Raw genomic sequence first — 136,516 nt, 5'->3', positions numbered from 1 at the left:
ATGTAAATATTAAAAAGCATTGGGCATGGAATGGCATCTTGTAGGATCCCAAAAAAACAGCTCCTTTTTTGGATGAGCACCTATCTCCAAGCACCATCATCTGGAACCTGCCTGAGAGGCATGACCGGAACCATTGAAGCACAGTACCTCCGATTCCCAGTCCCTCCAGCATTCCAGAAGGATACCATGGTCAATGTTATCAAAAGCCACTGAGAGATCTGGACAGTTTTTACCGTCATGGCTCAATACTATGGAATCGTGGGGGTTGTAGTTTGGTGAGACACCAGCACTCTTTGGCAGAGAAGGCCAAAGAACTTGTGAAACTACAAACCACAAGATTCCTTCTACAATGTAGATCCTAGAAAAAGGAAACGTACTTCTTCTTCCTCCTCGTCTTCTTCATCATCATCATTCTCAGTGCAAACTGGCCTCTCTCCTCACTCGATGCTGGCAAATGCAGTTCCCAGACCTTGCTTAATTATCTAGTTTGCATTTATAGTAGCTCAGTCCCAGATTTAATAATTTTTCAGGGACACAGCAGTCTGCAGGATTAGATTCCACATTTCAATTTCTAAATAATCCCCTCTTCCCTGATAGATTAGCCTGACATATTCTGCTTCAGTTTAAATTCAAACTATGTTTCAGGACTAATTATACGCTTCAAGTCTGATCAACTCATGATTTCAAGGAAACAGAGGGACAGAAGACTATGGGGTAAGGAATTTAAGAGGGCTGGTAGTCGTTGAGTATGATCAATAAATGTATGACTAAGCACCAGTACCTTCAGCTTAAATGGTTTAGTGAAAACAGCTACTCATAAAATGGACAAAAGTTTAAAGTCACTGAAAGTACAGTAATCAAAGGAACACACAAAATATTGCTAAGCCATGCATAAGTTAAAACCGGCTTGGTCAAAATCTGCTTATGATGGTGTTTCCAGCTGCCTGGGATTATCAAGTCTGTTCCAGGAAACTTAGAACATGTTGTTATCTCAGTCCCCACACCCCCTCAATCATAGATAAGAAGGGAGCAGTCACATAGATTAACTGTTCTGCCATTTCTTCATCTATTTTTTCATTTATTTGGGGATGGTAACATGAAATAGTCTTCCTAATCAGAACTCCAAATGTAATGGATGGTGTGATTTGAATGCAATATCCCTGCATCTTGGCAGGGGGTTGGACTGGATAGCCCATGAGGTCTCTTCCAACTCTTTAATTCTATGATTCTATGCACTTGCGGACCAGATCTGCAACAGCGAATCTCTCACAGAGACCCTGTCCTTTCTCAGCCCTTTAATAAAAATGTATGTTTCCTGGCAACTTTTACCTAACTTGTATCCTTTTCTCTCTGTCCTGCTTTTCCCTGGTATCAAATTATATATCGAATATGTGGTTTTTGCCAGGACAAGCCACAGGTGTCATTGCCTTCCTGCTGACCCCATGAAGGAATTTCTTGGAAATTTGGGTTGGGTGAATCCCTTAGACAAAGGTGACCATCAAAGACTCATTGTGTGTGTGTACAGATCAGCAGGTGGTCTCCGCTAAACAGAGACTCAAAATGTGCATATTCATTCATTTGACACCCAAGGCTGGATTACAAAAGATCATCACCTTTTCTTTCAAAGTCCCTCACCCGTGTGTTTCCCAGAACATTTCCTCATCACCAAGGACTCACAGGCGGTCTCCACTAAACAGAGAATCAAAATGTGTACACTCATTTTGAAATCCTTTATTTGACATCTAAGGCTTGATTACAAAAGATCATCATCTTTTGTTTCAAGTCCCTCGCTCCTCTGTTTCCCACATTTCCTCATCACCAAGGACTCCCAGGATACATCCAAGTCTGGATCCTGATAACAGATATCAACACCCTTTGTTTCAGGGACCCAGACACTTGACTATCATATCCCCACTTTTATCACCCAAAGCTGGACTATTATGCTAGCCAGACACTCCCTAAGCACTCCAAAGATGGACATGGACTTCCTGGAGTTTGCCCCCTTCCAGGAAAGCTGCCCCCTCAACAGTTGATTGGTCCTTCCTGGGCCAGTCCTCCTCAATCTCCTCCCCTCTACCAGAGCACCAGCCAATCAGGGTGCTGCTTCAGGCTGGCCTCTCTGCTGGACAAACAGGGAGGAAATAGAATGGAGCAGAGAGCTTGGATGGAAACTCAAGTGCTTTAGAGTCTATGCTATCTGCATTCATGCTTTATGCTTATATTTTTGGCATTAGCCATACTTTCATCCTATCTGGCCAGATTGTAATTAAAATCTCTGTTGCTTATTATCCCGATAAGAATATTTTGTAATCTGAAACTTTGCCCTGTTAGTGTAGTGGTTGCCAGGCAGGACCCTCCATATTCACAGTCCCTGTCTAAATTCAACCTCACTTTAACAGATTGGACCCAGATCTACTTAAAACACTGCCATTTGAAAGCAGATTAGGTAGATCATGCCTAAAAAGGAAAATAAGTCTGTTTAGCAAGCCTTGCAAATGTTGATGTGTTATCAGTAAATGCTTGATTTTTATATTTACTTGCTACACTTATTTACCTGGGTTTATGTAAAAGTTTCTCAGTCAGAAATGGGTCGCAGGTAGAAAAAGTTTGAGAAGCCCCGAGATAGATAACTAGAAACTGGCCAATGGTCCACTGGCTTTTCCTGTCCTGAAAACTACAGGTAAGATCCGAAGTTAGTCAAGCTTAGAGGAGACCACCTGAAATTACTTGGAATGAATTTGTTGTCTTGTTGTCCTTGTGTACTCTCAAGTCATTCCTAACTTTTGGTGACCCTAAGGCGACCCTATCATGGGATTTTCTTGACAAGATTTGCTCAGACGAGGTTTACTCTTTCCTTCCTCTGAGGTTGAGAGGGTGGGTGTCCAAGGCCAAATAGGGATTCAAATCCTGTTATGTAAAGTATAGCCCAACATTTAAACTACTGTACCACAGCTGGTTCTCAAAAGGTTCAACTTCATGTTTATGTGTGTATTTGTTTATAGTTTTTGTTAATTGCTATGTTAATAATCTGTGGGTTATTTGCTCCTGTAGTACATTGAGTGCCTTCTAACATGAGAATCTCATGGTTGTTACTATCTCTGGTTTCTCCTTGAATTGTCTCACCATAGGGTTTCAATGGAAAAAGACATTCAAAAGTAGTTTACTCTGCCTTGTTCTGCAGAGTACTAACAAGTGTTAACTATGGTGCCATTGCCATTTTTTCACCAGTGCCATCCTCCACTGCTGCTGCTCAGTGGCTACCATGGAAAGGTAGTACCATGGTAAGATGGATGCTGTTACCTCCAGAAAAAAAAATGTGTGAGATGTTGAATTCAGATCACCCAAAGTCACATCTAGTAGTCTGGGTAGCTTCCTTTACCTGGAGACATCACCTGAGCTTTTTGTAGGTCTGATTTTTCCCAGTAGAGGGCTGTAGTACCTCAGAAGACAAACAAAAGATCTGAGGGACAATGCTTCCAGGAAAGAAAACCAATGTATAATCTCTCTGTTTCAGAAATAAAATTTTACCAGGACTTTGGATGACTTCATGTTCAATTCATAAATCTCCAGTGTATCACCATTTCTTCTCCCCTCTTCTTGTTTACTGTAAACTATCTATTAAGAAGAAATAGATGGAACAGATACACAACTTCTTTGATGGGTAGTGTCAGAGGTCTTCCATCCAGAAGTACTCTAACTAATGTATGATGTTTATAATGGTATTTTAATGATCATGGACACCTATATTCACCTACCTGGGAATTAGGCCCTTTTAGCTTCCAAATAGGCATGCACATTTGCAGCTGTCTTAACAATGCTCATGGGGAGGAGCTTTCTTGTCTGTTTTCTCACCTAAGTGTGAAAGCTATAAATTCATTTTCAAAGTGCATTTATCAAACAGGTAGTTGTCCAGATTCCTATTTTATAGATCACAATGGGAAGGGGAATGATACCTGCTGCCAAATGGCACCAACCCTGTATCTATATAACAGAAACACATCATGCATATGATTGCACAGTAGGAGTTGCTTTCATAGAGTTCTGATCATGTCAGAGTTTCTAACAATATGTAAGGGATGAAACATGTGTACGCTTGTTTACAAGAAGAGTTTATAACATTTTAAGATTAGGTGGTAATTAAGCTCTGCTTGGCTGAGTATCCGAACTTTGCCAACTTAGGCCAATGTTTCCACCTTTTTGTTAGTTAGGGTTTTTTTTTTGGTTTTTTTGTTTTTGAGTGGGGAATAGGCCCTAAAGGTATCTGATCTTGGAAACTAAGTAAGGTCAATTTTGATCAGTACCTGAGACCACCAATGAATATGAGATGCTGTGTAGGCCATTTTTCAGAGGAAGGAACTGGCAAAACTGCTTCTGAGTTTTCCTTAGTTAAGAAAACTATATGAAAAATGCATGGGATTGTCATGAATCAAGTGGTACACACACCCACACATTTTGGGAATATCAATCAAGACACAAGGCATGTTTTTCTTTGATCAAAAGGCATCCGATTAAAACTCACAGTGCAAACATACACACAGCTCAGAGTACCAATTATGTAATGAAGTTTAGAACAAAAAATAAAATCTTAATGATTATAATAATGCAAACAGCAATAGTAATGTTATTGCTGTGCATAGGGATTAACAAAGTAAGAGAACACATTCCTTTCCTCACCCCAAGGGGCTTGCCACTTGGGTAAGTGCACTCAAGAGTTCAGACACTTGCAATATATCACAGCACCTATCTGAGGTAATGGTGTGTTAGAGTGGAGAGTGGCATCACCTCAATTCAAGGCAAAACCCAACACGATTCATTTTAACAAAAGAAAAAGATGTTCGAAGATGTAGTTTGTCGACTAGGATGTTACAAGCAGCCTATTGTCTCATTGCCATCATATTGTTTAGGCCCGTGTTCCCAAACTCTGGTCTTCCAGAAGTGTTGGACTTCAGCTCCGAGAACCCCTGATAATTGGCCAAGGCAGCTGAAGCTTCCTAAGTTGAAGTCCAAAATCCCTGGCTGACTGGGGTTTGGGAAGCACAAGTTTAAGCTAATGGAAACCTAACACTATTGAAATAATCCTTTAGACACCTAACTGCAATTTTGCAATACTAGCACTTTGTTGCTGTGAATTCTTATGCTCAGTTTTCCACAAAGCCTTGCATTTTAGCAGTGTTTGCCCTACCCAACATAGGTGCACTGTGGGTTTTTTTTTATTTCCCTTTCCCCATATTTTGTTGCAACTGTGTAGTGGGCCTCCATTTGCAGTCTCTTTGTCCACTTGTTTGTAATTAACCGTTTTACCCAATAAACATACCCTGGGGAGAATGACTTAGCCCTACTACCTCTAAAAAGGCTTTTCTTGGTCTGATTATTTGTAGGATGAATTCCAGCATTCTTGTGAGATTTTCCTCTGCTTTGCAATATCAGAATGGCACTGACAGAACATTATCATGCAAGAAAGAATGGTAGAAGAAAAGCAGTACTAGATTCATTGATGGGTTTTTCACATCAATGAAAAGAGATTATCCAAGTACAATGTAGGTATGGTATAGACATGGCAACATATGGTAAGCCCGCCTACTGGTATTTTTATCCCACCATAATTTCAATTTATCAGCCTCTGGAGGACCTCAACGTATTCAGGGATAGGAGCTCCTTCTCTCCGCTTCTCCCTTCTGTCGGCATGGAGCCCCTCACATGACATAGGGCTACTTCCAACAGAACTTCATGGGGTCCCTTGCCAGCGATGTTGCAGCACCAGAGTCCCGAGGAGTCTGATGTACACCAAACTCCTCATACAACAAAGCCAGAGGAAGCAAAAAGGAAGTGGGAACGAACTGGGAAACACAGGGGGAAGGGATACTACGGACCCTGACCGTAGGGACTATGGCATGACAGCTCCCTCGCTGTCCCACAATTTTCCCCGCTGTCCCCTCTTAACAACTGGTCATCTGATCAGGTCCTAAGATCAAGTCTAAGAGGTTGCTATTTAAAACTAAGTTCTGATGTTATTTAAATAGTGGTTATCCTATGGGATTAAAATATAATTTCTATGTGAATCTTTGCACTGTAAGTAGCTGATGGTATCAGAATCAGATCGTTTGAAAACATGGACCTCCATTTACAGTCTCTTTGCCCACTTGTTTATTTTTAACCCTGTTATAAAATAAACATACACTGAGGGGAATGTCTTCGCCCAACTACCTCTATAGAGGCTTTTCTTATTTGTAGGATGAATTTCTGAAGAGAATTTCCTTCCTTCCTGTTTGTCGGCTCTTGGTATGGTTGTGAACACTGGATGGTTTGTTTCATAATGTCTGAATAGAGCTTCTATATCTGAACAAAAGTATGACTCTAAAGAAACTTGGTGCGTAAGCTTCTGCTTTAAAGGAGGGCTAGGGACAAAGCATGCTTTCTTCATACCTTTTAACTTTTCCCGCTACATGGCAGTGATAATAACTTCTCCCGCAAAATTTCCCCATGAGAGCTACATGCCTTGTAACCTTGCTTTCCGGATTACCCTCATAATAGAAGATAAAGTCAGTAAGGATAAAAACAAAGGAAAACGAAAAAGAAATGAATTAAAAGACAGCAGATGACTGTGAACATTACAACCATTCTTATAATACCCATGAGAAGTTTTTTTTAATGGTTTATCACATGGTGCCAAATATGCTGTAATATGGGCACAAAGCAAGCCTCTGGGGAGGTGTTGCTTAAGCAGGGTGTCACCTCTTCAAAGTCTCTTTTTGCCTTGCCTTACTGGGCAGAGCCTTAGGAAATGACCTCACAATCCAGGTAGCTAAATATGATAGGAGATGCTTCTTCAGGTAACTTGTCTTCAATTAATTCAGGAACATTGGAAGTTAAAACTAGCCAGCATTTTGAACTGGTATTCAGTGTGTCAGATGACAAAACCCTATCATAATATGATAATCTCATAAAGTCATGTAGCAATGTAGCTATCTGATTGTTCACTTAAGCTTGAAAGCTAATCTTTGCAAACAAGTTATCACACAGGGACAGATTGTCAAGAACCCTGATTTGCAGATGGGGATGAGAAGCAGAACAATACTCACTAGCAGTCTTCTAACTGGTTTTCAAAGCCAAGAGTCATGCTATATTACAAAATCAAGATAGGAGGCTATTAGAATGTGAAACTATGTATTTCTAGGGGGGCAGCTAGAATTAATGCTGTTGGACATCTAACTTCCATGGCTCAAACCTATTGAATCCTGGGAGTTGTAGTTTTACAGGGGAACTAGCCTTCTCTGCCAAAGAGTGGTTGTGCCCCATCAAAAGACAAATGATGCTAAAGATATCAAGGATCAACAGAGTTATGGTCCTGTTTCTCTCTCAGTGCAGGTCTTTACACAGATCTAACAAGGCAACTTCTGTTCTGAATTTAAGTCTGAAACCAAACTAACAAGAGATCCACAAAGCTAATTTTATCAATTGCTTGAATTTGATGAAAAGATCCCACTTAATGCAGTATTTTGTTGCATGAAGCAGTTGTTGGCAATCATTCAATCCTTTGATTCAAGTGAGGTTTTAACAGGAATAGACCGATTGTCATCTATTTTAAGAAGTCTGCTGTCATCCCCCTTCTGAAAGAAGAATTTGCTGCTTTTTGGATTGGAACAGACAACCTCAGTTTATTAGGTGCATTAAGTGAGGAAAGGTAAGAATTTGGTGTGAGCAGGACTAAGTATCGTCATATCATATCATTATGCTTCAGGCCCTCAAACTCATCAAACACAGCTGCACTGTCTGTGGAGTATAAATTGTGATAGATACAAAAATACTATCTGAAAGCTGGCATCTCCGCATGTCAGCCTGCCCTAATCCTATGATATTTAGGGGAGAGGTTTCTCTTCAATACCATCTACACTGCCATATAATATAGTTTTTGGATTCAGATTATTTGCTTTGGACTAGATTAAACAGGCCTTTAAAATAGATATAAAATCAAATATTTTCTGATTAGAAATAAGCATTTGCAAGGATTGCTAAACAGGCTAATTTTCCTTTTTTATGAATTACAGCTGAAACATCTTCTGTAGAGCCCATTGTAAACACTGCACAACAGATTTGTGTAAAGGTCTAAAGCTACTAGGTGACATTCAGAAAAAATGGGACCCCAACATTGAGCTATGGGTACCCCATTTGGGGTCAGGACTTACAGTTTAGAAAGCAGTGGTTTAGAGAATCTTGAAAACTTTTCACCGTCAGTGATGAAGTGTGCAGTGGATCATTGGGTTCCCCTAGGATTTGGTTTCAGGACACCTCTTGGATACTAAAATATGTGGATGCTCAAGTCCCATTATATACAATGGTATAGTAAACTAGTATCCCTTATGTTACTGAAATCAGCTATCTGCCACAAGGGCCATGCTACCTTGAAAGCCAGGAAAAACATGACTGAGTTTGAAAGCAGTAACAGAAGTTTCATTCATCTGGCCAGATGGATGTCAGAACAGCGTAATTGCTCCAAAGACTTCATAAACTTAACATATAACACAGTGCAAAGCATTTTATCTCCTTTGGCAGCCATTTAGAAGACTGCCCCCTCCACTCATTGGCTCAGGAACTATGGAGTTAGGATCTGAGCTGGGGATTCCCTGTGATGTCAGAGGTGGATGGAGTCCCCCTTGTGGTGGGAAAAATTGAGAACTGCTATTTGTCCATTTGAAGCTGGAGACATTTGGAAGATCCTCCCAGGAGAAAAAAAGAGCAAGATTTGGAAAATGGTGTGAAATAGTCCAGGATGGGATTATGGGTTTACAATATAAGCCAGCCACAGATAAATGTATGTAAATACCTTGATTATATCTCTAAAGAGGCCTTGCTTCCTTGATATTGGGCTGGCTTCCTGGATGTTCAAATCCACCCCCCTCCAAAAGTTTCATAAACTCATATATTATATCAAGTTTCTTTGAGTGACCGGGAATATGTCTATGGCTGGTTTTAGCACAGCAGCTTAATCACCACCTGCTGCTGCAGTAAATCTTGCCAACTGAAAGGTTGACAGTTCAAAGCTGGGTTAGGGTGAGCTCCTGATCTTCAGTCCAGCTTCCCATGCATCTAATAGATCAAAAATAGCAATGTGAATAGATTAATATGAACCACATTAATTGTGGAGGTATTTTAGGCATGGCATTCAGAGGAAAGTGTATGAACAAAAAAAGCTCTTTGGCAAGGAGATAGAGCGACAGCAACCCCCACGGCTGGAATCGAGCACAGCTTCCAAAGATGCCGAATGATGAGAAAAAGCCTATATATATATATACGTATACGTTTTCTGTCTTGTCATTGTATAATGAGCATTGAATGTTTGCCATATATGTGTTCTGTGATCCACCCTGAGCGGAATATAAGTACTGTAAATAAATAAAAATAAATATGGTTGTACCCCAGGTTGTGTGTGTGTGTGTGTGTGTATGTATATATATATATGTAAGGAAGGTATCAATGCCACTAGATGTCACCAAATATATAAGGAAGGGGTTAAATCTGTCACCAAATAAAATGTAAAGAACGTTCCTAGACTGCTATTAAATTAAACTGCCACCAATCTGTTTAGAGACGCTGGTTTGTGTCTCTGTTTATCCTTAGTTGTGTTGTGAGGTGACGCTGGTAGTGTGGAATGCACCAAGCATAAAAGCAATGTAGGAGGCAGGTTTGAAATACAAAGAGAACAAGTTTTATTGTTAACAGAATGTAATTGTTGCAGTTTTGAGACTTTGAACTTGGCACAAGGCTTGATGTTACAAAATGGCTGGTTTGAGATACATACAGGCTTCTGATGTTACAATTCTACAAACTTCTTCTTTAGTGAAGTGCTTATACTACTTCAGAGTTCCCTATTGTCAATATCCACACTGTTTGCCCTATACTCGGAACAAACCACTGATCACCAGTCTCTCCTTACTGGCGATCCTTTAAACCCCCTCTGTTAGATTCTTTAACCTAAGCAATCTAACAAGGTAACACCTTCAGCTCTCTTGCTGAAGAAATATTCACAAATTCTAAGAACTACTGAATTCTCACAGCTTCACAACACTCTTAACCTCTTCCCCGGGTCTCATCCACCGGACTGGAGCTTAACTGCCACTTTCAAACCTTTTACTCCTTTAGCTCCGCCCACCTCCTCTGCTGCCTTGTCTTGTCACCATGGCAACCTATCCCTCACAGCTAGGCCATGGCAACAAATGTAAACCACAAATACAGTTTTAAACACATTATAAATAACACTTTATAATAAACATTATAAATACAGTTTAAACACATTATAAATAACACTTTATAATAAACACATCTCTACAATATATATATATATATATATATATATATATATATATATATATATCCCCTGTTTATTAGTAAAGTATAAACCTGAATCTAGGCACTGGAGCGCCAAAGTATTTTGTTAAGGTAAACGTTTATAAGGGCTGTGGGGCCACTGTCTTCTTGGATGGGCATTGCCTCTGGTTTGAGGGGAGTTCCTGCCAAACCAATTTTAGACTTGGTAAATGTTTAGATCAATCCTCCCAGGAATGTTTGGGGCTGGGTCTTGAAACCCAGCTAAGGACTGTAAAAATACGTTATTAATTTATAATAATTATAGGTATTATTAGAGGAGGGGTCAATTTTTCGATCACACTTATATAAAATTACAAAATTAAGGTGTGTTTTGGGGAATATTTTCAAACTGGATTGACCCTGTCATCCATTTGTTAGACCCTTGCACTAAGCATATATCTACCAGCATATAACTGAATATTAGCATTGCAGTAATTTGAAATTCCAAAAAAATGACACCTTTGCACTAAACATATGATACAGCATATAACTCCAAATAATGCTAGCTTCACAGTAATATGAAACAGTAAAATGATCTGGAACATGTCGTTACCTTGATGCAGTCAACCAAAGAACAATTTGCATAGGCTACATTTCCCAGCAGAGGGAGCAGCTGGTACTAATTTAGAAATGACCTTTATAATTGCTTTACATTTATATCTGGGAAATATTACATAATTTCATGAGGGCAGGGAAGGTATTCTAAAAAAGACAGTATGACGGATATTGGAAGGCCTTAAACTCAAAGAGACTGGATTGACATCTTTATAATGAGAAGGAAAATGCTTCATGGTATGGACTATGCAGTCTAGAGTTACAGAGGTGAAGTCACAACTAATCACAACATTATAGGAATACTAATTCAGAAACGGAATCATAAGTGGAGGGGTAAAGAATGGCAATCCATTCCCCACAAAAATCTATTCTTCTATACAACTTTCCAGTGTATAGAACCACAAAACCATGGAACCATCATGTTAAAATGCATTTAGAATAATGAAGTTTTGAGAGAAAAAGATGGGAAAAGCTTCCTTCAGCCCAATTAATCTAACTCATACCATATTTACATGCTTCTCATATCCTCCAAAGGTTGTTGTTTTCCATGCGTGATGTTCTGTTTAACTACACTTAATATGATTTCTGAAATACAGCAGAAAATTTGAGTCACAAATTGCCCAGGTTGCTTTACTTAAACATTCACATAGAAATTTGTGTGAGTAGCAAGGTATGCTCAGAAGCAAATGATCCATAGATATACTTTTGTTAACAAAGTAGATATGATGCTGGGCTTTACTTCTTTAACTTTAGTACCAGAAGTAGAAATAAAATGGAGAGAATAGGAAGAGGTTTCTGCTCCGCAAGAAAGAAAAGCAAACCAACATCTTCAGCAAACTTTATTCAAAACTAACTTTATACATACTGTACATGAAATTACATAATTGGGTCAGATAAAACATATATAAATACAGTAGTTTTAAAAAAAATTCTGAAGATCTCTTGAAAGTTTCTAAAATAGACCCTGGGATAATTGTTTCCTTTCAAAAATAATTCTATCTATCTATATATTGTTGAAGGCTGCTGGAACATGGCCATACAACCTGGAAACCACACAACATCCCAATTCTATTCATGTTTCTTGATTTCCATTTTGGGGGCCAAACTTATCACCGTTTTTTCAACATGCCAGGTTAGCTGTTCTCCCCTTTTCTATTTATTTTGCTTTTTTACATGCTCTGGAAGCAGATGCTTACCTTGCCTGTTGTATGTAAGAATGCACACGACTGCCACAGGATTACATGGAACAGAGTACAATATTCCCACAGGTCAAGCATTATCACATTGTTTACTGCAGTCATGCTGCTACAACTTGACACTGAAAAACTGTCTTGCTTCAACCCTCTTCCATCTGCTTTCATATACCAATTCTGAAAAAAAAATACCTCAAGCTAAACCACATTTTCAGGCCACACAGCAGAGTAAAATAAAATTCGAAATCTACAAAAGTGAACTTTACTTGCCAACCAAAATGCACAAAACACATTATACAAGTTCTCAAAGCTTCATGACTTCTTAAGCTGGTATGTTAAAAACAATACAGGAGAAGATAAAAGTGATGGTGCTGGAGTCAAAAGTCTACATTTTGTATCAGGCAGTATTTCTGTTGTTTAGTTGATCTAGGACTCTCAATGCCAACTGAATCTGTTCCATCTTGACCATGAGGGGACCTAGCTTTTCTTCATAAAATAGACCCAAAACAAGGGGGAAAATTGTGTGTGTGTGTGTTAGTTAGTGTCAGGGTGCATCTCAACAGGCTCAAAACACGGGACCTGTCTGGGTTTTTACCTGGGGTGTCTAAACAATACTCCCAGTAAAAACAAATTAATTTAGAATAGCATTGGTTATTCCAAATTAATTAAATACCCCAGTGGGGCATGGAGACAGTGGGGACTCACTTCCAGGTACTCACGGTAAATCCCATTTGCTATCCCAAAGCTTTTGGGCTTCTGAAGGAGCTCCCTCCATCTCCTGGCATATCATTTCCTTGTGCCAGGAGAGTGTGAGAAGGACAGTAATGGTGATGGGGTAATTTTTTTTACTATTTAAGGGTACTTTGAGGTGCTTCAGGGTTGCTGTATGCCATCCCAATAGTAATTGGGATGGCTTGTAACCACCCTTCCTGCTGAAACGGGTTTTTAAAACGTGCTTTGGTGTGGGTTGAAGTCACGCCTGGGAGCGCTTTCAGACTGGGCTTCTATAAAAATGTTATGCTGCAAGCTTCTTTGACAGAGGTTTGTTAACAAAGGTCAAACTATTGTTTTGTTGCAACACAGATTGCATATACAGCACCTATAGATTCCAGCATCTATCGCTTGAAAATACTTGCTAAACTCTAAAAAGCAAACCTTGATTTTTCCATTATATAAAAGAGATACTATTTTACATCATTGTATGTACAGAGTGTTCCCGGGTTACAAACATCTAACTTACGTACAACTCCCAGTTAAGAACAGGGGTGAGACAATAGGAAATGAGGGAAATTTATTCCTAGAAAGAGAAATTCACTTCTGAAAGAGTTATCATGGGAAAAAGGTGTTTCAACTGAAACTTTATCATCAACCCTTGTTTTGACAAGAAGCCAACATTTTAAAAATCCAATTGTCACAGAGTAAGTAAGTGAGGAGAAATCTTCCAAACAAGGGCACAGACACACACACACACAAAAAAAAATTCCACAGGAGGTTAACCCTTCCCTATGCTGTCCATTTTTTTTAAATTGCTTTGGTTGGAGTTCTACTTTAAAAATGCTTACATATAAATTCAACTTACGAACAAACCTACAGAACCTATCTTGTTCATAACTTGGGGACTGCCTGTAATGGGACTTGAGCACCCATGTATTTTGTTATCCATTGAATCCTAAAACAAAATGGCAGTAGATACCAAGGGCCCACTGTAACTACTTACACATTCTTTTCCAGCAATAATGAAAATGGCTTTTTTCGGAAACTGCGTTGCATAATAACTGTAACTTGACAATGCCACTCCTCTTGAAATACAGCTGTATAATTTGAAGTTGCTTTTATAACTGACTTTGCAAACTCTTGTTGTGCAGAGATTGCACTCCAGAAAGCATGAGGAAATTCAGTTTTGTTGCAGCAGCTGGTCTGTGGTAGAGAATACTTGACATTGCTTTTTCCAGTTTGCTCCTACTGAAAGTGAATTAACAATGGGTGTGTCTGCCTTCCCTGTATGTTGTGTGGCAGAGGATAATTTGTTCCCTACCACTTCAATATTGGTAGCATCTCTGTGGGAGGCCCCAGTTCCCATAGCTTTAAGCCAATTTTGCTGCATGGGAGATGGGACAACCCTTTCCACAAATAAGCCCCTAATTTCCATCCCTGTGAACATATAATTTTAATTTCTTTAAACCTGTATGAATGTATGGAGGAGCATGCACCAAAATCTGTTCAGAATGGCCTAGTTTCATGACATGTGAACCAACTGCAGTTACTTTGAGTTTCTGAAACGATAAGTCAATAACAAAGAGCTCAATTCTAATTAATTTGTATTGTTACATCAGTACTCTGATTCTGCCTTCAATATTTATGGATTCTATTGGCCCTCCATATCTACAGATTCCACATCCAATGATTCAACCAACCATAACTCAAAAATATTTTTTAAAATGGCAAAATCCAAACCTTGATTTTGCCATTTTACATATGGGACACTATTTTATTATGCTGTTATATATAATGGGGTTTGAGAATCCATGGATTATGGTATCCACATGGGGTCCTGGAACCAAATCCTAATGGCTGACAAGGGCACACTGTAGGCCTTTTCCCCTATTAGCTCCCATCTGAAATGAGATTTGGCTTGACAACATCTAAACTTGATAACTTTATCTAGTGAGTAGCTTTGCAATAAGTAACTTTAAGAGGAGTGATCCAATCTGGTGGGCTACCAGGCTAAACTTTGAATCAATCAATGAAACAGCCTGAGGGTGTGATTACTCACTTCCAACTAACCTGTACTCTGGATAGTCAAAATGCTGCCTAAATGTTTCAAATGACACAGGAATGAAATGTTTGTGGCAATCCTGGACTTGAGCAGAACTGTACAAGGGTTCAGACTCAAGTGTCATTTCCTAGACCAGATCAAAACGAGTCACAGTCAAAGGATGGCATGTACATATATACAGAAATATGCAGCACAGTGAACCTATATTATACATTTGAACTCGAGTCACACATGCCCCTCAAAGGAATGACAGAGTAGCGAATAGTTTTGGTAAAAAAAGGAGTAGGCACTTGGCCGCTTAATGCCCTCTAATTGTTTTAGGCTGCAATTTGTATAAACCAGTATTCAGAGATCGCAGAGAAATAATCTCAAACTGAGTGGGAACCATAAATTCTTCTAAATATTCTTGAATTACAAATTCTAGCAGCCACAGCCATTCAAAGTACAACATGGTGGGAGTTGCTGTACAGGAACAGCTGATTCCTACCCCTAAACACCTGATAGTCACCAGATTGTCTTACTTCTGCATTAAATAACTTTGTCCCAGATGTTTATTCTAATTTGTGCTAAAAACAGCTTGTAGCTCATATGAATACATACACAATACTTTCCAAGGCATTTGTTTTCAAGACCCATAATATGTTTGTTTAAACTACTTTTACCACACTTTTGTTACCTTTGTCTACATGTATATGCTTTGAAGTTGCATACTGATCTTTGGGGACCCCATGAATTTTAGAGGTTTTCTTAGGTAGGGATCACTCAAAGGTGGCTTTGCCAGTTCCTTCAATTGAAATAAATTCCTACACATTATGTTTGGGTTATATTAAACATGCACTGTTAATAAAATTACATGCTCTGAAAGAGGCATAGATGAGACCCAAGTTTTGTCTGTTTCTGCTAATGTGCTGTATCAAGAATTTCCAATGTGGGGAGTGGTGTGAGCTCCCACTGTTAGCCCCAGCTTCTGCCAACCTAGCAGTCAAAGCATGCATTCCCGTGGTATTTCTTTTCACCATTTTCTAGAAAATGTTTTCAAGAAATTCCAAATGACAGGCATCTTGTTACCAAGTCCCCCTGGTGATTCAGCAGGTTAAACAGCTGAGCTGCTGAACTTACTGATTGAAAAGTTGGCAGTTCGAATCCAGGGAGCAGGTTGAGCTCCCACTGTTAACCCCAGCTTCTGCCAACCTAAAAGTTCAAAAACTTGCAATTGTGAGTAGATCAATAGGTACTGCTCCGGCAGAAAGGTAACAGTGCTCCATGCAGTCCTGCCAGCCACATGACCTAGGAGGTCTCTATGGACAATGCCAGCTCTTCGGCTTAGAAATGGAGATGAGTGCCAACCTCCAGAGTTGGACATGACTGGACTTAATGTCAGGGGAAAATCTTTACCTTTACCTAAGAATTTCAACTGTAAAAAAAAGTGGGAATACATGGGAAGCCCCGTCTATACTGCCATATACAATCCAGATTATCTGCTTTGAACTGGATTATATGTCAGTATAGACTCATATAATCCAGTCTGAAGCAGATAATGTGGATTTTCTGCTTTGATAATCTGGATTATCTGATTTGATAGTCTGGATTATATGGAAGCGTAGAAGGGGCCTGAGTTAAACTGGAGTATTGTTAGAGATGAACGATTTTGCTATAAGCGACACTCATGAAGTAGTAAAAGATATAGCCATGACACTCTGTATCAGCACAAGATACAAAGGAATCCTGTAGCATTTTTAAGAACTGGAGAAAGACGATTGTAGCATAAACTTCCACAGACTCAATCTAATTCATCAAATAAATGGCATGATTAATGACATCAATTAAATTTTTTATGGTAATATGCTGGCACGAGAAAAGATAACATACTTGTAAAATTGGCTGGGTTCTATTTTTTAAATCATTTTTTTAGATTCATGTTGTGCTTCTAGATTGTATGATAAGACAGTTCTTTAGCTGTTTCACAACAAGAAATGTAATAGCACAGAAGGAAACAACAACAAATCCAATATAGTATGTGCCTTCAAATGGACTCCAAATTATGGCAGTCCTATCATTGGTTTTTTTGGCCATGGAGCTTTGCTTTGCCTTCTTCTGAGGCTTAGAAAGTAAGATCTGTTCAGAGTCTCTCAGTGGGTTTCCATGGTTGAATGGGGATTCAAACTATGATCCTCTATAGATCTTGTCCAACATTGAAATCACTAAACTATGTCAACTCATTATACGCAGGTGAGTATAACGATTAACAAGTACCATATATAAAATCCATGAGACCTTCAGAAGTAATCATTGTGTACATTATGACCTTCAAAGCTGCAGGGGATACATTCCCTGACTTTGTGTGGATACATGAAACCGTGGATAATAGCAGCACCTATTGAAAAAAAGGCATCTAGCACTAGACTTCCATAGAGTCACACAGTAGGAGTTCTGTACCCTGAACTCCAGTGAATGTGGAGGGTCCTACAAGTCATTTATTTTTAGCCAAGATGGAAAGGTCTGAAAGGGCAAAACAAGTCAAGAGGCCAAATTCCCCACCTTGTGCTTTGAACTGTGCAATGGTTACGGAGCCTACTGTGGATGAGGATTCTGTCCTCATCCTGCACTGTCAACACAACCTATCATGTTAGAATCATAGAACTGGAAGAGGCCCTCAAAAGACATCCAGTCCAAAGCCCTGCCATTTATGAACATAAAACCAAAGCACTCCCAACAGCTTCAGTTCAAGATTTCTAGAGAAGGAGACTCCATCACACTCCAAGGCAGGAGTATATTCCACTGTTCAACAGCTTTTACCATCAGGAAATTCACCCTAATGTTTAGATGGAATCTTTTCTTTCCATCTTGAACTTATTGCCCTGTGTCCTGGTCTCCAGAGCAGCAGAAAACAAACTCCCCCTTCCTCCTCAATTTAAGATCCTTTCAAATATTTAAACATGACCATCATGGCCCCTCCCAGCCTACCTTTCTCCATGCTAAACATACCCAGACCCCTCAGCTATTATTTATAAGGCATGGCTTCCAGACTGTGACCCATCTTGGTCACCCTAGACACGTTCTAGCTTGTCAATATCCTTCTTGAACTGTGGCCCCAAAAACTGGAGACGGACTTCCAAGTGTGGTCTGGCCAACGCAGAATAAAGCTTATTTGGGCTGCTGATTCAGAAAATTGCATTGGCTAGACTACATCAGCAATAGTTTCCGATACAGAACATATGCCATCTAGTAGTTGACATCTGTTTGCCCACTTAAAACCATATTTAATAATCTTGAGCTGATGTGGTAGTAGTAATCTTTCGTGGGTTGTCAGCCTCTTGCCTCCCGACATCCCCGTTGCCTTGGCACTATAAAAGGTTTTTGCAAGACCAGTCACCCTTGTTGTTGCATGGTTTCAAGGCAACAGTGTAGTAATGGTGAGGCCACGGACCATATTTTCATTCTTGGGGACCACTGGTGGTCCATGGACCACAGGTTGGGAACAACTGGTCTAGATCGAGAGAAGTAAATAGTAGCATTCTCTCTGCTTTGGTCAAATCTCACCTGGAATACTGTGTCCGGTTCTGTTGCATTGGCTAAAAAGGGGCTCTGTTATAGAGAGGTGGCTGTGGAGCCTACCCTTGCCCATCCTTCTTTGGCACATTCTGTCTCTACATACACTAGAGCTGGTTGCAAAACAACTGAGACACCACCCTTCTGTTTGTATTTTTCTCTTCTGACTCAACAGAGACAATGATCAGATTTATTTCCATTTAGCAGCCCAACATCTTTCAACCCTGGAGTTTTTTTCTTTCTTAAAGAAGGGTGTGGTGGAGGATCTGTTTAAAACAGCAGTCCTCTTCACAGGGTACCAAAACTGTTGCTAGAGAGAAAGAAAGAGAGGGTGTAGAATTAGCCCAATTTGGCATCACTTTCACTGTTATAGCTCAGTGCTGTGGGATCATGGGAGTTGTGGTTTTGCAACATCTCTACCAAAGAGGACTGGTGCTTCACAAACCGAAATCACTATGATCCCATAGCACTGGGCCATGGCAGTCAAAGAGGTGCTAAACTGCATTAATTCCATAGTGTAGAGCGAGCATGTGCAAACTTTGGCCCTCCAGGTGTTTTGGACTTCAGCTCCCACAATTCCTAACAGCCTACTGGCATTAAGTGCGAACCATTGGGACTAGACATTCTCGAAGGCTTGTCCAAACATAAAAGTCTTCAATTGAATTCCCACACCAGAAGCAACTTGCAGTTTCTCAAATCACTCCTGACACACACAAATTAAGGCAGTTGGACACATTAATTGCTGAGCCTCAATGCTATGGGATCCTGGGAGTTGTAGTTTGGTGGCGGCACCCATCCTTCTTTGGCCGAGAAAGCTGAAGGCCTTGCAAGCCTCCAGTGAGTCCCTGGCATGGATCCATAGCAGTGAAAGTGGCGTCAAACTGCATTAGTTCAACAGTGTAAGGTAAAGGTAAAGATTTTCCTCTGACATGAAGTCCAGTCGTGTCTGACTTTGGAGTGTGGTGCTCATCTCCATTTCTAAGCCGAAGAGCCGGTGTTGTCCGTAGACATAACTGCATGGAGCGCCATTAACAGTGTTGCTGCATCCAATGATCAGATTTTTCCTCCCTCACTTAGAATCATAGAATCATAGAGTTGGAAGAGACCTCATGGGCCATCCAGTCCAACCCCGTCAAGAAGCAGGAAAATTGCATTCAAAGCACCCCTGACAGATGGCCATCCAGCCTCTGTTTGAAAGCTTCCATAGAAGGAGCCTCTACCACACTCTGGGGCAGAGAGTTCCACTGCTGAACTGCTCTCACAGTCAGGAAGTTCTTCCTCATGTTCAGATGGAATCTCCTTTCTTGTAATTTGAAGCCATTGTCCTAGTCTCCAAGGCAGCAGAAAACAAGCTTGCTCCCTCCTCCCTATGAGTTCCTCTCACGTATTTATACATGGCTATCATGTCTCCTCTCAGTCTTCTCTTCTGAAGGATAAACATGCCCAGCTTTTTAAGCTGCTCCTCATAGGGCTTGTTCGCCAGACCCTTGATCATTTTAATTGCCCTCCTCTGGACACATTCCAGCTTGTCAATATCTCTCTTCAATCGTGGTGCCCAGAATTGGACACAGTGTGATTCTAGGTGTGGTCTGACCAAGGCAGAATAGAGAGGTAGCAAGACTTCCCTGGATCTAGACACTATAATCCTATTGATGCAGCCCAAAATCCCATTGGCTTTGTCGAAGGTTTTCATGGCTGGAATTACTGGGTTGTTGTAGGTTTTTCGGGCTATATGGCCATGTTCTAGAAGCACTCTCTCCTGACATTTTGCTTGCATCTGTGGCAGACATCCTCAGAGGTTCTGGAAATCTCACAACCCCTGAGGATGCTTGCCATAGATGCAGGTGAAACATCAGGAGAGAATGCTTCTAGAACACAGCCATGTAGCCTGAAAAACCTACAACAACTCATTGTCATTTTTTTTGCCACCGCATCACATTGTTGGCTCATGTTTAACTTATTGTCCACAAGGACTCCAAGATCTGCTCTCGAGCCAGGCATCCCCCATTCTGTCTCTTTGCATTTCATTTTTTTCCTGCCTAAGTGGAGTATCTTGCATTTGTCGCTGTTGAACTTCAAAACACCCTTTTCCAAGCCTGAACTTCTTTTATTTTCCAGGAAGGGTGTTGATGGAGGACTGGCTTGGAACAACCACCCTCTTCTTCAGCTGCCAGAGATGTTGCCAGAGAGAGAGAGAGAAAGAGAGGGAGGGAGGGAGACAGGAGGGAGAGAAAGCATTGCCCCACAACCATTGAAAAGAAGCAAATCAAAAGGGGAGGGGGGCGGGGTAATGGCTGTAGCTGTGGGAAAAGGCCACCCCACCACATGCCTCTCCCCACCGCCTTGCCTCTTAGTCGTGTTGTGGGCGGGAAGGGAGCCACCAAATCCTCGGGGGGAGTTGGAGGATTGAAAAAAAAAGCAGCAATCCGTGGAATAACATCCCCGGGAGGGAGAGAGAGAGAGAGACAGGGAGAGAGAGAAAGGGGCGGAGGAAAAGTTTCTTTGGGGCGACGCCGCCTGAGCCGCCGCCGCAGCAGCAGGAGCAGCAGCCTCCTCTTGACAAGGAGCGCCTTTCATCGCCGCTCAGGAGAGAAAAGGAGGAGAAGGAGCGAGAGGAGAGAGGCATCCCTGCCCAGAGAAAGGAAGATGAGGATGCGGCTCTTCGCCTCCCGGAGGGTCTCCCCCGTTTTCCGCCTCCTTTGGTGCCTCCTGAGCGCATCGTGGGCCTCTGCTGCCGGGTAGGGAAGGGAAAGAAGGTGGGGAAGGGGGGGGGGGTGAGAGATGGGGGCAGACTGCGTTTGGCCTTCTCTCCTTTCCCTGGCTCGACAGAGGAGGGAAGCCTGGGGTACATCCACAGTGGGATGAACACAGCTTGGCTGGGGCACCGCTTTCATTGCCATGGCTCCATGCTAGGGAATTTAGGGAGTGCTCATTTGGTGCTCTTGGACACGAATGGCTTCAAACTACAAGGAAGAAGATTCCATCTGAACATTAGGAAGAACTTCCTGACCGTGAGAGCTGTTCAGCAGTGGAACTCTCTGCCCCGGAGTGTGGTGGAGACTCCTTCTTTGGAGGCTTTTAAACAGAGGCTGGATGGCCATCTGTCAGGGGTGCTTTGGATGCAATATTATTGCTTCTTGGCAGGGGGTTGGACTGGATGGCCCAAGAGGTCTCTTCCAACTCTATGATTCTATGAATCATAGAATCATAGAATCCTAGAGTTGGAAGAGACCTCTTCTATGAGTGATTCTATGAGTGTTTCTCAACCTGGGGGTCGGGACTCCTGGGTGGGGTCGAGAGGGGGTGTCAGGGGGGTTGCCAAAGACCATCAGAAAACACAGTATTTTCTGGGGCTCCTGTGTGGGAAGTTTGGTGGTGCTCTTTGATTGTAGGTGAACTGTATACCCCAGCAACTACAACTCCCAAATGTCAAGGTCTATTTTCCCCAAACTCTTTTTAATTTTTTTAATTTTAAAAAGGTAATACACCAACCATATACATTGCAGACATATACACATACACATACATAGACAACCCGCCACCCACAGTAGTTACCCCTCCACCCACCCCCAGTGCTACCCACCACCTTGGTTTCCGTCACTGATCCCCGCAGAGTTTATGCACATTTTATTTAACCCTCTATACTTCTAGTTCAATAAATTCCTCTTGCTTTCTATTTCTTTAACTCTCTTGTCAAGTATGCTAAGGCCAGCTTCCAGTTTCTTTCAAATATTTCATGATTTTTATATTTCAAATTGCTGGAAATTTTAGCCATCTGTGCATTATCCCACAGTTTATCCCCAAACTCCACCAGTGTTCACCTTTGGGCATATTGAGTATCCATGCCAAGTTTGGTCCAGATCCATTTTTGTTTGAGTCCACCATGCTCTCTAGATGTAGGTGAACTACGACTCCAAAACTCAAGGTCAATGCCCACCAGACCCTTCCAGTATTTTCTGTTGGTCATGGGAGTTCTGTGTGCCAAGTTTGGTTCAATTCCATTGTTGGTGGCATTCAGAATGCTCTTTGGTTTTAGGTTAACTATAAATCCCAGCAACGACAACTCCCAAATCCCTCCCCAACCCCACCAGTATTCAGATTTGGGCGTATTGGGTATTTGTGCCAAATTTGGCACAGTGAATGAAAATGCATCCTGCATATCAGATATTTACATTACACAACAGTAGCAAAATTAGAGTTATGAAGTAGCAATGAAAATAATTTTAAGGTTGGGATGACCACAACTTGAGGAACTGTATCAAGGGGTCGCGGCATTAGGAAGGTTGAGAAACACTGGAAACCAGGATTCCATAGCACTGAGCCATGGCATGGGCAAACTTTCTAACTTGGGGTCACATGGTGGGCTGGATTGGGGTGGGCAGGCCAGGAGGGAGGGAGGGGGTTCTCCCCAAACCCCCTCCTTCCCCTTTCCTCTCCTTCCTCTTCTCTTTTGGAGACACAAAGTGAAAGAAAGACTGGAAAAGGTTGGATCCCAAAAGGGTTGGTCTTGGTCAGGATGAGATGGTGAACGGGAGAGAAAAAGTGTCTCCATTGGACCCTGTATTGCCTACTCCTCATACAGAATCCTGGAATCCTAGAGCTGGAAGAAATTCCCAAGGGCCATCCAGTCCAATCCCCTGCCATGCAGGAAGGCACCATCAAAGCACTCCCAATAGACAGCCTCTGTGGAAAAGCCTCCAGAGAAGGAGACTCTACCACACTCCCAGTCAACCTAGGAACTAATCACACTAGAGAATGAATCCACTTTAAATGCGGTTTTTGCCTCCTGCAGAATTCTGGGATTTGTAGTTTAGGGAGCCTGTTAAAAGCTCCTCCCTAAACTACAAACTCCAGAATTCCAAAGGAGGCAGCAACCGGATTTAAAGTGAATTCATTCTCTAGTGTGATGAATAACTTTTCAGGAAGTTCTGCCTAACCTTTTCAGTCAAATCTCTTTCCCTGCCATTTCAAACCATTGCTCCTTTGTGTCCTGGTCTCTAGAGCAGCAGAAATTCAGTTTTCTCCCTCTGCCTCAAAGGGACACGCTTTAAAATCTTGAAACGTGGTTCTCATGTTCCCTCTCTACCTTCTCTTCTCCCAGCTAAACATCCCCCAGGAGGAAAGGAGGAAAGAAAAAGAGAAAGAAAGAAGGAAGGAAGGGAGGAAGAGAAAGATGGAAGAAAGGAGAAAAGAAAAAGAGAAGAAAGGGAGGAAGAGAAAGATGGAAGAAAGGAAGTGTGAAAGAGAATGGAGGGAGGATAGAGTGAAGGAAGGAAAGACAAAAATTAAGGAAGGAGAAAGGGGGGGGGGAGAAGGAGGAAAGAGGGAAGAAAAGAAGGCGAAAGGGTGGAAGAGAAGGAAGGAGGGCGGAAGGGTGAAAAAGGGAGATAAGGAAGGAAAGGAGGGTGGGAAGGGGAAGGAAAGAGAGAAGGAAGGAAGGATAGGATGGTGGGAGTGAGAATGGCCTGAGAAAAGAGCCCAAGGGGGCGCATCCAGCCCAAGGGCCTGGGTTTGCCCATACCTGGTGTAGATGTACTCTTAAGTATCAGCAAACCAGGGAAATGAAAGGGTCCAGGTAGACCATTTTTCAAGAGGGAACCTTTCCCCCTTTGTTTTTTTTTTCTGGGGGGGGGGGGGGGAGACGGTTTCTCTGCAGCAGGGAAAACCATGGCAATTCTTGTGGCATCTTCAAAACCAACAAGTTTCATTTGGCACCAGCCACCATCAGCTCCCTGAAGTGTCCTATCAAAGCGTGTGCCAATCAAAGCATGTTGGTTTTTTTATGGTGCCCCCAGGCCTGATCTTGTTTTTGCTCAGAGAATCCTTTACTTTTCCAGCTGCCCATAAGTTGGTGTGATTTTTGCTGCAGAAGGCTAACAAGATCATGTGTGTTTGCTTTCAAGGGTGCATCTACACCAGGCCTAGGCAAACTTGGGCCCTCCAGGTGTTTTGGACTTCAACTCCCACCATTCCTAGCAGCCTCAGGCACCTTCCTTTCACCCCTCAGCCTCTTAAGTGGCTGAAGGGGAAAAGGAAAGGGCCTGAGGCTGGTAGGAATGGTGGGAGTTGAAGTCCAAAACACCTAGAGGGCCCAAGTTTGCCCAGGCCTCATCTACACTGTAGAAGGAATGCAGTTTGGCGTCACTTGAACTGCCATGGATCAGTGCTGTAAAGTTTTACATGGTCTTTAGAATTCTCCACCAAAGCAAGCACGTACCTCACCTAACTACAATTCCAAGAATTCCCTAAAATTAAGCCATGGTAGTTCAAGTGCTGTCAACCTGCATTAATTCATTCGATAGTGTACCTGTGCCCCAAGTTGCTGTGGAACTATATCGATTCCATGAGTTTTATGATGTTTTCATAGCCAAAGGCTCAGAGATAGTTCTGACAGTTCCTTTCTCTGAAATATAGCTCACAGCACCTGGGATTTGTTGACTTCCCCCTCCCCATCTGAGTACTATCCAGGACCGACTTTGCTTAGCTTCCAAAATCAGCCAGATCTGTAGCCTTTCTGTTCAGGAAATTACAGAATATTAGGCTGTCAACTGCAGACCCACGTAGAAACATTTGAGTTTCCCTCCCATTTCAAGGTTTCCTACCTCCTTGGAATTGTCACAAAACTGGCCTTACTGTTCGAGATTTATGGTGGCCACTTTAGACAACTTTTGGGAGTGTCATAAAACAGAAGGATATTGCCCATCATTTACTTGTTCATATTTTATTTTTACTGCTGGGCAAGAAGCTTGTAAGATTTTCTGCCTCAGGTACCAAAATACCTTGGTTTTCAGTGCTCCATGCCTTGATTTTTGGTGGGTGTGGGATGCCAATGCTGTTCTACCCCAGGCAGCTCAAGTTATTTGGCAGACTCTGGGCTCATTTTGTGGGTGGAGGGTGGAAATCGAATACATTCTTGCGATTGCTGTCAGTGCCGTTCTATGCATTTTTCCTTAGAAAGTGTGACTCAGTGAGGTCAAGTCAGCACAAGATTCAAGAAGAGTACGGTTTTCCCAGATTTTGTACAGCTTACAACGATGTGTTTATGTGTTGGGCCAGGAGGAGATGATTATGGGTACATTTCTTCTGCCAGCAACTTAGGTTGGAAAAAAAACTACAGTAAAAGTTGGAGATAATTTCAACACCTTCTTTTTACATTAAATCAGTGGTTCCCAACCTTTTTTTGACCAGGGTTCTCTTGACCAGGGACCACTCTCCAACATTAGTACCATAAATGTTACAAATGAATTTTTGGTCAACTTTAGATTTAGTTTGGTTATTTGGGGTGCTGATTCAGAAAATTGCATTGGATTGCTATCTAGTTTCTGATACTGAACATATGCTATCCAGTAGTCACCATCTGCTCACCCACAGAAAACCATATTTAATAAGCCTTGGCACTATAAGAGGGTTTTGCGAGACCAGTCACTCTTGTTGCAATGGTGCAGTAATGGTGAGACCGCTAACCATATTTTAGGTCTTGTGGACCACAGGTTGGGAACCACTGCCTTAAATTTTTATGCTCATAGCTTTTATATCTATCTTTACATCTCAGATCTTCACTTTTACCTTTCCCATTATATTATAACTCTAGGCCAAAATGGGACTTTTCCAAGCTTTGCTCTCTCCAGTTGTTTTTTTTTTATATATAATCTTTATTCAGTTTTTCAAATACTCTCTCCAGTTGTATCTGTTTATGAACTATAACTATGTAAGGAAAGGATACATCCAAAGCCAAAGAATCGTAGAGTTGGAAGAGACCACAAGGGCAATCCAGTTCAACCCAATCCTGCCATTCAGGAACACATAAACAAAGCACACCCAACAGGTGGACTCTTTTTTCCTGCAATTTGAGCCATTGCTCTATGTTCTAGTCTAGTTCTAGTCTCCAGAACAGCAGAAAACAATCTTGCCCCTTCCTCAAGGTGACCTCCTTTCAAATATTTAAACATGGCTATCATGTCCCCTCTCATCCTTCTCTTCTCTAAGCTAAACATACCAATAACTTTTAATTTGTCTTGTCCCATTTTGTCCTTGTTAGGCCCACATACCTGTTAGCAGCTCCTGAGATCATCAGGCCTGGAGCAAACATTACTATTGGAGTCGCTCTGCTGAAGGCAAGCCCACCACGAGTTACAATCAAAGCAGAAGTGCTTTCTGGGAACAATTCAGTGCTTCACGGAGAAGGCGTATTTCAAAGAGGTGAGATGGATGTTTTGACTTCAAAAAAAAAAATCCTCAGTGTATTCTTTTTCCTTGCTAATTAGCTTCCAAGATTACAACACATTATATCCATGTTTATTCAAGAGCAAATCACACAGTATTCAGTGGAGTGTGTGTGTGCCTTCCAGTCGCGTCTGCTGTGACCTGATTTCATAAGGTTTTATTAGGCAAGGGGTCCTCAAAGGCAGTTGTTCTGGTTCCTTACTTTGAACTGCAGCACTTGGTTTTCTTTGGAAGTCTTTCTAGGCTTGGAGAAAGTTCTTTTTGGGTTGTCACTTCCAGAATCACCCAGCTATTTGTGTTATGCCAATCATGATGTGTCTTGTTATGTTGGCTGCAGGATTCTGGGAGTGACAGTTCCCCCCAAAAGGCACTTTCCCCCTCCTCTGAACATTCTAGTTTGCAGTATTTGGGGAAGAGGGACCAGGGTCAGTTTTGTCTGTGTTCAAGTAGCCTGTCGACCTGTGGCAACCCCAGTGGTGCAGTGGGTTAAACCCTTGTGCCAGCAGGACTGAAGACCAATAGGTCGGAGGTTCGAATCTGGGGAAAGCGCGAATGAGTTCCCTCTGTCAGGTCCAACTCCTCATGCGGGGACATGGGAAAAGCCTTCCACAAGGACGGTAAAAACATCAAAACATCCGGGCATCCCCTGGGCAATGTCCTTGCAGATGGCCAATTCTCTCACACCAGAAGCTACTTGAGTTTCTCAAGTCGCTCTTGACACACACACACACACACACACACACACACACACACTAAAAAAACATGATAATAAAAGGTTTTTTCTTAGGCAGTGAATAGTCAGAGGTGCTTTTACCCATCCTTCCCTCTGAAATGTAGCTTATAGATTTGGTATTCATTGTTTCAGTCAAATTCAAGTAATAAGTGCTGACTTGACTTAGTTTCCAAGATCAGACAGGAGTTAGTACCTTTAGGGTATCTCTGTAATAAATATGCTTAGCATTGCAGTTCAAATGGGGGTGAATGTTACGATTGTTGACATATTTAAGCTTGGAGTTAGATTCAAAATGCTCAGTATATGCTCCATATGTATCGGCTATGTAGGATTAAAGATAATATCTATCTGTTGAATTGTTTTAATAATTTAACTGGCTTGAATTTTTGGGGAGAAGGGAAACCATCAAAGCTTGGACCGCATACTTCTTCTTCCTTCACTCTTTATACCTTGAATCTGTATCTCACTGACACACAACTCCTCTTTTAAATGTAACCCTGTGTGAGGTCACTTCTCTATTTCTGTTTGGGAGAGGCAGATGTGCTCAGGAAGTTGTGTGTTTCTTTTTACTGGTATGTGGGTGAGAGAAGCTGGAAGCAGCTCTAGCAGTCCTGCAAACATGTTTGAAAAACAGAAATAACAACAACAATGAAAAACAGAAACTAAACTACAGGAATTGGGTCAAATGAGGAGAATTCCACATGGATTCTGTTTGTTCTAAGGCAGTTGTCATAATTAAAGCGAGGTGTTATGGGAAGTGAAAATGGCTGTTGTCTGTTGAAATAATATCAGAACACAGATATCCTTTTGGCTCTAAGGGACCACCCTTAGCATTACAAATCATCCAAAACATAGTCAAAGCATGCATTTCCATGACACTTCTCTTCACCATTTTCCAGAAAGCATTGTCAAGAAATTCCGAACAACAGGCATCTTGTTATCAAGTCCCCCTGGTGATACAGCAGATTAAACTGCTGAGCTGCTGAACTTGCTGACTGAAAGGTTGGCAGTTCAAATCCAGGGAGCAGGGTGAGCTCCCGCTGTTAACCCCAGCTTCTGCCAACCTAGCAGTTGCAAATGTGAGTTGATCAATAGGTACCTTTCTGTGGGAAGGTAATGGCACTCCATGCAGTCATGCTGGCTACATGATCTTGGAGGTGTCTATGGACAACGCCAGCTCTTCGGCTTAGAAATGGAGATGAGCACCACCCTCCAGAGTTGAACATGACGAGACATGTCAAGGAAAAACCTTTCCCTTTACTATGCCAGTATGAATAGTAAATGAATGACTAGAAACATAAATGAATATGACTAGATTTAATGTCAGGTGAAACCTTTACCTTTATCTTTATGTCCCCAGCCTGCTTTTCTTCTTATCCCATGACTACTGTCATTGTTAGCCACATTGGCATTGGGGAAGATCGTGAAGTAGGGCCTTTTTGGTGTTGATTTTTGGCAGTAGGCAGTAAAAAATGTATTAAAACTTGAGGTGGAAAATAATCAAATGCCTATTATTAATTATTTTAATAAGCTGCTTGGGTCTATCTACCACAGATAAAGTAAACAGTAGCTAACTTGAGTATTCCTTAGTGAGTCTATATGAGTAACAAAGCAGAAGGAAAAGGTGAAAGGAGGGAAGCTTGCCTCACTAGCTATTCTGAGGATGTTGGAAAGCATAAATTGGCTAGTGATATGAATGGCAGAAGCTAGTGAAAAAGGAAAACAAAAATTGATTTATTTGAGAAGAGGCTTTCAAGCAGTGTTTTTATTTAATTATACAAACCGAGTGACATTGGGCAAGTTATACTCTCTCAGCTTTGGAGGAAGGCAAATGGAAAGCCTCTTCTGAAGAAATTTTGCCAAGAAAATCCAGTGATAGATCCACCTTAGGTTTGCCTTATGTTGGAAACAACTTGAAGGCACTCAGCAACAATAAGACTTACCAGGCATGATTGTTTCACTTCACATTGTTAGTTTTGGATAAAAAGTTTACGGAAAATACCTTCATTTTCTGTGACATTGGAACCTGTCCCTCTTCTTTCCATGCTATTCCTGCGTCCGGTACTCAAGTTTTTGTTAAGTCATCTTCAGGTGGAATACTTGTATAGTGCAGTCCTGTATATGTTTATGTTGCTGTGTTTTATGGCACTATTATGTGCTGTTTTGTAAGTCGCCTTGAGTCCCTTTTGGGAGAAGGTGGTGACATATAAATAAAGGTATTATTATTATTATTATTTGAAACACAACAAGATTAGCACACAGCAAACAAGATCACTCTGCTGACTGTTGTATTGGATCATACGTTGGACACTTCCCAAGTGTCTAGGACTGTGTGATGTATTGGCGAATAATGTGTGCAAATCCCAGTAAGGTGGTCTTTTGTAGATGATGATGATGATGATGATGATTATATGTTTATGCAGAAATAATGTTCACTGCATATATCGAGGCTTACTCTCTACTTAGTGTGGCTAGGATTGGATCCAAACCTTCACAGATATTTCAAAAGACATTGCCAGACATAGTAGACAAACCTGTTGAAACAGTACTGTGGTTGATGTACGTGGGTTGGTTAATGGGAATACACATCCTTCAAAGAACTAAATGCAATAAAAGCCAAAGCTGCTGCTTTCATCATCTTCTCAAAAGATAGCCGTTTCATTAATGGAAAAGACTGATGTATTTCAGCCTATGTGTACTCAAGTGCTTCTTAAGGGCTATTTAGAATCAAAGTTCAAAAATGTCTGTACCAGACACACTCGAACCATTTACTGGACAATTCTAATGTTGCATTGCAAATGAGAGTTCCTGGTACAGAAATGTCCAAGCTTTTTTTCTGAGTAGTGCCCAAAGCGTACAGGCTGAAATGAGTTGGACTTTTAAGAAAAACCCTCAAAAACTAGAATATTTTGAGCATCTTGATACATGTTTTCATTTTATTTATGAATTCCACTGGATGCTCCCCAGTTTCTGTTTCATTTACTTGTATCATCAGAACTGCTATTTTGAAATGGAAAATATAGAGGAAAGGCTATTTATCATGCCCTGAATGATGCTTGCATAGTAGAAGAGCAGGTGCATCCCCCTCATCCATTATGTACAATAGGCAGCTATTCTGTAGTGAGACCCATCCATGCATGTGTCTAATGCATGCAACATTCCCATACTCTTTTGCAGACCATGAAGAATGGTCTGCAAATTGCAAATTGGGACTTGATGCAGATGCTAGGTTCACATTTGTCATTAGGGGTGTGTTCTGCTATGACAAGAGGAGGAAATATTTAGACCATTAAGTGTTCAAAGCTGCCAATACACTTATTGCAATCCCAGAATTAATCAGAATGATGTATAGATTTATGGTTTTTTTCTTTAATTTTTCAGCAATTTGTTTCCCTGCTGAAATATTGCTCCTCATCAGGAATGCTGATCCGCATATTTACTCCAGAAAAGAATTAGATACAGTATTTGCTATTTAGGTTTCTTATCCTGGTACAAATCTATAACAGGCTGCAGAAGTGTTAGAAAGGGGTTGCTGTGAGTTTTCCAGGCTGTATGGACATGTTCCAGAAGCATTCTCTCCTGACGTTTCGCCCAGATCTATGGCAAGCATTCTCAGAGGTTGTGAGTTCTGTTGGAAACTAGAAAAATGGGGTTTATATATCTGTGGAATGTGTCCAGGGTGGGAGAAAGAAGTCTTGTCTGTTTGAGGCAGGTGTGAATGTGGCAATTGGCCACCTTCATTAGCATTGAATGACTGCTTTTCATCAGTAAACAACACAGTCAGTTACCCAGCATGGTTACATTTTTTTTTAAAAAAAATAACATTTTGATGTAAAAACGGAAATGCCTCCAGACTCTTTTACAAACACCCCTAAACTTAAAGTAGACCTCATTAACATATGTATCTGATTTTAAGGTTTTACATAAATCAGTGACTGTTTCCAGTTAAGAACACTTTATGATAAGTCCTGGCTTTATTCTATACACTCATAAATATGAGAACTGCTCATTTTTGAATACTTATTTAAAATAAAATGAAATACTAACATAAAATGTCTCACCAACTTCAGTGTATGATTTGTACATGTCACCATGGTCAATAAAGTCAGACTGTTCCTACTTTAGATTTTCCTCTGCTAGCAGGAATTCAGAAGAGCATACAATTTTTCTAAATGTACTGCACAATAATATCAAATCTAAGTTTGCACATGTACTGTAGAATTAATTCAGTTTGACATCACTTTAATTGCAATGTCTTTATATTATGGAATTACTGAAGTTGGAATTGGTTTAACCCCCTGGTGGCGTGGTGGGTTAAACGGCTGAGCTGCTAAACTTGCTGACTGAAAGGTTGGTGGTTCTGGGGGGAGCAGGATGAGCTCCTGCTGTTAGGCCCATCTTCTACCAACCTAGCAGTTCAAAAACATGCAAATGTGAGTAGATCAATAGGTACCGCTTCTGCAGGAAGGTAACGGCGCTCCATGTAGTCATGCTGGCCACATGGCCTTGGAGGCGGCTACGGACAGCGCTGGCTCTTAGGCTTAGAAATGGAGATGAGCTCCACACAGCAGAGTCGGACACGATTGGACTTAATGTCAGGGGGAATCTTTACCTTTTAGTTTTCCAGATCTTTAGCCTTCTCTGCCAAAGAGTGCTTGTGCCTCACTAAGTTACAGTCCTGTGATCCTAGAGTCTTGAGTCATGGAAAGCTGTAGAAAAAAAAATGATTTACTGTGGAGATGTGAGGATTTAGTTGCTTTTATGTTATTTCCAAAGATCTAAATATTTGTAATGCTACTTGTGGTCAAACTGATGAGGCCCAAAGAATTAAACTGAACTCAGTTTGCTTCTTCAAATGTGTTTGATGACTCAGTCTGTTTCATCAGATACATCTTTTCTTCCCTTTGAGACTAGCTGGGACAAAGAAGTTAGAGTTTATGAAAACTTGTGCTGCAAACTCCTTTTTCCTTGTTAGATTCAAAGGTAATAGAAGATAGAGAACAACATGGGAGTCCTTAGAATACTTACTTATGCCACTCCACTGTTGTTTTGTATTGTATTGATCCAATTAAGGATGGGAAGCTCTGTTTTTGGGTCCCAAATGCTTGTTAATGAAAAATATTTATAATCTTTTTCATACTATAAGTTAGATCAGTTTCTTCAAGGCATTTCAAATCTACAATATTTCAAGAGAACAGAAAAGTACTGGTATACCTTAACTCTATATATACTATGTGAGCTTTCTAATTTTGTGTGAAGCAGTTTAGCATACATAGAAATCCCAACCAATGTAAACCTAGACCTATTTACTTTTAGACATATTTGGAAAAACCTAAATATATAGAAAATATATTGAGAAATGCCCAATATTTATTTTGTCAGGGTGAATTAAGTTGTTGGTCCCAGAAAATGAGGTCCAATTATGAATAGATAAAGGTAAAGGTTTCCCCTTGACATTAAGTCTAGTCGTGTCCGACTCTGGGATGTGGTGCTCATCTCCATTTCTAAGCTGAAGAGCCGGCATTGTCCATACACACCTCCAAGGTCATATGGCCAGCATGACTGCATGGAGCACCTTTACCTTCCCGTCAAAGCAGTACCTATTGATCTACTCACATTTGCATGTTTTCGAACTGCTAGGTAGGCAGAAGCTGGGGCTAACAGTGGGAGCTCATCCTGCTCCCTGTTTAACCCATTGTACCACCAGGGGCTCCAATTATGAATATTGGCTGTTAAAGTTTATTACTGCGTAAAGAGTCAGCAGCGCAGGTCATGAATGGTATCACTTTTCTCTCTGCCCCCATTGCTTCATTGTAGGGATGTAAATCTTGATTATTTCATCCTTGCTTGTGGGAACAAATAGTTATGGAAGATTATTTTTCATTATGGGAAAAAAGCAAACATTCTTCCCCAATATTCTTTCTGTGTTTCAATGGCTAGAAATGTTGTGGAGAAATTATTCTGCATAATAATAATTTTTCACAGAAGGAAACTATGTTTCTGTGCAGAAAACAGAATGAGGTTTTTTTGCACCACCTTTTCCCCCCATGTAATACTGGGATTTTTAAATAGGGAAAATATGAAAGATGTATCCTGATCTTTCACCCTGACAGAGTGCCATGACTGTCATGAACCCTATGTTTTGACCTGCAAGGTGGAAGGAAATAATAATGAACATTGCTTCCAACTTTAGTTAAAAGGAGTTTGCTCAAATAAGAGACTATAGAGGGTTATGGAGCTCTACCTTATTTCTGTGGATAACCTTTCTTTCCCAAAATTCTGGACCTGTGGGAAGGAAAGGAAATGTTTTTCAAAACTACAAGAATGGTATGCATCTTGAGAAGCATAATGTACACGAACAACTCATGCTCAAACTGTGAAAAATCTGGAAGGGAAACCTCGTTTTATTTACTTCTTCTGCCATTGCTTCAGGCATCTTTTGGGTGCTCTTTAAGAGACACCCATTGCTAATATTATACCAGGCAATATGTAATGCTGAAGCAAAAATCAGTGTGATTTTTTTTGGTGAATGAATAATTGCAACATTTACCCCGTAGGCATGGGAAATGTAAGGTTTGCAAGACGTCAGAGAGATTACTCTAAAGGGATATTTTTGAAAGTACTGCAGTGGTTATTATTGCCCAAGGATTTGCTGCATAACTGTAATACGAACAAGGGCTGTAATTAACCCCTACGAAGAGAGCCAGGTTTATTTCCTAGTCTATATTAAATAAAATAGTTTTGCTGGAACTATGTTCTAGCATGGCATATGATAAATATACAGAGTATTTCTTTTAATTCTTTGGTCAGTCTTCATGAAGGAGCTACTGTATATATCCGAGTATAAGCCGACTTGAATATAAGCAGAGACATCTAATTTTGCCACAAAAAAACTGGGAAAATGTATTGAATTGAGTATAAGACTAGGGTGGGAAATATTTTTATTATGAAATGCAGCATTTCATAATAAAAATGGATACCAATAAAATTACATTCATTGAGGCATCAATAGGTTAAATGTTTCTGAATATTTACATAAAATTATAATTTAAGATACGACTCTCCAATTCTGATCAAACCATTATTCTAATCTTCTTCAATGTAAATATGCTTACGTATCCTTCCAATAATAATAGAGTAAAATAATAAATGTAATAATAATAATAATAGAATAAGATAATGGAAATGTAATAATAACAGTAATAATAGAGTAAACTAATAAATATAATAATAACAATAATAGAGTAAAATAATAATATTTTACTTTACGATTTATTATTATTTTACTCTATTATTGTTATAATGTAACAATAAATGTAACAATAATAAAAATAGGGTAAAATAATACATGTAATAATAAATAGAGAAAATAATAAATGTCATAGTAATAGAGTAAAATGATAGAGTATAATAAATAATAGAGTAAAAGTAATAGACCTTGGCCTGCACTTAAACACAATCAGCACTGACAAAATTACCACCTGCCAGCTGCAAAAGGCCACCTTACTGGGATCTGCATGCATTATTCACCGATACATCACACAGTCCTAGACACTTGGGAAGTGTCCGATGTGTGATCCAATACAACAGTCAGCAGAGTGATCTTGTTTCTGTGGACTCATCTTGCTGTGTTTCTAATGATGATGATGATGATGATGATGATGATGATGTAAAATAATAAATGTAGTAGTAGTAGTAGTAGTAGTAATAATAATAATAATAATAATAATAATAATAGTGTAAAATAAATAACTTTGACACTAGTATAAACCGAGGGGGACTTTTTCAGCATAAAAAGGGGCTGAAAAACTCGGCTTATTCTCGAGTATATACTGTATTTTGACTCTTGTTAGTTTTTCTTTCTTTTAAAGCAGCCATATTTTGTATTGAGATCCAGGACTGCATTTCTTTTTTACTTATACACTGGAGAAACAGCAGAGCCAATATTTCATTTAAAAAAATTGAAGAACACTGGGTTTTCTCCAATTAGAGCCTTTTTTCCTGTTAAATCAATGGCTAAGCTGCCAGCTTCACCAGGGCATTTATGGTACTTTAACAATGTGCCTCGGAGCCAGTTTAACAGAGTGAAACCTAGCCTTCCTTTTGCAGTTAATGAAAGCAGCTCTCATGAAGCACCCTTGTCTTATTGGAGTATGGGTTAAAAATGAAGTATGGCAACAGGCTGGCAAGATCAACCATAGAGCTGGAAAAGTCTCTTAAGAATCAACTAGTCCAGCTCCTTTGCGTGTCTTGCCAAAAGGCAAAAGTTCTTTGCTACAGTAGTCTATGGAGCAGTGCCAGTCCCTGAGCCACGTGCTGCTGGTCTTTGGCTTCCAGGAAAGAAAGAAACAATTGTATCCAGTGGGTACAACCATGGTACATGTCCCTGGCATGTTGGAAGAAAAATAACTGCTGGTTACCCAATTCAGACACCTTAAGAAACACTTCTTTCGAGGATTTGGAGGCAATTAAGCACACAAGAGAAGTGAAAGATTTTACTATTCAGTGGGAAAAGATGATACAAAGAAATAGAACCAAATTTCTTAAGCTTGATGATCTTTCCCAGTCCAGTGTCAGGGATTTCAAGTGAAACGAGACAGAAATGCCAAACTGGTGATTTAGGTCTGTATTGACGTCCAAACTGGGCATCATCTTGGATACTTATATGTCTGAGAGCCCTTGGTGCTACACCCAGTTTCAGAAACAGCCTAAGTAATCACACCTTTTCTGGTGACCATGTGCCTGGGCCCTGTCAATGATTTCTTCCACCACCCAGAGATAAACTTAGTGGGTGGCAAGCAGCCAGTGCAGGCAAGTCTGAGATCTTCCCCAGTTCCAAGGTTGCACCATCCTGATTCTAAGGTAAATAAAGAATTATACTCAAATGAAGAGACTCCTTGCAGATGCAGGCATGAAGGAATTACAATATCTTCAATATACAGTGGGCGCTGGTTGAATTTTCTATTTTCAGGCAATACATGAAATCCCCAAAGGTCAGAAAGCTAGGTTTTTCCACTGATGAAAAGGGGAGAATAGGAAAATAGGAGGAATACTTCACATAGATCTTTTTTTAAAACATTTTGTTGTGTAAATGCAGCAAAAGCATGCTTGAGAAAGAAAACCAGCTACAAACCTGCCTCTCATACAGATATACTTGTACTGGATTATCTTGAGCTCCTTAATGAGTGGACACTCAGTGACAAATGGGAGGCTGTTGTTGCCCAGATATATTCTCTTTAATTTGGTCTTAAGTAGTGAAGTTGATATACAAATGGAGGATGGCTCACTGTTCATTTTGCACCACTTTTAGTTCTTGGAAGTTGATTAAATCAAGAAGATGAGATAACGTTAAAGAACATGAGGCTTAATGTTACATGTGTTTTTAATTTTAGTCAACTTAATATTATTTGAATCTTCTTGTGTATTTTTAGCTGCATGTAGTATCTCCTTTTCCTAATTTCCCTTGTGCCTCATTTTAGGGATATAAATAAAATGATTGAAAGGTTTACATTGTGGCCGAAGAAGGCAAAACTTCTTTGTTTCCAAATTATAGAGAGTTGCTCTCATAAATATTCTTAATTTGTAATCAGAAACTTACGTGTGTGTGTGTGTGTGTGTGGTAATATTACAGCATTGGCTTGTACTCAGCAGTTGTATAATTGTTACTTACCACAGTGAAAGCAAGAGTTTGACTCTGAAGAAGGGAGTTAGGAAAAAATCCTGAGCAGAAGTTACTAATCATATAGAGACTTTGGAAATCACTAACAAGCTAGGGCAAGCAGCGAACATATACACACTTGGAAAATATGTCTGTTCTAGCAGTTGTTCTCTACTTGCTTAAACAATAAAAATGCAGCCAAATTTATATGCCAAGTTAGGAAACACTGCTGAATGCTAAGTTGTTAGTAGAGCAAAACAACAAGCATGGGACTTTGCAGTTTGAATCCCATATTATAATATAAACATGCCAGTGAGCCTCACTTCCCTTTTGCCAAGTGACTCATCAGGCATTGCTGGTTTCTAGGGCTAGTCCTGGAAAAGTTGAAAGTATAATGCTTAGCTAATGTAACTCTCGAAATACTTCATGTGCAACTCATAAGTATCAATTTAGGAACATATTTCCTTCTTTTTAGAGTTTACCTTTAATCAAATGATGCATCTGCCAAAAGATGATATCTTAGCAATCTTACTGGCATTGTTTGCTTAAGTTTTTTTCTGTTTCTGAATCCCACTTGAAACATTATTTTTTGGAGAATTTAGACCTATTGTCTGTTTGTCCTGTATATTCTGAGGGATTGATTGATCTCTAGTAATTGTCTAGACATGGCCTCAAGAACAAAGTGGTTATTTATATGTTTGGGAAAACTGAATGGGGAAAGAGCTGATAATAATGTTTCATTTGTTGTAAAGATTAGCATATAATGTACCTTCCTCAGCTGTTTTTCAAATTTCAAATATAACTCGCCCATTAAAAGGTATGTTTCCTTACTTCTTCTTTTACCCACCTTCAGGTGTACATCACTTAGGCCCCATCTACACATGTTGTAAATTCCAGAATTATATGGATTATAATTGATGTGTGAGTGTCTAGAGAATGTGCATCACTAATGTGTGCTGCAGTGTGCATCCACATGGAAAGCACGTGTTTTAAAAAGTCAGGAAAAAGTCCAAAATCAGGGATAAAATGCACTGCAGCTGATCAGCGTATGGACGCTGCAGAGCAGATATTTGGGAGGAACATGCACAACACTAGTATAAACCACTGAAAATTTTGATTAAAGGAATCACATATGGCACTCTCAGGAAAGCAAACAAACACCTTCTCCTGTTCCCACCCTGAGAGAAAATCTCTTTCTCCCTTTTATTTTCAGTTGGAAGGTTAGTACCATTGCTGATTCGCATCTAATGGACTGCTCCAGTTCAACACATTTCTCCCAACCAAAAAAAGTCATTCTATTGGATTGATTTGGCATGAGGGGAGTTGTGTGGACCCCACCGGAGCTTTTTTTTTTTTTTGCAGACTCTCTGGAGTGGGCCTGGATTTCTTGAATCCACATTCTGATCCAGATTATGTGGCTGTGTATAAGCAGCCTCAGGGCCCTTCCATACAGCCATATAACCCAGAATATAACCCAGAATACTACATGTTGATCAGTATTTTCTCTGTGATTGGAATATCTACAATATCTGCTTTGAATTGGGTTATGAGTCCACACTGCCATATATTCTGATTTAAAGCAGACAGATCATGTGGGATTTTATTCAGCTGTGTGGAAGGGGCCAAGGTTAACCACAGGTGCTACTTACACGCGACTGTTTTGCAGCTGTATTTATGATAAAGTCATTAAATTAATAAAGTTTGAAATTATTTTATTTCTACCTTTGTATATTAGAATGAATTTATTATTATTATTTTAAATACATGATATTTAAGTCATAGTTTTAAATATACAAGGAGCTGCCAAGTTTTGGGAGGGCTTGTTGGCAGTCCTTATTTTGAGCAGCAAGGGGACATGGCTTTCTTGTTCCTTACATCTGTATTTACAAGGAAGGTTGGGAGCAGTGTGTTCATTCTTCCACTGAAGCACACAAAACTCAAATTCACTGTTGTTGTGCCATTACTTGGCATCATTTTGGAAGAGGCACTGCTTTCCCTCTTTGTACTGCTTATAACTTTTTGAAGAAGTATTTTTGGTCTGGTGGAATGTCCTAGAGGCCGTTCATACTGGTTGCCAAAATTAAATATTTGGTTACCACTGCCAATCTGGTGGCTGCATTTCTGGAACTGTGTTAAATTCAGGCCAAATTGCAGTTTTAAACTGAATAGGGTTAAAAGAAGTTTCTGACTCTATAAACTAAGGATAAATAATTATGTATGTAGCCTTAAACCTATTTACTAGGAATTTCAAAGAGAATTTCTTTGTTACACATTAAGTTGGGTGATTAAGCATTTGAACTTTGCTTAGAAATGTACATATGTCCTTTCAAGTCACTGTCAATGTATGATGACCTGTCTTGCATGAGAAAATCTTGCTGTTCCCTTTTGCTTGGGAATTATTGAATATTATTGTTGCATTAGTTCCCTTTGCATTTTATCTGTTGTTTTACAAAATGGACTACAAATCCACCTCACCTCTACAGTCAAGCTGAATCAATGAAAATATAACCCATAAGTGAAGAAAAGAGAAAAAGCAATATCTCTTTCAAAAATGATGCCAGGATGTGTCATAGCAGGAGGGGATATAATGACAGTTTCATGTGCTGGAGTGGAAGAATTAGCACACCATTCATCTCTTTCCTTGTAGTGTATAAGGAACAAGAAAGCCATGTCTCCTTGCTGCTCAAAATAAGGACTACCACCAAACTTCCCCAAAACTTGGGAATCTTTGCATTTTCAGAACCATGTCTAAAGTACCTTTTTTTTTTTTACAAAAAATATTCTGTGTACAAAGATGTGCATTAAATAATGTCAAGGCCTTGGTCAATGCCATTCTTTAATTTGATTAAGCATCCCACACTGCAGTTGAGTCAGAAATGCAGCTGCAAAACAGAACCAGGAAAGTGAGTAGTGATACTCATCTGAAGGTGGTGAAAAAGAGAGGGAAGGAAACAGCCACCAGTTAAAATCTCATAGTGGAAGAAGATCAAAGAAGCAGCTAGGTTGGCCTCCCTTGGCAGGGAACTTCAGAACCTGGAAAAGGCATCTTGTGTTCCTTAGTTCACCTTATTGTAGAATTCCTTCAGTTCGACGCCACTAACAGCCATGGCTTGATGTGAGGGAATCCTGGCACTAGCAGAGAATGTTGCGGGATGCTGGTACATGAAGTGATTTACAGTTTCCAAATCATTACCTCCCCCAACTGCTGGCAGCTGGATAGCAAGTGTCCCAAAAGCGACCAAAAATACAGCAGAGTCCTTTCACAGCACACATGTGCTTCAGCCCATCTATTAGCAGTCCAACTGCTAATATCTGACCTTATCTACACATTGTTTTATTAAACTCACAGATTTCATTCAAAATATTCAGAGACTTTCATCTTCACTATTGCAATATATACAAAATATATGAACAGGATACGCAGATCAATATTTCTTGTACTTGCAAGTAATCAGAGTCATCAAATAGTCACATACCACGCATAAGCAGATACTCACGACTGAGTCACACAGAAGACAGAAAGATGGATTATTTCATCCTCCTTATATAGCCACCTGCTGATAGGTGATCAGAAAGGGACAATGGCTGATACCCCTTATTATTGCATTATATTTACAGTCATATCCAGGTGTTATCAATATGCTATATGTTCATCAGTATTTTCTCTGTGATTGGAAATGGACATGCAATTTCTAACACAGAAAGCTAAATAAAGACCTTGTGAAGCTATCTATCCCATGATTCCATACCACTAAGCTGTGGCAGTTAAAGCGGTGTCAAACTGAATTAGTTCTACAATGTAGATGGACCCCATCAGACATATGTATGTTCGTGGGAGAGCCAAGAGAAGAGCCTTTCCAGAAGAACTTAAAAGTTTGTGAAGAATTATATGGGAGAAGGTGCTGTTTCAAACAACCCAGCCCCAAGTCATGTAAGAATCTCTAAGAGTATAGGTAATAAACAACATTCCAAATTGTGCCTGAAAACAATCAGCTAAGCTATTGTAATGAAGCAATCATAAGTTCTGTACAAACCAGCCCCAGTCAATAGTTTGGCTTCAGCATTCTGGACCAGTAGAGATTTCTGGATAATATTCAAGGCAACATCACACAAAGCACAAAAACAATAGTTCGGACAGGATTTGTCTGGGGCTCGTGTCATTGTGGCCAGGTCTGACTCATGACCTGGGTAGTCTTGGGGCCCTTCCACACTGCTGAATAAAATCCCGCATTATCTGCTTTGAACTGGAATATATGGCAGTGTGGACTCAGATAATTCAGTTCAAATCAGATATTATGGGATTTTCTGCCTTGCTATATGGCAGCGTGGAATGGCTCTGAGACTAATAATGTGGCATGCTCTAGGTGGGATTGCGTCTGAAAAGGGCTTCAATGATGTATCTGTGAGAAAATACAGACAGTTTATAAACATTTATAGGTCTATGATAAACTTTGTATGTGTAGACATCAAGATGTTAAGCACACATCATCTGAAATTTAGAGAATTGTAAAATATGCCTCTGCAGCCAAATGTCAGCAAATTTTGAAGGAAAAGAGAATAATTATTCATTAGTAATGTATTAGGTAATTTTGAATGAAGGTTTGATTGTGCTTGTTAAGATTTATTATTAAGTAGAATAGTGAGAAAGTGGAGGAAAACTCACTTGGGAACAGTATTATTTTTCCACTTCACCGGGAAGGTTTTACAGAAGCTTAAAAAGTAAAGTCTCAGACTTGGCCAAGCTTAGACGTTCTTAATGTCTTAGTATATTATGTTTTTAATCAGTTCAAGATCCAACTGCATGAAATTTGTAATTTCCCCTTTTTCCTGAGCTCCTCTAAAATTCAGATTACAGGGAAAAGAAGGAAAATGCAACTTTTAGCACATGTTATACCAGGGAGAGGTAGTGGTTAGCACCAACTTTAATTACTTTAAAACAGTGTTGCATTTGAAGCCACTTAGGAGCCTTCAACACAGCCCTATATCCCAGAATATCAAGGCAGAAAATCCTACATTATCTGAGTGTGGAATATAGGGCTGTGTGGAAGGGCCCTTGGCATCTCAAAGCCTAAGGGGTCTTCCATGCAGCCATATAATCCAGAATATCAAGGCAGATAATTCACAATATCTGCTTTGAACTGGATTATCTGAGTCCACACTGCCATATAATCCAGTTCAATTTGGATTTTATACAGCTGTGTGGAAGGGGCCTGAGTCTTCTCCATTTAATTTTTTAGCACAGGTTTTGATAGATTTTCAGCCTCAAAATGTACCCAAATTACATGCATTCATTGTGGTTTGCCTTTCTCCACCCTTCAGAACTTCAAAACTCTTCCACCAGCCTTTTTTTGTGCTGGGTGTGGCTGAAAATGCCAATAATTAGTCACTGTACAGTTGCTTAGCCTTGCTTTCAAAAGAGATTAGATGAGATCATGAAGGACAAGGCTGCCAATGGCTCTCAGTTGGGATGACTGTACAGCACCCATAATGTTAGAGACATAATGCCAGCTATTGGGGAAGATGAGCAATTGTCACGCATGTCCTGCTTGTGGGCTTCCCCATGAGCCTCTGATGGGAACACAATGCTGGACTAGGTGTACCTTTGGTGTTACCCATTTCCCTTTTGTGATTTTATTGTGTGCCTTCAAGTTGTTTCTGACTTACAACAACCCTAAACCAAATCTATCATGGATTTTTCTTGGGAATATCAGTATATGTTTAGAGATTTGTCATTGCCTTCTTCTCAGGCTGAAATAGTGTAACTAGTAGGTTATCATGGCTGAGCAAGGATTTGAACACTGGAGTCCTAGGCTCCATCTACACTGACCATCTAATGCAGTTCCAAACCAGTATTGAAGAAAGTGGTTTTGCTGTACAGATGATTACGTAGGAAATTCTGGAAGCAGTTTGAGATCCAGATGGTGATTTTACAAACCACAGACAATTGATGTGCATTAAGGACTTTTTTTTTCGTTTGCTTTTGTGGGAGTTTTTATCTGGCCACCCCTTTTGGAACTAGCTTCAAACTACATTATATTGCCATGGTAGGTGGGCCTTAGTACAGTCCTAAACCTCTGTACCATACTGTTTATGATTATGATGAGTATGATGATGATTATTACATTTATTTATACCCCATCTTTCTTCCTGAGGGGACTCGAGACAACTAACAGCCTATTGTCTGATTGCACAGCCCAGCAAAATAAAACCTGGTACCTTGGTTTTTAGGCATGTTTCTGGGGTATGAGTCAGAAAATTGCATTGTATAGACCACATCACCTCTAGTATCTTAGATACGGTTATTTTCTGTGGGCGAGCAGATGGCAACTGATAGATAGCATATGTTCTGTATCTCAAAATCTATAGCTGATAGGGGGAAACTGGTTCCATTTTTGGAACCAGCAGGCCAGACATACCCCAAAACAGAACTAACATTTGAAGTACCAAAATATATGTTGGCTAGTGTTCTATGACCATAGAAAGATTGTGTTTTTAAAATTGCGTCCTAAACAAACTAAATCTGTTTTATGTGTAGATTGTATAGGCCTGGATCACTATTTCAAGTTAAATGCCATTTTGCTTATTTCTCTGTTAAATCATTTGAAAGAGTTGCTGGACAGGCAGCTTCGGTTGGTATGACTTTGGAAAAGAGTTGGGTGTTTTGGGTGTCAACATATGCATGTTTTCTGTCAGAAAAGCAGCGGAAAATATATTCAGCTACAGCAGGTACATAGGAACCTTTCATCACACTATGTGAAGATAACACTTGGTGTTTATTATTCTGCCAAAATGTAGTTTGAGTCAGATGTTTGAACAGATTTGTTTAAACTGACATAGGTAGTTAAAAGCAAGGTGAGATTTTACCTTCCTGTCTCAGATCAAAAGATTTCTTTCATTAAAATGAACTGCTTGTCAGAACCAGTGTATGATTGTTACATTTGGTTTTAAATAATTTTAAATAATATTGTTCAGTTAAGTTATTATCCACAATCTTCTTAAATTGCTGTTTTGTTTGCTTTGTTTCTGTATTTTAAGACTATCCCAATGCTGTTAGTCTCCTCACTTTTTTTAGTGAGGGGCTTCTTTAGTATCCTAGGACACTTACCTGCCAGTCCAGCGACGGATGGGTATGCTGCCCATCACACACTGTTGCTGGACTTCTGGCGGAGACCCCACCCACAGCCAGAGTGGAAGCGTCGTAGGAAGCTTCCCTTCAAACATGGGAGCCTGTCTGTGTTGTGCTAGCTCCAATGGAGCCGGCGTGGGTCTGCACCAGTTTGGCAATGCTTCCCCTGTGTGATGCTTTGAATTGGATTATCTGAGTCTACACTGCCATATAATCCAGTTTAAAGCAGATAATCTGGATTAAATACAGATATGTTGAAGGGGTCTGCAATTAAGATCAATTAAGGGGGTGCTGTGGTTTTTAAATTTGAATTTGTTTTAATAGTATTTAACTGGGAATTTTTAATACTGTATATATAATCCTGTTTTAATGTTCATATATTTGTATATTTTGAATTGTTATGCTAATGCTTTTATGTTAAGTCATTTTGAATCCCCTTTGGGTGAGATAAAGCAGCATATAAATAAATATAATAATTATAATTGTATATGACAGTGTAGACTGATTCTTGTTTCTGTGCATCTGCAGGCCTTTTGCTTCTAGAGCATGCATATGCTTTGCTTAAAAGACCTTTCATCTGCTCCCTTGCCCCAAACAAAACAAACATTCAGGTCTGGATATAATTGTATGTATTACATATATTCATATAACAAATATAATCTGGTAACTTGGATTTCACTGTTGCCTTTGAACTAGCTTTTATATTGTTAAGGATGTAAAAGATATGGGTAGGTTATTCATTTCAGCTCTCATCCCCACTTTATTCATCAAAAGTAATCTAATTACTTGTTTATAAGGCTGGCTGATTTATTTGTATTTTGTTTCTTCCAACTGTGTTTATTTATTCAAATAGATTTTAGATTCTACATATGCCTTCAAGTTGCCCGTTGACTTAATAGCAACCCATACATGTAATGTGGTTTTCTTAGGCAAGCAATAGTCATTGGTGGTTTTACTAATTTCTTCCTCTGAAATATAACCTATAGGATCTGATATTCACCAGAGCTGGTGTTGCGTAGCATCCAAGATAAGACAGGTTCTATATAGAACCACATGCACATTGTTGTTTTGTCCTCTTTTACCCAGCAGAGATCCAAATTATTGTAGTCTTGCTCATTTTTCTGAGTACAGACATCATGAACGCAAGAACTCCTAAGCTCATTCTCATGATTTCTGGTTGCACTGCCAACTTTCCCTCAATTAGTATGATGTTGTGACCAAATGCCAGATTAGCCCAGAGTGATATTACTCCAATCTGTGATTTAATTGTGATTTTTTTGTGGTGGTGCTGGTGAAGGGGACTGATTTGATGTGTATGATCCCATCCTGGATGGATGAACCATGGAGAGTTAGACCCAGCTAGACGGGCCCTCCTGTTTGTGGGATGCAGAAGAGGAACTGCTGTAATTTCTCGGTTAGCTTTCCCTCCCCAGGTTTCCTGCCCACCTACATGCCAGATTTCAAGGCTTGTATTTAGTACTGGATGTTTGGACATAATATGGCTTCTGCTGCTGTGCTTGCCCTCCAGCTGCCTAACAATTTTCATGTGTGAGCTGAGGTTATCTCTGACTTGATGGTGAAGAAACCTAAGATGACTGTTAGTTCATAGCAGAGATTTCTAATCTAGTGCATTACAGGATTTGGCTTTGTTGGAGGAGGGATAAGGTGTTAGAAAACTTTGACCATATTACGGGCCAGTCTACAGTGGGACCTTGGTATCTGGTGGGATTTGGGTCCAGCCCTCCCTACCCTGCCCATAGATTTAGGGATGCTAAAGTCCTATTATATGTTTTGGCATAGTAAAGTAGGGTCCCTTATATAAAATAGTAAAATCAAGGTTCACTTTTTGGAATTATTTTTGTAGAGAAGTGGGGATATTTTCAAACCATGGATGTTGAATCTGTGGATACAGTATCTGTGCAGATTAATTTGTGATCTACTGTTATTAGTCTCTCTATTGATTAAAAATGAAAATATATTTTGTAAGAAATGTGTATCCCTTTTGTTGATTATGGACAAGTAAGAAATAAGCAAGGGTGAATCCATAAGGCCAGTAACTCCATGGTTAGTCAACAGAACAACTACTCTGGGCTGGCCTTGGAAGTAGCACATACACCCTGCTGAGGTAGTGGGTTAGTGTCCACATGGTCCAGTCGGGCCAAGAGGGCATCGACCCAGACTCACCTTATGCATTGCTGTAACTTTTAGTCCAACTTACCTATCTGAACTTTTCTCTCCTTATGAACCATCTAGGACGTTAAGATCTTCTGGGGAAGCCCTGCTCTCGCTCCTGCCTTCTTCGCAGGTGTGTCTGGCGGGGATGAGAGACAGGGACTGCTCAGCAGTGGCCCCTCAATTGTGGAACACCCTGCCTAGAGATATACGATCGGCCCCCTCCCTCCTGACTTTTTTTAAAAAATGTGAAAACCTCGCTTTTTGAGCAGGCCTTCCCAAATATGGCATAGCTAAACGGAATTATGGAACTACTTGATAATGCAATGGAATAACAATTTGACATGGAAATGCTCACGATAATGTTTTAAGGCTTTGTACAGTTTATATATATTTTTATATCATATGCTATTGCTTTCTTGATTATTTTTACTTGTTATAATTGTTGAGGCATTGAATTGTTGCCAATTTGTGAACTGCTCCGAGTTGCCTCTGGGCTGAGAGGGTGGTATACAAATATAGCAAATAAATAAATAAATGTACCCAGCTGGCCACAGAGTTCTGTTTGAACTCCAGGCCATTTCAGGTGCCCTGATGTGATATAGGCAGAGGTGCCTTCATAACCAGAAATTAAGGAGAAGGACAATTTTCTCACCTTCTGCCTCAATGGATGGGTGCCTCTGTTGATGTCAGAACGGGAAACCTGTGTCTGTCAGGAGCTCACACAGAGTTCTGTGGCTGACTAGAAGTCGTGACGTGGCCATCATCCGTTCCCTTTTCCCTGCACTCATCTGTACAGAGAAAGGGAGATGGCAGCAGTTTCCCATCTCGACAGGGGACCGGTCCAAATTGGACCCAATCCAACTGCCCACACTGAAGACACATGGTACTCCAGAGTTTCCATCAAACTCCTAAGCACAACTGAACTTTGCTTGGTTTTACCCAGATAACCCTTGAAACTCACAGGAAATACTGGGACATTTTGGGGACAGTCAATTCAGGGTGAGTCTGAGTTTTCATGCACATATAGACTGGCCCTAATGTTGAAAAATGTGTGAGGGGTTAATGACTGCATGTTCTGCTGTCCTTTCAGAAAAGCAATTACGGTAAATTTTATTTCAATCCACAATTTCTAGCATTCCAGAAATGTAAAACATTAAGTTTTGACACAGTGTAGGCATCCAAAGAAAAGGTGTCAGGCAAATTTGGTATATGAACATATCAAATATAACAGTTCGAAGTATGAACAATTCTCAACGGACATGTCTACACTGACCCATTATATCGATCAGCTCTATGACAGCTGCACAATGCAATTCAGGTTAGCTGGGCAAAGACTGATGCTTTACATATGATATTTTTGGCACACAAGTTAAACTGTCAGTAGGGTAATAAAATGCAGCCTTGCATTTTATTTTGCCAATTGGAAACCATTTCTTTTCTCTATATTCTGTCCTAAGAGTAGCTTCTTGTTGTGAGTATAGTTATGTAGCAAGACAATCAAGATCCTAGAGTATCAAAAACTTTTAAACAATTTAAATGTATTTGCTCCCAAATGAGACATAAGCTGAAATGTGATGATGGTTTCTGTAGATGGATGGCATGATAGCAAATATGGAATCTGTTTACATAAGAGTTGGTAAAAATTGAAATTACATCACAGTGTGATTTAATTGTATAAATTACAATAAAAATTTGACGTTTCATTCCATTAAATAATTGCTGTCCCCATAAGATTTTGGTTTTGAATTTACTTACTCCTACCAAAGCTGTTGTGTAAAAATTAAAAGGAAATTTAAGACCAGACTTTCAAAGTGAAACAAGTACTAAATATCCATCATTAGACGTCTCTGGGAATTAAGATTCAATTAGTCCACAAGAATGTGAATTTAGGAACCAGTTTTCTTTTTGAATTTTTCCTAAGTGCTTGCACTTTAGCTTTTTATCTTTCAAAGATTAGAAGAATATCATTTCATGTTGGAGTATTCTCTGGGGGCCCTTCCCCACAGCCATATAACACAGACTGGAATCATACTCTGAAATGGATGACAAGAAAGAAACTCCTGACTTGAGAAACAAGTACTGTATATGCTCATATATAAGTCTAGAAGTCAGGGCCCTTCTACACAGCCATATAACTCAGAATATAAAGGCAGATAATCTACAATATCAGCTTTAAACTGGGTTATCTGAGTCCACACTGCCAGTTCAAAGCAGATAGTATGGTATTTTATACAGCTGTGTGGGAGGGGCCTCAGTCAAAATTTAATCCAGAAAACCTGGAATAGTTCACCCATGGATCAATATAAGATTACCTTGTCTCTTTCCAAATAAGGAACCACTCCCCTTTCAGACTAGAGTGACAAAATGCAAAAGTTTTGTCCATCCCATGAAAACCTGAAAAGCACTGAATTCTTTCCCCCCCTCCCCCCAAATCTCTGTTATGGTGTTGCATCTAACTTTTTTTGTTAGAAGCAGTGCCATTGCAGATATAAAAGTTGGAAGCAATACCATAGCTTTCCGTATTGCTATTGAGAAGGCACACATTCATGGGTATAATGCATGGAGATGGCATCAGATGTGGGCATGCTATTTCTGCAGCTCACTTCAGGGCTGAATCTACCAGCAGCCAGAATGAGGACATTGTGCCCCCCAATAAGAATCGTGTCTATAACAGATAGAGGGAGACAATGAAAATTATCCATGCTTAAAACGTTTGTATTTGCTGTGTTCACATTTCTCTGATAACTTTAGTTGGCAATTCCTTTTATGCCTAAACTGTATTTCTAAACGTTCAACTGAAGTTTTTAATTATTTATTGTGTGTCTTGAAGTCATTTCTGATCTAAGGTGACCCAAAGGCAACACTATCATGATTTGTACAAAATGTGTTTGTCTCTTCCTCTGAACCTGTGAAAGTGTAATTTGACCAAGATCACACTGGGGGGGTTTCCACGGCTAGGGTCTTTGTCCAATACTCAAACCACTAACATCACACTGACAGTTTACTGCAATGCTAGGCATATTGAATATAAGTTGACCTTGAGGCAGTGACAATTACTGTTTCAGAAGACAATGACATAATTCCCCAGTTATTCTCCTGGCTCACATCATGTTGATGGGTAATCATCTTAAGGCCCTTACAGACATATCCCAGGATCTGATCCTAGGTTTTCTGCTTTAAACTAGATTACATGAGTCCACATTGCCAGATAATCTGGGATAAACAAAACCTGGCATCAGATGCTGGGATACAGGGCCTGTCTGGAAGGGTCCTCAGATGGGAACATGATATCTCCCCACTTATCTAATTTTAGTAATTAAAGTATCTCCCCACTTATCTAATTTTCCCACTTGTTGTTCTTATGAGGTTGGAAATTTCCTCTACCTACTGAACATTTAATCTAGGCCTCACCTACATGGCTACTTAACGTAGTTTGAAATGGAATTATATGCTTCCAAACTGCATTATATGGCAGTGTAGATGGGGCTCTAGAATGCAAAATACTGAAATTTGAAAAAAAAAATATTGCTGCTACATTTACTAGAGTCTTGCTGGAATGCTAGTTTCAAATAATTACATTGGAAAGATGGATTTGATGGACTGGGAGATATGTAGAATAAAGTCAAAGGAATTAAGGTTAATTGTTTTATCTTTTTTCAATATAGATTCTCTTGGGACACTTGTTCTTCCAGCTGTAAGTATATTTTCCTCTAAAGTGTAATACATCAATGCAAAGTGTTTTCTGAATATATGCTGCCCTTTTGTCTGCTTATGATTGATGACACTTTTATGTATGGTCTGAACTATTGTATACTACTAACAGAAAAATGTATTTCTTGGGTCAAGAGACCTGTGAACTGAAATAAAAATGTCTACATATACAGTTTAAAAGGCTTAGGAACAACTTTGTCTGAAATTTAAAGGAAGCTGAAAGGATGATTTAAAAGAGTGTTTGCAGCATATGTGAAAATAATTGAGATCAACAGAAGTACTGAAATAATATGGCTTCTATGATTATGATTTTATGTTTTCCTTCTTTGGAAGCTTTTAAACAGAGGCTGGATGGCCATCTGTCAGGGGTGCTTTGAATGCAATATTCCTGTTTCTAGGCAGGGGGTTGGACTGGATGGCCCATGAGGTCTCTTCCAACTCTATGATTCTATGATTGTGATCACAAAGTGGTATGTAAGAGTGTATAGTAATAATAAATATCATTTGTTTTATTGTTGTATAGAGCTGTCCCTCCACATTTGCAGTTTTGACTTTTCAGATTTGCCCAAAGTGATAAAAAGAACAAAAACACACAGACCAATATTATCTCTTCCATAGAAAGCTTTTCTCTGTGGTAAAATAATATAGTTGCACTATTTACAATAACAAGGTTTCCATGACACAAATAAAGTTTAATCTTCACACTGGAGTTTCACATACGGGTCTTCTCATACTGAGGCTTACCTCACAGGCTAAGGCCTATCTCACACTGTGAGGCCTTCTCACAGACTGAGACCTTTCTCCTGCTGAGGCTAACTTATATAGAACTGCAGCTTTTGCTGAGTCATTGCATTCATTTAACCCTTTCAGTGCTTAACTCACATTTTTGTAATTAACAATGCCTACTTAATTTTTAATATTTCTGACAGATGATGACCATAGAATTGTGCTGGAAGACCCAGAAATTACTAAAGAGGTGTTCTCTCAAGTAAAAAAAGATAGCAATTTCTTTATTCACATTTTTTCCACTTCAATGATCGTCATGTGCCCTTAATCCCAGTGACAGGATGACTGACTGTAATTCTAGTCCCATTTAGAAATAACAGTAAGAATTCTGAGCATTGTTGTGTTTTTTCCTCCCCAGCTTCCCTTAGAAAGTTCTCCTGGTAGTTACAACTTACTCGTCAAAGGGTATTCAGGAAGCCTGCTCCTGTTTTCCAATCGTACTACCCTTTCATTTGAACACAAGAGCTTCTCCGTCTTCCTACAGACAGATAAATCTGTGTACAAACCAGGGCAAGATGTGAAAATACGGATTGTTACTCTGCATCCTGACCTTAAGCCCTTCAACACTCCTGTAAATATATACATTCGAGTAAGTATGACATAGAAATTGGTGAAGTAGGGACCTCCTTCAGAGTATAGAGATGCCCTTTGTGGTGTTTTGCACTCCAGGAAAGAAAAGGTTTGTTTTAAAATACAACCTAAATTAGGGTTGGGGAAAGTACAGCTTGTCAGCCACATGTGGCCCTCTGAAGATCACTTTTGTAGTCTCTGAAGCCCCAATATCCTTGGATATTGACTGCTGGTTGAACCAGGAATTGGAAGTGTCAGTTCTGGTTCATTGCAAAATGGTTCAACGTGGGAGTGAAAATTGGCCCCAGCCCTTATGCAGTTGCACACTTGTCTTCCAAATAAATAAGTCAAAGCCATGCTTGGTGTAGACTGTTGTATATAGGTCCAACTTTTCAGTTAATTTGTTGTACTTAGAGTGCTTCCAAATGGGTAATTCCTAGTGCTAAATGACTTGCTTCCAAAAGGAAACTGCATTTGGACCTGCTACATGGATTTTAATACACAGTTGTGAATTGTTTACTTTGTTAATAAAATTGACAAATCCATGCTTAAGTGATGAATGTTATCAGTAATTTGAAAGCATCTGTTTCAAGAAGCAAAGTGGGCAACTCCATTGATGATGATGTTTTGATATGGATTTCCCTTCTGAAGCAATAATTATTTTCTTGTAGTAGATACAATATTTCAAAAAAAGTATACTATATTTCTATATATACCTGGATTTGTTACTGTAATTTTATTATACATGTAGTTTAACAATTAATATTGAGACTCACTTATTTATGTGTTAGGATCCTCGACGCAATTTGATTCAGCAGTGGCTGACACAGAATGGGAAGCTGGGCAAGATAGCCAAGCAATTCAAACTATCTAAACATCCTATGTTGGGTGACTGGAGTCTACATGTTGAAGTAAATGTGAGTATTAACAATCTAGTGATTCAATAGACATATAATATAATATTAGTGAAACTAGTGATAAAGCAGCAGTTAGATTTTAATGGGACTGTGTTGCATTTTAAAGAGATGATATCTTACAAAGAATTGCCACAACGTAATGGGAAAGAAAATGTGTTTTGTGGTACGGTGAAGTGATGGCCTAGTTTGGAGCCCCCACAGGATTTTTGTGGGTTTTCAGGTGGCTGTTTTTGGGGTAAAATGTGATTGGCCAGGATCTCTGAGGTTTGATGTAGATCTGATTGAAGAGGCTAAGATGCTTCCTTTGGTATGGAGAATGCATTTGAGCTTCAACTTTCTTCCCATCCATTCTCACTTTAGGTAGTACATAGATTTATAATATTGTTTTGAAGCTGGGTTTTGTGTGGGCATTTCTATCTGGCAGTGTATCCTGTTTGGGGGGCAGACAGGGCCTGTAGAGTACATGAGGTTGTAACAGTTTTTAACACAGTTCAGATATTTGAACCACGGGGGGGGGGGGGGGGGGGAGAAAAGAACAATCACACAGAGTGACAGAGAGCAAACTGGGACATCAATAATTGTTGAGTGTGAGCAAGTTAAGGAGCAAACAAGAATTGAGCATCCAAGAATAACTTTGCATAAATTTTACAGCTTGGCAATTTAGCAGGCTCATGCATTCCCTGTTATAATCTGGTGGATTGTTTATGTTTAAATGGCTGTTGTCTTTGAACACAAGAGAAGTCATTAGGAAAAAAAATTCACATACTATTTATATAATGGGTGAACATATAAGTCCTTACGTTGTGTAAGAATGATCTCTTGGTGCTGCTGTAATAGTTTAACTTTGGATTCCTACTCTTCCTCCTTCCCTTCCTTCCTCCCTATATCTTAACTTTATTTGTTCAGCTGTTTATTTTTCATAGCTTTAGTGGGCTGACATGAGACCAGGCCCAATTCTAGGTGAGATGGAACCTGTGTTCTTCCATTTATTTTTCTTTATGAGGATACAGATAAGGAACCATTGGGTTTTGACCAACAGAGCCAGGCTCAGCTTGGGAGCTATATCACATGCCTCACTTCCAGATGGCATAGAAAGCACATGGTGGATCCATCCATATGGCTTCTACAGTGCCACCCCAGGATTGATCCTCAGCATAATGAAGGTGTTTGCAGCTTCCAGAATCCATAATGTTATGGGGAGCCAGGTTTAATGAATAAAGATGTGACCTTGTTTTCTCTAATTGTATTCTGGTCATGTTTTTGCCTCCTTGCCTTTCAAGATGGGTGTACTACTATTTATTACTGCATATATTCATGTATAAGTTAAGAGGATATTTTTGGGCTACAATGATGGATTTTGATATGTCCCATGGATAAGTTGAGGGTCATTCTATGCGGTGGGAAAACACCAGTGTCACCTCAGATGGCCAGCTGACCCTGGCTGCCACCACCATTTGATTTATTTACTATATGTATATCCCACTCTCTCACACCCCAAGGGGGACCCAGAGTGGCTTACAACATGGCAATATTCAATGCACAATATACAATCAAATATTCAATATACAATCAAATTAAAAACAATACATCATATATACAGTTACAAATAAAAACATATAAACACAGTAAAACTGTTAAAACCATAAAACCAAATCCAGGAGTCATAATTTGTGTTGATACAGATATGCTAATTCTATATTACACCACGTAATGCTGATCCAAATGCTTCATCCCATAACCAGGTTTTCACTTTTTCTGAAAACCAGGAGGGAGTGGGCCAGTCTGATTTCACTAGGGAGGGAGTTCCATAGCCAAGGGGCCACCACTGAGAAGGTCTTGTCTCTCGTCCCCACCAGTTGTGCTTGCGATGGGGATGGGACCGAGAGCAGGGCTTCCCCCGCAGATCTTAACTCTCTAACCAGTTCATAGAGAGAGATACATTCCAACAGGTAAGTTGAACTGGAGCCATTTTCCCACATAGGCATTAAAAAAAAACAGAAGTGGCACCATGGCAGAGAGCATAGAGGAGGTCTGTGCTTCTTTTAGATTATCTTGGGATGGACTAAAGCTCTTGCTTTTCCCCATTTTACTCAGAGAAGGATATTACTGTATTTTCTCTCTCTTGATAATAGTTAAGCTACAGTACTTACATTCATTTCTGGCTAAATTGACCCAGGACTTTTGGATTGGTTATTTGATGAAATGTTCTTGACATACATGAATATATAGGGTAAATATGCAGTTACATATGTACATCCACCAGCAGAGTTTATATATTGGAGACACTATCTGGATCTGGGGGAGTAACTATTGTTGGCAACAGTGCTTGTTTCAAGTATTCAGCCCTGTTATTTCATGGGACCAAGAGCTTCTGATACGACTTGATTCTCATTGGTGCTAAAGAATGGCTTTTCATATCACTTGCATGTGGCAGTGATGGCCTCAGGATTAGGATGCTTTAGCAGGTGGCCTGACCTGGAGCTCATTCGCACAACAGAATTATGATGTTGTTATTCCACTTTAACTGCCATTGTACCATCCTATGGAATCCTGGGATTTGTAGTTTGGTGAGGGAATAGAAAGCTCTGGATGAAATTTTGATGCACCAGAAGCTTTCTCCAAGGGACCAGAAGATGCAGCCTGAAGGGCCTCTGGTCAACCTGGGATGTCATGTTGCCACCACCCTAGCAAAATCTTAGCATTTGGGGATGATGTGGGGCTTCAATCCTGACAGAAACTGGGATATATAATTCCAGTTCCTCTCAGGACCTTTGGCACTACTGAAAGATGTCCATACATACTTTGTTTCCTTCCAAGCAAAGGAAGAAACTATTTCTCAAAGTGATCTATTTCACTGTTAAATAGCTCTTATAGTTAAAAAAAGTGATTACTACTATTTCAGTGAAATTATATTTCATGTAATATATATCCATTGGTTCATCTCTGGATCAGCAGAAAATAATTTTGCTCCATTTTCAACATCATTTCCTTTCAGATATTTAAAGATAGATATGAACCCTGGTTAGTATTTGTATGGAAGACCACCAACTAATACCTGTATGCTGTAGGCTATATTTCAGAGGAAGAAATTGGCAAACCATCTCTGAGTATTCCTTGATAACATTCATCAGCTTGTCAATATCCTTGAACTGTTGGAGAAAGCCAAATGTTTCATTCTTTATTACTTAGCAAAATAGCTGTGCTCAAATACATCATGCTCATGTAAACAAGCCTATAAGCAGGTTAATTTAGCTCTCAAGGGGCCCTTCCACACAGCCCTATATTCCAGAATATCAAGGCAGAAAATCCCACAATATCTGCTTTGAACTGGATTATCTGAGTCCACACTCAGATAATGTGGGATTCTCTGCCTTGATATTCTGGAATATATGGCTGTGTGGAAGGGTCCATATTCTAAAAGCAAAGGATTAAAGCACTGTCCTGTCATGCCTATGGGATGCTTTGGCATTCTTTTAAAATGTCAATTTGATGCCAATGGGAAGCCAACAAGCAGGATAGGATTCCAATAGAATCGCTGATTTGTGGGGGGTGGGGTGGGGTGGGGTGTAATTATTTTTATTGTGCATTTTTCTTGTGATATTTACAAAAATGGGTGGAAGAAAACAATTATGATCATAACGTGCTAAGGGTAAGGGGGAATAGGAGAAGTAGAGAGAGAGAGTGCGTCCGGAGGGAAAGGGAAAAGGGTATAGGGGAAAAAAAGTGTGGTATGTGCTTCCCAAAGTCCTCTGAGAGTGGTTGACTTTCAAATGCTTGGCTTACGCCGCTGTTCTATTTGATCTTCTCCTTGTCACTTCATTCCTTTTTGTTTTTCATAAGTTAGACAGATCTATCAATAGTGGAATTTCTGTAGTTTTGATGAAATCTTTGAAACCTGACCAGTCCATTTTCTTACGAAGATTGTTTAATCTTTGTGATCTTTGTTGAGAGGCATACTTCCCATGAAGATTGGCATTGCAAAAGGCTTCTATACATTAATTCATAAGTTACATTTAGTGCAAAATGCAAAATGTAAGTTACATTTAGCGCAAAAAACATACATTTTTCCGGAAAGCCCAAGTATTTTCTGTAGCTTTTTAGCATTAGTTACAACACCTTTAGTTTATTTTGTTTAGTGCTTTTCTTCCATGAGTGATGGATTCTCTTGAATGTTGTTCGCTTACACCATCTTTTCTTGCTAGAAACAATACAGTGGATTGAATAAAGACAATTTAAGCTTAGCAACTGTGGGTTTTTGTTTTGTTTTTTGCCTGTTTTCAAGAGTGTGTTTTCAGAAGCTGGATGCCAGAATGGAAGTTATTCTCAGTCTGAGCTCTGTTAGAAAAAACCCAGACACTGTCTGAGTCTTTGTGGAGTCAGCGCTTCTTTTTTCTCCACTAGACAAGTTGTATAACAAAACAATATTTTTGAATCAGAATGTGATCGACTTTGGATATGTATTTAATATTGGAGAAAATATGTAGGGAAAAGACTAGGATATTAGAAAGGGAACCCTTGTTCTGCTGATTCCCCCTTCTTTTTTGTGGCTCCTTGTGCACTCATCTAACTAGAGTGCTGTCAAAATGCCACACCTCTATTTTAAAAATATATATTTAATTGAAAAGGGCCCATTGTGCTCTCTAAGAGGCAAGGAGCAATTTTGACATGTTTCCACAAGCTGTTTTTGGCCAGGGTGTTTCTTACCCCCAGACTGGAAGTTTACTGTTTACTTCTGGTTTGAAAAAAAGGCCTCTTAGACCTAAAATAGCTCAGCCATTCCAAAATGGTAAAACTGTTCAGCATGGCCACAGGGGCCATTTTTTTGTTTGTTGTTTGTTGTTTATTCATTCAGTCACTTCTGACTCTTTGTGACTTCATGGACCAGCCCACGCCAGAGCTCCCTGTCGGTCATAACCACCCCCAGCTCCTTCAGAGTCAAGTCAGTCACTTCAAGGATACCATCCATCCATCTTGCCCTTGGACTGTCCCTCTTCCTTTTTCCTTCAATTTTCCCCAGCATCATTGTCTTCCCTAATCTTTCCGGTCTTCTCATGATGTGGCTAAAGTACTTCAACTTTCCCTCTAATATCCTTCCCTCCAATGAGCAGACAAGCTTTATTTCCTGAAGTAGGACTGGTTGGATTTTCTGACAGCCCAAGGCACTCTCAGAATTTTCCTCCAATACCACATTTTTTAGTTAAAGGCATTTTTTAGTTAATTTCCGAAAAGTAGAAGTAGATGGTAGGAAGAGGCACATCCCCTTGATATTTTTGGGGTCCATGTGTACTTATAAGATTTCAGAAAGTCTACCAACCCTGAAGTAACCTCAATTGACTATTTCTAAAGATTGGAAGTAATTAGTTGCAAGCAACACTTTTACCTATAGACCGAATTACTTTGCAGGGGAGGGGTTAATGAGGATGTCACAAAGTTACATTTAAAAAGTGAGGCAGTGGATAAGAGCAGAGATATTTGATTTGTGTAATTATTTATAGATACACACACACCATATAACATTGGGGGCATCTTGTCAGAAACCATTTTATGCCTCAGATAAAAATAAATAACACAGTTTATGCCTGTGTTTCATGCATTTTGTTTGTTTTTATTTCCATAGGACCAAGTACACCATCAGACATTTACTGTCATGGAATATGGTAAGTGACACCGGCATGCATATTTTGTCAAATATAGGCAGATGAAAATGGGGTATGTGGGTTGTATTATAATATCCTGCATCCCCATTTTTCAGTTAACATGCTCTCATTCTGCCACCTGATTACTTACATTTCAATTCAATCAATACATTTATTAATGCTCCGATCAATGGCCATATGCATTTACACAAACAGAAACAACATCTAACAAGCACCTATATAAAACACTGTAAAATCCAACAGTTAAAAGCAGGATGCAAACAGGATCTCAATTAGTCATTTCAGATTATTATTCTTGTGCTCATCAGCCTTGTGGCTGAGTTCTTCACATGTATCTTGTAAAGCTTGGCCCTGGTTTTGAAAAAATAATCAGGCAATTTATTTCTATACTGCATTTTCTCACAGTATATTACATACAGAGCATTTCACACAAACAAATATGCTTTCTGGAGTGGGTGTCCAGATTTTCTGCTGGGACTAGTCTGGCAGAACATCTGGGGACACTCCCCCTCCCCCAAAGCCCCCAAACCCCTTTGAAAAGTAAAGAAAACTTACCCGGCCTCCAGTACACTGTTGAAGCTGCTCTCCCAGTGCGTAGAAATGACATGCCAGGAGAGCGGGGGGTGGGAGGGAGGAGGAAAGGCACGGAATATCTAATTCATTCACTACAAACCAGGGCTTTCCTGGTTTGTAGCGAATTAATTCGGGATTGTCCAGGATGTCATCTGGACAGCCCCTTCTTTATTGCGGAAGTTACCACAATGGATTTGCCCCATGAGGCACTTTGAAGTAGCCCACTGTTAAGATGTAGAAGGCAAGCAATATATGGTAAACAACAGAAGCTTGGCAATAGAAAGAAAACTACTTAGTAGATCTCATGTTCTGAGCCAGGGAAAGGTCTCTTCAAATGAAAGGTACCTCATTCTCTTGGCTGTCTTTGGCCCCTTCCACACAGCTGAATAAAATCCCACATTATTTGCTTTGAACTGGAATGTATAACAGTGTGGATGCAGATAACCCAGGTCAAAGCAGATATTCTGGGTTATTCTTCCTTGATATTCTGGATTATATGGTTGTGTGGAAGTACCCTTTGTTTATTGAACATGGCTACTTAGCAACAACAGTTCATTTCAACACTCTCAGTGGCATATTTATTAAAAGATTCATATCCCTATCAAAAAGTTTCCATTTCTAGAATTCTTTGTGAAAATGAAAATGGTGTAAACCAGAATTCATATATGAAGGTAGTACAGACCAGGCCATAACATATATTGGTACTGAACCATTATGTATATGACCACCTTTGTGTAATTTTAATTATCAGTATACTATTTCTTTTTTGCAGTGTTACCAAAGTTTGAGGTCTTTCTAACAACACCACTATATTACTCCCCAAAAGCTATGAATTTCAATGGTACTGTCACAGCAAAGTAGGTAAAAATAAATGTTATGTCATTTGAGATTATATGTACTTGTAATATGCATGTAGACCTATAGCAACTATCAAGTTTTGTCCATTTTCTTTTGGTGGAGGGAATACTATAGAGATATGTTGAAAAAAACACACATTATTTTGAGATAGTTGGCAAAAAAATAAAGGTGAGAGTTTAGTTTACCATTCTGAAGATTTTTGGAAAATGACATTCATAACCTTTTGGAAAATGCCTTTTAGAGAAGAACCAAAAACCCTTCAGAGTATAATCTTCTCTTGTGGTATACAACCAGCTATAATTATGCTAGGCAATGGTTTCAGTTGTTAAACTGAATAACCTGTTATCTCTGATCTGTTAGGAAAACAGATTTTGCCAGTGCATAAAAAACAGCAGTGATTCTGAAGCATTTTTGGGTGCTCCAAAATATATCTACTCTCCCATAAAACAACTTGTTTTATATCATGCACTCAAGAGACAAAAATGAAATAGATTTTGATAAAAATAACATATTTGGTTTACTAATAACCTTCATATGTTCAGCATACATAGGAACAAAACGTATCGGTCCAGTTACAGATAGTTTGAGATAATTCTCTGTGACATCTGGCATGGGCATCTTTTAAATAACAAAACAGCTATCAACAGGTCACATAGACAAAAAGGAGAGAGAGAGAGCATGTGATCTTCAGTGGTCTGTCTGTCTGATCATGTGGTCTGCAGCCTCTTTTATAACTTCTCAGGAATCATAGAGTAAAGGAACCTGCATACCCAGAACATACATACAAACAGTAAGCAACAGGATCATAGATAAACAGATTACTAGAGAAGGCTTGAAGAAGGTTGATATTTCCAACAAAGATAGGGAGGAAAAGCTTCCCTATCTTATTTCTATTCAAAAAAGCTGTGCCAAGGGTGCATCCACACTGTAGAATTAATGCAGTTTGACACCACTGTAACTGCTATGGATCACTGCTATGGAATCCTGGAATTTATAGTTTTTTGAGGCACCAGCACTCTTTGTCAGAGAAGGGTAAAGACCTTATAAAACAACAATTTCCATGATTCCATAGCATTGAACTATGGTGATGTCAAACTTCATTAATTTTGCCGTGAAGATGCACCCCAGATGTGAGGGCAGTCTCTGTTCTGAATGGTCCTGTGTAGACCAGAATATATCAAGGGGCACTGCTGGTAAAAAAGTGTTTGCTACCACTAGTCGTCTTTGTAAGAAAAAGAATCCACCCGTGCTGGATATTCATTTCAGTGAACTTGCATGGTTTGAATTAGCTTCTACATTCTCTTCCTCAAAGAGAATGGTCCTTTCTGTTTTCCAGAGATAAAATGTATTGTCAGTATGTTCAAATGTAATATTGCTTTCAAAAACTGAAAGTGGATTTTTGTGGCCATTTCAGGTACACTTATGGAAAGCCAGTGAAAGGGAAACTGACTGTTACTTGCTTCTCAGTGTTCTATGGAAAGAAGAGAAATATCACTAAAATGCTGGAGGTAGGTGAGCGATGACCAGTGTATCATAGTCAAATCAATAGAGAAACTGAGTAGGAAGAGGCAGTATTTCCCCACACTCTTTTTTTGTTGCTCTGCTTCTTTCTTTCCCTTTGTCAGTTATTTTTCTTCAAGCCCATTCACAATAAACTTTTGCCAAAAAATTATGTTTATACTTCCTCCTGGGTTAATATGGGCCTGGTGTAATGACAGCCAGTTATCTGCTACCTTATCCTTGCTGTCAAGAGGGATGTAGACAGAAGTCATGATTATGTGTGCTTGTCATGAGCAGATCTTAGAGTTCAGTGGTTCTTAGAGCATGTCTGCATTGACTGTCACCCTTAGAAGGACACATAGGACCCGGAAGCCTCCTCAGAATACTTCCGCTCAGCTGCAGTTACACAATAGATTCCAAATTCTCACACAACTAGCACCTGACCAAGAAACACAACATATTGGGGAAGACCAGAATGGCTTAGATACTGATCAGTGGCTCATCCTTGATCAGTGTGCGGGGGATAGCCCTGACTGGGACAACACTTCACAACATTCACACTTGCACAATCCTGCAGGTGTACCATCCCCAACCATAGACCAGGAGCAACAGGAACACATGCAGGAGAACCATAGGCTCTTGGACGAATCTCAATGGATTGTCCTTGACGAATGCACCGGGGATGTCGAGGAGGAGGACAACACTTTTCACCTACACAATTCACACCAACAGGATCACTTTTCTGGAGACCTACACACTACATTGCACAAAAGGGGCCCTGTCATTCCTGAAAGTAAACAGGTCTTGGTAGTAGGCGACTCCCTCCTTAGAGGAACGGAAGCTGTCATTTCCAGACCAGATGGGATGGCTCGAGAAATATGCTGCCTACCGGGGGCAAAAATACACCATATCACTCAGAGGCTCACCAGGCTCCTCAAGCCCTATCACCGTCCTCCCCTCATGTTGATTCATGTAGGAACCAATGATACTGCAAGGCATACGTTTCAAAAGATCACAAAGGATTTTCGAGCTCTAGGAGCAATGCTAAAAGAATGTAATGTACAGGTGGTCTTTTCATCCCTCCTCCCTGTTGTAAGACACGGACCCACAAGAGCCAGAAAAATAGTACAGGTCAATGACTGGCTTAGAAAATGGTGTCAGGAGGAACGCTTTGGCTTCCTCGACCATGGCCTGCTTTTCCAGGAGGATGGCCTACTGGCAAGGGATGGGGTGCATCTCACACAAGTAGGAAAACACCTTTTTGCTCACAGACTCGCAAACCTCATTAGACGCACTTTAAACTAGGTCCACCGGGGGAGGGGGACAACAGCCTTGCGAACACTACTTTACCCATAATGTCTGGGAATCGCCAGAAGGCTAAACGGAGGGCTGCACAAACACAACAAGGACCAAGTACCAAAAGCACAATAATCCCAATTAAACAGCTCAAGGGAAGATCCCAGGGGCTCACATATCTTTACACTAATGCACAGAGCATGGGAAATAAACAAGACGAACTCCAACTTCTAGCACAACACCACAAATATGATATCATAGCCATCACTGAAACCTGGTGGGATGACTCCTATCGCTGGAATGTAGATATCGAGGGGTATAACCTCTTTCACAGAAACCGAACAAAGGGGAGAGGAGGCGGAGTAGCCTTATATGTCAAAAACTCTTATGCTGCAGAAGAAATTCAAGACAGCAATCTGGGAAACCAGCTTGAAATCATCTGGATAAGAATCAAGGGAACTGGGACTCAAAAAGATGTCGTTGTAGGCGTCTACTACAGACCCCCAAGCCAGGAGGAAGATCTTGATGAAGTCTTCTGCCAACAGTTGACCAAACAGGCACAGAAAAGAGATGTAGTAGTCATGGGCGATTTCAACTATCCCAATATTTGCTGGAAAACAAACTCGGCCAAGAGTACAAGGTCCAACAAATTCCTCGCTTGCCTTGCAGACAATTTCATGGTCCAGAAGGTAGAAGAGGCAACAAGGGGATTGGCTACTCTTGATCTCATCCTAACAAATGCGGAGGACCTGATCGAGGCGGTCGAAGTGGTAGGATCCTTAGGGGCAAGTGACCATGTGCTCCTGCAATTTGAGGTACAAAGGAAGGCCGAAACTAAGACAAGTCAAACCCGCATTTTGGACTTTAGGAGAGCTGATTTCCAAAAAATGAAGGAAACGCTGAGCAGCATTCCGTGGACACAGATACTAAAAGACAAGGGAGCTACGGATGGATGGGAATTTCTCAAGAGTGAAATACTCAAGGCGCAATTGCAAACCGTGCCAACAAAGAGAAAAAATAGGACAAGTGCAAAGAAGCCAGAATGGATGTCCAAAGAACTTCTAACTGTGCTAAGACACAAAAGGGACATGCACAAGAAGTGGAAAAAGGGAGAAATCACCAAAGAAGAATTCAAACAAATAGCCAACACCTGTAGGGAAAAGGTCCGCAAGGCTAAAGCAAAAAACGAGCTCAGACTTGCCAGGGACATTAAAAACAATAAAAAGGGCTTCTATTCTTATGTCAGTAGAAAAAGGAAAAACAAGGAGGCGATAGGACCTCTTCGAGGAGATGATGGGGCAATGCTGACAGGGGATAGGGAAAAGGCAGAACTACTTAATGCCTTCTTTGCCTCGGTCTTCTCACAAAAAGAGAGTCTTCAACCTCAGCAAGATGGAGTGGATGAGGGATTGGAGGACATCCAACCCCAAATTGGGAAAGAAGTCGTCCAGGAATACCTGGCCGCTCTTAATGAGTTCAAGTCCCCAGGGCCAGATCAACTACACCCCAGAGTATTGAAGGAACTAGCGGAAGTCATTTCGGAACCATTGGCAACCATCTTTGAGAGTTCTTGGAGAACGGGAGAAGTTCCAGCAGATTGGAGGAGGGCCAATGTGGTCCCAATCTTCAAGAAGGGAAAAAAGGACGACCCAAACAACTACCGTCCGGTCAGTCTCACGTCGATACCGGGCAAGATTCTGGAAAAGATTTTTAAGGAAGCGGTCTGCAAACACTTAGAAGCAAATGCAGTCATCGCTAATAGTCAACATGGATTTATCAAAAACAAGTCATGCCAGACTAATCTGATCTCTTTCTTCGATAGAGCTACAAGCTGGGTAGATGCGGGGAATGCCGTGGATGTAGCGTACCTGGATTTCAGTAAAGCCTTCGACAAGGTCCCCCATGACCTTCTGGCAAGGAAACTAGTCCAATGTGGGCTAGGCAAAACTACGGTGAGGTGGATCTGTAATTGGTTAAGTGGACGAACACAGAGAGTGCTCACTAATGCTTCCTCTTCATCTTGGAAAGAAGTGACGAGCGGAGTGCCGCAGGGTTCCGTCCTGGGCCCGGTCCTGTTCAACATCTTTATTAATGACTTAGATGAAGGGCTAGAAGGCATGATCATCAAGTTTGCAGACGACACCAAATTGGGAGGGATAGCCAATAGTCCAGAGGACAGGAGCAGAATTCAAAACGATCTTGACAGATTAGAGAGATGGGCCAAAACTAACAAAATGAAGTTCAACAGTGACAAATGCAAGATACTCCACTTTGGCAGAAAAAATGAAATGCAAAGATACAGAATGGGTGACGCCTGGCTCGAGAGCAGTACGTGTGAAAAAGATCTTGGAGTCCTCGTGGACAACAAGTTAAACATGAGCCAACAATGTGATGTGGCGGCAAAAAAAGCCAATGGGATTTTGGCCTGCATCAATAGGAGCATAGTGTCTAGATCTAAGGAAGTAATGCTACCCCTCTATTCTGCTTTGGTTAGACCACATCTGGAATATTGTGTCCAATTCTGGGCACCACAATTCAAGAGAGATATTGACAAGCTGGAATGTGTCCAGAGGAGGGCGACTAAAATGATCAAGGGTCTGGAGAACAAGCCCTATGAGGAGCGGCTTAGGGAACTGGGCATGTTTAGCCTGAAGAAGAGAAGGCTGAGAGGAGATATGATAGCCATGTATAAATATGTGAGAGGAAGCCACAGGGAGGAGGGAGCAAGCTTGTTTTCTGCTTCCTTGGAGACTAGGACGCGGAACAATGGCTTCAAACTACAAGAGAGGAGATTCCATCTGAACATTAGGAAGAACTTCCTGACTGTGAGAGCTGTTCAGCAGTGGAACTCTCTGCCCCGGAGTGTGGTGGAGGCTCCTTCTTTGGAAGCTTTTAAGCAGAGGCTGGATGGCCATTTGTCAGGGGTGATTTGAATGCAATATTCCTGCTTCTTGGCAGGGGGTTGGACTGGATGGCCCATGAGGTCTCTTCCAACTCTTTGATTCTATGATTCTATGATTCTATGATTCTATGACTACAAACTCTGAATCGGGCCCAGCCTACTCGTGGGATCGCATCTCCTCCAGTCAGGGATGGGTTGGTTCTCATCTTGAATTGGTCCTGCTGTAGTACAGTATTACACACAGGCTAGTGCTTCTGCACAAGAAAAAGAGGATGTTGCTTATCTTTTGCTTCCTTTGTTGCAGCAGGGGTGATCATGGACCTCTAGAGAGCTTCTGGCCATTGCTAGGCACCTTTATTGACCCCATCAAAGGTGTCCGTTAGGACTTGTTTATTTATTTATTTACTTACTGCATTTATATACTTCTTTTCTCACTCCTGGGTGGAGTAATGGCTCAAGTAATGGCAAGATTCAATGCCAACATAGATACAAAACCAAAGTATAATAACTTGGAGACAGAAAGGGGAGTTTCTCCCTTCTTTCTGCAAGTCATATGGGTATTTTTGCTGACAAAGATTCACGGTGACAACCAGAAGCTCTTTGGAGCTCCATGGCCACGATGACAAGGGATGCAAAAGGCAAGGGTGATCATCCAATAAGGCAGAACTGGGGTTGGCCTCAACTGGACAATCAGAACTCTATTTCCACCGCTACAATTTAGGAGCAGAGATGTGTGAACACCCCAGCAGAATTTGGAGTCTGTCTAAGGCAGCAATGCCTAGATTTAGGTGTTCGTGTAGATGGGTCCTTAACTTCTGATTCTCCAGGTGTTTTGGACTTCAACTCTTTGAATTTGACTGAAGCTTCTCGGAGTTGAACCATCTGGAGTACAGAAGAAATGCTGTCCTACTTGCTTAGGCTAGTGTACAGGCTTCATGTGGAAATATTTATGGGTTTGGGAAGCTCTCCTTGGTCTGTTATTGTGTAAGCAGTCTCCTGTGATTAGTGTGATTAACATCCCTGCAGTTTCTTCTGTTGACTGGAATTTAACCTGAATAGCAATGTGACATCTGATATCAACAATATTTGCTGAGGGCTGAAATTTTGACAGAATGCTCCTGACACCACATTAGTGAAATGTAATGACAAAAACAAATGCACCCTGTGCTGATCATTAATTAATGAATAGTATTTGTATCCTACCCCATATCAGCTTACAATAAAATCATTGGGAAGAATTTAAAATGTAAGCGTAATTCTGACTGATTTTTTCCAAAAACATTTTAAAAGAGAAATGCCAACTGATAAACCTTTTCTTGATTTCAGTTTAGTGGATCTGTGAACTTTACACTTGACAGTCTGGAGATGAAGAACATAACATATGCAGATTGGGATCCCCATGCTTTCCACCAGATGCCCATAGAGATCACAGCTGTGGTTACAGAAACACTTACAGGTTATGTTGCTTCATTTTTGCTTTCCTTTGAGGAAAAAGGCAAGGAGCATTGGGAAATTGAGAACTGGTTCCATGGAAAGTAAAGCATTTTTATGCGAGTTAGGCTCTGTGGATCATTATATTGACCATTTCTCCTGAGAGGAATATTTAAAATTTGTTCTTTTTGCTCATACTTATTATTGTTTATCTATAAAATCAGTTCACAACAATGTTCACAAACATAAATAATTCTTTGTGTTAAATGGTGAACATCTGGAATACCTGAGGAAACAGTTTAGTATGATGAGTGAGTACATATTTAGTGTTATCCGTTTCAAAATTAGCAACAATTAGCAACAATTTTAAAGAGTTGACAGCTGGAATTTTGACAATTATGAATTGTTCAAGAATTATTGGAAATGAATGACTATGAACTTTACAAAAATACTTTTAAATATTCTAACAGGAATCAGCCAAAATGCAAGTGCTACTGCATTTCCAAAGCATCATGATTACTCCTTAGAGTTTGTTGAGTTTCCAAGAGTTCTCAAGCCTTCTCTAACTTTCATTGCTATGGTGAGTTATTGTACTTTGTGTGAACGGTATTTTTGTAGAACACAGAAAAATAGTATGAAGTATGAAGAAAGTTAGATTAAAAAAAGTCTGAAGCTGTCTTACACCAAACTTTGATCATTGTAAGATGTAAAAATTGTAAGATGGCATTTCAGTTTCAGAATCAAAACATAAGCATTACTGTTGTTTTAAAAAAGAGTTTTCACTGTAGTTTGGAAAGTTTGGGTTGATTCATCACCATGTCTTTGAATGATTTTCAGCTGAAAATAACAAGATTTGACAACAAGCCACTTACACACGATGAAAGGATGAATAATGTAATGGTCTCTTTTGAACCTTCCAAAAATGTTGGCTTTTTCCAAAGAATTTACTACATGTACGATGACGACGACAATGAATCACAGACAAATGAAACAGCGCAGAACCTGAGTTACCCTGTTCCAGAAGACGGAATTATTCAAATTGAATTTCCAATTCAGGAAAATACAACAAGATTGAATATTAAGGTATATTTTTCTGGTTGTTTTGTTTCAAACCACACCGCTATCTACCCTGCTGCTATATATACTGTAGTATATCTGAAGGACAACATATTGGAGACACTTGCCTTAAGTAGCAGATAAAAATAATCTTAGTATGGAAACTGTCTTATTGTTTTCATGTTAAACAGTCTTAATGTTCAGAGTGCTTAAAATTCATCTTAGCAATTCTTTCAAGTACTCTGCTCAGCAAGCCTCTGTTAGTATTAGAACAGATGAGGATGAGATTGAAAGTTTCTAACCTCACCTGCTCTCATATAAAGAATTTTCTATTAAATACAAAGTCAAGGAATGGTGGTTTATTGTAACTATAGTTTGATATTTTGGTTTTTTCAGCTAATGAGTTAGAATAAACCACAGCTCCTTATATCAGTGCATGATGCAAAACTGTTGTTCTGTGCAAAAGAAGAGATGAGTAGAGGGAGAGTAGTGAAGGCTCATTATAATAATCTATTCCCCTGCTTCTTAAACCATAGGGCCTGACGCCAGATGGGGTCCCCTTTGTTCTATGTTGAGGCCCTAAAATATTGGCAACAGCAAAAGTTTTCTGAATCTCACCTAGTAACTGTTTTAAACATTACAAGAATCTGTTGTGTAGTGTTTACAACTTTGCAGAAGATGCTTCAACTGTACTTCATAAAAAGGAAAATCAGCCTGTTTGGCAAGCTTTGCAAATACTGGTTTATCAGTAAATGTTTGATTTTTATAATTATTTTAAATGCCTGTATATTTGGGGTTACGTAAACATTTCTTGGCAATAATAATAATAATAATAATAATAATAATAATAATAATAATCTTTATTTATACCCTGCCACCATCTCCCTGAAGGGGACTCGGGGTGGCTAACATGAGGCCAAGCCCAAATTACAATACAGCAAAATAAAATACAAACAAACAAATAATAACATCAAAATAAAAATGCATAAAATAACAGAATATACAATAAACAAGCACAAAATAACATTGTGGAGGAATAAAAAGCATAATGGGTGGGCCAAATGTACAGAATAAAATTGATAAAACCCTGAGTGAGATAAGTAAATTGAGTGGTATGTGTCTGAGGGGAGAACTCAGAAGGGGCAAGGGTGGTAAATGGAAAGGTTTAAGAAGTCCTGGTCTAGACCATAGTTTGAGTAATTGTGTGAATGAAGCAAATGTTCCCACTTGTAATGTTAGCAATTGTAAAAAGGAAAAAAAATCAGCTTACTTTGATTTCTGTGTGAGAGAAGAAAGAAAATTAACAGCACTGTAATTCTGTTTGAAGGAATGACTAGAGAACAACTTGAAATTAATTACAGTATTTCATGAACACAGCACTTCCTACACAACTCCCTTTTTGTGTTCTAATATAGTGCAACTTTTTGGCTCAAATGTCACATTTCAGCTTTATATTTTCTAAAACGAATTTGTCTTTTGATGGACTTAAAAAAAGTCAAAAATTATACTACAGGCAATCCCCGAGTTACAAACATCTAATTTACAAATGACTCATAGTTAAGAACAGTGTTGAGACAACAGGAAGTGAGAAATATCTACCTCTCAGAAGGGAAATTCACTCCTGGAAGAATTACTATGGCGAAAAGATGTCTCCGTTGAACATTTATCCCCAGTCTTTGATTCCACAACAAGTCACATATTACAAAATCAAATTCTCACATGAACAAAAAGTGAGGTGAAATCTTGTGAACAAGGGCACAGACTACCCTTCCCTATGCTATCCAAAGTGTGTGTGTGTGCACATGTGTGTGTGGCTGGAGTTACATTTAAATATGTACCTGTTTTGACTTACATACAAATTCAACTTTAAAATAAATCTACAGAACCTATCTTGTCCATAACTTGAGGACTGCCTGTATTTTGACAGTGTTCTAGAATATTTTTCGCTTTACTCATGATTTCTTTGGATTCTTTTTCATTTCTGCTTTTTTTTACAGGCCAAATTTCTGGAAAGCCAAACTTCTATAGCCATACATGACACCTTCTACTCTGCCAGCATGACTTACCTTCAGATTAAAAAAGCAAGTCAAGATGTAAAGGTAACTTGCATTTTTCATAATTGTTTCAACCTTAAAGACAAATGTAATACACGATTATCATGATGGGCATGCTGATTCACTTCATGTTCTTTTTCTTAGGCTGGAGCACCCTTGGAATTGAATGTCCAGAGCAACAAACCATTGAAAGAGATCAGCTATATGGTAATTGTATTTTTTTATGTCATTAGTATGGTGGAGAGAATGGAAGTGGTCGGTGCTTCTTTTAGGTTCTGTTGGTATGAACTAATCTCTTATATGTCACTCTTCTACTGAGTCAAGGAAATGGTTCCTTTTTGATAAGAGTTATGGTGCAGTACTTACATTGGCCTGTGGATAAGTTAACCCAGGTTTTGGGGATCAACATTTTAACTAAAATTTCTAGACTTATATGTAAGGGCATTCAGCAGTCTGTAAGCAGAGGGTATTTTTATAGTCCATAATAATCATTCGGGTACTATTAAGACACAGAATATAAAGATTTTTAAAATACTTGTTGATGGAGGTTAAGGAAAAGTAAAGGTGTGTGATTTACAATATTTTTAGATGTTGCTGTCATCTATTTATTTTTTTACTTCACTAGTATACCGCTTTTCTCACCCCAGTGAGGGACTCAAAGCGGTTTCCAACTTATTTATTGCCAAAATTTAATGCCTCACATAGATATAAAACCTAATATAGAGCAACCATAACATATAACTATCAATTAGATCATAAAAACATATCAATGTTTAGACAATAAAAACGTGGAGTTAAAAACTTATTAAAATAAATGTTAAAATCACGTAATCTAACTTACTTATCTTCCATCTACTCAGGTGGTATCTAAAGAACAAATTGTGGCTGCAGGTAAAAAGAAGTCTACAACATTTACTTTAACCCCAGAAAATTCCTGGGCTCCTTCAGCATGCATAATTGCCTACCATGTGGATGATAATGGGGAAGTAATAAACGATGTCCTCAGGTTTCCTGTTCAGCCAGACTTCAAAAATAAGGTAGGTGTGTTTTTGAATTGAATCCAAGGGGGAATTATATAAATAGGTGGAGTCAGTGTGATTTAGAGGTTTTCGTTTTGGACTAAGACTTTATAATAGGAATAGGTGGTGGATGGGAAGGGCCATCCCATGTCCCCAGGCTGATCGAGCTTGGGAAATACTTAATGGTCATATAAATTGTTGTGGAGCAGCCAGCGACTTTTGTTAATGCAGTTCAAGGTTGTGCTAAGCAATCTTGGTTTGCATTAACTCGTATCAGCTCTGCGTCATATGGCTGCCATGGAGCAAATTTGTCCCCTTCCACTTTGGAGTAAAGGGTCCATGACCAGGAGATACATTTAATCTTAGGGGACTTTTTTTGGTCAGGAGTGACTTGAGAAACTGCAAGTCACTTCTAGTGTGAGAGAATTGGCCATCTGCAAGGACATTGTCCATGGGATGCCCAGATGTTTGATGTTTTACTATCCTGTGGTAGGCTTCTCTCATGTCCCCACATGAGAAGCTAGAGCTGTGATGGGAGCTCATCCTGCTCCCCGAATTCGAACCGCCAACCTGTTGGTCAGCAGTCCTGTTGGCACAAGGGTTTAACCCATTGTGGTAATGGGGGCTCTGACCTTAGGGAGATGGCAGTGAGAAATCCCCCCTGCACAGGTCTTGGTAAGCAAACCACAGGGTAGGTTACAGAAATTGGAAACAATTTGAAGACACAAGACAACAAAATAAATTATGCTTTTAGATTTCCATGTTGAGCTAGTTCTTAAAAATCAGGTAAGTGTATAACACTTTGATTTGCACTGAAGTCAACTAAGTGCTAGCTGGTAGTGGCTTTCTGCATGTACCAGCAAAGGATGCTGAAGACAAGATGGATTATTGCTGGTGTTTGACAGTTTGACAAATCATGGATTATTTATGTGTTGGCAGAAATTAAAACTTCAGTATTTTAGGGGAAAGTGATTGTTTTATTTATGTTTGAAAGAATATGTAAAACATATGGTGGCTTCAATCCATATGACTAAAGAATGTATTGATTTACTAAGTTCTCACTGAGTCTACTCTAATCAAGACTAACATTTGGGTTTAGCAAATTTTGTGTATGAGACATATTCCATTAGATATAAATAAGGATATGAATTATTTCCTAATTATTTGGCGTCCTGAATTGTATTCAGAACGCCAAAGTCCCAATTCTTGCATTTCTGAGATACTGCCATGATCTATCAAGCTGTTTGCATCAGCAATAGATTCCATTTGATTTAGTGGTCTACTTTAGTGAGATTAATTAGCCTTTTCATCAGTGCTGCAGTTTATAAGGTGTTCCATGAGCAATAATTCCACAGGTTGTATATGAACTAAAACAATCATATGCATTTAAAACATTACACTGTATAAGGTTTATATGTAGCAAACAATAACTACAAAAGTAAACATGTTACTTTAAAACAAGAGCAAAAGAATAAAACATAGTTGCAACACAAGAATTTGAACTGAGAGCAAAATTGAAAGTTAAAGTCATGTTAACACACAACATAATAAAAGTTTTAAAGCCTTTGAAAGTTAAGATCTTTTTAGGTGTTGATTTCCTTCCTTTCTGGACCAGTCCAGATTCTCAGTTGCATCAAACCAAATACAAGGATAAATATCTGAATGAAAATAGTGACTTCTTTTTAAATCTGAAAATTTATAATCGAAACCAATATGTTTTATCTTCCTAGATTAAAATGCATTGGAGTAAAAACAAAGCTAGACCTTCGGAGGATGTCACTCTTAAAATCAGTGTCACTGAACCCAAAACAACAATCGGACTTCTTGTTGTTGACAAAAGTACAAAGCTGCTGGGGAAAAGAAGTGATATCACAGAGGATGCTGTAAGTTTTTACTAAGTTTTATTTTTGTCAATGTTGTTAAGTGTTTTTTTTTAAACTGAGTAGGTTTATAAATAAGCTGCCAGATTTGCTTGGAGTCTTGTTGTTAAAGTTTTACAAATATCAAAACCAAGCATTGGATTGCTAATGTTATAGACCAGAATTTTGGTCCACTGAGTGTTTTGAACTTCATTTCCCAGAAGTTTCAGCCAGCTTTACCAATAGTTATGAATTCTTGGAGCTGAAGTTCAAAACACCTGGAGGATCAACATTTAGGAACCTGTCCTAAGCTGTTTGTAGCAGAATTAGAATCTCCTGCTCTCAGTTTTGCAATCTAACACAGAAGGAAGATATTGAATGAGCTGGGAAAAAATGAACAATTGGGTATTACTTCTGAATTACAAAGTTCTCATAATGTTGTAGGCTGTATTTCAGAGGAAGAAATGGGCAAAATCACCTCTTGAGTATTCCTTGCCTAAGAAAACCATATGAAATTCATAGGACCACCATAAGGTGACACTGACTTAAAGGACACATACATACACAGTGACCAGCAGGAGCACTTCAAAATAAAAAGGAGCCAAAAGATACTCCAGACCTAACATTATGCTTCTCCTCTCTGCCTATTCTGAATCCTGATGGAATGGCTGCTGTCAGATGATATCTGAGTTGTGATGGTAGTCCTCCCTGGCCTATATGTACCCTGTATGGTAGAGGCTGACAGATTGGTTGCTTACAGGTGACAGTTAATGGAGTGGGAAGCCTGATGTATATAAATAATACTTTCTTCAGAAAAAATACAATTGAATTTTGTGCAGAATAAGTCCCAAATGGTGAATAATACCATATATACTCATGTATATGTCAACCTCATGTATCAGTTGGGGGGGGGGCAAAATTATGGATTTTGATATGATCCATAGATAAGTTGAAAGTCATTCCTCTTAGAGGGGAATGTACCAGTGCTGCCTCAAGCAGTCAGCTGCCCCTACCACTTCCCCACTTAGGCACTCAAAATGCCAGAAACAATGTCATGGGAGGGAGTAAAGGGGTTTGGTACTTCTTTTGGTTCTTTTGGGACAAGTTAAACTCTTCCACTATTCAGAGACTAGGATGATTCTTTTTTTGGATCGGATTTAAGGTACAGTACTCACAGTGACCCATGGATAAATCAAACCAGATCTGTGAGGTTTTTTTTTTAAACTAAAATTTCTAGACTTATATGTGAGTATAATGAGTTATAAACATCAGACTTACAAATGACTCATATTTAGGAATGTGGGTAAGACATCAGGAAGTGAAAGAAATCTCCCCTTCAGAAGGGAAAATCACTCCTGGAAGAATTATCATGGAGAAAAGGTGTCGCCGCTGAAGATTTATCACCAATTCTTGTTTCCACAACAAGCCATTTTTTTTTCAAAATCCAATTATCACAGGCAGAGAAAATGAGGTGAAATATTCTAAACAGGGGCACAGATAACAAAACAAATACCGCAGGGATGTTAACTCTTCCCTATGCTATCTAAAGCAAATATATAAGGCCGGAGTTACATTTAAAAATGTATATATCCGACTTACATCGAAATTCAGCTTAAGAACAAACCTACAGAACCTATTTTGTTTGTTACCTGGGGACTGTCTGTATAAGATACTTGAAAATGCCAGTTTTTGAAGACTTTAACTGCAGGAGAATTTGACTACAATTCCTTGTTGCTTTCTTTGAAGATTAAATTAGTGAACATTTACAATCATATGGTGCCCTCACTCTCCTAATCTTACTCTGCTGTATATATAGGATTTCAAACAATATATATATATATATATATTCAATCATTTGCTGATCTTGTCATGTTTAAACTTCATGTGACTGAGGTTTCTGTATTTTGATTTTCTTGACCGTTAGTTATCACTTTGCTATTCCCACAAATAAAGAACTTACTAAGAAGTATACGTTTTGTTAAAGTGAGATATGTGGAACTACGTTTATTCTGATTACTGGAGCTTTCCCAATTCAAAATATTTATTTTAATCAATTTTAGATCCTCCATGAGCTGAGTTTATATAATACAGCACTCCATTATGGGGAAGCCAGAAATGCCTACAGTGTCTTTCAGGTAATATTTTAAAATAGGAATATCAATTTTCTCTTCCTAAGTTTAGTATTTGAATGAAAACAAATGGTGTAGGAGATATAAAGTTTACAGTGATAATCACTAAGTCAATTGATGCCATATTCACATGTGTAATTATTAGATTCTTAGAGGAGGAAATCCATTTCTGTTAGAATTGGAGTCATTTCCCGTCTATTAGTGAAACTTTTCTTTTATGTATGAATGTGTAAATGTATTTTAAAAACAGTAACATGTTTTCCTGTGTTGTGTGTGAAATTTGAAATTTAACTGTCTTTTCATACATTGTGCTCAGAAATGCAATCTCTGGGTATTGACGGATGCCAGCCTTCCAGAACATATTGGAGACTATGATTTCTGTAAGTACAAACTAATCAAGTAACCAATACCTAAGCTGTGTATGAGATACATATAGATGGACCATAATGGAAATAATAGAGACTGATATAATTAATGCTGCAGTATATTAATATAATTGTGCAAATCATAGAATCATAGAGTTGGAAGAGACCTCTTGGGCCATCCAGTCCAACCCCCTGCCAAGAATGATTGGAGTTGAATTTGGGATTCAGTTTTATATATTGTATTTCTTTAATTCTAAGATGCACTTTTTCCTATATAAACATCTCTAAAAGTGTGTGTGTGTGTGTGTGTCTTAGAATCACAAGTGTATCTTACGTATTTCTGTTGTTGCTGGCACTCAAATTAGGGTGCATTTTACAATTGGTGGTGCCTTACAGTGGAACAAATATAGTATATATTTTGAAAAACCTCACAATACTTTTTCTTCTTCCAGTAGATAGTGAAAGTGTAGATTATGCTCTTTATGATGATGTTCACCATCATTTGGAGACCTCAGCTATGCCTGTGGATTTTGGTAATCCCTATGTAAGGACAAATTTTCCAGAGACATGGATTTGGCGTGAAATCATGACAAGGTAAAACCTAATAGGAAAGTGGAGATGTGCTACAGTGCGTACGCTGAGTGCAGAAATGCCCAGGGTTTTAAAATACGGTTATGCACGGGTGCTGTAAACACCAGTGCACTGCATGGAAATCTTTCAAAGTTTCATGTTTTCTACATTCCTGGGATATAATAGGCTCAATTGAAGCTCATTTCTCAGCCAAACTCAGATTTTCTCTTGACTTTATAAAACAGTTTTTCGTGTTTACTTATTATTTGGCTGTCAAATTTTGGCATTGTATTGATTTTTAAAAAATATGGAGAGTATTGGGAGATATAAAACAAAGGCCATGGAACCACAGCTTTTATGTCCTTATTCCTGCACTAAACAGACCTAATGGGGTATTAGACCTGTGGGGACTCACTACCAGGTAGTCCTGGGACTATCCCAGGGTGAGTCCCCATTGCTATTTCGCACCTTTTGATCTCCTTAGAGCCACCCAAGACCAAAATCTACCCCTGAAAATAAAGTAAAAAGTACCTGGCTGCCATAAGTTCTCTCCTCATGCCCTCATGGTGTGAGGAGGAGTCGAGGAGAGACTTTCCACCTTGCCCCCCCCCCCCCCCCCCGTGGTGCACCATTTCATTGTGCCAGGAAGGCATAGGGAGGGAACTTATGGTGGCCAGATACTTTTTACTTTACTTTTAGGGGTGAATTGGGGGGCTTCGAGGTGGTTGCATGCCATTCCAATTAAAATTGGGATGGCATGTAGCTACATCACCCCCAGATTTTTTGTGCGGCGCTTTGGTGCTTATTTTAGCCTTGTCTAGAAGCACCCTAAAATGGAAAGTTTGTAGCTGGTTTAGGCACTCCTATTTGTGTCACGAAACACAAACACTGAAAGCCTGTAAAAAAGGTGAAAGCTTAAAACGTCTTTGTACTTTTGTAAATCTTCCCACAGACTATTCACCAATTTTAACAAAATCCATTGTTTGACCAGAAATATTTGCCTAGACTGATGATCCTTGATCAATGTTTAATTAAGAAAAACACTTCCTGTCTCCTTTCCAACTTTAGATCTACTGAAACGACTGTGAATGTAACTGTTCCCGATACCATTACTTCCTGGGTAGCCAGTGCATTTATAATCTCTGAAAACCTTGGATTTGGTGTTATTAAAATGCCCATTGAGGTAAGATACCACTAGTCTAATTCCAGCATTATGATTTGTTTTCAGAATTGTAGAAATGCTTTAAATTCAGTGATTTATAGTGACCATGGTACTCAGAACAAACCTTACCTGCAAATCCATAGTATTCTTATGCCATTGCAGTTCTCTGCCTCTCACTTCTTTTCATTTAAAGATGCTACCTTTCGTTAGAATTTGATTTCCAAGCAATTCACAACAGTATAGAATAATTTAAAATATAAATAAATAGACTGTATCTTTTGGTCAAGTTAAGAGGAGAGCTTCTAATATTCCAATATGTGGTCAAAATTATATATTTCAGTAATAAACTGGGATAAGTATATTTCGGGGACCTTCTAGACAAAAGTCATGATTGGTTCTAGATTATTCTGAGGCACCCAAATGACACCTCAGACTAATCCAGATTAATCCAAAGTAAACCCAGATTTCTAGGTTTACTCCTGATTAAAAACATCTGAAAAGATCTAGACATTTCAATAAGGTACAGAACTTTTCAGGTGTTGGGCCTGTGTGGAATGACTCTCAGGATGACGGATCCCAACTCCAGGATAGCACTGCTACCCTCCCTTTCCAGCTCCCCATTTCCTCTTTAAATTTCCTGGAGAGGCTTGACTCCATATCTCAGCTTGGGAAGAGAAGCCACTGAGGCTGGTGAATTTGCTAGGCTTAGCCTGAAAGAGGGGCACAGACACCTTTTGGTGCGTGATTGTAATGCACATCTCCATTTTGGCTACACGATTAAGCCAAAAAAGATGTGCATTACATTTGAGTAAATATGGGTATTTTTGTAAGATTATTGTGGGGGACTAGTTTGACTAGTATGGAGACTGATAAAGTTACCAGTGTCTGAACAGTCAATTTGAAATGTTGGTAGGAGTACGTACCAATGCAGAGAGTATTAATTTTTGATTGCTAGAGAGTAAATTGAAATCCAGAGTCTCTAAGGTTGGGTGAAGTAAAGGGGCATCGACATAGAAACCTTTCCAAACAAGGGTGGTGGAAGAGTTACTGTAGTAAAACCACACATGGAGACAGTTTTGCACTCTCCCCTCATGTTGCCATTTTAAATCTCTGACTCTGAAAGCTGTATTCCTAAATCACTGATACTGAAAGCTACTTTGGGGACCAAATCTGCAGTGTGGTGGGCAGAACCAGACATAAACACGATCAGGCAGAAGCAGTGGGTTGTTGAGATGGCCAGTGTCACACTCTGAGTTACAGAAGTGAATTCAGGAAGCCCATCATTGCTTTCATGTATATTGTATGGAAGCTTCCTTCTAGATGGGACAGACACTAGTCACACGGCAGTCCTTTCAACTAGCATAGTTGTGTAAAGTATTGTGGACTTTCAAGAAAGGAGGTGGTGTAGCATATTGTTTCTCTGGTCTTCTCTTCGCTTTGCCTTTGGTGAGGTTGTCCTTTGCTTCTCCAGCCTGAGAGGGCATTAGACATCACTGCTTGTTGCCAGATGAGACTTTGGCCCCTTCCACACAGCTGAATAAAATCCCATATTATCTGCTTTGAACTGGAATATATGACAGTGTGGATTTAGATAACCCAGTTCAAATCAGATATTGTGGGATTTTCTGCCTTGATATTCTGGGTTATGTGACTGTGTGGAAGGGTGCTTAGGCCCCTTGTACACTGCCATATAAAATCCAGAATATCTGCATTGGACTGGATTATATGGCAGTGTAGACTCATATAATTTAGGTCAGAGCAGATAATGTGGATTATCTGCTTTGATAATCTGGATTATATGGCAGTGAAGAAGGGGGCCAAGAGGGACCCGGTGAAGACAAAGAGCAACCAGAATATTGCAGGAGATGTTTAAGAACTCTAGAGGGCACTGTGGTTCAGGAAATGTGGTGAAAGATTTTGAAAAAAAACAAAACCTGGATTTCAGAGGAAAGATAATGTTTGTAGTTTTACTTCACAGTCAGAGTTTCAATTCCACAAATTGATATGATACATTCAGCAACCCTTTGACAAAGGCAACTTTTGTTTTTGTGAAACTCAGCTGTCTTGCATCCTGCCTGCGTCTGAGTAAGAATTTTTGGTGCACAAATCCTACAATCTCTCCCTTTTCAGATGGCCATTTGTCACACAAAAAATAGTTTAACCAATCAAACATATGTGTATCTGGAAAAATTATTTTGTGTGAGGAAAAATATTTTTTTTGTGTGCAAGACACAAGTTTTTCAAGCAAATAATCATGTTGTTTGCTGCCCCCCCCCTGCACAAATGGAGTCATCTTGCAGAAAAACAGTATGTGATATTCCTGAACAAGAAGCCATGTGTATTTCTGTACAAAATATTTTCACAAAGCACTATTTCATCATTTTAAAATTAAAACACAATCTGGAACAGCTGATAAAACATTTAGGCCTAAATCCAGTTGCCAAGCATCTCAAACTAGTGAGATATATACAAGTATTGGTTTATGTCCAGCAATTGATTTTACAAGTCTCTTTGAAACTAGCTATTGGATCAAGGTCTTAAAACGAATACAAAAGATGAGGGAATAATAATGTCAAAACCATTGAGGAAAAGCATTCATATTGGGTGCCAGAAAACCATTTGAGTGGAAGCCAAGTGCATATCCCAGGACAAGCAATGCTATAATTTGGACACCGATAGAGAAGTGGGCTTTTGGTGTCTTTAGCAACTATGTTTTGGATGCTATATTGCAGATCAGGGACTCTTTAGAAAACCTGAGTGACAAGAGGCAGTGGCTGGATCGTGCTGGCTGATGTTATTGCCATTCTTGTTGAGACAAGGAATAAGAGTCTATAAATAAACATTTGTCAATTAATACACTATGCATAGTATAAAGTCTGCAGTTATAATCAGTTAAAACATAGGATGAGGTTGGAGTTGAGATTTTACATCAGGCAGTTAAACATATAATTAATGATTTAATTATGAATATCATCTTAGGAATTTGGAATTGGGTCTTACATTTTATTTCAGGTTGGAATAAGATTAACATCAGTATTATTTCTTCTATTTTCTTGAATGTAGTTTGGCATTGATTGATTAAAACTACATTGTGTCAGATGTTAGGAAGCTGGACACTTGGCTGCAGTTGAATAGTCCTTAATAGACCCAAAGCCAAGATTCCCTTTCAGTCCTCACAATGACTTAATTTCCCCCCTGCACACTGTTGGACCTCTCAGTTTCTATTTCAAGTTCCATATGTTGAAAATGTGTTATATATTATCACACACAAGTAATTATTTTATGGACATATCTAACTAACTAACATTACATACACTTTATGCAAATACTGTTTAAAAGTAATGATATTTAAGAATGAATTGGATCTGATATTAATTAAAATTTTGACTCTTTATTGATTGCTCCATATAATAGCTGTTTTCATTGAATGTTTCTTGTGAACATCTTAATAATAATAATAATAATAATAATAATAGCACTTTATTTATATTCTGCCCTACCGCCCCAAGGGGACTCAGGGCAGACCACAGTACACATACAAGGCAAACATTCAATGCCGTTTTGGATAGATAGGAGGAAAACGGACAGAAACAATAGAACAGAAAGGAAGTCTGTTGTTTCAATGTCCAGCGTTTTGGCCCCTGTGAGGTTGTGCTCGAATCCAGCCACAGGGGGTGCTGTTGCTCCATCTTCTATGACAATAGCCATTAGGACTTCCTCCTTCCTTTTGGTCGCCGGGCATTTTCTGATCTTCTTCTTTTTGGTGTCGTAAAATACCTTCCCTGCTTAGCGGTATCAAATTTCTCTAATTACAGCTCAAGCTGTTTTCGAACTGCTTAGGTCAACAGTAAGCTGGGCTGACAATCAGGAGCTCATGCCGATGCGAGGCTAGGAACTGGCAACCTTTCAGTTGGTAGATCTTATCATTGCTGGTGATTTAGCAGTTATTCTAAAGCCCATAGAATGATGCAGAAATATGAATTGAAAACTATGTGTCTTATCCAGTTTCCTTCTTTTTTCTGAAGATCAGACCCACCCAACTTATGCTTTGCTCATATAGCCACATCACTATTTCTTTCAATGCATTGACTAGTGGGAGTGTTTTTTTTAAATGTGTGGGAAAGCCACTGTTTATTTTTCCCCCCTTTGCAACCTGTTCAAAGTAGAGCTGGAAATCCTGGAAAATACCCTAACAAATTTTTCAAAAGTCATTTTCACTAGAAAAATACAAAAATGTATTATGGAATGTTTATTTTATGACAAAAGAAGGTTTAAGCTAACCCTAACTCTAACCCTAACCCAAAATGGTGTTTCTGTATTTCCTTGCATTTACTTATCCAATATTGTTTCTGAAAACTATATTATAAAAGGAAGTATTTTATGTAAGATTACATACAGAATCAATTCATTGCAATTTCTTGGTTTTGTTTCCTTTTCTCACTTATGGGAATGAATACTTCTTCACAATACAGAGAAGACTTTTTTTTTGTTTTACTAGTTGATAGTTCTCTTCTTGGTTGCTTCCGCCTAAGTTGCAAAACTAAAGAAACTTCAAAGACATTCAATACATTTATAAAAAGTATCTTTGGTTTTCAGTTATTGTCTCAATAATATACCAATCATTATGGTTTTATGCTGAATCAAATTTTACATAAGGCATGTTTACCTAAAGCAGTGGTTCTCAACCTTTGGTCCTCCAGGTGTTTTGGACTTCACCCCCCCTCACAATTCATAACAGCTGGAAATATGGCTGGGTTTTCTGGGAGTTGAAGTCCAAAACATCTGGAGGAACAAAGGAGAACTACTGCCCTAAAGTAACAAATGGATATGTCAATTGCATTGTATTATGCAAAATGACTAATTTCAAAATGTTGGTGTCCTGAGAAACATTAGGATAGAATGGGTAAGCTATGAATGTAGCCAGAGGAGAAACTGGTGAATAATGAGGAACCCAATATAATCTGATGTACCCTTGTTTCAGTTGCCAAGATCCAGACATCACTGCTGTTTTTGATACCATCTGGATTTACTGTTAGGCAGAATGAGATGGTTGCGCGAGGCAGCTAATTGGAGGTGTTAATGAAAAAGCAGTAAATTCTTCCTTGTATTTGTAATCCAAGAGAGTTGTGCTAGACAACTTTTTTGTCCCAAGTGGTAACATAACTTGGTCATCATTGAATTTTGACTTCTATAGGGTCAAGGAATGAGGAATCATTCATTATTTTGTTCCTGGCAGAAATATGTTTTGGACTAACATTCCATTTGTTGGCTGAAATAGTTTTCTTGACCAGATCAAGAAAATAATGTTACTTTGGAAAAATACAATTGCATTGCCATAATATGAAATGGATGTAATAAAATATGCTTTCAATATGGGTCTTTTTTTTTTAACAAGTGTCTTTAATTCTAATGTTACAGTCAGTTGTACATTAGTTGAATAATGGCAAGTGACATGCATATTTCATCAGGACCATAAACAATGCTTCAGACTGTATCCAGGCAAAGTTGGAAAACCAAACATAGCTAAATGTAAAACCTAGCTTCTAGCATATATTCAGAATTTCTATATGAATGTTGCCCCCCCCCCCCCCCCCACGCTCTATATCTTAGGCCCCAGGGTGTTCTCTCCGGTGAAAAACAATATGAATTATATTTCCCATCTAACAGTGTGACTGATATTCTCCAACAGTGTGAACAATGTTTTCTAAATTACATACCTCTAGGAGTCATTCTTGTATAACTTTTGTTTTCCAGTTAGAAGTCTTCCAGAAGTTTTTTATGTCTCTAAACCTCCCTCATACTGTGACAAGAGGAGAGCATTTTATGTTGGAAGTAAATGTATTCAATTATATGAAAGAAAACACTGAGGTAATAAAATTTAAACCTTTGTCTTCAAAAATCTGTTTTATAATTTCCCCTTTTGCTATGGATGAAGATGAAATTAATAAGGAGTCCTGGGGCATCTTGAATTTTCCAGTCTTTAAGATGACACAGACCTCTTTGCTGATGTTTTTCTGACACAAACTAAGGCCCCTTATACACTGCCAAATAAAATCCAGATTATCTTCTCTGAACAGGATTATATGACAGTGTAGACTCATATAATCCACTTCAAAGCAGATAATCTGGATTATATGACAAAGTAGAAGAGGCCTAAGACAACTACCTAGCCTGTAGAAATTGCTTAGGGCTTGCCTACAGCAGTCCCCAAATCTGAAGTGGGCCAGAAATTGCTTGCGGATGTCCAGACAACTTTCAGGGGTGAATAAATTTAGCTCTGCATGAATGAAAGCTGGGGACTGCTCCAGAGTCAGGGAGGGCTCTAGGCAGGGTGTGGACAGTGAATTGGCTCCAGTGCAAACAATCTGTCCATATGGGCTAGTGGTCCCATTCCCTTTTCCTTGCACTTCTCAATGCAGAGACAAGGGGACAAATCGGGGTTATGTGCCCTCTCCTTTGCTGGGGCAAATGGCCAGAGAGCACTTGACCACTACCAGACACCTTCGGGAACATCAGCAAAGATACCTGCTACCCTTCTCTTTTCCCTGTGCTCATCAGTATAGGGAAAGGGGCATGGTTTAGGGCCATGTTGCCTCTATTGCCATGGCAGATGACCATGACAATACTGCAGTGACGCAGATGGCTGCAGGGGTAAATGGGGAAAGAGCTTGTATGAATTAAAGTCTTCTGCCATGGCTCTGGGTGGTGCTCATTGTTTTGACTTATGTAGGATAAAAATCTGCACAAAATCTCACAGTACACCTGGCTTATTAGTCATGGATCTCTGTTTTGAACATTTTAAACATCCACTGTCCTCAGATTGCAGATGTTATGAAAGGAGATATTTTTTCTGGGTGTAATTTTGCTTTGTTGTTTTCTAAATATTCTTCTCTCTCTTCTGTTCTCATCCCAGTTTTCACTTCTCCAATTGCTTCCTACTCCCAACCCACCATTTGTCTTGATTGTATTTTTATCTGTGTTTTTCTAAATATTCTTAAATTGATGCATGGTGCCCAGTAATTTGTAGTCTGTGCGAAAACCTTTCTCTCCTACCTGGAAAGCAATTCTGCAATAAACAAACAAACAAACAAACGGAAGTTCATTAGGAATATGTTTGCATCTCTGGCTTTTAGAGTTTTGGGAAAGTAATAATTGACTACTTTCATTTCTTTAGGTCACAGTAACTCTTGATACAAGTGACACCTTTGAAATCCTTATAATTTCTAATGATATAAATGCCATGGGAAACCAACGGTCAGTGTGGGTCCCAAGTGAAGATGGGAGGACTGTCATTTTCCCAATCAAACCAAAGCAAATTGGAGAGATTCCCATCAGAGTGACCGCAATATCTCCCATTGCTTCTGATGCTCTTTTCCAGAAAGTTTTAGTAAAGGTAAATTTAAATCTAAACATTTTTTTGCATGATCTACAACATGCATTGTCATCATAGCACTTTGCTTCTTTCATATTCTCAACTCAAATAGGAAATTAACTTGGTTTTGTAACCAGGAACATAAACCATGACCTTCCTAAACTATGGTTAGAATGCCAGTATCATTTAACAACTCAAATAGGGTCAGCAGTTGTATAGCGAATACAATTTTGTGTATAGTAGTGAAGAACTCAAGTCTGAAAGCAGTGTTTGGTTGCTGAAGACGCAACTCTGTTTTGGAAAGCTTTGCCAACACAATCCAGTTATTTATGGGTATATGCTATAGAGTAGGCGTGGACAAACTTTGGCTCCCCAGGTGTTTTGGACTTCATCTCCCACAATTCCTAACAGCTGGTAAACACCTCCCATAATTTATATATATTCACCAGAAATCTGTAATAATATTTGGAAATATAAACATGTAATATGTCTAATGATTATTTTTCAAATATACATTCATATCATATGGAATTATTGCAGATATAATGCATATTACTTTTTAAATGTGAACTCATAGAATCTCAACTTTTAAAAATATACATATTATGTCTGATATTTATGAGAGATGTATCTAATCTATATTCTGTTTCAATAGGCTGAGGGACTGGAACAGTTTCATTCGCAGGCACTTCTTTTGGATTTGGCAAAAAGAAGCAGCCTTACAGAAAATTTGAACTTCACTTTCCCCTCTAATGTTGTACCTGGCAGTGAAAGAGTTCAAATCACAGTTATTGGTAAGCATTTCATCTCTCTTCCTGGTACCATTTCAATGCTCTTTGACAAATGAAAATAAAATAAAGTAAGTAGTGAGGAAGAAGTGGGAAAAAGAGCCATTATACTTGCCTTATACTTGTTGAAGGAAAGGTGAGATGTACATGTAACAAAGATTAAATTAATTTTGGAAAACGGCATTCATAACCTTTTGGAAAAACACCTTTTGGAGATCCTAACTTTTTAGAAATGCATGACCTTTCAGAGAAGAGCCAAAACCCCTTTAGAGTAGAATCTTCTCTTGTGGTATGCAACCAGATATAATTATGCTGGCAATGCTTTGAGTTGTTAGACTGAGTAACCTGTTATCTCTGATCTGATGGGAAAACAGAGAATGCATAAAAACAGCAGAGGTTTATAAGTGTTTTTCAGCACCCAAAAATATGTACTCTCCCATAAAACAACTTATTTTATACACAGGTACAAAACTTATCAGTCCAGTTTCAAATATGTTTGAGACTATAGAGTAAAGGAAGCTGCATACCAGAATATACATACAGAAAACAGTAAGCAACAGGATAATAGATAAACATTACTAGAGAAGGCTTGAAGAAGGTTGCTATTTCCAACAATTCATACGTATTTTGTGCCATGAACTGTGTCTTTCAGGTGACATGCTGGGTCCTTCTATCAATGGTCTTGAGTCCCTGATCAAGATGCCTTATGGATGTGGGGAACAAAACATGATCAATTTTGCACCCAATATTTATGTCTTGGACTATCTGACTAAAACAGGTGACCTCCAGTCTAATCTGAAATCGAAAGCTGTGTCCTATATGAGAGAAGGTAGAGTATTTCTGTGGAAAGAAGCCTGTTATTTAAATGTGGATTGCTTTAGCAGTTTCTTTTACACTTATCCTATTTTTTTTTGTAATCCTAGATTTGGGAGCATAGGAATTTCTTCTCTGGGAGGTCATAATGTTGCGAACAAGCTGTAACCACCTACATGCACTGCGTTGAAGCACATCTTCTTTGTGCTTCATTCATAACTCATATGGTGTGGGTCAGAAGAGCAGAATGAACAAAAACGTCAGATCCAATTCAGAAAGTAATGATCATGCTTTCTAAATATTGAAACTCTTTTATGACTTTTGGCCCACCCTGTATGTCTGTGTGTGCCAGACATTATTTCACATCTGACCCTCACAGCAGCTTCACAGATGTGCATTTAGTGAAAAGATGGAGAAATTGTAGCTCTTCATCTCATGTTTGACTCCAGCTCAAATTAGCTAGGATAATATAGCTGGTGGGGTAGAAATGATGGAAATTGTAGTTCAATGGCACAAGAAAGCTCGTGAATTCCCCACTCTTGCTTAGGTCTCATCTACACAATCATATAATGCAGTTTGAACTAGTTAGTGCAGACTAATGTAATAGAGATTGATCTGTAGATGAGTCTACACCGCCATATAATCCAGTTCGATGCAGTTAATCTGCATTCTGAAACTGTATGATATGGCAGTGTAGATTGAGCCTTAGTCTCTCCTGTTCAACCTGGCAGTTTTTTTATTGTGTCAGAAGCAAATTGAGAATATACTGCCAAGTTACTTCTGTTGTGAGAGAATTGGCCATCTACAGAGATGTTGCCCTGGGGATACCTGGATGTGTTACCATCCTGTGGGAGGCTTCTCTCATGTCCCTGCATAGGAAGCTGGGGCTGACAGATGGGAGCTCACCCTGCCTTGCGGATTCGAACCGCCGACCTTCAGGTCTTCAGGTCTCCAGTTCAGCCAGCACAAGTGCATTTCATGGATTCCACAATGCAGTTTAATTATGGCAATCTACTACTTGTTTTCTGGACAAAACTAATACTGGGTTGTTGTCGGTTTTTTAGGCTGTATGGCCATGTTCTAGAAGTATTCTCTCCTGATGTTTTGCCTGCATCTATGGCAGGCATCCCCAGAGGTTGTGAGGTCCTCCCGAAAAACCTACAACAACCCAGTGATTCCAGCCATGAAAGCCTTCGATGACACATAAAATTAATACTATCAACTATATTTTGGAAATTTTATGTTAATTATATTCCCCTCCCACAGCTATGGCAGAAATGAATATCTTTCTTGAATTGAGTTATACTGATAAAGGTCCCTCAAACCTAGAACCTTTTAAATCTTCCTAGAAGACTATCATAGAAATGATCAGAACTATAAGTAACATCATTCTCCCTCAGTGCTAAGTCAGTGGAACTCAAATTATGGTTCGCCCACACAATTTAAGTATACTTTCAGAATCACAATCTCTGAAATACGTTTTTTTTTAAAAAATACATGACATTAATTATCTGTCTTAATTGTAGTTGTGTGCAGTGACAGTCTGAATTTCCAAGCTGTTCTTAAATTGTGCAGGTTGCATCATTTTTGAACACAACTGGTCAAATGTAATCTCTGGCAGAAGTCTCTTTGCTTTAGTACGGTTATATTACAACTAATATGACTCAAATCCTGGATCAGACTCCCACAAAGAAAGGGAACAAAGGCCACCACCAGCAGAAACCGTTTTGTTTTCTTTGTTAAACTCTGTGGGTTATACTTGGCCTGACAACTGGACACAGGCCACCCTAAAGTTACACAGTTAGTTTGAAAAATAATGAACATCTGTTTTCAAAGCAACTTCTTTGAAGTTTTTAAGCAATCTGTCACTCCCTGTAGACTGATTTATACTACCACAATGTTTTTTTAAGTTCTTTAAACATTAGTCTTATTAAAGCTATTTTTAAATGAGTCATAACTGAATTGTTCAGTGATGCATTTGTTTTCTTAAATAATTCTTTGTTTTGTGATTAGAAATGATGTCTTTATTACCATTAGTAGGAGCTATCTTGTTCATGACATATAATTATTCTAAAATAAGTCTGCATCTTTGGTTTTTTTATCTTAATGGTGGTGTTAAGTGATGTCTGCTCAACCTCACGGCTGTTGTCATGTGGGGTCCTACAGGGTTCAGTACTAGGAGAGATCATCTGGAGTTTTGGAGTTCTGTGCCATCTGTATGCAGAGTGATACCTAACTCTATTACTCATTTCCACCAAAAGCCAAGGAAGCAGTCCAGACTCTGAACTGATATCTGTCAACTGTTGTAGACTGGATGAGGACAAAGAAATTGAAATTGAATCAAGACAAGATGGAGGTCCTTCTGATCAGTCATAAGGCAAATCAGGGTATAGGGTGGCAGCCTGTGCTGGATGGGGTCACATTCCCCCTGAAGACACAGGTCTGCAGTCTGGGACTCCTCCTGGACTCATTGCTAAGCCCAGATGTCAGTGGTGGTCAGGAGGACTTTCGCACAATTAAAACTTGTGTGCCAGCTGCAACTGTGCCTTGGGAAGCTGGACTTGGCCATGGTGGTTCATGCCTTGGTTATATCCCATTGAGACTACTGTAATGGGCTCTACGTGGGGCTATCCCTGAAGAGTGTCTGGAAACTTCAATTAGTTCAGAGATCTGCAGCCAGGTTATAGACAGGTGTTGGACCCAGGGAGCGTACCACCCCCATGCTACAGCACCTGCACTTGCTGCCAATATGTTACCAGGCCCAATTCAAGGTGCTTGACCTTTAAAACCCTAAACAGTTCAGGTCCTACTTACCTATCTGACCACATATTCTCATACCAACCCATCCGTATGTTAAGATCTTCTGGAGAGGCCCTTCTCTCGCTTCCACCACCATCACAAATGCGGCTGTCGGAAACAAGAGAGAGGGCCTTCTCAGTGGCCACCCCAACCCTTTGGAACTTCCTCCCCAAGGGGGTTAAAACAGCCCCCTCCCTGGCATCTTTTAAAAAGCAGCTAAAGACGTCCAAGTTCTTGCAAGCCTTTAATGAATATACTTAATTTAGAATGATAGGAAGGCTAACTTTCAGTGAGTCATTCTAAGTTACCATCTGTACTGACAAGTTTCCCACAACAACTATATTTGTTAAATGTTTTTAAAATGTTTATTTATACCTTATTGTAAAGTTGACTTTGTAAGTTATTGTTATATGCATGCTGACCTGTATTGTTTTTAAAATGTTGTGAGCTACTGTTTAGGGAGAAAAGTGGAATATAAATAAAGATTTATTATTATTATTATTATTATTATTATTATTATTATTCTTTGTATCAGTACAAAGTAGGATGACTATGATAAGATGTAACCTAGAAATGAAGTGAGCAGGCATGGCGTAGAAGTTTAAGTGTTGGACCAGCACTGGGATACTGGGATTTGAATATCTGTGAACTCAGGGATATCACACTCTAAGTATTAGGGGAAGGCAATAGCTAACTTCTAAATAAATTTTGCCAGAAAAACCCAACAAAACTTTGGGTAGGGTCTTCATAACTTGAGTCAATTTTAAGGTGTATAAAAACAACAGAGGCCAGTGTGGCATACTAGTTTTACCATTAGTCTAGGACTCTGTAGAACAGGGTTTGAATTTCCTCTGAGTCACGGAAACCCTCTGGCTGACCTTGGGCAAGTTATATACTCTCCACCTCAGAGGAAGGCAAAGCAACCCCCTCTCTGAATAAATCTTGTCAGGGAGACCTATGGTAGGTTCCCCTTAGGAGCATCATAAGTCAGAAATAATTTGAAGACACACAAAACGTTCCGTTCCAATCCAACAAAAATAGGAATCACAGGTGCATCCACCAGGAGATGTTTTTGGCAGCACTTTCCTGGTAGGTGTGTGATTGAGCTTTGCCTCTTCTAACTGAAATTTATGAAGCATTTTGACTTGAAATACTCCCTAGAACTGTTGTCATTCTAACTGTCAGAAGAAAATTGTATTGCAGGAGAAGGTACAGAAAAGCAAAATGATCAAAGGAGCTTTGCAGTATCTGAAGCTGTTTAGCTTTTTAATAAAGGTAAATAAGAGAAAGTGGACAGGGAGATGTTTTCTCCCTCATAGTATTAGAGGCAAGGGTCATCCATCAAAGCAGGGCTGATAAAAGGAAATTCTTTACTAATAAACCAATAGAATTTGCAAACACAAAGTATAATGACAGCCTGTTGGATAGTTAGTTCTTATGTTTCTTTTCTCCAGGCTACCAAAGGGAGCTTCTTTACCAAAGAGATGATGGTTCTTTCAGTGCTTTTGGAAACAGCGACCATTCTGGAAGTACATGGTAAGTGGCTTGTCGGTAAATAATGTAGTGTTAATACAGTGTTACAAAATGATTGATCCAATTTCAAAACATTATATTTCACAGTGGCAATATAGTTATACAAAAAGTTATAAATGGTTTAATGAGTTACCAAGTTATCATGTTTTACTAACCATTTTGAGCCAGAAACAAGTCTTAAAAAGATAATCCCATAGTTGGAAAATGTCTTATTATGTTCTGGGGTTGCTATCTTATGAATGGCTGAGACTAGAGGCTTTTTGTGCACTGTGAAAGGCATCAAGTGGAAATCACTTGAAACTCTGTGCCCCACCCTTTCAAGGGGTAAGAGTTTCATACACAGGCAATTCATGCAGAGATTTTAAATCAGGTCCACCTTTTTGAAACATCATGTCGTTATGAATTATTGAGACTATCAAAGGCTTGGTTGAGAAGCTAACTAACTGCCACATTTCAAGTATGTCACATGCAGAAATCTTAAACTGTTGTAGCTTCCAGAGTTGGGAATGTGTAATTTTCCTGCATGCAGCTTTTGTTAGTCTCCTGGAATCTTTTTTGGGTATTCATGGCATATACATAAGAGCATAGGATACTGCTATAAGTTGCCTTTCTGCATTCCATGTCTCACAGAAGAAACAAAAGAGAGAGGCAAGAATGTATTCAAATAAACCTGATATTTTCCCAAATAGATTCTATTTGTATATTCACACCTATTCTTGGTGTTTCATTGAAAGGCTAGAAAAATTGTCAAGAGTCTCCTTTGGGTCTCTCATCCAGATAGTTTAGAAGGCCAGACATAAATCTTATATTCATTTTCAAGATTTAAATTTAAGTGCATCTTGCACAATTAGCTTCTTCAAGTTCTGCTTCAACCTTCCAGTGCACATATTTTAAACACTTCCTGATGCAACTTACGTAAACACCAATCTGTGTGTTAACAAACAGAAAAAATGGACCACTGAAAATATTTAACTGTATGTTTCAAATAAAATTTCCATCCTAGGTTATCAGCTTTTGTGTTACGAAGTTTCACTCAAGCTCAGCCTTTCATTGACATTGATCCATTCATACTGGAAAAAACAGCAGCTTGGATTGCCAGTCATCAGAAACCGAGTGGAGAATTCCAGGAACCTGGAAGAGTGCTACATACTGAACTCCAAGGAGGCACTAACAGCTCTATCTCGCTTACAGCTTATATTATGGCTGCCTTACTGGAGTATCAGATGGATAAGGTAGTAGCAACACTGATGCTGTGATTTTAAATATTGTTTTAATGTTATGTTTTAATTGGGTGGTTTTAATGTTTTATTTATCCATTGATGTATGTATACATGTGGTTGTTGCCTTTGTAAGGCCGCTTTGAGTCTCCTTCGGGATTGAGAAAGGCGGGATACAAGTATGGTCAATAACAATAAGTAACGCTCACATGCCTGAAGCATTAAAGGAAGCACAATGAGGTTTAATACTTTAAATCAGACTGTCACCCAAAAAGGGTCCGTGCACATGTGCAGCTTGACTTTGGTTGATTTACCTTATTCATTGCCTGCAGGGTTGACTCTCCATAGTGGTTTTTGTGACTGTCACATCCTCATACTTTCAGTCAGCAGTTTTCTGCTACAACCTTTTTTGCACAACATTGTCACCTTTTGGATGTTGCTGGCAGATGTATTCTAGGAGTTGCAGTTCAAAAAGTAATTCCACCAAGCTCTGAATTCAACCCTGACATGTGTATACTCACTGTATATTTTTCCCTGAGAGGTCATTTTAGTGCTTCCTCTTTGGGAGAGCCATCATTTTACTTGATTGATGGCCACAGAATTGGACATATAAATCTAAATTCATTTTACCAATGACCTTATTGTTTTCTTTTAAAAGTGGGCTAAGGCCAGAAGAGCTTTAACCAGTTACACTGACTCTGTTATAGTTGGCCACTCTTCTATCAAAACTGATTTTCACTGAAAAGAAGGCCTTCAAGGAGTAATGTTTGTGTGTAGATATATGCATTTACATAATATATAAAATTACTCCTGCTCTCTCCAAATTTGTAAGATTAGTAGAGTAGTGGGTTTATGTGTGTGTATAGTGTGGTGCAGCAGGTTAAGCTGCTGAAATTGCTGATCAAAACATCAGCAGTTTGAATCCAGGGAGCGGGGTGAGCTCCCATTGTTAGGCCCAGCTTCCGCCAGCCTAGCAGTTCAAAAACATGCAAATGTGAGTAGATCAATATGTACCTCCTTGACGGGAAGATAACAGAGCTCCAAGCAGTCATGTCAGCCACATGACCTTGGAGGTGTCTAAGGACAACGCCGGCTCTTTGGCTTAGAAATGGAGATGAGCGCTACCCCCCAGAATCAGACACGACTAGACTTAATGTCAGGGGAAACCTTTACCTTTACTAAAGTTTAAAGCTATGGGGCTCTTAAGCTAGATTGTTTAGGTCGTCAGCATGTTCATGAAATGAAAGATGGATATCAAACTGTTCTATCTAAAGCAGCAAAATGAATTGCATGGGAGCCATTTTAACAAACTTAGATTTTCAGTTCTGGAATCTTGATCAGTTGCAAAATTCTCTCCCTGGCGCTTTTCTGTTCTCTTATGGAATTACATAGCCCTGACGTTATCATATTTCATTTATATTCTGGATGTACACTTTAGTATTTTTCTAGAGTTGATATTTGCTTGGTAAATAGCTAACATATTTTAGGTTATTAAAATGTGTATCTTATTATGTTATCTTTTTGCCTACAGTATGATAATAATATAAGAAGAGCTTTGAACTTTCTGGAATTTAAATTAAGTGAAGGCATATCTGATAACCATACTCTAGCTCTTGTGACTTATGCTTTATCGATAGCAAGGAGTACAGATGCAAAGAAAGCTTTGGATTCACTGAACGAGAGAGCAGAACAAAAAGGTAGCATACCATTACCTATTTATGCATTTCTCTTTCTCATTTAAAGCTCGGCCCAGCAAAAACAAAAACAAAAAACTCTGAGATTGGAGAAAGGTTTGACCAGTTTTCCCAACCAAGAGTTAAGAGATTCTGTGTTACTTCCCAAAATGCCACATTTCCAGGTCCTGTAAATTTCTGGGAGGAGGTGCACCCTGTAGTAAGTCCTAGGTTTTTTTTAAAGCCAAGATATACTCAGAGATGTCTGTCAGTTCTTTCATCTATAATATGGCCCACATCACCTGGTATTTATTGGTGGCCTTCCATCCAAGTGCTAATAAAGGCTGATCCTGCTTCACTACCAAAATCAGACAGGATCTTGTGCATTTAGGGTATACTGTACCCCATTGCCAATCTTGGTTTCTTTTCATGACATGTCTTCAAAGCTGTTCTGATCAATACATTTGTCATAAAATTGGGGAGAAAAGAACCAGCACACAATAGATTATTGAATTGACCTTTAATGTTCTGGCTTTTGTGTAAAGAGCTTACATCTTTTGTTTTATTGTATGAATGTCTTCCTCCCTCCTTTCCAGGAGATCACAGGTTCTGGATCTCGCCAGCTTCTGAACTTGCTGATTCTTGGCAGCCACGTTCTGTAGATATTGAGGCTGCTGGCTATGCACTATTATCTCATGCTAAACAACAAAGATTGTTAGAGGGGATCCCTGTTATGAAATGGCTGAGTCAGCAAAGAAACCACCTGGGAGGTTATTCTTCTACACAGGTTAGAATTTCATCCTTGCAAACTGTATTAGCATCTCTCCAGAATTATTGGCTTTGGCCATCCAGGATTTCATACTAAATGCTATGCAGTGGTTCTCAACCTGGGGTCCCCAGATGGTTTTGGCCTTCAACTCCCAGAAATCCTAACAGCTGGTAAAGTGGCTGGGATTTCTGGGAGACCCCAGGTTGAGAACCACTGTGCTATGGGATCCTGGGAGTTGTCATTTGATGAAACACCAGCACTCTTGGGAAGAGAAGACTAAATGCATAGTAAAACTGCAACTTCCAAGATCCCATGGCATTGGGCCAAGGCAATTAAAGTGCTATCAAATTATATTAAATCTACAGCAGTGGCTCTCAACCTGTGAGTCCTCAGGTGTTTTGGCCTACAACTCCCAGAAATCCCAGCCAGGTTACTAGCTGTTAGAATTTCTGCGAATTGAAAGCCAAAACATCTAGGGACTCACAGATTGAGAACCACTGGTCTACAGTATGGGTGCAGGCATTGACTGCTTGGACAGGGCATCTGAAGTTTCCCTTTCTTGCAGATACCTTGCTCCTCATTTCTGTCACTGATGAAAGTGAGCTTGTGACTATTTAAAGGTGGTGGTGATATTACTGAGAAGACTCAAATACAACTCTTTGATCGGCTGTAGATTTGGAGCAGGGCTTGGAATACAGAATGTCCAGAATCATCCCTAAGAGAATACTCTTGTAAGAGAAACTGATCTCACACAGTCAATATTTTTTTCTGTCCTCTTTAAAAAGGACACGGTGGTGGCTCTGCAGGCTTTGAGTGCCTGTGCAATGTTGACTACTGGCATTGAAACAGAAATGGATGTGACAGTCACGTCATCCAGTGAAGAAATTCCAGTGACGTACAAAATCAAGAAAGAAAACCGCTTTCTTCTCAAGACCAAAGAGGTACTGTAATAAAGGAGCAGTACTGTTTCTCAGTATCACTTCCAGTTAATTACATTTCCTCACACTACTAACATTTTGGTTTCTTTCAGATTGCAGCTACACAGCCAGTGGGAATTACCGTTTCTGCAAATGGTCGTGGTTTTGGAATATTTCAGGTATGTCATAGGAAGGATTAGGAATTTCTTTGAGGTTTCCTTTCAGCATTTTGCCGCACTTCAGAAAGACACCCCTTTTGCATGGATTGCATTTGCATTATTGAGATGATAAGCCTCCCCTAAGAATCTCAAAATTCCACCTATTATAGGAAGATACAGTCCCTCAGATAATCCCAAACTTGCGTTGCAGTTTGAATCACATCAATGCTTTGTTCACACGCATGCCTCATTATTATAATGTTGCAATAGAGAATAAAAACTTTTATTTCTTTGTGGTTTTGTAGGTGGTGGAACTAGATTTCTGCATTGCCAGTGTGTACATTTAACACTAACTAGTGTTGTAAAATTGTTTTGTTCTTTATTACTATCTTATTTCTAGTATATTTATACCTATCTTTAGTCAAAAACAAGAAAAGAACTTGCAGAGGTGAAATTCAATATAGCCTGTCCTCAGGCTTACAGTTTATAAGGCATGGTGTGCAAAGAAAAAAGATAGGGAAGGGGATGAGGAAAAAAAAACATTTCCTGTCCCAAGTCTTGAAGTCATATTTCTTATATGGGTTGATCACAAAACCCTCAAAAATGTAAAGGAAACTCACTGGGAGCCATTTGGCTTCTCCTCTTGCCTGAAGGAACATACCAATGATGCCCAGGAAAGAAGAGGGGTCCCAAATAGCTCCTGGCTCCCCCTTACTTTTTGCGTGTCATTGGTATGTTCCTTCAGGCAGGAGGAGAAGCCAAATGACTCCCAGTGAATTTCCTTTTTAGCTTTATGGGGTTTTTTGGGAGGGTTTTGGATGGCAACTTGTCATCCCAGAAATATTCGGGATAGCATGTGGACAGCCAATGTGCAAAGCCCTTTTTTCCCCCTGCCTGCGTGGATTTAAACCTCCTTTGGAGTGGGTTTCTTAAACTCGTTCCGAAGTGGGTTTAATGTATGTGTGGAACTGCCCAGAGCTGGGCAATTCTCCCTTTCTCCCTATTTCCCAGAGATAAAAGTTATGTTGAGAGGCGATATTTGCATTTGAAAGTTGGGATTTGAAAGGCAAATCCGAGGACATGCACCTTTTCTGTCCAGATGAAGTTTTATGGTACAAGTTCCGTATCCCTTATCCAAAATGCTTGGGATCAGAAGTATATTGGATTCTTGATATCCCTTTCAGATTTTAGAAGGCGTGCTGTTGTATATATCTTGAGGATGGGACCTGCCTCTAAACACAAAATTCATTCAGGTTTCATATGCACTTTATACACATAGGTAGAGAAGGCAATTCTATCCAATATTTGTAATTTTTTTGCTTTCTGATGGTTCAGTGCACAAAAACTTTATTTCATGAATAACATTATTAAAAACATTGCATCAAATTTTATTCCACTATGTGTATAAAGTGTATATGAAACATAAATTAATTTTGTCCCATCTGCAAGATACCTCATTATGTACTTATTTGTAAATACAGCTACTCTGAAATCAAAAACACTTGTGGTGCCCAGCATTTCAGATAAGGGATACTTAAACTGTATTGATATATACAAAGTTGAATGTGACAGATAGTACTGTCTGGAAATGCAGCAAAACAAACCATGAGAGTAATTGTGTGGTAACATTTGTGTTTTGGATCTTTCTTGTGTTTGTGGACACAGTAAGGAGAAACAGTATTGTTTGTAGATCAAATTGATGGTAATACTACAGAATCTACTTTGACAAGGAAGCTCCAAGTCAATTTTGCATACTTTTTATCTTCCATCCTCCTGGAAAGCATTGAACGAAGTGCATAATGTACACAGACCAAATTCCATTTTGATCAGAATCCTGCACAAATAAACAGCAGGATGCATTATATCACCAAGGGACAAATTATGATTATTTATGGGCAGGAGTTTCAGAATGAGCTATTCATTCTTGCTGTAAAGTATCAGCGAGACACCAGAGCATTACAGATTGTTGTGTGCATTTTTATAAGTGATGTTTCTGATTATAACAGATTTCAGATGAAAGATAATTTCAGGTCCAGCAATGGAGGCCAAAATTTGAATCGGCATCACAGCAGGGAATTATTTGTCCATCCATTATATCACACAGCGGTGGACCTAACAGTACTTCTTTCCAACAGCAGTTAAAGAACTAAATATCAACTCCATATGCAAAAATTACACATTCACATTTTTAAAAACGATGGAATGTGCAACACTGATCTGAAATCTTAAACTTAACTCAACATAAACATTGTGAATTTGAAGAATGTATTGTGCTATGGATTTAAATGTCTTACTACAGTGAAGGAACCTCAGCCCCAAAGTATACCATTAATTTTCTCCCCTCATTTCTGTGTTCATCAGAAGTGCTGTGTGCTATTTTAGCAAAGCAGTTTGTAGATCTGCTTCTAACATCAAGTGGGGAGCTGCTTGAGTCAGTACTGTGGTCCAGAATTACTATCCCACTGAAGGAAGAGCTTTGTAAATGGCCTTTCTACATACAACTCTAGATCTGTTCTCATTATTTATTTATTGTGTTAGAAGTGAATTGGATACAGTTATCATGTATTTAAAAACACAAACACAAACTTGGCATTATGCTAAATGTCTTTTGACCAGAAGCTGGCCACTTAGAGTGCCTCTAGTGTCTCTGTGAGAAGGTCCTCCATTGTGCATGTGGCAGGGCTCAGGCTGCATTGTAGTAAGTGGTCCGTGGTTTGCTTGTCTCCACACTCCCATGTCATAGACTCCACTTTATAGCTCCATTTCTTAAGATTGGCTCTGTATCTCATGGTGCCAGAGCGCAGTCTGTTCAGTGCCTTCCAAGTTGCCCAGTCTTCTGAGTGCCCAGGAGGGAGTCTCTCATCTTGTCTCAGCCACTGATTGAGGTTCTGGGTTTTCACTGAAGGAGGAAGAAATCTGGTGCAGCTGGGATAATGCGGTAGAACTTGAAAGTGCATTGCATTTAACTATGCTATCTATAGCTTGTTTCTTTCTGTAACATAGGCACAATGATGTTTTGTTTGCAAATAACAACTGGTAGCATACTGCATATCATTCACTCACCCCCCTTTTCTCAATTTTATTTTATTTCTCTTTAAATTATTTTTCAAAAAGAAAAGAAATAGTGTAACAAGTAATGCAAAAAGATACATTTTTCTAATTACAGCAGTGTACTCAATCTCCTAAATCTTGTAATGATTTTACACACCAAATTATTTTTGAAAAGTAACATTGGAAGTTCTTGGATTAAGTCGGTGTGTCTCCTTGTAGTAGGTGGAACCAGACAAATGTCTAAAAATAAAGCCCTCCTAACCCTGCCTACCCCCCCCCCCCCCGCAAATAGATCTGTGTATACAGTGTTCCCTCGGTACTCTGCAGTTCGCTTCCCACAGACTCGCTATTTTGCGGTTAATTTTTTTTAAAAAATACAAGTACTGAGGGAACACTGTATACACAGATCTATAAACCGCACTTGCTGAAGTGGCACCAGCGTGGGGCGTGTAGAAGGCCGCTAAGGCAGCTTCCACATGCCAGTGGGGAAGCAGGGAGGGAGGGAGAAGGGTGGCTCCAGCAACTTTATTTCAAGTAGAGGGGAGAGGGAGGGAAGAAGGGAGGGAGAAAGAGGAGAGAGAGAGAGAGTGAGAAGGGGGAGAGAGGAGTGGGCGGAGCTATACTGTACATATACAGTATAGCATCCCTACCTTGTGGTGTTTCACTTATCGGGGGTGTAGTGAAATCTACCTTTAAGGTGACCAGGCCGAAGCCTGAGTGTCAGTAGTAGTCATCTTGAAAGCCAGGCAGAAGCAGGAGGAGGAGTCAAGCCGACTCCTGATTGGTTGGAGCAATTAGGGGAGGAGTCGGTTGAGAGAGGGAAAGAGGCTGTCAGTTTTTGACAGAAAGAGAAGTGTCGTGACATCAGACACAGAAGGATGGGATTTTAAGATAGGAAGCTAAAGTAGGAATCTGACAGGGAAAGAAAGCTTTAAAGTGAGCCTTAAGGATAGGGAATAAGTAACAGACAAGGGCTAGGGTTACTGTATTGAGAGGATCAGTAACAGGAAGACTTGTCTTATTATACTTAGGGAAAGTATAAGAGAGCTTATTGCCCTGTGGGTGAGACAGATAGTAGTCTGTTCTCCAAGTGATACTGTTTCTAAGGATAGAGCAGTGTGTTTAAGGAATCTCACAGTTTTAAAAGCTTTATTGTCAGTGGAACTACTTGTTTAAATAACTAAGTCTCTACAACTGAATTACGCTTCTGTACCGCTCATTCTATGAGTTGATATTTGTTTAAAGTTCAATAAACCTTTCCTAGTTCACTTTTAACTGGTGTATGCCTCAGTCTGTCAAATCTCCTCAGAACTAAGTCAAGTCAATAATAAAAACCTCTTTAAAGTCCAGTCAGCCAGTGAAGAAGCAATAAAAGAACCAAGGGCAAACACACCTTACCTACAACACATTCACACCTTTGGTTCCTCAGACCAATAAAGCTGAGGTGGTGGCAGCCATACCTACCAATAACATCGGTCATTGATATATTTAACCTATGGTCAGTCGCTAATTATTTTACAGTGGTGGCAGCGGTGGGATCGCTTGTCCCCCCTGCCAAGATTATTGTCGTTCTAAATTTTGTTACAGGGGGATTCCTGTTACACTGTATAGTGTTGCAGATACAAAGCAATTTCTTCTCTGTAGTTTGGCAAAGCAAAATAATAATAATAATAATCATCATCATCATCTTTTTTTATACCCCGCCACCATCTCCCCAATGGGGACTCGGGATAGCCAAGCCCTTCTAAAAATACAATCCAACACAGTAAATTACAAATACAAAACAAATACATCAAAAAATAAAATAAAAAAATGAAATAGTAAAACAAATTAACACAATATAAAATCAGATAGGATGGGCAGGCCAAATGGACAAGGTAAAATGATAAAACTCGGGTGAGGGAGGAGTAGGAGATCTGCAAATGAGGGGGGCCCAAGAAAATGAAACAGTGGGGACAGGCTTTTGGTTTAGTATGGGGGAAAGTGTGTCATAGGGGGAACACTATAGATGGGGCAACACAAATGGTGTGGAGAGTCTCTCTTCAAAGGCAAAACAACCACTTAGGAGTAATTTCATTTAGTGCAGTTATTGATTTGCTGGAACAGGCTCCTTTCATTCCTGTCACTTAACAAGATTCCTCTTAAAGGAAGAATAATTTCAATTGCCTCCAAGTGTTATTTTCGTCCCGTTGCCCCGTAGGCCAAGTCTGCATCTTATTTGCTAAGAGGAACAACAAGTGATCATTATGGCCTTTTATTTCACCTCATTAATGGCCTTTTCCTATGAGCCACCGAGTTAAGGCCAATTGCTTGTATGTTCTGGCACCCTCAGCATGCTCCTGGTGTGTGACAGAACAAATTGTCCCTTCGGGCGAATATAGAGGTCTAAACTCAGGCCAGGTGCTACCACAATTCCAACTGTGCCAGCACATTGCTGTTTCCCTCACTCAGCACAGCTGTTTGACATAAGGCACTTCTTTTACGGCTGGAGAGGAGTTTGTGGAAGTGACTTTTCTAGTCCGGTCCTTCATCTTGCTTCTCAACTCTGGTTTAGAGCTTTGTGTTGTGGCACAGCTTTAAAAAAGATCTCGCTAGCTTGGGCATCTCTGAATGCCACTTGTTCCATATAGCAAATGTACTCGAGGTTGACTGGAAGCTTTTGTTTACATTGCAATAAGCAAGATTGTGGTGAAGAACTAGGGTTGCATCTAAACAAGTGGTGCCCAGTGTTTGGCCCTTCAGATGTTTGGGACTCCCAACCTCCAGAAACCCTGTCCAGATTATCCAAAGGTTCAGGAATTCTGGGAACTGAAGTCCAAAACATCCTGGAGGACCAAAGATTGGGTACCACTGATAAACCAGAATTAATACAATTTGACATAATATCCATGCCTCAATTCTCTGACATCCTAGGAGTGGTAGTTTGATGAGGCACTAGCACTCTTTGGCATAGAAGGCTAAACACCTTATAAAACCACAGTTCCCATGATTCCATTGCATTGAGACATGACAGTTAAAGTGGTGTCAAACAGCATTAATCATGTTGTGTAGATGCCCCCTTGATTGAAAGCAAACAAGGAAAAGCACTTGAGAATTTGCTATGTTGGGACTTGGATCCAGGGATGCTGTCAACATTTCTTCACAAGTTCCCATCCCAAAACCTAAATGCATTTTACCAGCCATTCGCTCTCCAGGGGGATCAATAATCCTGAATTTACCTGGCTTTTAAAAAACAGAAGGGTTGGCAGGGCATTTTTGCGGCCCTATTACATACTGTGTGGGCCTCCATGCAGCTTTGTGGATCACTCTGGTTTGTTGGTTGGTTACCTTATTGTAAATAATACAGGACAAACAGGCACATATCTGTGCAGGTCTAACTTTTCCTTTAAAAAAAAAAGCCCTGTTCCCCCTCTCCAAGTTCCTAAATGCCTTGCATCCTTCTAAATATATTTTCCTTGCTGATCTTGAATTTCTTTCTTGCCTTGACCTCAGCCTGTTTGAAATTTTATTTGTCTTGGATAAAAAGAGTACAGAGGCAGAATTGTTGTGCTCTTTGTGTCTACTGTTGATACATTTACAAGCTGTTCTCCTGGCTGGAAGGAAAGCATGCTCAATTCAACTCTTATAGTGAAAAATACTGATCTTACAGTGAAATATACTGATCACCAGGAGCCCTTGCTAGCGCAGTGGGTTAAAGTACTGAGATGCTGAACTTGGGAGCAGTGTGAGCTCCCGCTGTTAACCCCAGCTTCTGCTAACCTAGCAGTTCGAAAACATGCAGATGTGAGTAGATCAATAGGTACGTTCCAGCAGGAAGGTAACGGAGCTCCATGCAGTCATGCCGGCCACATGACCTAGGAGTTGTCTACAGACAACGCCAACTCTTTGGCTTAGAAATGGAGATGAGCACCAACCCCCAGAGTAGGACACAACTGGACTTAATGTCAGGGAAACCTTTACCTTTTACTAGTACAATATAGTTTACTATATTTTTGGTAATGGCACATATGGTCTTTCATTTTGTGTGTATGTCTGTGTGTGTTTGGTTATATAAATAAATTATAACATTGTCACATTCATCTTCACAATTTTTTCCATATATTCTCATAACATTCTGACGATTCCTGTTTCCTATCCTTTAAATTTCTATACTTATCTGCTATTTATACATACCCATTTTCCCCTTCCCTCTTCGTCCCTTGCCTCTCCCTCCAGGAAGAGTTGTACCTCTGCTCTTTGCATTATTTTATCTATTCGATCATGATTCAATTCCTTATATTTTCTTTTCCCTTTCATAAGCCTTTTCCATTTTGACTCCCAGTTCTCCTTAGGATGTCCATTTGTATATTTAATTCTGTTTTCAGTGATATAATCTTGAAACACATAATGTTCATAGGATTTTTAAGTTCCCATTTCCTTTGCTCTTTTCATCCGAAGACTACCACTGCTTGGCTTGCTGCTAACATTTCTGTTTCTGTTTTCGATGCTAACATCTGGTCAATGGCTATACATATGGTTAGGCAATACATCCAAATTCCATTTTATTAATATATCTTGTTATTTAGTCAATAGTGGGCATTAAATTAAAGGATTATTTTTACTTATCAAGATGAAACAATAACGTGACTTTTGGGAGGAAAAAAAGGAGGCTATCTCAGCTATTTTGCTGGTGAATATACATGTGGCTGCTCCCTGGAGACAATACTCATCTGATGTTGTGATTTATTTGTGCATCTTCCCACCCGATTTCACAGGTGCTGGGGTTTGTTCTTGTAGTGCAAGCTGGTTAGCATTCTCTCTTCTTCCCAGAAGCCTAATTTGCCTGCAACCCCCCTCCCCACCCCACCAAGAAGAATCTCCTGCTGAAGATAACCCTTTAGCTTATACCTTCATCCAGACATCTGTTTTCTATGATCCCAGCTTAAGGATAAACATGGGAAAGCAAAGGAATCTTGGACTTTTGGGAGACTCTCCAAGTATTTGACACATTTCAGATGGAATACTGCAGTCATGTCTGCCAAAAAGATTTTGGTTTAGTGCTTGATGGAGCTGCCAGTAGCTGGCCTTGGAGGATGCTTCTTTGCTTTCCATAGTGAACTGGAAAAGAGCTGGCCAGGATGTACAACTTGTCCCACCACTTCATCAGTATAATGGGAATTGCTGAAACTGCTGAACCTCTCTATCCTACATGTTTTAAAAGGCACAGGAGCGTCTTTTAGTTTTTCAGAAGTAGTAATACTGTCCAAAGGTTCTTCTTGGCCATGGTTTATCATTTCAAATACTCTTTGTGTCGACACAGCAGGTCCCTATTCATTTGGTGATGTTGTGTTGCAAGGTTGAGAGTGAACTAATCTTGAACTGTGGGTAGAGTAAAACATCTGGTATCTCAAAATATCAATTCCTTGTTTGCCACAGAACTAAATTACTAGGTTGATTAAGCAGAGTGCCAGCAGGCTCCTACCTTATTCAGTTGGTGCAACATCCTAGCTGTTTGTAAAAATCCACAATCTCTAGCCTCACTGGAAGGCAAAAGCAACCCCGCTCTGCACAAATCTTGCCCAAAAAAACGCAATCATAGGTTCTTCTTGGTAGCCATAAATAAAAAAAGACTTGAAAGTACACAGCAACTAAAGCAATATACAGCTGGTTTTACACAATAGAAGTTAAGCCCACAGCATTCACAATAATAATAATAAAGTAATAATAGTTATAATTTTAGTTTTATACCCTACCACCATCTCCCTGAAGGGACTCAGGGTGGCTTACGTTTAGGACAAATGTCCATTAAAAAACATAAAAACAAAAGAATCCATAAACTAAAACACATTAAAATAGGAGTATCATAAAATACAACAATCAGCATAAAATACACTAAACATAACAAAATGAAACTCATTGCATACAAATTAAACTTAAGAATGAAGCTACAGAACCTATCTTGTTTGTAACTTGGGGACTGCCTGTAGAAAGCATTCAGTGTATACTGGTTGGCCATGGTTTATCATAAAAAACGGGATCTATTTACTAGTCCCAGTTAGACTCAACTGCTGAATCAATATTAATACTTGTATGAATCCCATTAATGTAGTGGATCTAGTCTATCAGGATTAGCAACTGGATTTAACCTTTAGAGTTTACTAAATGGGGAAAGGGGAGCTTTTAAAAAAAGTAAATTTAGCTATATTGTTAGAGTTAAGCATTAGCAAAATTCCAGTGATCCAAGGATTCCAAAAAAGTTTAAAATCTGTACAAGGAGATTTTCTTGGATCCTACTGCAGGTGGAAAAAATTCTGGCCCCGAGAGTGCAGGTATTATATAATTCAAGTAAAGGTTAAAGAGTATTGGTGCCAATAGACACCCTTGTTTTACTCCTTTATTAGTGTGAATGGGGTCAGTCAATGAGCCAGAAATACCAACTCTTATTCTAGCTGTGGTGTTAGAATAAAGTGTCTTGATTAGAAACAGTAGGTGCTTATCCATATTGGTGCTGGCCAGCTTATGCCACAACAGGTTTCTATCGATGGAATCAAAAGCTGCGGCTAAGTCGACAAAGGCAACAAATAGGTGTTTGGTAGGTCTAGCAGTTGCTTGTTGCGCTAAGAAATACAAGGTCAGACAGTGGTCAATCGTACTCTGTCCTCTTCTGAAACCAGCCTGTTCTGGGTGGATGATTTGGTTATTGAATTCCCAGTCCTCTAATTTGTTTAACAGGTGTTTACTATACTGTATAACTTAGAGTCAATATCTAAGAGACTAATAGGGCGATAGTTGTTGGGATCTTGTTTATCACCTTTCTTGTAAATGGGGACAACTATGCTCTGTTTCCAGCCCTCTGGGATTGTGCCTGTGTTATTAATTTGTGAGAACACTTTGGCTAATATTGGAGCCCACCACTCTGAAAAATGTTTAAATACTAGGAGCAAGGAGCAGCATGAAGCATATGGGCATCAGCTTCACTACATCAGTAATTAAAATATGGGCAGTCTTCAGTAGATGCTCATAAAATTACATTCAGATCAAATTACAGAAACAGTGAATCCATAATCTGGAGGAAGGGTTTTTTTGTAAATGTAAAAGAAACTTCACTATACAAAAAGGAATAGGATCTGGATTTGCAGTCCACACAGTGTTGGAAAGTCCAAGTATCAACCTAATTAAAAACCATGGAGTGAATTGTGGTGGAATGAATGTATACTGGATGCATTTTTCATTTCCACCACAAATACCTATGTTTCTCAAGCTGTGTGATGTAGTGGAATGGGAGTCCTGCCCAGTACTCTATAACATAATTGGCACAATGTCTACTGCCTGTAATACTTAATCGTTCCCTGCACTGTTTGCAGCAGAGTAGGAGGAAAATGTTCTAATACTGAACTGATAGTGGAGCTTGGAAAGACTCTGTGCTCACCCCTTTGTGACCATTTGCCACATGGACTTCTTTTTGGAATATGCTATGGAAGAATGAGAAACTAAACATAAAACATCTTCCAGTAAATGCTGGTTTCAGGGGTCATTCAGCATGTTGCTTCAGATGTTCTTCTGTTGCTGGTAAATTCTTACCCCTTTGCTTTTCTTGGCAAATAGTAAATCAACAGTCTTGGGGTGATGACAAATTACTGATTTACTTCCAGCTTAATTTGACCAAATTCACAGCATGTCTCCATTAGAGCAAAGGCATGTTTGACTAACTGTATTCTTTGGGGATCTTGATGAACTTATTTTGAGGCCTCAGAGTGCAAGGTTTTCAGTGTTTTGCTATTTTGAATTTGGGTTGTGTATCACAGTATTGCTTTTATTTATTTACTTCATTAAATTTTGGGATAAGTTAATAAAGCACAAAACTAGACTTGATGTTAAATCTTGTCTAAGTTTTTTGAAAATTCGTTTATTGTGTGACTGATAATTAATCAAATTAGTTTGACTTGAAGGATTAGATCCAATATTATCCTCATTCAGAGAGAAATCAACTACTTAAACTCAATTTATTAGTTAAATTGAAGTTTTTATAATGTAAAGGGATAATTTAATAATTTTAACTACAGTAATTGAAAATATTAATAAATAATAACACTTTTTTATATTCTGCCCTTCTCACCCCAAAGGGGACGCAGGGTGGATCACAATACACATACATGGCAAACATTCAATGCCACTTTGTATAGACAATACACAGACAGACTGAACAGAAGGAGGTGTGTTGTTTCAACTCAGTGTCCAGCTGTTTTGATGCCGTGGAAGGTTGGGCTTGAGTCCAGCCACAGGGAGTGCTGTTGCTCCATCCTCTATGATGAAGAGCCATCGGGACTTCTTCTATTGGGATCAAAATTATGGCTTTGATAGGACCTGTGGATAAGTTGAGGGCCATCTTTCAGGGTGGAGTAAGAGCCAGCACCACTTCAAGGGGACAGCTGTTCCTTCTCAGGCATTCAAAAAAGGCCAGAAGTGGCACTGTGGAAGAGAGAGTAAAAGGGCCCACTACTTCTTTTAGGTTATCTGGTACAGATTAAGCTCCTGTCTTTTGCCACTCTACTTAGAGAAGGGGATGATTCTTTACTCAGTAAGAGTTAATGTATAGAATTTACAGTGACCCATGGATAAGCTGACCCAGTTAATTGTTTGACTAAAATTTATAGTCATAAACATATATAGTAAATTGGAGTTTTAGCATTAATTTAATCTCAAAGTTAAAATATTAATTAATTAACTAATTATTATTTTTGCTAGCAACTCTGAAAAAACTTTTTATTGACCTGGCAATGAAATGTAGTTATCCCTCTACACGCAAAGATAGGTTGTCTTGGGTTTGCTTGCTTTGCATCACTGCATAGCAATTACTTGCAGTTCAGATACAACTTTGAGCAGTTTCATAGCAATGGACAAGGAGACAGGCTACTTGTAAATCTCTCTGTACTTCTTTTGTCTTTTCTGGTGGCTTGAGTTTCTAATGACCTTTGTCCAAAAGTGTAGCTCTGTGATTATGATGAAGTCTAAAGTGGTCTTTCCGAATTTGTAAGACAGGAGCTTTAAGTAAATTTTTTGAGCAAGCAAGGAGGGTGAACTTGAGAGAGAAACCAAGAGAGAATGAAGATTTGTAAGTTTGCTATAATTTTGTTTGCTTCTTTTTTCAAATATTTTTTTATTAAGAAAGATATTATTTACAAGTATGTGTTTAAAAGAAAGAGGAAAAAAGGTAATTGGGATGTCTGGGTATGGAAAGATTAATGGGCTAGGAGTGTCCTATGCTATAGGTGGTAGGAAAGAGAAATAGGAACTGGGCTAACAAGTAGGAGAAGAGAAAAAGAAAGATAGAAGAGGGGGAAAAATTTATCTAAACTTTGTTTGCTTCTAATATTCCACTTTGCAGACGCCCCTTGAATTGTATTGGGTAAAGAGTGCTTTGTAATGTAACACATTTTCCAGAGTTTCCCAGATGAGATATACCAAAAAGCCACTCTGGGAATATTGACATTTGTTCTGAAGGAATGAATAAAATATTGACAACATTGATTACTACATTTTAAATTTGAGACAATTTTAGGCAAATAGAACAATTCTTTTTCACTTTTAAAAAAATTGTGTCTTGGGACCTCATCGCACTAGAGCAGTGGTTCTCAACCTGTGGGTCCCTAAATGTTTTGGCCTACAACTCCCAGAAATCCCAGCCAGTTTATCAGCTGTTAGGATTTCTGGGAGTTGAAGGCCAAAACAGGTTGAGAACCACTGCACTAGGGCATCTATCCACTTTAAATCCAGTTGCTGCCTCCTGTGGAATTTTGGGGTTTGTAATTAAGGGAGAGGTTTTAAACTGCTCAGCCAGACAGGTCCTGGGCTCCACAAAACTACAAATCCCAGAATTCTGCCAGAGGCAGCAACTGGATTTCAAGTGGACAGATGCTCTAGTGCAGGCATGGTAATCTTTGGCCCTCCAGGTATTTTGGACTTCAACTCCCACAATTCCTAAGAGCTGGTAGGCTATTAGGAATTGTGGGAGTTGAAGTCCAAAATACCTGGAGGGCCAAAGTTTGCCCATGCCTGCTCTAGTGTGATGAAGTCCTTTGGCAAATTTAGTGTATAAGTATTTTCAACAATTTTTAGTTATCCATAAATCAGAAATTTTAAGTGAGCAAGAAGTATCAGTATTATTCCCGAGGGTTCATTACCTGGACCCTTCTTAAATGGTATCCCAGCTTCTGTTTTAATAAATTGAATGAGTGAGAGAATAAACTTTTTTTTCCTTTCCTGCCCTGTGAATGTCTAATGTTGCACCTGCATTTGTATGGCTGTTTTAGCTCATGATCCTGATATAATTCTAAGGCAAAAGCGATCAGCTTTAAAACATTACTCTAGTAATTCTCCTATTCTTGAAATGGATTTCACTGGAGATTTCCTTTACAATCAAAGGCAGCCCTAGGTAATTTTCAATGGTAAGCAAACAGTATTTGCCCCCCCCCCCTCCCAACCAATCACTGATATATATTTTCTGTTCGTCATGGGAGTTCTGTGTGCCATATTTGGTTCAATTCCATCATTGGTGGAGTTCAGAATGCTCTTTGATTGTAGGTGAACTATACATCCCAGTAACTACAACTCACATATGTCAAGGTCTATTTTCCCCCAAGAGCGCCTCAAGAGTGTCCCTGGGCAAAATCAACTATACTGCAAATGCTTACTTTGCTTAATGGGTTGAGCCGCCCCTGTTTACAATGTAAGGGCATTATTGGAGTAGTTAGGTGGTGATGATGATAACACTACTATAGCCCGCATTAGGCACAAGATCATTTTTTAAAATATATCACTGCCCTTCACTGGGTAAAAAGCTATGTCAACTTGTTTGTTTATCTGCCAAAATAATGCAATCTCTGTTATTTTTCATGTGTTATGTTTTCCTGGGATATGTTTCAAATAGTTGGTACAGTATGTACACCTGGGTGGTCTTTCTAACAAAGGCTCAACATATGAATTTGATTTTTTTTTACATATGAGCTTCATTCTTGAGAAGCCCCAACTTCATTAGAGGGAGCTACCTTTCTGGAGAGCAAAGTCAACAATGGGCAGACCTCTTGAAATGAAAGTCTAAGGACATCTATCTGTACTTATATGATTGTGTTTTGGCACCTCTTGCTTAATTCGCTTCTTACTATATACCTGATGTTCATATTACTATTTTGCACTACATTTTCCAGAATTCCCTGCGGCCATGCTGGCTGGGAGATTCCTAAGAGCTCTAAAGCATATAAATGTTTTCTAAACATTTCATGCTGGTGACACATTTTTTAGACATGCATCATTTCGCAACACAATAATTCAGTTTTATTAGCTCACTGGAGGTTAAACCAACTCAGACATATACATAAATTATAATAATGAAAGTGCTGGTCTAAAACAACATTTCCAAGCACTGTATGTCTTTATGTGTGGCCTCTGAACGCGTGAAAAAGTAACATAAGAACACATGAATCAGTGAAAGACACAAAGAAGAACAAATTAAATGGTAAAAGAAAAATATGCTGCAATGAAATTCTCGTGTGAGATCCAAAGGGAAAACTTCAGACCACCATAGATAATTGGCAGAGGTTCATAGGTCACATTGGCTCACTTTTAGGGAGTATAGAGCCAATTTGCCATGTTTTATCCACCTCGTAGGTAGTTTTCTATAAGGCAGTGAACAGAAATTGATCCACACATATAGGCTGAAAAAGGACTCTGGGAGGGAAATACTGAGAAATTTTCTTTCTATATATCTTGGATATGTGGGGAATCATTTTAGGGGGAAATATATAATGTTCCCCTTCAACCCCCTCCCCTCCGATATTTGCAGTATTTCTATATTCCCAGGCATAGAATTAGTTTTTCTTTTAACCTTCAAAATAGGTTGAAAAGTTGGCGAAGTAAGCAAATAGTGTTTCGAACTGAAATGTCTTCGGATTTGTAGAAAATATTAGTGTGACTTCTGTAAAATCAGATATTTTGCCAAATTTGCCTGACATGATGTGGCATTAATTTTATCCCACATATTAGACTGCCTTAAAATGTTATATGATGATATTGATACTAAATATGTACCAGAGCTATAACATTTGTGGAGCTCTGCTGAAATCTTTTTGATTTCAGTTTCTTGCTTAATGCAATGTCAAACTCATTTTCATTGAGGACCACATCAGCCTTATGGTTGCCTTCAAAGGACCATTGAATCTATGAATCTGTGGATACAGAAGGTCAGCTATATTTTTAACATAGTGGTTGGCGTTCTTTAGTTTTAATAAATTTGGGCCCCCACAGGTTATTGAACAACAACTCGCACCACTTTTGATTATCCGCCATGTGGACTGAGGATAATGGGCATTGCAGCCCAATGACACTTGTGGCATTGAGGTTGGGGAAAGGTTAAAGGACATTTTAAAGTCAAAAATCATATTGACAAGCCTTGTATTCAGAGCCCACTATTCTGATTAAACAGAACAAACTGGAGTCTTCCAAATGTTACTGTATCACAACTCCCATCAACTCTAGTCATTATGTCTAATGATGAGGAATACACAAGCTGTAGTTTAGCATCTGGAGGGCCACATAAAATGATTTAGAGGACTGGATTTGGCCCGCAGGCCTTGGTTTTGACAAATGTGCTTTATGTCATTCATATTTACTCCACTAATATTACCATTTTAATGCTTTTGCTTTTATAGCTCAATATTATGTACAATGTAGACAACTTACATACCAGTCGGAGACGTAGATCAGCACAAGATCAAGAAGCCTTTGACTTGGATGTCACTGTGAAGGATGACAAAAAAGATATTAATCATTTAACACTGAATGTCTGCACTAGGTAAGTTATTATGTGGAACTATCACTACTTTTTTTTTGTATGTACATAGTTTTTGTAACATCTGAATGGGAGACCTTTGGGTGTTTTTTGGATACTTATATATACATTAATGATGCCATTTCAGAGGGATCAAAGTTCTAAAACAACACTTGGAATGACATGTGAACAGCTGATTAAAAGACCCAATGTTATCTTACAGTGAATGACACCATCTCTCTTGACCTCCATGATAACACAGCCGGCCCAGCCTAAATAAATAAATAAATTATGGGTGTCTTGGTTTTTAGGCCTCTTCCTGGGATTATTTGGGGCATTGATTCAGAAAATCACATTGGCTAGTCCGCATCAGCTCTAGTTACTTAGATATGGGTATCATGATGTCTTATAGGTGAGCAGATGAAGGCTGGTATATAGCGTATGTTCTGTATCTGAAAAACTAGAGCTGATAGGGAAATCAGCACTTCAAATATACTTAGATGTATGTGTTAGCCAGTGAATTCAGGCAAATGCAATAATTCTATTCAAGTGTTATCCTTCCATTGAGGTTTATGCATTCAGATTTTACTGTGCATTCTTGTTTAATTGATTTTTAATTTGCCATATTCTATCTCATGCCTTTGCCTCACTTAACATATATAAAGTAACTATATACCAGCCCACGCCAGAGTTCCCTGTCAGCCATCACCACCCCCAGCTTCTTCAGAGTCAAGCTAGTCACTTCAAGGATACCATCCACCCATCTTGTCCTTGGTCAGCCCCAATTCCTTTTTCTTTCCATTTTCCCCAGCATCATTGTCTTCTCTAAGCTTTCCTGTCTTCTCATGATGTGGCCAAAGTACTTCATCTTTTCCTCTAATATCCTTCCCTCCAGTGAGCAGTCAGGCTTTATTTGCTGAAGTATGGACTGGTTGGATCTTCTGGTGGTCCAAGACACTCTCAGAACTTTCCCCCAACACCACAGTTCAAAAGCATCTATCTTCCTTTCCTCAGCCTTCCTTATGGTCCAGCACTCAGATCCATAGGTTACTATTGGGAATGCAATTGCTTTAACTTTGCGGATCTTCGTTGCCAGTGTGATGTCTCTACTACTACTACTGCCACCACTAAATATTTATTTTGACAATTCCCCAAGAAAATTAGATGCATTGCATTCTCATTTTATCCCTAAATAATGCTGAAAAGTACATTAGGTTGACAAACTGTCTCCTATCAACTTGATGACTAAGAAGAACTGTCTGGGATGCTAGCCAGCCAGCCACCCTCTCCATTTTCTGTCCTTTTTAAAAAATCAAGTGACATTCACTATTCCATGACTACTGAATATGTTCAAATCATATTGGGCCCTTATGTGTGTGTGTGTGTATTTTAAAGTTTCCACTTATGTGGACTATGTAACTTCCCAAGCATTCTGATACACCCCTTCCTCTTTTGTCTCTTAATCACCACGTTGGCTCTCTCTCTCTCTCTCTCTTTTTCTTCCTAGAAAAGTATTATGCTTTATGGTAATGTCCAGAGCTCTTTTCTCATCTGCAATTAGAGTGCAGACATAATTATATCCACTTCCAATTCAGTTATTTGTTTTCAATAGCAGCTACTTTGGCCTGGCAATTCATCCCACAGATGGTTTTGTTTCCTTTTAATCTTATGAGCCAGCATTTATACAGAATTTCTTTCAAAGCCATATCTGTATTTAATCAGCCAGGCTGCCAGACTGAAGAGCATTGCTTTGAAAAACGAGTTCGCCTCACTTGAAGATTGCTCACATAGAAAAAGAAATATAGTTTTATTCAATTACTTTTGCACTCAAAATACAGATTAGAGACACATTTTATTTCACGATAGCAGCTGTGGTTTGCTATCCTTGCCAACCAAAATCCTTTTTCCACCTCTCTGAAAAGTTCACTTTCTTAAAAGGATGTTCATATGTTACTTCATGTAAGGTTAAATCCACAAACATGTTTTCATAACCTAGCTGTGTGTTTGTGTTATGAAATAAGTTGCAGGCATCTACTGTACTGTGCATGAAAGAAGGTTTTTTTATACTGAGAACTTACCAAATAGTGCTTATGTATATATGTTCCTTTTAAAAATATATTCTTCTCGCTCTCTTTCTTAGGTATTTGGGTACTGGCTCATCTTCAAGGAGTGGCATGGCTCTTTTAGAAGTTGGATTGTTGAGTGGTTTTTCTTTGTCACCCAGTTTCATGTGTGTAGACGATCCAATTAAGAAGGTGGAGACAGACGAAGGCAAAGTTCATTTATATTTGGATTCTGTAAGTCAAGACACAAGGAAAATAGGCATGTGAATGAACAGCTTAGTTGAACTCCAGAATTTTTAACATCCTGATATCTGTTTAAAAGCTCTTATTTCTTACTTAAAATAGAAATTTAAAGTTTGGCAAAGGATAACGTAAATCTATGTTGGAACCATCACAATTAACAGAAATAATGAAATGAAACAATGGAATGTGATCAACTGGATGAAGTGATTATCCAGATCCATTTCAGTCTTCGTTCAGGCCTGGTTATGGGACAGAGACAGCTTTGGTCACCTTGGTGGGTGACCTATACAGAGAACTGGACAGGAAGAGTGTGTTCCTGTTGGTTCTCCTGGACCTTTCAGTGACGTTTGATACCCTCAGCCATGGTATATTTCTGAATTAAGTTTCTGGGATGGGGCTTGGAGGTACCAACTTTCAGTGGCTCTGTTCCTTCCTGGAAGGATGTTCTCAGAAGGTAGTGCTGGGGGATTCCTGTTTGATTCCCTGGCCACTGGGGTCCCACAGGGCTCTGGTGTCCTCCATGCTGTTCAACATATACATGAACCACTGAGAGAGGTCACCCAGAGTTTTGGAGTGCAGTGCCATCTATAGGTAGATGACGTCCAGCTCTTGTACGCCTTTCCACCTAATTCCAAGGATGTGGTTTCTGTGCTAAACCGGTGCTTGTCTACCATAATGGACTGGATGAGGGCAAACCAATTGAGGCTTAATACAGACAAGCAGAAGTGCTCCTGGTCAGTCAAAAGACTGATCTGAGAATAAGAATTCAGCCTGTGTTGGATGGGGTTACACTCCCATTGAAAATGCAGATTTGCAGTTTGTGAGTACTGAATTCAGCTCTGAATCAATCAGCAGGCATTTGTGGAAGGATGAGGGGCATGTTGCTGGGGAGATTGTGGGTGGGATTTTTTGGGGGGACTGGTGTGTTTGAAAATGCATTTTAATTGTATTAATTGTATTTAACCTAACACACACAGAGCTATTCGTTTATTTTAAAATGTCTATGACTAGGGTGGTTAGCTGCCTTGAGCCCCTTTGGGGAAAAAGGGGATTAAACAAACAAACAAATTGCAGAAACAGTTTTCCCAGTGTTTTATCATCACATGTGTTTCAATGCCATATAATGCAGGAGTGGGCATGATGTGGCTTCTCAGTGTTGTTGGACTGCAGTGCCCAGCATTCCTCACAATCTGCTATACTGGGAAGAGATACTGGAATCTGCAGTTCAACATTGTTTGTGGAGTTACCACTATGTACATATTCAAGTCACCCATCTATATTTTGGTGAAATATAGATGCGTGACAGATCATACTGTTAGAGTATACGTCTATATGAATATAGAGGTGCTGGTTATTGCAAAATGCTTATATACAGAGAAGGATTCATTTTTAAACAGTTTGTTGAAGGCATTACAATAGATTCCTCCCTTACAGAAGCACATAGAACTCCTCATGTTTTCTGTTTTATTTTCTAGTTAAATGCAACACAGGTTTGTGTAGATATTCCAGCCGTGAGGGACTTCAAAGTAGCAAATACTCAAGATGCCTCTGTAACGGTGGTGGATTATTATGAACCCAGTAAGTATGAATGATTTTTCATAGATCTTGTTTTCAGCCTTATATGCAGTTGTGGTACATGATGTATCCTTTAATTTAGGAAAGAACTGCAGTAAACCGAAAAGGCACTGAAGTATGTTTGTTTATATATACTGTTTCTTCCTGAATCATAACACGATGTGAAGGAGGGAGAGTTGGCACTTCCTTAAATATACATTCACTGGAGACAGGAAGAAACACCCTACTTCTTCTCAGTCTGATTTTCAGTCTGAAAGAACTGAGGAGTAACTATCTGCCATTATGGGAAAGGGCCAAAGTGCCAATGCTACCAGTTTTACCAACTGAGTATTCTAAAAGGCCAAAAGTGTGCTGCGGTGAAGGGCTGCAACCCACTGACCCGTGTATACCTTGACTCAAGATTTTTGGCAGATTTGTTAAACATAAAAATCGGCTCTTTGATTTATTCACATGTATATATGATAATCTGTTTCTCATTTTCCTGAGTAAAAACGAACTAAGAGAAAGACGTACATTCTTCATAGAAAATTGGAAATAATCCAATTTTGGTCTTCCAGGTGTTTTGGACTTCAGCTTCCACAATTCCTAACAGCTGTTAAGCTGGCTGGGATTACTGAAAGTTGAAGTACAAAACACCTGGAGGACCAAAGGTTGGGAATCACTGATCTACGTCTATCAACTGCATTATATAGAAGTGTAGATCGGCCCCCGATTTGAGACTAATCTCTGATTCTGGGCTCACGTGATGGCTTACTTGAGCACTACATAACAACATAACAATAAAAATATGTCACTATCAATGCTAAATGTTATTCTTCCTTCACTTCACAACAGGAAGAAGAGCAGTGAGAAGTTACAACTCTGAAGTGATGCAGAGTTTATCATCTTGCACCTTCTGTGAAAAGGATGAATGTGATCTCTGTGAAACAGATGGCTCTTCGTTGATTTCTCTCTCTTGTGAACTATTAGTTGTACACATAAGCCTGCTATATTGTTGGCTCATCTTATAACGTGGCCACATTGTGTTCTGGCTGTTCTCCATAAAGGTAACCCACAAAATGGAATGTGGGACATAGGAGAATTTACACCCAATAAGGCCCAGAGGTTGAGAACTCCTCACAAGAATTCATGTCTTAAAATAAATGTATACTTCTTTCAAGAAGGGCCAGATTCTTCTCCGAGGCATCAGAATAGAAAGTTCCAGGCTGGAACCATTTCCCCTATTTTTAGTCTCAGTGTCATCTCTTATTCCCACCGACGTTCAAGGGCAGAGTGCAAAATCCTATGCAGTATGATTTCATGTGGGGCTTAGTCCCAGTAGGTTGGTATATCATTGCAGCCTAAACTTCTATGTCTAGTGACAGAAGGAAGATCCAGACTCTAAATTCCGGCTATGTCAGAAACTTTAACATTAAAAAAGAGAATATTTTATCCATTTAGATTGCTGGATTTATCTGCAAAGAAGTATATATTTAAATGAAATTCTTTATTTGGGTACTGCAAATAGAGATTTTTTTTAAAAAAATGTTTTAGTTGCAGATATTATATATAAACAGGTTTACTTAAGCCATATCTTCAGTTTCATTTGTGTTGCTTGTTAGGCTGAATTAACATTTATGTAGATGTATTGTTGACTTCAGTGGTGTAGACTCAAGACCCATATCAGACAGGTTTAACGTAATGAGCGTTTGTGGATTAGGTTAACTTTTATTTACCTTCTCGATAATATTTCACAGACATAAAGACCCATATATGAACAGGATTGTATAATAGGTGGAACAGGAAAAGTAGAATAACACAAAGAAAGGAAACTGAGCTGCTTACAAGCAGCTAAACTTTATTTACACTCAGGTTACAAAGTGAAGAATTCTGAAAGACGTGTTTTGACTTTAAAATATATTTTGTGTAGTTTTTTTTAAAAAAATGAAACAAAAGATTTGTCACAAGGTCTTCTCAGCCTCAATTTTAGAAATTGTTTTAATTTACAATATGAAATATATTGCTTGGTTCACAGTTAGAGAAGCAGTTCATATGGCTGTTTAATAAGTGAACCTGGTATGAAGGAGCAGTTTCCCCATTTAGTCCTGTTGGCATTAGATGATTTGGTGTGCAGAGCTGACTCAAGCACTCCATTTGGCCACATTGAGACTGAATAGGACCGCTGGCCAGTGGGGTAGAGAAGAGGTCACAGTTTGGATACATGGGGAAAATGAAGTCATTGTCGTGCAGGTGCCTATAGATATATCGTCAAAGAGAATCCAAACAATCACGGAGCTATGCCAATTCGTATGACTGAACTAGTTCTAGCAATTTTCATTTCCATCAGAAACTCTCTCTTTGTGTACACGTCTAGAAATCCAGAGGGTTTTCTTGGGCAACATATATTCAAGAGGTAGTTTTGCAAGCTCTTCCTTCTGAAATGTAGCCTATGATTCCTGGTCTCCCATCCAAGTACTTACCAGGGCTGATCCTGATTAGCTTCCAAAAGCAGATGAGATCTGGTGCCTTTTGATTTTTATAATTATTGAATGTTTAAATCTGGCCATCTCAGGAAATTCTGTGTCCTTATTGACCAGTAAATCCTGGCACCTTGTACACACTAAGACTATTTGTTAATACAGGTATGCCTTGGTTATTAAAGTAGATGTGTTCGTGGCCATGGCATCTTTAATCAGAAGCTTGGTATCAGAAGCAGACATAATATGGCAAGAATAAGGTAGGCTCCTACACAACAAAAAAGAAGAGCAGTTTTATTCAGCACTAAAGATATGCACATGGGAACTTTACTATTAATTTCCATTTTGGTGGGCAAACATATAGACCTATGCCTTTCTAACACACTGGGAGGTGAGATTTATCTACTCTCCCCTTGTCTCTCTGTTTTGCTTTTCATGTAGCTCAGTACGGGATTCCAAAGGTTTTTAACCTTGTCTATTGTAAGGAAGGAAGGATCAGCTAGAGTAGAATCAAATCAAATCAAATCATTTATTTCGGTATTGGACTGAAGTAGCATCCTGCTCTTTCCCTACTCAAGCTTTATTGCACTATTTACTACAGACCTACTTCAGCCACCCAACATTGAAAATTTGTGTTTTTCCAGCCTTCCTTCACCAACATCTCAATGCTGATGCTTTTAAAAAACCTTACAGTTAGACTTTGTGAAAAGATTGTTTATAGGAGGCTTTGTTAACTGAGGTATGTCTGTACTTTGCCAACACTTCAATACAAAATTGAGCTTTGAATTTAAAATTCATCTTTTAGTTTTGCCATTTTACCAATCTTTACCTGCCTTAGTCTTGCTGGTATCTACAAATTGTGTTGATTTGGTGGAGAAGAAGTATGAAATTCTATTACCTGTCAACATTATGGTGCAGTCAAATACTCAATACTTGAGTATTTGAGTACATGTCTGCTAGCAAATCTGTTACTTATATAATTGCAGAGGAAGTGCAAAGTATTGTTTAGAGGCAATAATAACCAACAAAAGAAGTATTGAGATAAAATAATATTATGTGTCAGTAAAGTATTAAGTGTTCAGGGAAAACTGAGCAAATGTTTGAACACGAAGTCATGCAAACCTTGTACATTTTGTAAATATTGGACATCAAGATCTACCAAGTAAAATATTCAGAATTGCTAGGAAAAATTGCACTTTCTAAGCTCAATCCAATACCAGTTGGTATGCAATATGTACAGACTGTTAGGAAATTTTCAATTTGTAGCTAGTATCTGCCTGCCTTTTTTGCTTGACAATATATTGCCTGGTCGGAATGTTAGTCTATGGCAGTGGTTCTCAACCTATGTGTCCCCAGATGTGTTGGCCTTCAATCCCCAGAAATCCTAACAGCTGGTAAACCCGCTTGGATTTCTGGGAGTTGTAGGCCAAAACACCTGGGGACCCACAGATTGAGAACCACTGATCTATGGTAATGTAAAACAGTGACATTTTTTCTATTTGAGAAAAGAGAAATTCTGTCTCTTTGAAAGAGTTCGCATGTATGTATGACACAGACATGCCAGATGAATATTTTTGAAAACAGATCTTCTGGACTGCAGGGAAGAAACATATCTCAATTTTGTAATAATTTAGAGTATTCTGCTATAGCAAGTAGAATTAATGCCTGTAGAGGATCTTCAATTCTTTTTTAGCCCTATTAGACTACATATTTTTCTGAGAAGTGATTAAATACTGTATGTTCATGCACTTCCCCTCACTGCAAAATAAGTGGGGAAAAGCACAACATATGTGTCCCCCCCCCCCGCCTCATGCAGCATGATAAAACATATCTGTAGGCTGGGCAAGGAGCTGATGCCTCAATTGTGGATCTCCTACCCAAAGAAGTTAGGCTGGCCCTATCTCTTTTAAGCTTCTGGCAGGCAGCCCAAACAGTGCTGTTCTGAATGTCTTTTGATGCTAGAAATTGTTGTTTTAACTATTTCAAAACCAGATTCTAAGATTGTACGGAGCTTCTAAAGAGTATTTTAATGTGTTTTTGAAATGTTTTTATCTTTGCATGGTTTTGACTAGTTTTTGTTTGTTCATCATCTCGGGAGCCTTTGAGAGCTGGAAGGTGATACAGAAAGACTTTAAATAAAACAAGGAAAAAATAAAAAGTTGTTTTAAGTTTTACTGTCATATGTCCTAGATAAAGGTAAAGGTTTCCCCTGACATTAAATCTACTTGTGTCCAACACTGGTGAGTGGTGCTCATCTCCATTTCTAAGCCAAAGAACTGGTGTTGTCCGTAGATATCTCCAAGGTCATGTGGCTAGCATGACTGCATGGAGTGCTGTTACTTTCCCGCAGAAGTGGTACCTATTGATTTACTCACATTTGCATGTTTTTGAACTGCTAGGTTGGCAGAAGCTGAGCCTAACAACGGGAACTCACCTCGCTCCCCAGATTCAAACCATCAACCTTTCAGTCAGCAATTTCAGCAGCTCCGTGGTTTAACCTGCTGCACCACCAGGGCCCCCCCTCATATGCTCTAGGCAGTGTTAAAAGTTGTAAAAGATTGTGGAAATTCAAGCTTGTGGGAGGCAGTAGTCCTTTAGATAACTACATGTGATGTTAGATCATAAACTACGATGGTTTTTCTGAATGTGAACTGCATTACAAATCAATTCTTTCAACCAGACAAGAAATTGCAAGCTCTTATCATGACACAGAATATCAGCAAACAATGAGAAACCATTTGGGCTCTTGTACAAAAGCTGAGCACTTTCTTGATATATTTCAGAACAATGTTTTTAGTCAATAATGTAGGCCATCCCTACACAAACAAATTTGGATTACCATGTTTATTTTTTATCAAAGTTATGAACATTTTACATACAACTAAAATAGATGAAAAGTTATTGAAAAGTTATTTGTTTTTAAAAATGCCCACACACTGTACTGAAGTACAATAAAATTTTACGACTCTACTTTGTGGAAATGAGTCAAAACTGAATGGATGCAGATGGAAGTTCCTGTTTTCTGTGAAGAATGTTGCTTAACATTGAACTCATTGCTCTTGTGGAATTGTACTCACAAAATTCTTCAGGAACCCGCATAACAGATATAATTCTGCATGTCTTATTATTGCTGCTGAAATTGATTATGTCCAGTGCATTTGTACACTTAATTGTTGTGTATCTCATAAGATGTGTTGATCTTCAAAACTCTTTTTAAGGATATAATTTTATTAGAAACTTACACTGGCATTGTACTATCTTAATAATAATGAAGTTACAAAAACCCCTGTGTATTCCATTAGATAATGGTATCTTCCTTCCCTTACAAAAACAATGCATTTTAGTTTGGTCTTCAGCCATGGAATAACAAGGCCAAACACAGTAAATTAGGTTAAATAAAGACCAGTTTATTTGACTTCACATCTTTACAACAAAAGGGAGTCAAAGGTGATAACAGAAAACTTATATTCTCCCCCTGCTATCTGAATAGGTAAAAACCTATTTAATGACATCAATCAAATCCTATTGTTTACATCTCTTAGACATGGTTTGGGATAGGAAAAAAACCCAGGTAAAATGGGAGGGGTGGGGAGGGGAAATCTACCTGGTCTCAAAGTGACCACATAAGTCTCATTCTTGTCTGAGAAGCATACAATAGAATTGTCTGGAGAATCTAGAAAATGCTTACTGAAAACATTGATCAGGCATTTATAAGGAAACAAAACTACAGATACGGGTTGTATTGTAATTTGAAAATGCATTGTAAAATGCAGTGTATGTCTTTCAGCCACTAGATGGCAACAACTTCCTGAAGAATATGAATGAATTTCTCTTATCACAGTAGTTGGAGGAAAGAATTCAAGATGATCCTGTGTATGCGTGTAAAATCTAACACATGCCTATTTCTCTGTTGTTTCATCACATTGCCACATGTTTCTTACTAGTCTGAAAGCACATGCAACAATCGCCCCTGTGTGTATTTGCCTCAACAAAGCAAAAACAAATCCTCAAGAGAGTACATTGCTTATTCTACTTTTGAAAAATACATTTGCTTAAAATCATAGCAAAGTAATACTCTTTCTTGTAAATTGCAAACATGTGTTAATGGATATAATTGAACGGATTGGATGGCAAGGGTTGCTAATTAATGGGAGTAGAAGAAGAGGAACAAAGAATCTGTTTCCTTCCTGTACCAGGGTTATAGAGTAGATAGGAAATAAAAATAAAGGTCCAGATCATATCCATCCCACTTCTGGCATGCCATATTATGGTTGTGTTTCTTAGGGCAGAGGAGGGACATTCATGACCCACCAATTGGTGCTGAATTGCCATTTCCAGCAACATTCAATATTGCTTATGCTGGTTAGGGTTGATGGAATTTGCAATACAACAAAATTTAAAAGGACATTCACATCTTCCCCACTCCATTTTTAATAGAATAGACCATATTTTACCTCCTGGTATGCAGACATAAGATTAGCTGGTAGAGAGAGTTGAAGGAAGAGCAATAAAGAATCCTTGTTTGCCTCCCTTGTGCTGTTCCTGGTTTGGTTTATTTTAGCCTCTCACGTCCATAAAGCATATTATTTAAATTGAGTAATGTAGCAACCTTAGCTGTTCCTGTCTAAACACAGAGAGAGAAGGAGGGAGAAAAAGAGAAGATAAGATGAGCACGCTCTCCAAGTGTTTGTGATGTCTTTTATGCTTATTAGAGGGCACAAAAGTAGGAATCTTAGGGAAAACAGCAATTTCTCTCTAGTTCTGGTTTTGATCTGAACAGTAAAGCTAAACATTTGGAGCACTCTCTCTCTCTGAGGCATGTTTTCCGAGCTCCCACACTTCCTCTATAAGCTCAGTCTTGGAAAAGTACACCGACTTTCTAATTATTACAGGATTATTATCCTCTCTGGCCTTCCACTGTCTCATCTTGCTCCTTTCACATCTGTCCAGCACTGTTGCACCACAACCCGTTCCTCGACTTTCTATCTATCCATAGATTCTGTACAAGATCCTCATATTTAACTTCCAAGGCCTTTATGGCCTTGTTGCCCTCATCTCCCCTGCTTTTTTATCCTTGTATCCCCTAATTATCTTAAAGCATCCATTTTTGTCTGATTATGGAAAGTTAATCTGCACCTGCCAAATAATTCAACTTTATCTCAATCCCAGTCCTGTTAGAAAACATGATGTTTCCCTGGTTTCAAAGTGAAAACATTTCTTCAAGGTGCTGAAGGGCTATACGGTATTTTTAAAACTTCATTTTACATTGCCGTTTCTAGAACAAAAAAGGTTTTTTTGCAGTGTCCTGTGCACCAAATTCAAATTGGCTTTCCTTCTCCAAAAAGCTTTGCCCAATAGGGAGCTTTACCTTTTTTTTCAAGGAAGGATTTTGAGGTACAGAGTTGAGTCAGTTCAGTAGTAAGTCTCATTGAAATCAAGGTGTCTTAGCTGGGACATGTTATTATATTTACTTTGTAGGAAGTTGGGAGTTACGCCTAACTTGTCACCCTCCCCCTTTCCTCCTGTGGTTCTGGAATGCAACTTTTTGAATTGATGTAATCTTGTGATGTCCTTCACTCACCATCTCTGCTGTGCAAAGTGGGAGAAATAGGGCCTTTGGAAAGGTCCTGCCCAACCACTGGTGAGCCCTCCATCTGGTGCACATTCTATTTCTCCTTCCTTCCCAATAAAGCAAGCCACAGATGGGTTTAGCATGATCAGGAGCTCAAAGTGGGACAAACCCCAAAGACATGGCAGGCAAACAATAATTAGGCAAAATTCTTCCGAAGGAAAAGGGGCACATGGGAGAGGAAGAAGTGGTGAATTAAAATGCAAGGTTGAAGTATGCTTAGTTGACCCGTGTACTGGAAACTCTACATGCAAAGTTTGTGTTTGCGGGTACCTTTGGACAGAGTTCTACTGTCAGTTCCAGTAGAAACTGATTGAATGCTCTGAAAACAGCTAAATCTATCTTTGAAACGATTGTCAGACTGGTCCCTTCAGCTGTTCAGTTGGGCAAGCATTTGTGAGCTGGAGTCCCTTCCTGCTTCCTTTGCAGCACCTGCCTCAGTGGATCTAGGTTTGATAGGGATGGTGTAAGCCCCTCTTAAGGCCAGACCCATCAAGGGCCAATCCTCTGATGGAAGCTAGAAGGAGCTCTCTCTTCCCTTTAACCTGTTCTACTTCCTCCATCTGTCCACCCTTATCCTGTTCCTTCCCCATCCTATCCCATCCCATCCCATCCCATTCCTTTCAACCTACCTGAATGAGTAAGAACTATTAGGCCCACCTATCCTGCTAGTTTGATTTTTTCTCAAGCAAGAAAGAATATTGGGGAGGATTTTTTTTTGACCTTTTGTATCAAGGTGACTTCAGGATAGGTGAAATGTTTGGCTTTCAAGACCAAGTGGAGTTCAGATTAAAATGGGTGAGTGGGACAAAGGGGAGTGGGACAAAGGAAGCTACTGTGAGCAGGGATACAGACCTAATGTGGATTTACCCTTGGATGACAGACTACTAATCAATACTGTGTGCTGTATTTCAGAGGATGGTACTGGCAAAAGTGGCATCCCTAGCCTGAGAAAACCCCACAAAATTCAAGGGCTTGCCATCAGCCATCAGCCAACTTGAAGGCACATATGCACACATGTGCACACCCTACCCTGTCATTTCTTTACCAGTGGTTCCACTATCCTTAGCCTGACTATGAAGATCAGTGGTGCTACTCCAAGTCTTCAGAATTGCCTTGCTTGTGAGTTGGATTATGATCCCTTCCAGCCAAAACTAGCCCATGGGTCTGAGGTTTCCGGTGTCTGCTTCAGATGTTACTGCCACTGCTAATAATTAAATATTCTTCCCTGCTTATGTTTGTTTCCCTTTCCTTCCCATCCCCTGTTGTTTACTTTATGTCATTTTCTAGACTGTGAGACCCTCAAGGCAGGAACATGTTCTCCTCCCGATTTCTCTGCTATCATCTGCGTAGGTGATGTAACAGCAACAAAGTGTTTGGTTAAAGTATATTTTCAGTTATGGATAATGAGATGAGCATTAGAAATGCATTTTGGGATAGAGTATACAGAATCCAAAGCCTGTTTTGTATAAGGTTGGATTTGGCTTGGTGACTTACCAAGTCAAACAAATTCAATTAGCCATGCATCAGGACTTACCACTTTGACATCTGCTCTGTTTTGAAATGAAAAGCAGCCCGCAAAACCTCCCAAAGACCAGTTGAGTCCTTGATGAATTGTGGTAAGCATGATGTATAAATCGTTTTTAGATGGAAGTTCAATCTTAGTGGGACATATTTACAGATAAATGCTTTTGGGATCTGTTGTGTACCTGTGAAGATTCAACATAAGAATGGAGAAACATTTAGATCTTCAGATGCTTTTGATTTACTTACTTACTTACTTACTTACTTAGGAGATCCCTCATTGTCCAAGTAAGATTGTCCTCCAAGGTCGGTGTACTGGTGGTGGGTACATAGGTGACTGTGGATCCCTATTCTTGACCTGCATGTTTTCCTGCAGTGAGGGCATCGGTTCCCAGGTGGAAGGCAGTCCTGATGAGGATTGGCTTGACATGCCTTCCTCTTAGCATGTTTCTCTCTTTTGCCCTCCATTCGTGTCTCTTCAAATTCTACAGCACTGCTGGTCACAGCTGACCACCAGCTGGAGCGCTCAAGGGCCAGGGCTTCCCAATTCTCGGTGTCTATACCACCGTTTTAAAGGTTGGCTTTAAGCCCATTTTTAAATCTCTTTTTCTGTCCACCAACATTCCGTTTTGCATTCTTGAGTTTGGAGTAGAGCAACTGCTTTGGGAGACGGTGGTCGGGCATTTGGACAATGTGGCCGGTCCAGCGGAGTTGATGGCAGAGGACCATCGCTTCAATGCTGGCGGTCTTTGCTTCTTTTAGTTCGCCTGCCTTCCCAAGAGACTTGCAGGATTTTTCAGAGGCAGTGCTGATGGAATTGTTTCAGGAATTGCATGTGATGTCTGTAGATAGTCCACGTTTTGCAGGCATATAGCAACATATGGAAGAACCAAGGATGTTTACTGCCAATTTAAAATGTATACCCCAATCCAAAAAGCATTTTACACAGAAGTAAGTTCGATTGATTTCTATGCAAAGTACTTTTTGGTACTATTGATTTAGATGTATGCTATTACAGGTGCTATAAATAGTCTCATACTGAAAATTAGAGAAGTTAAAAGTCTAAATCAGAAACAGTCTTGTTGGATCTTCAAGTCAATTATCTTGGGTTCATACCAGAACAAGTACATATTAGAAGTAAAATTTTAACAATGAGGTGTGGGAAGCCTATGGATCAGAGAAATGTTTGGCTGAAAACCAAAGATCCCTGAGAATTTTCAACTGCTGTGGCAACCTGTTGCTTTCAGTGTTTGAACACTACAAGCTGTGGGATAGACTACATGTGTGGACCAGGCCTGACTGACAAACAGATGTCACCCATATTGAAAGACGCATGTATTCTATAATCTTATTTTTATATTTTATTGAATCAAGTTGGGGGCACAGTAAGGAATGTTGCATTCCTGGAGATATTTCAAATATGATTGGTCTGTCACATGGCTGTCTTATAGGAGTTGTGATAGCTAGATTGTACATCTGCTGATGGGATTCAAGTTTAAGTATTAAATAGAAAACATTGTTTGATCCAATTCAGTTGTTACTTACACAGAGCATTATGGAAATGCAAACAGGAATTTTGCTGGTGGCTTTTTGCTTGCAATAGGGTTTAACCCAAGCAGCTATGCAATATCACATGGTTTCCTTTCATCTCTTCTCCTGTGGGTTGTTTATTTTGACTGACATCTCAAGGCTTCTCTTAAGAGACACAGAAATGTCATGTAAGTTTGTATTTTGCGGTCAGGGATGGGCAGTGGACCTCCAGATGTTAGCAAGCTGCAATTTCCACCAGCCCTAGGAAGCACCACTAATGATAAGGACTGATGGGAGCTGCAGTCTAACAACATCTGGAGGACCACATGTTATCCACCCCTACTGTATTTCATGGCCAAGATACACATAGTTTTGGGATTTTCCCAAACATTTGTTTCAGCAGTAAAATAAACAAAGGGCCAGATGAAACAAATGGTTGGGTGACATTCAGCCAGGGCTCTCAAAGACGTCTGTTGAACATATTTCAAAGAGATTAGAGTGAAGAATTAATGGAGAATGGGCGTGCTTCACGGGAGATCAGAGAAGTGAAAACAGAATACTCCTTTCCTTTTAAACAAGACTTTCAGATTTATTCATCCATTTAACTTTCCTATGTAATGACTCATTAAACCAAGTAATAAAATAAGTAATTTAGTAATCATAAAGATACTTGAGTTAATTACCTGCAGGGAGTGTGACAAGAAAAAAATCATGTTAAACCATGCTTACGTCTTTGATGAAGAATTGATTTGAAACACCATCTGTTGGAAAGTTCTTCTGCTGAGACTCACTGAAACTAATGACAGCAGCAGGAGAACATTTCATTGCTCCTGGGTATTTGAGCACAGGGCGGTGGCTGCCATGTTGTCTGTCAAGGCAGGGGCCAAAGGCTGTGGAAAATTGCCCTATTGGGGCTGTGGTAGTTAGGCTCCCCAGGAACAAGAGAAATGTCAGGTTGACCAAGAATCAAGTTATTGTCAAAGAAAGTTAGAGAATCAAAGAATTATGCTTTGGGAAGATTTAATTATAGGATTTGGCACTCTGAAGAACTTGCAAAGGGGCTGTTGAATCTTAATATTACATTAGCCTTCCCTCTTTATTGTTATCTATTCCTTCAAGAAAAAGAGAGCCGAACCAAATGTTGCTGCTTTCCGACTTTCGCCTTTTCTTTTATGTGAGTGGGTGAGAAAAGGGGTGTGTGTGTGTGTCCAAAATATTGTTTTGTGTCTTTAAAGGTTCAAAGTTGCCTTTCTGTTGGCAATGATTACAGATTTATTTGTGATTCTGTGTAATGACATTTCTATTGCTGGTAGCTACCAGTCATCAATAGTGACATCTTCTCCTGGAGAAGCTCTCTCACAACGTTATGTCATGATGGAGCATCGTTCCATAGTGTTTGTAATAGAAATGTGGTGACCATTTCTATTACATTTCTATCCTGCCAAAACAATGTCTGTCAGACTATCCTACCCCCCAAAAATGATGTTTTCAATATCTCTCTCCAAATTTCACTGTTCTTGAAACATTGTCAAGATGTACATTGTTTCTTTTTTATCTTTTTTATTCTTATGTATTGAAATAGACATTCATTTGTTAGTGTTTGTTATGTACAATACAATACAATACAATATAATACTTTCCAGCTATTAGTGTTCCATAGCCATTTCTCAAATATCATGCTTTTTTAAATAATACATATAAATGTAACATAGGCTCTTACTTAACATCTTGTCTACAGTCATATAAGACTGAAGATGTACTTTATTTCCACTGCTTATGAATTGGATAGTAATTTTATCTGCCTTCCAATCCATCCCACACCAAAACAAACAAACAAAACAAACAAAAAACCCAAAAAACCACGAAGCTACATCTGAGGGCCTTCCACACAACCATATAACCTAGAGTATCAAGGCAGAAAATCCCACAATATCTGTTTTGAACTGGGTTATCTGAGTCCACACTGCCATATATTCCAGTTCAAAGCTGATAATGTGGGATTTTATTCAGCTGTGTGGAAGGGGCCTAAGAGAATTCAAAATACTGGAACAGAGAGTGATTATGCACAGATGGTAAGAGACGTAGTTCTGTGATGGTTACAAAGACTTTTATTCTGGATAAGCCACATACATTCTACTTTGGCACTGGCAGCTACAAGAGCTTAAAGATTTGAATTATGGAAATTTGAATCCAGTTGTTAAGTGCTAATTCCTAGAGGACTGCAATTCTCTTTGGTTTATTTACTGTATGCAACCACTTGTAAACCATGTCCAGAATCTTAGGTTTAAAAATGGTGGTTGCTGTTGCTCATTGACTGGAGTGACATCAACTGGGGCACAAAGGGGGGGGGGGGGTTCGGTAAAGGGAGGGGGAAGGGAGAGGCAATTCTTCCTTTCCTTCTCCCCTTTCTATTGCTGGTAGCTACCAGTCATCACTTCAGTCAATGAATCTTGGCCACTAGCCATTTAGCGGCTGGTGGTCTCCACTACAATAAGCACAGAAGGAGGACAGTGTGGATGGCTATCCAAACTATGTTTGGCACCACTGATCAGGAGTCCTTCCTGCTGTCCATTTGGATTTCCCCAAGGCTGATCTGGAGTTTTACACTTTAGCTTATTGCTGTCGAAATTTTCTTAGCCACATTCCCTAATTGTATAGCTTTAAAAGTGTTTATTTCACAGAGATACATAGGGAACCATGCAGGGCAAACAAGTCACAGCACTTGGATAGTATATTCAAGGAAGCGGAAAAGAGATATCTATTTTCTGGCACTCTATGACTCTTTCCATTCATATTCTTCCCTTTTTACAACAAAATAGAAGGAGCAGGCCAGTTTGTAAGACGTACACTGGCTTCCAATTTGCTTCTGAGCTCCATTTAAGGTACTGGTGCTGACCTGCAAAACCCTAAATAACGTGGGACAAAGATATTTGAAAGACCCCCTCCTCCCATATGAGGAGGCCAGAAATTTGAGAGCTTTGTATGTCCCCAACAACTCAGGTTGGTGTGTATATATAACAGGGCTTCCTCTATCACTATGGCTCAGCTGTGGAATTCCCTATTAAACAAAGTTATGCTGGCCCTATCTCTTTTAAGCTTCTACCAAGCAGCCAAAACAGTGCTGCTGTTCCACATAGCATTCAATAATTCAAACTATTTTAACTGTTTCAGAACTGGATTCCAGGTTTGTTTTTAGAATGCTTTAGGACTCTTTAAAGAATATTTTATTTATTACTAGCTTGGGTACCCGGCGTTGCCTGGGTTATTAGAGAAAGTGGGTCATGGAGGCTCTGTGTGCCAAGTTTGGTCTTTATCAGTCATTAGATGAGGGTGGCAGTGGTGTCAGAAAGTGAGTGAAGGTATTGCAAGTCCCATCATCCAAAGTCCATCCCCTTTCAAATTGCAGCAGGATGTAGAGTGGATCATGGGGGCTCTGTGTGCCAAGTGTGGTCTTGATTGGTCATTAGAAGAGGGTTGCAGCACTCTTTGGAAGGGAGTGGAGGTACTTGAAGTCCCATCATCCATGGTCTGTCCTCCTCCAAACTGCACCAGGATGTAGAGTGGGTCATTGGAGCTCCATGTGGCAAGTTTAGTCTTGATTAGTCATTGGCGAGGGTCTCAGTGGTCTCAGGAGGTGAGCAAAGGTACTGCAAGTCCCATCATCCATCTCCAAAGTTTTCCAAATAACACCAGGACGTAAAGTGGGTCATGAGAGGTCTATGTGCCAAGTTTTCTCTGTGTAAATTGTGGTCCTGATCCATCATTGTTGGCAGTTATAATGTTCTTAGGAAGGGAGTGCAGGTATTGCAAGTCCCATCGTCCATGGTGCATCCTCCTTCAAACTGCACCTGGATGTAGAGTGCATCATGGAGACTCAGTGTGCCAAGTTTGGTATTTGTTGGTAATTGGATGAGGGTTGCAGTGGTGTGAAGAATTGAACAATGGTACTGCAAGTCCCATAATCCACTGTCCATCCCCGGCCAAACCACACCAGGACGTAAAGTGGGTCATGAGAGGTCTCTGTGCGAAGTTTGGTCCTGATCAGTCATTGGATAAGGTTAACAGCGGTCTCAGAATGTGAGTGGTGGTACTGCAAGTCCCATCATCCATGGTTCATACTCCTCCAAACTGCAGTAGGATGTCGAGTGGGTGATGGGGGCTCTGTGTGCCTATTTCGGTCTGTATTGGGAGTGTTCTGACCCAGCCCCCTTTGGCCTTTCCTTTCCTCTCTTTCTCATCTCGGAATGTTGGATTTGAGGCTGGCCAATCAGAGACCATATGCAAATTTCCTTCTGTCATGCCCCGTTTCTGCCATGAACCCTCTTCTCCACCAGGGGCTCCTATTGAAGCTGGCCAATCAGAGACCATATGCAAAGAGCACCACAGCGGCAGCCAATCAGAACGCTGCCACATACACCGCCCTCCACAATTCCGATACAAACACTCTTCTTTATTATATATATAGATATAGATTTATTGATTTACAGTATTTATATTCTGCCCTTCTCACCCCACAGGGGACTCATGGTGGATTACAATGTACATATACATGGCAAACATTCAATGCCATAGACACACAACATATATAGACAGACACTCAGAGGCTATTTGACATTCCAGCATTTCATGAGGGTATTCTGGCCACCAGGAGAGCTGTCGCTTCACCGTCCATTTGTGACACTGATGAAGTACTTCCTCATTCTTTGAGTGCTTTCTAGAGATTTTTATGGCCTCGTAAATTAGTTAAATTAGCCTCCCCACATCAGCGGTACCTAAATTTCCTACTTGACAGATGCAACTGTCTTTTGGGCTGCAAAGGTCGACAGCAAGCTACACAAATTGGTTGGAAGCACAGTCTGACCTGGGCTGGCTTTGAACTCATGACCTTTTGGTCAATAGTGATCTTAATGTAGCTGACTCCCAGCCAGCTGCACCACAGTCCCGGTGTTTTTAAAATATGTTTAACTTTATATAGTTTTAATAGTTTTTAAAGCATGTTTATCGCCTCAAGAGCCTTTGTGTGCTGGGGGGCAATACAGAAAGTATTTAAATACTTTATGAATAATGTGTACTTAATCCCTAAAATGTTGAAATAGACAATTCAAAAAATGCATACAGCAAGACCTTAGTATCCACAAGGGAGGTGGTTCCAGGACACACTGTGGATACCAACATTCATTAATCCTCAAATTTAATAATATTTAATGGTGTAGTTAAATGGTGTTTCTTATATAAAAGGCTAAATCAAGTTTTGGTTTTTGGGAAAAAAACCCTAAAATATTTTCAAACCATAAATATTTAAATGGATACAAAATCTGTACATACAGACAGCCAACCAACCAATATATGAAAAATATGTAAACTGATTATTATTCAGCATCCATGTGCACTTTCCCTCTTCTTTAAATTCAATGGAATGTTATGCAACTGTACCAGGAAAAATATTCCATAATTATTGAATTCCAGAATTCCACTTGCTTCTAATTTCCTCAAGCAATAAAACGGAATAAAACTCATCAAACTGAGGCTTACATAAAATGAACCAGAATTTATAAATAATTCTAATTCTAATTTGTTCCAAATGTTTCATTGATTGACAGTATAGAGATTCTGTTTTGTGCAAGAGATGTTCTGGAGCTGCATCATTATTCTGATAAGCAGCTCTCAGCTTGATTTTGATGTTTCTAAAAGAAAGAGGAGTCACTCCGAAAGTGGGTGAAAGTATGACTTGTTGGTTCATGTTCAGAAAACTTAAGCTGAGGCAAAATATTCTTGTTATTCCTTATTATTCTTGAAATGTATACTTCCCTGTAAAAAAAAAGGTTAAGGTTTCCCCTGACATTAAGTCTAGTTGTGTCCAACTCTGTGGGGTAGTGCTCATCTCCATTTCTCAGCCAAAGAGTCAGCGTTGTCCATAGACACCTCCAAGGTCGTGTGGCTGGCATAACTGCATGGAGCACCATTACTTCCCTTATAAAATATTAAAATATCTAAATGTTACAAAACCAGGAACTAATAAATAATGAACAATCTGGCAAATAATCCGCTGGTTTCCATTTAACATTCTGTTGTTTAGATTATGTACCTTTTTGGCCTTTGTTTGGATCATGTTACTTCACTTTTGATATCTCTCAATCATTTATCCATTCCTTCTAGGTTTCAATAGAAAGATTTTTGTTTTGTCTTAATGTTCAAAGCCCTACAAAACCCAACTCCCTTATATCTTTCAGTCCTTATTTCTACAGATCTGCTAGAGATCTGTATTCTAGAAACTCTAGGTTTCTCACTCAACAAAGGATTTCCTCTTCCTTTGCATTGCTTCATCCTTTTTCACTTGCTGCTCCATATTCTTGGAGTTGCCTCCCTGGACATTTTCATGCTGCTTTTCTATTTTTATTTTAAAATCTCGATTAAAGATCTAGTTTTCCAAAGCTTTTGAAATAGTTATCATTTGGTTCCTTGGGATTGGAGCGGGAACATCGAAGAACTTACAGAGAAAAGGGAGAGACATACTGAAGGGTCAACATTTTCCTACCTTGGGTATAGACCAGGAATAGGAATTGTGTGTCCCTCTAGTATATGACTGCAAATCCCTCGTTTCCTTAATATTCATTGTCTGTGCTGTTTGAGGCTTTTGGGAGTTGTAATCTGACAACATCTGGACAATCTATTATGGTACAGATTAATGTGGACACAGAAACAGATGCATAAGTATCTAAGTAGTGTGGAGGACTGTAGAGCAGGTTAAACAGAAAAAAAGATGCAAAGGAATGTATTTCAACAACAACAACCTGGCCAGACTTTGGAATGCAAGTGTTTTGAGCGGAGGCCCTTGTGACTTGCCAGATGTTTGCAAAGTGATCATTCATGAGGAACCATTGCAAGAGAATAGACATCTATCTATTAGAACAATGCTTTTAAAAATTCTGATCTGAGAAAGAAAACAAGTCATATGTACACATATGGAATTAATGTTCTGCAAGTTCACATACAGCAAAAATAGCCAGCCAGCTCCATGGGATAGCAATTAAAATTATAGGTTTGATTGTACAATGTGTTCTTCGCTTCAGTTTCAGAAATTCTGTTAATAAAAAAGAGATGACATGTAATTTTCATTTACAATGGGCTATTGAAATTCAGGTACATATCCGAAATCACAAAGTCATCACTCCCATATTGAGATTGAACAAGTCATTTTCAATTATAAATGAAAAAGGGAGAGGGTTGGTTCAAATATTAAGTCCCAAGGTATCCTAGTTATTCCTAACATTGATGATAGTATCTACAAAATGAATGCTTAGTTTCATATCCAGGACTCATTGTACAGACAGTCTATTGGCATAGTACATGGACTGACCTGTTTTAAGTGTTGGGATCAAGATATTTTGATTACTGACATGCAAGCGATGTGGTGTAATCAGTGTGTTGGATGGGGAATTGGGATATGTTCATTCAACACAACACACACTCATGAATTTCCCTAGATGAGTGGAATTTGATTACTTAGGATAAAGATAAAAAAAGGAGATGGACAATTTTCCTGCAGCGACTGACCACTTGGTGCCCTTGAAGAAATGCCAGATATAGTTTCAAATAATAAAAAAGTAATGGTAGCAATCAGAACACAGAATTCTCTGCTGCTAAATACAGAAAAATCCAAAAACCCTATTGTGGTGACACTTGTGTTAGGCCAACCAAAAAGCACAAAATAAATACATTAGGCATAGTAAGCTTTTTTCTCCCAACATTCAATTCTTCAGTCAATATTTTTATTAAGATATCAGGTCAGAAGAATCACAGAGGGTTATAACTGGTTGCCTTGGCCTATGTTGGTGAAACAACTCTTTGAGCCCAGTAATTTATATTCTTGCCAACAGCAGCTGTTAATGAATTAGCTAGATGCTGGCTTTTGGTGGGGGCCCCAATCTATTTTTGGAAGTGCAGATATCTGTTTTCACTCTGGTGTGCCAAAAGATCAATTTTCTACCCCCATTACGTGGGGGAGCTTCCTAGGCTCCCCTTCCCAACATTTTTGGCATTTAAGCTGTTTATTCTAGAGGAGAAGCGCTCAGCTGCAGGCAAGTGTGTGCTTTAAGGAGGTTTCTTACCTGTTTCTTACTCTAGAGGAGGCGCTCAGCTGCAGGCAGGTGCATATGCTCTCTGGGCCTACACACCACACACACTCTTTCCAAGGCAAAGAGGCATGGAGTGCTATGTGCTCACGAAAAGCAGGCAAGGAGCTGGAATTGGCTCCCACTTGCTTTCATGTCGAGCTGATTTTCATACCGGGAGGAGCCTTCCTGTTACATGCTCCCTAAGGTAACAAAATAACAAATTTCCCAAAGGGAAATTGTTTCATGCAAAACCCTACTAGATGCTCTTTCACCCCTCTGTTGACTGGGAGTACATCTACATTGTAAAATTAATGCAGTTTGATGCCACTTTTTGTCATTGTTCAATGCTATGGAATTATGAGAGTTGTAATTTTACAAGGTCTTTAGTTTTCTCTGCCAAATGAAAACTCCCATAATTTTATAGTATTGAGCCATGGCAGTTAAATTGCTGTCGAACCGCATTAATTCTACAATGCAGATACAGTCCTAGATATAGTACAGTTGAAGCTGTCAGAAACAGAATCTGATGTTTTATTTGATCAAGCTACAGGCACCGTTAAGGATTGATGGTCCCTATGGTCTCCAGACAATTTTGTGTTTCAGATAAAAGACAAAAGACATTTCTCCCCCCAGTAGTTTCTTACAAGCATTACTGACCTTTTCGTGAAAACTCTGAGTAGGTTTAATACATTCTAATTGCTCTTTGTTAAAAATCACTAAAGTATGCAGAATCTCAAAGGTCAAGCAGAAAAACAATATTAAAAAACCCAACAAGATCATAATATCATCCAAACCATCAAGACATCATCCTTGAACATATCAAAAATAGAAAATAATATTAATAATAAAAAGCACGTGTGGACCGTAATGACAGATAAATTTTTTTATCAGTTTTATCATGTCTTATCATATTTATTTACTGTATTGTTGCAAGTGTCATATTTTAACTTACTAAGTGGTGTGTGATAAGGTCTTGTCAGTCCTTGTTGTTCTGTTTTTATTGTGATATGGCCTAAGGGCTAATCAATAAAATTACTACTAATAAGAAAGCATTGCTAAAATCAATTTAAAAACCAGGTGTAAAAGACATTACTTGAAATGTTTACTATAAGCTGATAGAGAGGAGAGATATTATATTAACATTTTTCAGGGAAGGATGTGTCCTTCTGGAGTTCACTGGATTGCATCTCCCCTCATCCTTAACAATTGGCTGCCGTGCCTAGGTGACGGGTGATGGGAATTTCAGCCCAACAACATGTGGTGGGTTATAGTGCTTTGGAATAGAAAGTTCATAGTTAAAAGTCAGAAATATAGTATCTGAGTTTTCACTAAACTGAATGGGAAATTGAGCACACATTTAAATGTCTCCTTTTAAAATGTCCTGAGCATAAATGTGCTCAAATTTGGATATATCATTTTCTGAAGTTACTGGAATATACTAACTACATGCTTGCCAAATGCTGGGATGTTTAAGTAAAGACAGATGATAGTTGACAGAAAATATATTTGAATGCTGGTTGTACACATACCCTGCTTTTATTCTGATTATTTGCTTTGAGGCTTATGCAACAAAGTGATCTTCTCCAGTTTCTTATTTTGAGGTCTATTGGCTGCTTGGAATGTGAATCAGTCTGATTCAGGGTTGACAACTGGTGTAAGGCAGGCATGAACAACTTTAATGGCTGTGTGTATGTGTCATTTTTGTCCCCTGGATCTTGATGGGTTGCACCTGCGCATTTACTTCCCAACACTCCTTTATAGTAATAGTGGGCATAAAATGACCAAATGTGTTCCTGAACCTTGAAGTGTTTTAGCACACAAGTGACTGTTTTAAGTTTTTTTTCACTTCCCTGGGTTTCTTTTAGGTTTGAAAGGGCCTAGAAGGAGGTTTGGAATGGCAATCCAGAATTTCTATACTAATTTCTATCTCTGGAAAGGTATATTTGTGTATTTATTTATTTGTTTGTTTGGTTATTTACGACATTTATGTGCTGCCCTTCTCACCCTGCCCATATGTCCCCTTTTTTTGGGGAAGCCAGGCAAAGAGAGGTTCACCTTTGCCCTCCCCAGAGTCTAAAGAGTGTGCGGCTTTCCCAAGATTATCCAATGGGTCTCCAAGCAGGGATTTGGATCCTGTTCACTAGAGCAGTAGCTTCATACTCAAATTATCACATCAGGCATAGATATATAAACTATAACAGCAACTGATTGCTTTGTGAAAGTAACTTTCTAAATTAGTCAGTGCAAGCGGTAGACCATCCTAGAGTGTCTTTTCAATTTAGAGGCCAACAAAGCCAAATTGGCTCTCAGGAATAAAATCCCACAAAATAGACAAATAAAATAATGTGAATTTTAAAATGGAAAAGGGATAAAATACTTGGGTGTTACAATTATGAAGAACAACTGTTCATTGGTTCAAAACAACTATAAAAATACTTGGAAAGGAATTAAAAGAAGTTTATAAAAATGGGGAAATTGACATTTATCCCTTTTGCATAGAATTGTAGTAATAAAAACAAATGTTTTTCTAAGTCTTTTATTTCTCTTTCAGTCGTCTAGCTTGAATATGTTAAAATTGTTGTTTTTCTGTTTTACTATTTGTCAGCATAACCTTACTGTGATTATGGAAATATGATTGTGAAGGAATGTGACCAATAAATGGACTTTCATTGTCCTCTTCAGTCCTTATTAAGAAGAATCATGGAACTTACCAGTAATTGAATCA

General features: G+C 39.2%; 1 protein-coding gene across 2 annotated transcripts; it reads left to right on the top strand.

Annotated features, from left to right (window-relative positions):
* Positions 1-20,775: 20,775 nt before the first annotated feature.
* Positions 20,776-119,155, top strand: CD109 (CD109 molecule). Of its 2 annotated transcripts, none has more exons than XM_067467790.1 (33): positions 20,776-21,173; positions 26,474-26,634; positions 50,016-50,044; positions 51,206-51,436; positions 52,209-52,334; positions 57,952-57,991; positions 59,337-59,421; positions 60,837-60,930; positions 66,447-66,576; positions 67,022-67,131; positions 67,389-67,634; positions 69,605-69,706; positions 69,806-69,868; positions 70,522-70,698; positions 72,411-72,563; positions 74,600-74,674; positions 74,985-75,048; positions 75,486-75,627; positions 76,672-76,786; positions 82,520-82,633; positions 83,940-84,158; positions 84,793-84,931; positions 85,578-85,754; positions 89,992-90,073; positions 91,074-91,302; positions 92,819-92,984; positions 93,557-93,747; positions 94,515-94,670; positions 94,760-94,825; positions 110,539-110,681; positions 112,798-112,954; positions 114,439-114,541; positions 115,373-119,155. In XM_067467790.1, the coding sequence occupies exons 1-33, from the start codon at positions 21,082-21,084 to the stop codon at positions 115,546-115,548; spliced, it is 4,353 nt and encodes a 1,450-aa protein (XP_067323891.1). In that variant the 5' UTR covers positions 20,776-21,081; the 3' UTR covers positions 115,549-119,155. The 2 variants fall into 2 exon arrangements, with proteins under 2 accessions (XP_067323891.1, XP_067323895.1); XM_067467794.1 differs by having other exon boundaries at positions 20,777-21,173; positions 75,489-75,627.
* The last annotated feature ends 17,361 nt before the right edge of the window (positions 119,156-136,516 follow it).

Source organism: Anolis sagrei, chromosome 1 (assembly GCF_037176765.1).
Source record: "Anolis sagrei isolate rAnoSag1 chromosome 1, rAnoSag1.mat, whole genome shotgun sequence".
In the NCBI taxonomy this organism is placed as follows: Eukaryota; Metazoa; Chordata; class Lepidosauria; order Squamata; family Dactyloidae; genus Anolis; species Anolis sagrei.
Note: the sequence above shows the minus strand (reverse complement) of the source record. Positions and strands in the feature narration are given on the sequence as shown.

Coding starts and splice junctions, on each gene's coding strand:
- CD109 (XM_067467790.1), top strand. CDS start 21,082: ATGAGGATGCGGCTCTTCGCCTCCCGGAGGGTCTCCCCCGTTTTCCGC. Junction 59,422..60,836: donor AATGGTACTGTCACAGCAAA/GTAGGTAAAAAT, acceptor TGGCCATTTCAG/GTACACTTATGGAAAGCCAG. Junction 72,564..74,599: donor GTGATATCACAGAGGATGCT/GTAAGTTTTTAC, acceptor AATCAATTTTAG/ATCCTCCATGAGCTGAGTTT.